Source organism: Leptosomus discolor, chromosome 1, assembly GCF_034619465.1.
Source record: "Leptosomus discolor isolate bLepDis1 chromosome 1, bLepDis1.hap2, whole genome shotgun sequence".
NCBI classification, from domain to species: Eukaryota; Metazoa; Chordata; class Aves; order Leptosomiformes; family Leptosomidae; genus Leptosomus; species Leptosomus discolor.
Genome location: NC_141391.1, coordinates 163,058,310 through 163,201,787, shown reverse-complemented (window position 1 = coordinate 163,201,787; position 143,478 = coordinate 163,058,310). Strand labels below are relative to the sequence as shown.

The following is a 143,478-nucleotide window of genomic DNA, read 5'->3' as shown; positions in this document are numbered from 1 at the left end:
CCATGACTTTTTCCTCTCCACTAGGTTGGCACCGTATCGAGGATGGTTCCCTGTTATTTCCAGCCTTTGCTGCTCCAATTTTGTTTATTTTTATACGTTTAATAGTCTTAAAGCTCTCTGGGTCAAAGGTCAGCATTCAACCACTGGAAAAGACTTGGTTCTTGGGGTTGTTGCAGGTAATACTTAAAAATCTCAGTTTCATCAAAAATGTGGTTTTAGTATATTCTATGTAATGTTTTTGTTTATGAAGTCCACTGGAAGTCACACTGAATGCTTACGCCCCCCACTGTGTACAGACCTGCTCAGTTGTAGAGCTCTGATTGCTCTTCTGTGTCCTCACCTCATAAGCAGGTGCATAAACCGTTCCTGTTATGAACTCTGGCACAAAGCACAGTGCTGTAGTGGTCTAGTATTTTATTTGTCTGGTGTGTTGTATACTGTGGTATCTAAGCACCATCATTTAGATGTTGAAGACAGTGGCAGGGAGAGGTGATAGGTTTTTTTTTCAGAGGAGAAGATACATGCCAAATTGAAATATTTTCAGTTATGATAAAGAAGAGTTTTTGATTTAAGCATTTGAGTGTCAGTTTTCAGACCTGTTTTTGGGTTGCCGCCTAGGTACAGTGAGTCCCTAGATACGTGCGTGTTCAGTGGGACTAGATGTTCTTTTTCATCCTTTCCTCTCATGTGGATGCTACAGTGGCTTCTTTGAAGGGATGATGACTTTAGTGGCTTTTCTAGCAATCCAGTGTGAAAAATAACCACTGTGTGTCTGTGTTTGCCAGTAATATTCTGCAGGAACAATTGCTCAAGCAACCACACTGAAACAAGCTAATTTAAAAAAAAATCAACCTACAAATAAGGCCTTTGGAATTTTTTTTTTTTTCTTCATTTATTGGGGGCAGGGTGCAGCACATAAGGGCAGGCTTTTTCTTTGCTTTTTCCTGCTTTCTTGTGCTTTCAGTGTGGGCACAATGAATGGCTGAATAGTTGGGGGAAAGTAGGGAACAAAATTCTTAAGTTGGGTTTATCACTGCGGTAAAATTCCGTGTAATTACTTTCCGGAGCAAAGGCTACAGGAATTAGGGTAACAGCTTGTCAGTTAAATGACTAGCTTTTCTTCAACATCAGTAGTTTATGTTCTTCTAATGGAGTCATACCTGGTGTAAATTGAAAAATTCCACTTAAGGTGTTTACTAAGCCTCACTACCCATCTCTTTCATTCCTACTACTGGTAGCAAATGCAGATTGGAAACATACATTTTAAAACAATTCCTTTCCAGTCTGCAAAATAAAGTTTTACAGCTTTTCCTTTAACTGAATCTGGGTGCGAAATTACAAGTAGTCTGTGCTCTAACCTGTTGCTCCTTAATGTAATCACAGTGACTTTGGTTAAGAGATTAATGTGGCTTGCCTTTCCTGGTGCTTGATTTTGCTCAAAACGTCTTTTGAGTCATGACTGTAGTCCTTATGAAGGATACTGAAGTATACTTATGTTTATATTCTGCTTTTCTGAACCATCTTAAAGGAAAAGAAAAAGAATAAACAGGCATAATGTAGGTGGTAAAGTTTCACCTTTTTCAGACTTACTGTTCTTGATACAGTTGTAGTGTGTCCATCTCAATATAACGGACTAATTCAGTCTGTCACTCAGGCTCCTACCAAAGCAACCAATATAGAAGCAATTGCAAATTTCTGTGGTGCAGAAATATTAATAAGAAAGATTTGAAGCTTGTTTTTACGTACTTACTTCAAAGTAACTGCCTTGGTCATTACTGAACAGGAGCAACCTGTACCAGGTGATTGCAGAAGCAATGTCACTTAATCCTTCTCTGTGTTTGCTTAGAATTGTATTTTGCAATACCTCTTTGTTGCAGCCTTATGTATGCTTGTCTATTTCTCTTCCCGCATCCTAAGTTCTGATACTCAACTTCCAGGCTTTACTGTTGGGGTTTGTTATTGTGTGTAATCTCTTGCCACTTCCATGCCTTACTTAAAATATTTGCAGAATCCTCTGTTTTTTACCTTAAGTGTACTTAGTGAATCTAGAAGCTAGATATTCTTATTCTTTTGGCAGTGTAGGAGCTCTGTTCTGGTAATCAAGCTGTATGCATTTATCTGTTTTGATCTCTCCTTATAAAATAATCCCTCTAACCTTGCTGCTCTGTGTTTCTTTCTGAAAGTAGGCAGGCAGCAAGTCACCATGGAGTGAAGTAGGGCATGAAAAAGTAGAGTATCTTGTGCTCCAGTGTGGTGTAGTACGCAGCAAAGTATCAGGTTCACTTAAGATTCCTTCAATGTGTTCATATTTGATGTGTTTTGTTGTTTGGGGTGGGGGTTTTTGTTGTTTGTTTTTGGTTGGTTGGTTGGGTTTTTTTATTAGTTTTGGGTAGGAGCAGCAGAAATGTCTTTCCACTGCATGCAGTCTGCTGCTAACTAATTCATGGTGAGGCTGTGGGGAGATACCTGAAGTAGCTCATTACAAATTACCAGTTTACTTTTGTTATATGCTGTGTTAATGTTTTTCCCTCTTCCTACCAGTAATTTCAGTAGTGTGGGAATCGAAGTAAAAGGGGTTAAGAAAACATTTGAAATTTTCTTCTAGTTCTTGCTGATATTCTTTGTGCTGTGTTTTGCATTAGGTGTAGTGAATGTACTCTTGACCACTCCTCTTTGGGTAGTGAACACACGTCTGAAGCTGCAGGGAGCAAAATTTAGAAATGAAGACATTGTACCAACCAATTATAAAGGCATAGTAGGTAAGTACCTGTTGTCTTCAAGCAAAGAGAAGTTTATTAAATGAAATATATCAAGGACTCTCAAGTTTGAAGACTTTTATTCATGTAACTGATTTCACCCTGGAATCCCCATGCTTCTCTTGTCACTTTGCGGTCATTGAGTTTTACAGGAAACTGGACTTGGCCATTTCTGATGGTGATTAAGAGTTTGTAGTATGCAACTAAAATACCTTTTGCAAAGGCAGGTACCTTATCATACAAATACTGGAGTAGTAGTGAGCCCAGCAGAGTGGTAGCTGGGAGCCTGAGTTTGGATAGACAATCTGCAAGCTAAACTTCACTCACGTTACTCTCTTAATCACACACGTGTTCAGGCTGTCTTCCTTTTAAAATTAAATAAGAAGATAAATATTGTTGTTGTTTTGAAGAAGGTTGAGAAGACCTTAATGTTGATGCTAAGCTTGTACTAAAAAGAGTGGGGTGGATGTGCAGATGGTAAGCTTTGTTGATGTTAATGGTGATGTGAGCAAGAACCTCCTTTGTCGCTATTTTTCTGTTAACTTCCAGATTAGTATGGAAGATAAAAAAAGTCACATAAAAGACTGCAGTGGAGTTTTATACACTTTGAATATTGAGCTTTAAGTATAACTTTTCTTATCTTCTACAGTTAGAATTTTGTACTCAAAATTTTAATGCTTTTTTTTTTTTTTTTACACCTTTCTTCTCAGATGCCTTTCATCAGATAATACGAGATGAAGGAGTCTTAGCTTTATGGAATGGTACTTTCCCCTCCTTGCTGCTGGTCTTCAATCCTGCCATACAGTTCATGTTTTACGAAGGCTTTAAACGGAAGCTTTTGAAAAAGCAGCTGCAAGTGAGTACATTTCGAGGCCAGGTGATGGGCATGCTCTGTTATAAGATAGATTCTTTGACATGTGTTACTTGAGGAAATTCAGAAATGTAGGTTTAGTTTTGGTTCTTGTGTTTTTCAGGATTTTTTTGAGTTAGTTTGTCTTCTTAAAAAGATCCATCATTGTGAAGTGAGACATGAATCTTTCATGTCCCTAGGTAGGATATTCCTGTGTTGAATTCCTCTTCCTGTAAAAGTAAAACTGCACCTCTTGTCCACATTTGTTTAGATTTGTTCACAGGTATTGATTTAAGAGATTTAAATTCTGATATATCTGCTTTATAAGAGTGTACGTATAGACTGTTTTGAAGTCACCTCTTAACTCTTTCTCCAGTAAATCAAGTATATTGAGCCTTTGAAGTATCACAGATTTATTCTGGACCCCGTCATTTTAATAACACTTTTTTTCCTAAAGCCCTCAATTTTTCAATGTCTTTTTTCCAAGGCTGGACACTAGAATTGAACATAGCAACACTACCTCCCCAATTCTCTGAATAGAGGTAGAATGACTTTTCCGCACGTGCTTTATAGTCCCCTTCTTTTTCTTTATTCTTTTTTTTTGTGTGCATCAGATACTGCATCTCACCCGAACTCATGTTCCTTCTATGTGCTAGCAGATTGAAAAGCATTTGTGTTACGTTTTGGGATAACGTCATAACATACCATATGTTTAAGCTGCAGCGCTTTGCTGTTAGTTTGTGACAATGCGTTTGGCTTTTGGTATTAAAATGTTAGATTGTATCAATACGTTACAAAGCCGTATTGTTTTTCCTCAAGAAATAGTGAAATTATTTTTACATGAGATTCTACATCATAAATAAGGCTTGGTTTTTTTAACCATATTTAGTCAATACTGCAGCTGTAGTACTCTGTGCCTGATGAATCTATCCAGTTGTATTATGGACAATACATTTTTTGAGTGACGGGCTGAGCTTCCCTCTGCATTGTTATTTGCTTCTTGGCCAATTGCTATATTTATTCTTGTTTCTTTTAAATTAGTTCTATTTAAATTAGGGCATGTTTTGTCCACGATCAGTGGAGAGAGATAATACTTTTTTCCCCTAGCAATGGTCATTTTTATTTTGGACATTTTTCTTCCTATTTGATCTTTTCCTGATTGTCTAAAGTATATCAGATTGACTTTTTAAAGACGTGCATGTGTGCGCATATTTCTGATTGCAATCAACACATTTTGCAACTTTGGAGCGTGATTTGATATGGACACCTACTTATTTCAGTGATTAATTCACAGTGTTAGACTGAGGTGCGCTGTAATCAGCTTAGGCTGTGACAATATATTTGGTGCATTGTGGGACATTGTGGGCTGTGGAGGTGAGGCTGAGCTTCCGGCAGGTGTTCTTAGCTCATAGGGGATGAGATTTTTAGCCTATGTCATCGAGACTAAAATTCTGTCCAATAGCGTAGTGATTATGTCTGGGGATTATAGAGTCATGTTCAAGGAGTCTTTCAGTGTCGCCTTTTCACAAGTGCCACGTGACTTGTTGCTTTAGATGTTGCAAAAGCTGGAATGCTTATTGATTGATGGTACGTTTAAATGCTACTTCCCTATCTTTTGTCTATGCTCGGTGCTTTAAATTGGTCTAGTTGTATGGCTTTATCTCCACTATGTTTTAGTAACCTAGTTACAGTGAGACATGCAAAAGCTTGTGAGCAGGTAGAAGTTACAAATAAACTTCAGTTGTGGGAAGGTAAGTTGGTTGAACTATAGCTAACTCTTTAAACGAGAAGACCCAGAGACTTCATGAAATCTTAATGCCAAAGATACTTAGGTAACCTGGTAGCAGGTACCAGTACAGAATGCCCAAACACATATGGGTATCTGGCTGTTTTGGTGCTGTGTGGAAGTAATGTGTTCTTTATCTGTTGAGCAGCTCACGTCTTTGGATGCTTTTGTCATTGGTGCAATAGCCAAAGCAATTGCCACCACCCTCACTTATCCTCTGCAGACAGTACAGTCAATTCTGCGGGTAAGTAATAATTTAATTTCAGGGTAACTGCCTCTGACTTGTTCTGTATAATGCGAGCCTTGATCATGTGACTTGTTCCTCTTTGTGTTGATGAACCCGTCATTTTGGGAGCTCCTTTTGCACAATGCAGATCACTGATAATGGTGCTTCTCTTCTTTGGTGCTGTACTGACAGATTCTGATAGAACTTGATATTACTGGTGCACATTTGTTTCAAGTGGGGGGTAGTATTGACAACATAATGCATCAATACAGTGTCTCACAGAAGCTGATGCACCCTACAGCTTTTAGGCACTACAAAAATGTAAATTTACTTCTTCTAATATAAATAGAAAATGTGTCAAGTGGGTAGTTAAAATTAAATCCTCTAAACCCAGTTTGTTTCCAGATGACCTAGGGTAATCTAAAAAAAGTTCTATTCATAGGTTTTTTTTTTTCTGTTCGGGTGGCAGTGTGACCTTGTCAGTAGCCAGAATGTGATTCATCAGGGGAAGCTGAGCTCCCTCGTAAATAATATCTTTAACCACATGCCGGGCCTTGTACACTAGTTGTAGTGGTAATGGAAACACTTGCATTTATTGTCACTTGCAGCTTGTATGTACGCTGGATAATGCTGCTACCTTAAGTATGGACCAGCATTGTTGTAATTTTGAATCGAGACAAAGGGGGAGCGGGCGCAGGGGGAAGCGACCTCTCCATACATAAGCAAGCATATTGTACTGTAATTTCTGTGCTTTTTAACCTATTTTTGTAAGTTGTCTTTTTTATTATTTTTAGCACAGTTAAATACAAAATATAATGCTATTTGCCCAAGTAAGGAGAAGCTCTAACTTGCATGTGTAGTAGAGCCATTGTGTGTGTTCTAACGCTTGTGTAAGTTTGGAGAATTAGTTGAATTTTTGAATGTGAGCCTTCCATGCTAAGGATATAACTTTTCAGACTTGTCTGATAGGGGATTTTTCTTGTTAATTGTTCATCTGGAAAAAGTTATTTTCATGCAAGTTTTGTAATTTTTTTAGTTTTTTCTTCTCTCTAATTAGAGTGGACTAAATGTATTTTCATTTTTGATAGCCTGTAAAAAGATAGTTTGGATGCTGTATTTCAAACCAACAGGACTTGAATATATTTACTGTGTGATTGCTGCTACCCTGAAAAGACACTAGATAAAATTTTTGTGTCTGCACAGCTTTCTACACCACCACCCTAATGGCGCACAAAATGGCGTCTGCATTGTAGTTGCGTCAGCCGCAGTGTAGTTTTGTCAGCAGTCACCTTTTCTGAAGTTCTCATAACTTTTGATGATCAGCTGAGCTAGTGCCTTCGTTCGATGTCGCATCCTGTTTTAACAGCCTGGACACATCTCAGGACTTAAACTAGTAACGCAGGCTTCTGTTAGCGAAGTGACAGACACGTAAAAACATTTAAGCAAATATAGCTTTGTTTGGATAAGTCGCAACATCAGTCTGATTTTAATTTGTGATGTGTTTTCTGCTGGTGCGAAGGAGAACTGGAAATAAAGTGGACTGCTCTGTTTTAGCCTTAGCATTGCACGGCAGCACAATTTTCTTGAGGGTACATCAATATAACAGCTTCACCCCTCCTTCCTTTCCGTGGTTGCTATAGAAATGGTTACAATCTTGTGACTACTACTTCATGGTTCGTCTGTTTCCTTTTGGCTTTTTGCACAAAATTCTGTCTCCTGGTGACGGTGTTATTCTTTAAAAAAAGGGCAGCTCTGGTAAGTTGTGCTGCCAGCTTGATGGACTAACCGGCTGCTGCTTGCTGCTTACTGCTCACCTCAGCTGAAGTCAGCTAGTTTACTACTGGCTTGCCTGAGCAGTGATGAGTTGCCTTTCTGCTGGAGCACAGCTAACGGTCAGTGTCCTGGTGGTGGTGTGGGGTGTTTCTCACAGTGGCCCACTGTGGAATAAAGGGGCCTGTATACCAGTTCTCAGTGCCAGTCCATCCTCTGCCTGTGATGATGGGGAATACAAGGACCCCGTCTCTAGTTCTGCAGTCACTAGAGGGATGACTTCTTTCCCTTCGCTCTGTGAAAGAAGTAGTGGCTGGAAACCCTGAATGCTTCTGACGAAAACAGCAGACACGTGCATCTGTGATACCTGTGCTGTCCAGTTCAAACTTGAACTACTTCGTAACGTGTTTTCTAGTCTAAAGCTAGCATTGTTATATTTGATGAAGTTTTTGTCACTAAGTGAGGTTAAAAAAAAATTATGAACAAAGGTTTAGTATTTTCAGAAATAACATTCTGCGTGAAGAATACTTCCTATAGCTGTGGGGTTTTTTTGAAACTATTTTAGCAGATTTACACACAAGCTAATACAAGCTCTATATCATTCATAAAAACTTAAACGTCATAGTTAAGTTCTGTCATCAAAGTAGAAGTACGGGACTTTTCAACTTTAAACCTTCAGAAATTTACTATTTGAAAGTTGTTAGGGTTCTTTGTAATGAAGTCTCTACACCTTTGCTTTCAACTTCTTGTCAAAGTGCTCTTCTTACTTCCATATAACGAAGTTATCCTGTGTAATTGACGGTGGTAAGCAGCCTCCAGCCTTGCCATTTGGTATGTCTATCTCTTTTTCAGTCATTAAAAATACATGGCACTGGTGTTAACTCATTATGCAGTGGAGCTGTTCTTTACCCTATGTGTCAGTAAACAGTGGATAAATTAAATTTGCCTCTGGAGAAATAGCAGTACTGTTAATGTTTTTAGTGATCCTGGGTGAAAAAGTTCCCTTTAAAACTCGATCTTCTTTTCTGTAGTGTGGAGAATGCTAGTCCCTTTTGGAAATCTTCTGCAGTAATCAGTGAAGTATTGATGTCCTAGGGAGAAATGAACTCGCCCCCGCCGGATGAACCTTTGTTTGCAGTACAAATATTGTCCAATGGTGGAGAAAAGAGGGGAAGGAAGCACTTAATCGTGGTGTAGTTTGGAAGCCTATGAGTAATGTGGGCAGTGACTGGCACTGTAGCTTGGAACTTAGCAACTTTGTTGGGGTGTATCTGAGTCTTTGACAATAATCCTTAACTTTGATTTATCAGTATCAAATGAGTTCGAAGATAGTGGGTTATGAGCATGTATTTGCCTAATAAAGGGAGATTTCCAGTAGTGTTGTGTTGCTGCTGTTGCCATCTGAGTTCTTAAGACATAAAGCAAAGGGACCTGTGTCATCGTGGCATTTTCTTATAATTTCTGAACTGCCTAAATCTGCTTGCATACTCTACCTACTGTCAATGGTAATTTCTTATGCCTGAGAAGTAGCAGTTGCCCAAGCAAGTTATGGGAGAAACTCATACGCAGGTGGCTGCTTTCTTGGCACAGAAGCATAATACAGGCTTCAAAAGCTGTTTGTCCACATTGTTATAAATACAAGTGTGTCAGCCCTTGTATATTAGTAATTCATAGTCACAGCTTGCTGACAGTGCTATTGACCTGTATCAGGTAAGAGTACCAGGGAATGCTAGGAAAGGAGTTGCTGAAATTGCTGGTTTAACTCCGAGACATAAAATTACACCAGCAGCTATCATGCCTATTGAAAAACGGTTTGGGGATAAGCAAACATAATGAGTAAAAGAGAAGTATTATTTAGGCCAGGTAGGTGGATCAAACAATTTTGGATTCTTCTGCAGCAGTTCGCCCGTAGATGTTTTGCTCCAAGACCATTACTGGGCAGATAAATTTTGGGTTCAGCTTTGCAATCTCAATGTAATAATGGTTTGCAGATGTATGAGGCTTTGAGTCTTTGTTAAATGAAAGCTGAGCCAGCCGGAAGGAACTTGCTTTGAATGTCCTATCCTTACTAAGACTCTGCAAATTATGCTTTTGAGATCTTGAAAACTTTACAGCCGGAAGAGAGCAAATACAGCCATGTGTAACACTTTCTTAGAATCCATCTTAAAACCAAAACAAATTACTGTAGCACATACCGTTGTAGTGCTTGCTGCAGGAGTTCAGTAGTGTGAGCTTTGGCCTCAGTTCTTCACTGATGGCTGGTATAACCTGGAAAATGTTAAAAGAGGTTTAAGAGAGGCTCTCTGGATTTTGTGCATGTGTTGTTAGCACCTTGTGAAAAAAGCACAACAAAATGCTCTTCCTTTTTTTCAGTTTGGACGCCACAGGTTGAACCCAGAGAACCGAACACTAGGCAGTCTTAGAAATGTTCTTTACCTTCTTCAGCAGAGAGTGAGGTGAGCTTTCTGTTTTTTTCCTAACATGATACAGAAGACTTGAGTAATTACTAATATGTTGAAAATGTTGCTGGATCTGACTTTTGTTTCTTTTGGCCTCCCTTAAACTTGCCATCTGAGTCAACCTGGGTTTTGTAATATAATGCAGAATAAGTACACAAAACCAAATTCTCCTAAATATCTGTACAGTAAGTGTTATCTATGGGTATCAGTTCATTCACCTCTCATCTTAAAAAGAAGCAAGTTTCTTGCACGGAAGACTTAACTTCCTGCAGAATTTTCTCTTTAAGATCTTACTAAACATAGCTGGCACTCGACATTGAGAATGAATTTAAGATTCTTACAGTTGTCATTAACTTGGATATTCTTCTTTGTAGTGTACTGATTTACTTATAGAAGGCTATTCACACTTTTTTGGTTTTGTGTTGTTTTTTTTTTTCTTTCCTCCTTAGGCGTTTTGGATTAATGGGACTCTACAAAGGCCTTGAAGCAAAGCTCCTACAGACAGTCCTTACTGCTGCTCTTATGTTTCTAGTGTATGAGAAACTGACTGCTGCAACCTTCACAGTGATGGGATTAAAGCATTCACGCAGACATTGAAAAAGGAACCTATGCCAAAGATAATGGGGTCTAGAAAACACATTCCGTTTCTGAGACCAGGCTGGGTAACAGAGGGTCCTCGCTTTCTCTGTTTCTCTTTCTTTTTAGCCACCTCCATCTCCATTGTTTGGAGAAATTTGGACCTGTTTGCCATGAATTCAGGGATAGCCCATTCCCTGCTCTTCCATGGACTCGCTGGGTTAGGCAACAAAGCAGAGATCTTTATTTAAATACTTGATATGAAATTTTAACTGCTATATGATTTGGTTGACATTCTTGGCAAGAATGAGTATCTCTTCCAGTATGCTTTCTTGTTTTCCCTCAAATCATCCTCAACTGTTCTTCTATCTTTACCTCCTGTCAGCAGCTGGTGAGGCTGGTTTTGTGTTATTTCTTTGACTTGTGTTTATGTCACTTCATATTTGGTTCATTAAAATGATTAATAAAGAACAAGGTTTTTGACGTAGTTTTCTTTTCACTTCAAGAATGTTTGTGGCACAGCATGATAGGATATTGCCCCGATGTCTGGTGCTGATATTTCTGAACTTCTGAATTCACATTACCAGTGAGTAGGCATGCTGCCTTCTTGAATCCACCTGTTCTGAATCTTAAAAATTTTGAATGCAGATACTGGCTAGATAGGACGAGCATAACCTCTTGCTTTTTCAAGCTAACTACCTCCAGCTGCTTCAAGAAAATGGACTCGCTACACAGAAATACAGTTCTGTAACCATGTTCCTTGCAAGAATTCACACCGTGTTCTCATGCAGGAAGGGAGCACTACCCTATGCTTCAGAAGTGGCATATGCCCTCTCAAAAATGTGTTTTAATTATTTTCCCACCTATCTTCCCAGATGCTTTCCTGACCATAAAGCATAAAGGTCATAACTGTTGTCCCAGTTAATGTGTGTGTGTGTTCTTTTTGCATAGTTTTGTTCAGTAGTCCTAGGCCATAAAATCCAAATAAATTTTGCAGTGTCCATCATTAAGTTTGCAGCGGGATTGTTCTGAAGGTTAAAGTGTTTGAGAAATTCCATGGTAATTTAACACCAAGAATGTCTGGAAGAAGAATTTAATGCTGCAGGAAATAAGTAACTGAATTGCTAAATGGCACCCTTTTTGGGCTCTCAATTCAGTCAGTTCTAAGAATGAAATTGGAATGCAGTTGTGTAGGTAACACAGTCTTTTGAACAAGAATAAACCCTTTACACTGACTGCTTCTTTTAAGACTTGGGACTATCTGTATACCAGAAAAATGCTCTTAATTCAATGCTGGATGCTTTTCAGCCAAATGGGATTTACGTATGAGAAGAAAGAATGAAAAAGCATAATTATACTTTGATAGATGACATGAAATTTAATGAAAGACTGTAGACCTCACCACTGGAAAAGAAACAATCACAATTCTGAGGATGTCAATGAAAATATTCTTCTGACTGAAATGAGTTAGCCTGTGGAAATACAGCCTGCTGTCTATTTGGTGTTTTTAATAAGAAATTTGGAATCGGTAGTATGGCGCTCTATAAGCTGCCTCACTTTGAAATTCCTGCTATCAGAACTGTTGGGGGGGAGGCTGAGAGGCTGTTGGCTTCCCGCAAATGCAAAGTGGTTCTCATGCCACTTTGGCAGAAATCTGTGTGGCCACTAGAAGCTTTAGTTCGGCATATGTCTTTTTTTCTGGTGTGTGGCATGAAGGAGCAATTCCTGCAAAACCAGATTTTTCTGGTTGCTGTACCTGTAAGGAGAAAGTAAATGCTTGCCATCTAGCCAAAATATACTTGCTTACCAGCCAGCGTGGTTTCAAAGGGATAAAGAAGTATCTCATTTTTGCAAAAAAGCTGAATACAGAACAACTGTGTAGAGAAGACACAGCTGGCCTTGGCTGTGTCTGAGTCACCGTTAAACCTGGAATAGACATTTTGCACTGAACTCTGCTTGGCTCTGCTGACCTGTTTTTACATATAGGGATAAAAACAAAAGCAATTGAAGCCAGGAGCATCTTCAGTCTCCTTTTAGTGATAGACCTATGGTATTAAAAACTTTTTTTTGCTCTGCAAAAATTCTGCAGTGCTGATCTAGACGTTAGACTGAATTAACTGAAAAACTACTTGACCTAACATGACTGAGCCAAACTGGAGATGGTTGAGGAGTTCTTCAGTTGTTTGTTCAGTCACCAGGCAAATGTTCCTGTTACAGGTGGTGCCTCCTCCTAAGTTTTCTCAGGTGTAGTTTGAACAGATGATGACATTTCTCTCAGAATCGCTAAAATTATTTCAGGCTTCAAAGGCATGTGTGAATATGCTTAAAAAAGCATAATTTGTCAAAGCAAACTATGAAAGACAGTATTTCTAATCTTGGTACTAAAGTTCTAAGCCACCCATGGTAGATAAATACTGTCCACAAATAAAACCAAAACCCAATAATTTTACTCTTATTTTAAAATATATTTATATAAATTATTATTTCCTGATGTCCTCCTCACAAGCAAATAAATCGCTTCAGGAGGTTGTGTAAAGACACAATTCAGTTAATCTGGTTCTGTAGTTAGGTCATTTCACTGAAAAAAAAAATAGTTGTGGGAGAACTGATGACACCTTTCAATGACAAACAGCACAAAATAGAAAAGTGTTCTTTTACGCAAAAGTGATAATCGACGTGATTATCACTTTTTGGCATTTGAAGTTGGAGACTGACGTGGAGACAGAGTGTGAGGTGGCACAAGGAGCTCCACGCACAAGTGCTTGCAATGAGAGCCTCGACTCTGGGATTGCAGGTGCCAGTGCGCAGCATTTCCCCTGTGTGGTCAGTATGTGTGCACCAGCCAAAAAATTACATCAATTCACTTCTAGAGAACCAAACACAAAATATTTTCATCTTGAAGTGAAAAACACCTCCTCTTCTTTTTTTTTTTTTTTTTTTTAATTTAAATTAGTTGTTATTTTTGAGGGAAGAAAGGAGGGAGAGATAATTATGAAAGACAGTAGCGGAGAGGATTGTCTGTCTTAGCCAATGGATAATTCTGTCCTTGGCTCAATTTAGGAGATTTACATTAGATTTATATTTAATCCTGACCTGTTCTTTCTCTTCCCCACCCCACACTTTGACTAAAGGTACAAAACCCTTATGGCATCTTAGAGATTGCAAAGCAAGTGGCTCCTGAGGTATCTGTGATGTTTGGGATGAATTCTGCTCCTCTTTGTGTTCTAGACCAGCCTCTCATGATTACAGATTGTTTGCCTGTATAGTAGGGCAGTATTTAACACATTTAACCTTATTTTAATGTTATTCACTAAGCTTCAGGTTAGAGGTTGAGAGCTGACAGGGTATAACGCGTACTCTTAAGTAACGTTGAACATCTGAATGTTGCTGAATAGCTGTGTCTATTGCCAGAGCTGGTTGTGCTTTGCTGGAAGAGTCACTCCATTGTACGGTTTGCCTTTGCTGGCTGCACTGAAGTTACTAAAACCTAAAAGCTTGCATATACCTTGTGTGGGAGGAAAAACAAGATTTTCCTCTAGTCTGTCCAAGAGGAATAGAGTGTGCTGCACTGCAAAGCTTCTCATATAGATTAATTCTTGCATTATGCATCTTACTGCTCATCTGCTGAGGAAGGAAAAAGGGAGTGCTGACCCCGCTCCTTGCTGGCCTTTTGTAGTAAAGGCAGGCAAACACAGTGCATTCAGAGAGAAAACAGGTGAACATTCGAGATAGGGATATTCCTGCACAGGGGTCTGTTGAAAAATGCAGTTATTGCCATCGGTGGAATTATTTTTCCATCACACGTGAAAAACATTTCTGAACTGATAAGCGTGGGGCAGGAGAGCACAGAGCCATGGGACAGCAGGAGCGCTTTAGGAGGCCAGCAGTGCTTACGCCTGTTTTGGGGTTTATGGAGGTTTTTTTAGATCAGTATGATTTAAAGCAGAGCGTTAGATGGGGAGCTAGGATATCTAAACCCATTGTTTTCTTATAATTGTTTAATGACCTAATCTAAAAGGCTGAATTCTGTGTCTGCAAAGGCTGCTTCACACAGGGGGGGGCAGAAGATGGCCTTTGCATAACAGATCTCTTTCTGCCTCTTGCAGTTGATATCTCTTGCAACTGAACCCTCTCTTGCTTTTGGGGCACGCTCCGACAGTGTGGGCTGCAGAGGCCTCATCAAAGTGGGTTTTCATGGCACAGAGAGGGGTCGGGTCCATCTCTTGCACAAATGAGGCTGTGAACGACTGTGTGATCTGCACGGGGCTGTTCATGCAGACCTGCTGTAGACCCAGTGTAAAACTTTACTAGTGTGTAACATCAGGATATAATTTACGTAATAGTTACAGGTTACAGGGTTTGATAGCTCTACAAAAAATAGATTAGCTTCAGGATTTGATAAAGAGCAGCAAAAGAGCTGTTCTGAACTGGTGCTACGCCATGCAATAACCTGCCCAGTACAGAATTATTTTAACTTCTCTGTTCTTCCTTTGGTTTGTGTTTGAAAGAAACAGATTGCAGAACTTTCTGGAAAATAATAACTAAACAGAGATCTATCCACCTTTCTGTTTGGCTAACAACAGTTTTCTCTGCTGTTCATAGCAATGTAGTGAATCTGTCAAAACAGCTGGGAGGACAGCGCAGCCACTTTAAGGTAAGGGGAAGAAGCTTGCGCAAAGATAGATTTATTTCTGCGTCCTCTGCAGTCGGGGAAGTACCAGTGCAGTTACTGCAGCTGAGGAGAGGGGAGAGCTATAATTTGGTAGTCGGCCAGCTCAGAAAGCTCAGCGAGACAAGAATCTGCCCCTGTAGCTAACCGATGGAGATGTACAAGTGATAGCAAGGGCAAGAACTATCCGTGAGAGGTTCCCAGATGTACATCTCCAGCACATTAACAGATCCTGATGGAGCACTTGCACAGTGGGGCCTGGCTCACGGGGGTGCTATCGCAGCAGTAATGAACTACGCAGTTTACATCATCCCCTCAGCGGTTTCAGCGGCAAGAGTCTTCATTTTTATAATCACTGGCTGAAAAATTGGATGTATACTCATTTGGAGCTGGAATGGTCTGGATAGGTTTTTTTTTTTTTCTTGCAGAATACCCCATTACTCAGTGCTTTTCATTTGCAGTGTTGCTTGCTCTGATTTTTCAAAGCAGCTGAAGAAAATAGGTTTGTCCAGGTTGCTGTTAATTTCTATTGGATTTTGCCTGCAAGAATTGCATTAAGGTGTTTAGGAGGTCTCTGTGCCTATACACTAGGTTGTAACTGAGTCAGAAACAACTTAAAAGGCACATGGTTACTGGTCACATTGGGAACAGCACCTCCGAGGAGCAGATTTTAACAACAGGGAAACCCTGTGCGTGACGTGTATCTGTAGCTTTATCTCCAGTGCCAAACACCAGCAGGACGCACACGCACTGGGCTCGGGGGCATCTATGCAGAAGGGGCTTGGGATCAAACCCTGCCAGCCTCGGCACGGTGGGATCAGCCCCGGTTTATCCATAGGAAAACACGTTTTTCTGACTACACGCCCAGTGCTCAGCTCACACTGGGAGAATTGCGATCGTTAGCGCTTGTTATCCAGCTGTCGTCACAGCACGCATTGGTCTTATTCTTAGTAACGGCTAATCTCTTCTGTACACTTACATCCAGATATGGAGGACACGGGTTTATTTGGGCTTTTTGGGTTTTTTCCAATAGGATTTATTTGGAATTGGAGACAAATGCTGACCCGGCTTTGGCAGGCTTCGCTGTGACTTCCTTACTGAGAATTGTCTCTTTACAATTCTTGGCTTGGTCTTTCTGATCTTAATCTGTGATGGACAGAAGATTTCAGCATGTCTGGGTGGATTAGAGACGTGATAGGGCCCTGCTAAACATCCCGTTATCTCAGCACCTCGAGAGGTCCAGAGTTGCTGTTTTGAACCAAAAAATCCCCTCCTCTGTCCTGTTGTTCTTAGGAAGTTTATTGTTCTTTTAATGTCCTTGAGGAGCTGTGGTGACTCGCTGATGTGAAAGTTTTATGAAGCACTGCCTTTCATGAATACTGATGAGAAAACTAATTTGATGGATTTTTCTCATCTTTACTTGTGCTCATGTCCATGGAGTCCCAAGCCTTGGAGTCACCCGTTGCATACAGAATAAATGTCTTTTCTTCTGAATTATTTCTTCTAGGCTTGATTTGCAAACTTGATATCACAGTTTCTTTTGAGATGCCCCAGATTACAGCAGGTAATGTATGAGGTTTTTATAATTTTTTCACAAGAGAAGACAGCCTATTATCTCCCTGTTGCATTTTTAACCTTTCTATAACATTTTGAAAGATACAAGTTGGAGACTTCATATCCTGCTTTCAAAACTCTTAAAAGTATTTATCAAGAATAAAACACAATGTTCCAAGAAAACTGAAATATTGCATTTAGTGTTAGAGAATAAAGTGGAAAATTTTTCTCCTTTCCTTGTAAGCAGGGAAGAGGACAAAGAAATGGAGAAAGAAGTAACGATTCTTATTCCCTCATTGCTTTTCTCTGGAGCAAATACCTGTAAGCTTTATCTAATGCTGAAAGAGAAACATTCATGGAAGTCATTTTGTAACAGAGCAGCATGTTGGCCTCACCTTTGACAAGGTGTGTGTTTGACCTTTTAAAAATTAAAACTAAGACCTTGTAGCTCCCATCTGCAAGACATTAACCGCTCTTGTAGCATACTACGAGCTTTCATAGCTGACTCTGAAACTGGATTAGTTTGTGAAGCTTAGCACCCTGATCGTGCACCTCTTCTCCTTGAGGAGTCTGGTTTGTTCTGGCTGAGTTAGAGGGGGCTCACTCTGGGGAGCTGGAAGGCAGTGCCTGTATTATTTGTATTTGGTGTCTATTCTGGGTTTTCTGTATTTTCGGTGGGTTTTGGTGGAGGAAGGGGGACAGGCACCGGCAGGTGGCAGCCAAGCCCTGCTCCCTTGCCCCTACCAGGGACCAGGCAGGGCAGGAACCAAAGCAGAGGGACTTTTGCGTGATCCAAAAGAAACCAAATTACGATCTGAAGACTTTGAACCTTAGCCTGGAGGAAGAGCACGCCAGAAGCTGGAAATGAGGATTGGGTCAATGCCATTCTGCATAGAAAAACAACATCCCTTTGCTGAGGGCGGGTGCTCGCTTTCGCGCCGTGCTCTCTGCATCATACGCTGCTTGTACAAATTGGTGGGGTGATTTTTTTTCCTTGGTGCCATTATAGGATTATAGTGGATTAGAACCCTAGATGAACTTAAGGCCTTTGTTTTAAGTTGGGCAATTTTTTTGTTTGAAGCCGTATCAGAACATTAATGAGTTGAATGTGCTGTTGAATGCTGCTGAGAAAAAAATGCTCTAGTTGGGTAAATACATGTTGAATCAAGCGAGGGGCAGTTTGGTGGGAAGAAAAAGAAATAGCCAAGTGCGTGTTTCAGTGCCAGACATTTCAGAGGTGAGAGTGAAATCCACTAGAGTTACATGGAATGGAAAGATTAAGTTGCAAGAAGGAAGCATTTGTAAAGTGATTGTGACAAAAGTTTATGTCTGAATTCAGAAGACCCCAGGGATGTGGTGGGATGATATTTCTATGTTGCTGACACCGCCACCAAAACCTGCTAGGCCATTTCAGTGTAATATTTACTTTGCAGATTTGGCATGATTTTGCAAGGCAGAGTGCATTACTTGGGCTGGCAAAAGTGGATGTTGTTGCTACATGTGATTGTTTGCATTTTGGGCAGGTTTCTTACTAGCGCTTGGCTTAAAGATATCACGAAACAATTTCGCAGTGCCACCAACAGTCGTGATTTCAGTCTCTGAAACTGGCTTGTACAATTGAGTTGCTTCTGATGAGCTGAGCCTGAGCCATCCTTCCTCTGCGCACCTACGACTTCACCACAGCTCTCATCTTGTCTAAATATGCTGGTTTGGTTTTTTTTTTTTTTTCCTGAGGTGATTGCTTTCTAGTTACATTAGAAAGTCAGAGGTGAATGAAAGAATGTGGCCTGATAGCTGTGGAAACATGCTTTTTCAGTTGTAAAAGCCTATGCAGTTTGTAGGGTGGCTGTAGTTGTGGACTTCCAAGTCTTCATATCTTGCTTCAAACAAAGGAAGTGTTGTGTTTAGAAAACTGACTCTGCAACAAGAACTGTCCCAGGCAGCCACCTCTCCAGTTCAGACCAGTGCTTTCCAGAAGCTAGAGAGATTTAGGTTAGTTGCCACAGGGCAGTTATCTAGAATTGTATACACTGGAAGAAATGGGGAGGAAAAGTCAAAATCATCCATTAACTAGATAGCACAACAACCATGAACTCCCTTTATTCTGTCCTGACAGATCTTAATGCTCTGTTATTTTCTGCTGGTGGAAAGAGGTGTGTGGTTCTGGTAGGCAAAGGAAGGGAAAAACAACGTAGCCTCACCCTGCTGGGTCACACTAGCGAAGGACAGGCGTGCTTGTCAAAAGGCTTCTTTGCAGCGCTCCTCTACAAACGTAATTAATGTGAAAATCACATTAATGAATCTTGACTGTCCCTTCCTAGCTGCTTGAGCAGCAAATGTGATGTATGATATGATGTCTGAGCATGAAGCTCAGCTTTCTGATGCCATGCAGAAAGACATCCGACCACCCTTGGCAGGGGCTGGAGCAGCAATGCTGCAGCAGAGCCTCCCCAGACCCTGCTCAGCCAGCTGCCCTCAAGAGCAGAGGTACCAGCTGTGGTGCAAAGGGCTGGCTGTGACCTGCCAGAGCAATCTCTCCTGCCTGGGGCTTCCTCCCGGCCCCTCTCTCGGGCACAGGCTGGAGGAATTGCTCTCTACTGTTTCCTTGATGCAGCCCCCTTTGCTGAGGGTCTCCCGAGCCCCTTGGCCACTATATAACCAGAAGTGAAGCTGTGGCCTGTGGCGTGAGGCTGATGGGTCCCGTTAAATGACCAGCGTCTGTGTGCAAGCTGGTTAGTGGTGCGTGCATTGCCCAATGTCCAACTGGCTCTACTGTGTGACATAAACTGAGCACAAGGCACACAGTGCAGTTTGGTCAACATGAAGAGACCTTGACTAGCTCCTCAAGAAGGTGTGTGGGCTACCAAGCTCAACAGCATGGGCTCTGCAATCCCCCGGCCATCTTAGTTTGGTTCAGACGGTCTCATAAACCTTGCCCAGGTGTCTCATGGTGTGTAGAAAAGGAAATGTGATTGATTTCCCGGCAAAATGAGGTACTTTTTTCTGTCTCACAATCAGTAAAATGGGGATAACATCTGACCACAGTCCCCAAGAGGAGAGGACTTCAGAAAAAGTGCTTTGGGGTCAATGCAGATGCCATGTGAATGTGACCTGCTTTTAAGCTTGAAAAGTAAGCTGATTCAATGCTGACTTTTGGAGCAGCCACTGCTGACAGAATACCATCGGCCTGCAGAGACGTGGCCAAATCAAGTTCAGGGCAGGTTACAGCCGACAAAGTCCTTCTCTGTCAGCTTACAAAGCAGGCATGTTTTCATCACCCTGTCTACCCTGATGGTACTATTGATAAGATGAAGCAGGAGTTACAGCTTGATGCCCACAATGCATTGCTCCAACCTAGATGCAGCTGCAGAAAGTCCCCTTGTCCACTGAGCACGTAGTGAGAGATGTGAACCCAACGTGTCTCCTGATTTTTCTAAACACAGGCGGAGGTGCTTAGACAAGCCCAGTGTTACCACCAGCAGAGGCTTTGAATAACCCAGGATGGCAGTTTAACATCTTTCTTCTCTTGGCCATGATGTAACTTGTGCCTGGGGGAGTGCACTGAGCCCTCTCAGCTGCTGGTGTACCTTTAGGGAGCCTCCCAAACCACAACAACTCTGCCCATAGATGTAGTAAGCCCAGGAATTCCCCCTATGACAGCTGCTCTGGTGAGCCAGGCTGAGTTGTTTGATGCAATTGGCTTCTTCTGGACAGGAGTCTACACTGTACCAGCACCAATATAACTGGTAACAATTTATTCCTGCCCTGTATTGCAAGGAGTCTGGTAAGAGAAAGCAAAAATTGCAGGGACTACAAAAGCTGCCTTCCTCCTGGTCTCCTACTGATTGTCCCTTGTGTGATGCTGCATCTTACAGTGAGTTTATATTTTCCGTCCATGGTTGCAGTGATCACTACTATGGAATATGGGTGAAAAATGCAAGAAATACAAGTATGGTTTGAACTCATGCTTATTTTCCATAGAGGAATCCTTGCAAACGTGAGTTTGGTGTGCTGGCTATACAGAAGACATCAGAGATCTTATTAGCTCTTTTACTGAGAAAAGATCTGGCAGGAATGAGGACAGTCTCTATCGAGCCATTATTTTGTAGTTCTGCTCTCTAGTGTTGATCATTTTAAAAGATGCCAACAGAAAAGGAAGAAAGGGTTTCCTTTCCTCTTCCTGCCTTCACTTTAGAAACTCCTTCTGTCATGGCAATAGGTGGAAACCTTAAGCTTTAAACATTTTCCAATGGAATAAAAATGTGAAGTTTCTGGTTCACTTTGCTAGGATTGGTACTAGGCAGAAACGGAGAGAAAATACACATAGTGGATAAAGAGTTTCCTTCTCAATGGTTGGAGTTATTTGTGCGAAATAGAGGCATAATTTTTCTCTCTGCTTTTCAGTCTTAGGATGTGAGGTTGGGGTGAGGGGGAATCAACTGGCTGAACGAATTCTCCTCAGGAGAGAATTAGTAATTTTATAGAGAATGAGTAATCCTTCCCCTCATCCTTTTTCTTAGTGGACCCATCAAAAAAAAAAATAGCATGGGAGCTAAAAATACTTATGTGTTTTTCTTGTGGTTGTCCTTATCTGGACTACCACAACACTCCAGGGAGTCGCAGCACTGCAGAAGGATCTTTCATAAGCCAAATGGGATGGGTCAAGGAGTGACTTTGCCCAGCAGCCAAGCGTCCCCTGCTGCGTTGCCCAAGGCAAGAGCATACGGTCCAGGATAGGAAACCAGAGACCCCGCCGCGTGCAGCCAGCAAACGAGTTCAGGCTTCTGCACGCTCACATGAGCAGCTGATGAACAGTTTTCATCTGGCCCCTCCCTGCACTCACTACTGATGTTTCATGTCCAACTTATTCCATCCGTTTTCCCTTCCTCCCAGGCTTGCTACTAAGCCGGGGCAGGCGATTTGGGGCTTCTGTCATAGAGCAGAGCGGTTTCCTTGGGAGCTGAGCAGCTCCCTGTCCTGAAGGGCTGAGGACCATTGCCTCTCCTGCCTCCTTCCACTGTCGTCAGGGAAGCCTTACCCTGAAGGTGGGCTACAGCCAGAAACGTCTTAGCACAGGGTTGGTGGTCGACTTCTAAAACTGCATACATGTGTCAGAAAACAAAAGGAAAATAAATCTGTGGCTTCTTTTAGAACACACAAAATAGCTGGAACTCTCATCTGGATTGAAATTTGGTCTTGTGAAATTTGGGCTGATCGGTGAAAAATACCGGATGGCTCTGATTTGTGATGCTGATTGAGAAAAGTTGTGGGATTGGTGTTGATTTTTCAAAGCAAGTACCTTTTGTTCTGGATCAATTCTCAGTCAGGTCTCTGGGTTAAAATCAGACAGCAGCACCCATCTTGTATTAAATAGTATGTGTAGATCACTGATACAAAAAATCTCATATTAAAATAGTGTGTGTAGGTCACTGGTATGAAATTCATGCTGGGTAGTTTAAGTATTTTTTAAATATAACGTTGCTCTTATGATTTCCCTGGCGAGTCACATACATGCAATTTGCACTTCCCTTCACAACCTAGACCACTTCTCCAAACATCCACATGTTTAATTCTTGGGTAGATTTGTTGTTCATTAAAGTGGATTGAAGCCTAAGGCAGGTGCTTGCCTGGCAGCACAGGGTGGATGGAGCTGGCACATGTGGGGTGGGAGAAGCCGTTGCTACATCCCTGCAAGCCAAAGCATGTCCAGATGGAGCAGTCCCCGGTGTTCCCGGCTGGGACAGGTGAGGAATCCAGTTCTCCCTTACGTGAAGGTCCTTGCATCTCACAAGGATTTCGTAAAGCAGCTTCAGGGCCTCTCGGGGAGAGTTTCATCCCCTTTGAGATTCCCCAGTGATAGCAGAGGAAAGAAATCCCGCCAGGTTTTGCTTGCACAGGAAGGTATTCAAGAGCAGTCATCAAAATTAATGTCCTGACTGCATAATTGCAAGGCAAGCCCCTGTGTGCTGTTTGAGTAAAGTCACGTTAGTCTTTAATTCCTGTCAGCTTTCACAGGCAGACATGTCCACGAGGGACTGATGGCCTTGTGGCAGGGTGAGCCAGAGACTCTTCTGCTGCCTGAAGGAGGTGGTCTGTCTGTCTTTTCTAGGCCCTTTCTTTTCACAACCCATATTTTCTTTACCCAAGGGTAAAAAAAAAAAAAAAAGAAAGAAAGAAAAAAAGACCAAACAGCTCAAAAATGAAAAAATAACCCCAAATCTGCTCCCTGGAAACATGCACGTACACAGGAAAAATAAGAGAAATGCAACCAAAGCAGCCTTTCTGGAGACCGATTTCTAATGCCACCAAGAAAAAATCAGCAGCAACACCCCCTCCCGCACAGGTGGGGACGGAGCCAGGCTGAACCCACAGCCTTGCATGTCATCCCAGCTGTGCTGCAGGCAGGAACCTCCTGGCAGAGATGGGCTGGGCAAGTGGTGCTGCCGGTCACCTGTAATGTGAGTGGGCAGATAATCCGTGTGAAAACCTGCTGCCATTTCTGCCTCCTGCTCATACCCCAACTTGTGCTGCAGCCACCGCCTGATGGCTCCTGCCTCTCACCCCAGAGGCCCTGCGGAGGTTGGTGTTGGCATCGTCATCATCATCATCATCACTCACTCCGTTTGCACAATGCGTGGCTCGAGGGACTTTCACATGCCCGGACGCCCACCTAGGGGTATTGCAAAGTATCTGCTAGTAAAATGTGACCAGCAAAATGATAAATCCTTTGGCAAAAGCCCTCTGCGCTTTTCCTTCCCCCGCACCTGGTCCATTAGCATCCCTTCTTCCTACAGCAACTTTGCAATTGTCCCCAAAAAGCAGCATATTGGAGTCATTTGGGACCAACAGGGGCTCTGAGGTCTCCATCAAAGGCCATTTCTCATGGAGGTTAAGGCAGCCATCCCTTTGCACTTGGAGGGACCCCCAGTATTGCTGGCTCTGCTGTGCTCGAGAACTGCAGCAATGTGATGTCGCAAAAACTAAAGAGAATGGGCCCAAAGCTACGTAACACTTCACAGGCCGAAAGCAGTTTGTCTGATCCTTTGCACATCTGGGAACGCAACATCCCTGTGTGCTCATGCCAAGGCAAACCTGGCTGAAACATAACACTCCCTGTATGGGTACGGGGGTACCATCTGCCAGAGGCTCCCCCCTGCCACCCTCCACGGCATCCTGACCACGTGGCACAGGGCAGCTGGGACCCAGTGCCAGACCATGGTGTGTCCCCCCATGCCATGCCTACACAAGTCCAGTGATGTTTGTGGAGGCGCAGGTGCAGGTGGATACCGGGAGCTGCTAGGAAGCTGTGACGAGGAAGGATCCTGCGGGAGCATCCTTCCCTTCCTGCCCCTCCTCCTTGTAGGCTTTCTACCCACCTCCTACCTGCTTGGTCACCACCAATTCCCCACTTCTCTGTGCTCAACACCCTCCTGCCTCTTGCCCGTGGTGTTTCTTGCTGGCTGGCAGCTCCCTCAGTGACCTGGGTGAGTTTGCTGGCCCTTCCAGAGGTGACAGCCGACACGAGGGGCACTGGTTATTTTCAAGTTTGGAATCTGACACTGCAGACGTGCATGTCCACCAGTAGTCTTGGCAAGTGCAGGTGGGTTATGGGTGCAAAAGGATAGGCTCCTTCTTGCAGGCACTGAAGTTAAGGGACAGGTGCCCCTGCCCCCACCTGTTCTTAATAATAAAAGCCTTTCTTCACCCATCCTAACCACCATTCAGTGCTCCTGGCATTTCATGCCCATACAGCTTTACTCCCTCCTGCCTCCATCCCAACTCACCCTCCCCATAATTCAGCTTTGTCCCTCGGGAAATCGGCAGCTTCATCCCCGCAGTGTGCCAGCAGCCCTGCAAACAGTGAGAGGGATGCGCTTAGAGAAGAGGCCGGCTCTGTTTTAGCAGGTGTCAGACACCTTGTGTGCACAAAAGCTGCTGGTGAGGGAGGCAATGTGCCAAGAATTAGTGATGGGAAAGAAGTAAACTAAGCCACATTTTTGTGCAACATATCACTTTTAATTGTGAGTACGCGTGTGAGGGCAGGTGGGCGTGTGAGAGCCTACGAAGACCTTCGGAGGAGGTTCTGCGGGGACCGGTGGCAGGGATTGCTGCTCTCCTGCTTTTCCTGTTCGTCCCATCTCTGTTTCCCCACTTCCTCTCTCATTTTCTCTCACTCAGTTAATTTTGTGCTGATTCAGCTCTTCTTGACAGGTACTCAGGCTGCAGTTTTAATAGGGCCTGCTAGTGCTGTCAGGAAAACACACTGATCTTTTCTCCTGCTGATTTTCCCCTTTTCCCCTCTTCTTAGATCAACTTGCCCAACAATACCCACTTACTGGCAACAGAAAACCCACCTTTTTGGTGACAGCTCGCAGCTCCTGTCATCTCCTGGCCCAATGATGGCTGCTGGGACCTGATAACACTTCAGGAAATGCACATTCAATCAGTGAGAGGTGTTTGGGAGAGGCCGTCAGCAGTGCTGGGGGATTTGGGAATGGGGAGCTGTGTGCAGGCTCTGGCTGCTGTCCCAGCCCCAGGCTGGTAGCAATGTGGAGGTCGGGACTCAGCTGTGGTTTGGATGTGGGGGTTTTGCTGCAGCTGAAGGGGGTCCTGTCCTTATCCTGTGCCTTGCAGCGCTGACTGTGCCTGCCCCTCTGTTGGGATCCATTCCCACTTTGGGAGACCCTATGGGAATTCCACCTGGAATGCTGCATCCATCTCTGGAGCCCCCAACACAAGAAAGACATGGAGCTGTTGGAGTGAGCCCAGAGGAGGGCTACCAAGATGGTCAGAGGGTTGGAACACCTGCCCTACGAGGACAGGCTGAGAGAGTTGGGCTTGTTCAGCCTGGAAAGGAGAAGGCTCCAGGGAGACCTTACAGTGGCCTTCCAGTACCTGAGGGGGGCCTACAAGAAGGCTGAGGAGGGACTTTTTACGAGGGCCTGCAGCGATAGGACGAGGGGTAATGGTTGGAAGCAGGGAGAGGGCAGGTTTTGACTAGATACAAGGAAGAATTTCTTCACCCTGAGGGTGGTGAGACACTGGAACTGGTTGCCTAAGGAAGTTGTGGATGCTCCATCCCTGGAAGTGCTCAGGACTAGGTTGGATGGAGCCTTGAGCAACCTGGTCTAGTGGGAGGTGTCCCTGCCATGGCAGGGGGGTTGGAACTCGATGATCTTTGTGGTCCCTCCCAACTCAAATCATTCTGTGATTTTATGATTCTATGAAGGGAGTACTGTCACCTTGATTTCTCTGTGGGTAGTTGAGAATTTCCCCAAAACCCTGTGTATTTCTGTTCTTCTAACAATCCTGTACCAGGTGCATCCCAGGTGCACCATGGTGGGTGCTGAAGCCACATTCCACAAGCTCCCTCACTTATCCTTCCTGTCTGCAGCTTTTGGGAGAGCTGTGCACAATGCCCAGTTCATCATTCCCCAGACACCATGAGGGAGCTGGAGACACACGGGGACATTCACATGAGTGGGATGAGGTGTCGCGCCTCTGTTCCTGACACTGTGGGAATGGGGCGCTGACCAAAACATCTCGGGGAGCTGCTGGTGCAGCAATCGCAGAGGCGTGAAACCTGGAGGTGTGGGGACAAAATCCTGCCTGCTGAAATGCAGGGCTGGGGTGGCTGAGGCGCTCCAGGAGCCAAGCTGCTGGTCCTCAGCATCCCTGCCTGCCCGCTTGGCCAGGCCCCTGCTCCTCTGGCATCAGCTACAGGCTGGGTCACCAGAGGGGAACTGCTGGACAAAAGCAGTTTCTCTCTCTCTCCCTCTCCCTCTCCCTCTCCCTCTCCCTCTCCTCTCCTCTTCTTCTATACCAAGGCAGCGACTGCAGGATGGCAAAAGCTCCTCAGAGCAGCTAGACAATAGCAGAGCAACTTTTTCAAGCTTTTTTATTTTATTTATTGGTAATTTTAGCTGTGACATCACAGATGAAGTTGAATACTTTAGTTTAAATCATCTTTTTAACAATAAAACTGAAGCTTATTTCCCACAGAATTTCCCTTTTGTTCTTTGCTTAAATACTCTTGCTTAAAATGCCCTTTAGCTGTTATCAATTACATCCACAGTTGTCTAAACAACTTAATCTGTGGAAATTAGAGTTTGTGGGGAAGGCCAAGATCTAGTACATCTGATACCAATATTCCTGTCCCTTTTAAATATAATTAATTTGCATTGATTCTTACAGCAGTATGAAAACAAAATGCAAGCTGTACAGCAGATGATGAAAATACGCAGCAGTGGAGCCAAGTAAATCAACTGCTGTGGGCTTTGCCCTTCCTCTGCCTCCTGGGAAGCACTGGGTTGCAAGGCTCACAAACATAGGTGTGGGCAGGAGGGCATAACAATAGTCCTCTGTATTTTATATGGGCAGAAGGACACAATAATTGTCCTCTGTATTTTAAAAGCACACGGTCACCATGGCATTAGATACTGTCACCAGCCAGTAGAAAGGGACTAAGTTGCTATTTCTGCTCTCAAGCCACTCTGCTTTGCTGTATTTTCTTTCAATGCATCAAAGAGTCCCTCACATCCAATCCATAAGCAATCAAACAATCCGACTAGCCTCCAAAATAGGGACAAACTCATTATTTTATTAAGGAAATCTTTTTAAAACTGAAGGGAAAAGTGGTTGTTCACCTATCTGAAAACACTGCTTTTTCAAAACAAGCATGTAAGGTCTCCTCTAGGACAGCGTGCAGTCTGCTGCAAGAGTGTTACTATTTAAGGTTGCTTTTGCAATAGAAATTGCAATTTTGGCTTCTTCAAAGGTGGGGAATCTTCACCCCAGCTTCTTTGGGATACAGAAATCAGCGTGTTATCCTGCAGAGCTGCTGGCACCGTAGCAAGGGAGTCCCCATCTACATATTCTCTGGGCTACAAAGATGTCACAGCCAATGTGTTTACAATGTTTATTTTTGAGCACCAGCTGCTCCCTGGGGCTTTCAGCCCTCTGTCACTGGCAGAGGTTAATGAGGTAGCGGCTCCAGCAGGCATGTAGCCGGCGTGGTTGCTGTTGAAGGAGCCCACATGGTTTCTCGGTGGCTTTTCTTCATCTGCATCGGGTGAAGGGAAACTCCCAGTGGGTACAATTGCACACCCAGGGCTTTCAGGACATTTACCTATTTCAGCTTGTTTGGTTCCTTTTTTTGCTCCCTCATCATATCTCAAAGCTGAACAGGATGTCAGCTTTGCGGCATGTGAAAGGTCACCATGAAGGCTTTTCCTTTGAAATCTTTTGCTGCCTTTGAGGGCGAACTATGCAGGCAAGTTTGGGGTGCCAGTGGTACCCGGCACTCGCAGCATCCACCTCGCAGCACACTGGTGTCTGGGGACACCAGTAGCTGAAGCTCTCCAAAGCCACCCATGTTTGCGTGAGGACAAACTTGTCCTCAGGCACTCTTCTCTTCCCGTAAGGATTTGGCCAGCATGGGCCAGAAGGCTTCCCCGCCAAGCCAAATCCCTTTTATCATGCTGTGCAGGACCGTCGACAGCAGCTGGTTGACATGACAACTGCATTTCCCAGAACTGGAAATAGTGTTTCCCGTTGCCCATCTTTCATTCCTGTAATCCCGAGTGGAGGCTCTTGCTCTGTTTTTGTTTTATTTTCCTCTTGAGGAAGAAATAAACACATTTCTTAGTTTCCTGCTTGGAGCAAAGTGGCTGAGTCAGGACCAAAACCGCCTCTGGGCGTCTGAAGGTGGGGAGCGAGTGGCATGGGGTGGCTTCAGAGCATTCCCTCTGCTCCTAAATTCACCTTCCTATGTGCTTCAGACAAGACTTGGCACAGTCAGTGGCCATGCCTGCTCTTAGGCTCCTTGTCTTTCGGCAGTTTTTCCTTGACCTCTTAAGCCTGGAACACTGGCCAGCAGCCTGCCAGCACTGTGAACACCACTTCCAACCAACCCTCTGGAGTCCTTCTCTCCCTCTGAGCCCTTGTGCACCTCAATTTTTCCAGTAAAGCCCCCTTGCCTCCCTGACAGTTCATGAACTTTGCCTAGTCCCCAGCGCTGTGCAGGGCTGGCACCTCAGGGACCCTCTGGCCTCTTGCTGGCTCCAGGGACGGCGCTGGCTGCTGCAGCCAGAACCTTGGCCAGTGGGGATGTTTGCTGACTTTGCAGGCAAACAAATTTCAGCCTGCTCCTTTCTGAGGGGCTTTAGTCCTGCCGGCTCTTGCACATCCTGGCCGTGTGCATCACACTACACAGCAACTGCTGGTGCAGGCGACGCCACGAGGAAGCCGCAACATCTGTGGGAGCTCTCCTTGCTGGCAGTCTTTTAGCTGTACAAGGGGACACTGTTGGCTGGAGGAGGCAGGGCACAGTGACCAAACCAGTGCAATCCCATTCATTTCCCCCCCCTGGGGAAACTTCAGGCTGAGATGAATGGCTTCAGGCTGAAGAGCGATGCAGGCAAGGAGTTGGAGAGAAATTGTATCTTTTATAACACTAACACGCAGCGTTTCAGGAAAAAAGAGCAAACAAACTCTCAGATCACTGACCCCAGGCTGCAGGCAGCAATGTTTGTCCTGCAGCACACGAGAAATCCCCCAAACATCCCAGGGAACTTCTTTGGCAGATCCTGGGGAGCTGAGCTCAGCATCACTCCCCTTTCCTGAGTTCTTCATTCCCTGCTTTGAGCTGTCCCAAGCATTCATATGGTCGAACAGCTCACAACATCCTGCCTCCCAGATGTCACCTGGTTAATTTTGCATCTGGTGTCCCCTGCTCCAGTGTTTTGTGTCACCTGGCCAGCAGCTGGGCAGGGTCAGGGCGGGGGTGATGCAAGAATGGGAGCAAGTGGGGCCGCCCTCACCCCAGTATAATCCTCACTGAAGCCTTTAATGAGCCAGTGCAGGGAGCAGATCTGGCACAAATGCTTTTCTGTTTGTTCTTTTAAAGCTCTGCTTAATTTTATTTTATATTTTTCTAAATTCTGCCTTGTCAGACTGGTTCTCTGTGGGATCAGATCGCAATCTTGCCATGGGTGGCACAAGGGTGGTCAGTGGTGTGGCTTCTCTCAGTGGCAGAGCTTTCCTGCCAAGAGGGAGAGGCCAGGGGACCAAAACGCTGGGAGGAATGCCAGTTTGCAAAGGAAATGCTAATATTTTTATCACGAACCAAACTTCCTACCTGCAGACCGATGGACGACAGCACCATCAAGCTTTCGCAGTTTTGTTTTCCCCTGCCCCCATCCAACAGAAATGGACTAGCAAATGCAATTCCTCGAGTGGTGCTAATGTAATAAAACATGCAGGTCGTCAAATGTAAGGACAGGGGACATGGGACAGGGAGGACAGACAACAGCCTGGTGGTGTCTTCCTGGCTACAAGTGAGCTTAGGCCTGAAGCAATGTTTCTCCCCTTCCCAAATGATGAGTGACTGGGATCAGCTCTTCCTGGGCTTTGCTTGATGCAATCATGCCTAGAGAAGTCAGAAACATCTGGGGCCATGAGGACTGAACTTTATTAGGGCCTCTTGGAGAGGTTCCCGCTCAAACAAGGCATGTAGGCAAGGGCCAGCTGAGTCATGGCTGCTGGAGAGGCTGCAGCCAGCAGATAAAAGGTCTGCATCACCAGGAGCTGTCAGAATGAGTGTTAAATTAAGTGTGAGAGAGACACATTGTGCTTAAGGCTCAATTTACTGTTCCTTCTCACCATGTAAGATCACACTCATGCTTTTATTATGCTCCTTGCTTTTTAACTGAGCTCTATCACCGGCTATTTAGCAGCAAAATCTGCCTGGGGTTCAGCCCATGTCCACGCGTGAGCTGCTCTTTCAGGGCTGTGGTTGAAGAGAGTGGTGAACTTCAAAAGGACAACCACACGCAACAACCTATTATTTCACCAACTGAGTAAGCAGAGCTCAGGCTGCAGGAGGCTCTGAAGCGGGGGTAGCCATCAGCTACAGCAGCAATGGGAAGCCTAAAAGCCATGTAAGAGGAAGGTGAACTGCAAATAGAATTGGGGTGCGTGGCTGTGATTTGAAGGAGAGGTTTTATTACAGCGTAAGACTGTGGGTGCTGTCCACTTCTCGGAGTTTCTGTATTTGCAAAGTGAATTTACCAATGAAATCCAGTGCAATGACCATTTCCCTATTGCTCTTGGAAACTTCACCTTTCACCACTTCTTTCTGCCCATTGCTCTTCAGTCCCCTCAGTGGAGTTGGTGGGGAGCTCCAGGTGGCCTCGATGAACTCATATCCCCTCCCTCGGATTTCCCCTGAATGTTGTTGCAGCTGCTGGTTCACATAACTGCTCCTTCTTTATCACCAGAAACTTTCAAGGGAACCAGCTTGCTGAGACCCGAATTTCTGACACAGAGGAAAAATTTGAAGGGCACTTTCCCAATCAGTTTTGTTTATCATTGAGTAGTGAAAAAAGTGGGGGCAGAAAGGCACCTCTTTTCTTTTTTTTCCACGTGAAGATTATCTCTGAACGCAGGAACAGACCCGGTTGGTGGAACAAAGCAGAGAAACCACGCAGATGGGTTGCCTTTGGCACATTTGCTTTTCCCACCTCAAACGGTCATCTGGACAGCCTGTGGGCATTTGTCTGGGGTTTCCAGCCCTGAGCAGGTTTCAGGATGTCTGGAATCGCCAGTACAGCCACAGACTGTACAGTGCCTGGTGCCCACCTGCTCTGCTGGGGAAAGACAGGCAGGAACAGGGGAGCCCCGTGCTCACACATCCAGGCAGGACTGGTCATGGCCATCTGAAGCCCAGGGGCTGCATTTTCTTGAAGGGCCTTTTGTGGTAACACCTGTTTAAAGAGATCTAGCCCTCTTCTCCCCTTACTATATTGTTTTTTGAGCCTGGATCAGTTCTCTGATGGGGTTCAACCCTTGGCTCTGTAACCTGTTGTGCTGGTGCTACAGAGGTGGTGGCATGCTGAGATGTAGCTGAAGGAAGGAATGGTTGGAGATGTAAGGGGGAAGCAATGACTCCATAAGCATCAGCATTGCTAGTGAGGAGTTTGAATCAGGAGATGATGGCCTCAGACTTCTGTGCAGAGATTTACTGCACAGGCTACAGAAATAAAGCCACAGAGCTGGATCTTTTTCCCCTGAGGACCCCCGTTGCTAAGCCCTTCCCCAACACTGCTGGTCCGGCAAGACAAACAAGGCTAGATCTCCTTTGGAGAGGCACAAGGAGGAATACTAATCGCTGAGTTTACCTCACCCTTCCTCTTATCAAGTCTTGTTTAAAGTTGCTGATAACATTGACCAGTGATATGGGCAGAAAGCTTCTATGCCGAGTGTCTGTCTGTGGCCTGTGTTGTCTCAGGAAAATTTCAGCTAAAATAACTCAGCCATTTCTTCAAACCTGACTAAGGGAAACAAGCTTCACTGGTGTTAAAAGAAAACCACATTCTCTTTCATTAAGATTTTCTAAAACAGCCCTGCCCTGAAGCAGGGACTTCAGATGTGAGGCTAGTCTGTCTACTACCTTCTACTCCACTCCTGTTGAGATTATAAGCCTTTCAATAAAACCACAGAGTGTCTGGGTTCTTACACCTCCCTCAGCACGGGAGGTGATGTCCCCAAAGCATGTACCATCCTTGGATGGAGCAGAGCTTTCCCGGCAATTGTTCCGCCCAGCTGTAGGATACCGTTACGTTACTGGCATTATTTTACCTGTTTTATATGTTATTGTAATAACTACATTATATTATTATTATTAATGATAATAACATTGAAAGATACCGTCCCTAGCACATTCAGGGCTCCCAGTATTTGTGTGCAAGTGCAGGAGCTGCGTGTGTGTTAGTAGAAGGGCCAGAGGTGTTAAAACAAAAATCAAGAGGTGTGGAAAAATGTCAGTGCTAGAAATTTTGGAATAATAGACAGGAATGAAAAAGAAGGAAGGATGGGGCTTAGGAGGGAGAGGATGGTGCAGGACTTAGTGGCAAAACAAGAGAGAGGATTTAAACCCCTCTCCGTGTGCTTTGCCAATTGACAGGGCACTGCAGTTCATCTCCCCACCCAGTCCAGAGCCTTCTCCAGCCATATCAGCAGTGCTGTCACCCCGGGGGCCGCTGTGTCAAGCAGAGAAAGAGCAGAGCACTGCCGGCACTGCACGTCTCCCCCGCTGCCGAGGGCTGGGACAGGGCTGCGGGCTCTGGCCCGAGGCCAGTCGAGGAGCCTCCCCTACAAACGACGCCCAGGCGTCACTGTGAGCACTGATTTCTTCTATCTCGGGTGGGATGGCAAGAACAAAGCCTGCGGGCTTTGTCCGAAGAAAGATCGCAGACGCTTGTGTGTGCTGGTAGTTCCTGGCCCTCATACGTCCGTATGACACGCCGAGGATTTTCCCAGATTAAAAAACCAGGCGCATCACTTGGCAGGCAGTTACATCTGCAAATACGCGTGAATGAAACCATCCTGAGAGCGCTTGAAACAAGATGGCCGAAAGCTCAAAAACACGGAGGGGAACGGAGCGTGCTGCGGCGGTGGTGGGCTCCCATCGCCTGCCTCCTCCCTGCCAGCAACCACTGTCCTGCCCAGGCCTCGAAGCCCCGCAGGGAGGCGAGCGCCGAGCCAGATGCCTTCGGTGCAGAAACCAGGGGAGTGGGAAGGAGCGGGGCGATGGTTCTGCACGGCCCAGGGCCAGGCGGAGTGGGGCAGTGCAAGGACTTGCCGCCCAGCGCTGCACCGTGCCCTTTTAAAATTGTCATCCCACTTTCCAGCAGGAACCCCAGGCTTTTTTGTCAAAGCATAAACACGGAGCAATGAGTGCTCATGGATTGCACCTTTGTTTGGTTTAAGGCCCAAAGTTTATATAGTTTAAAACTTCCCCATACTGCTTTTGCCGGTGCCTGTGCAGCCTGGTAACTTGCATGTGACAGAGAGAAATAAGCAGCAGAGCACTTTAGCATGATCTAACAGCGGAGTTATTTCATCTGGGGTTTGGTATGTACTGAAAACACCAGCAGTTAATGTACTGCGAACCTGGCGCAGCAGCTCTTTGCCTCCCCACTCATGCAGGAGTCAATGCTCCGTAAAGCTGAAGAGGATGCTCCCCTTCGCAGCATCTGTCCCGCCAATCCAGCCTTGAAGAGGATGCTCCTCTTCGCATCATCTGTCCCGCCAATCCAGCCTTGTTTCACACACTTATTCATCAAAGTGCAGCCATCAGTATACAGATATTTCTAGCCTTCATTTTAAAAAACTTTCATCAGATAATAGCAAAAGTCCAATTGGGAAGCTCAACTTTAATCTCTGTTTTTGATCATTAACCTGACTTTAAATTTCCATGTCTTTAAACATTTGGTTTAGCTACTGCTACAGTTTTCTAATACAGTGCATAAACTTAAAGACTATTTCTGTTGTCTGAAGTTTTAACATTTCCTCCACTTGGACTGAACATGCTTTATCACATCCTCTAAACCCCAGGGACACTCCAGTGAAGAGAGAACACTGTCAATGTGAAAAGCAGCAATACTCTCTCAAGTTTCAGACTCCTCATCTGTGCCAGACACTTACCCAGACCAGATCCCCTTTTTTCTCTGCACTTAAAGCTCACCAGAGAAAGGAGGAAACCAAGAACAGAGAAAAAAAGAGGATCAATTCTGTATAAGACAAATCACTCTTGCCCAATTTATTTGTCTCCATAACTGGAAGAAGTACTTTTTATAGGCTCTTTATTTTAGATATGGAAAATCATGATGTGTCTGTCCTCTATGCGCAATGCCCAACAGAAGATTGTGCCATTCACTGTATGCGTCATTTACTACACGTGCCAGGTTTCTGTTCAGTTTTAATTTACTGCTTCTGAGGGGTTTCAACCTCTCCCTTTTGTGGATTATTCAAATTAAGCAGAGATTATTGTTGGCACTTTCCATTTTAGGAAGCCACCATCACCGTAATTTTTTGAGTGGCTCCCACATAAAAACCTGTAACAAGAGCGAAGCCCACAGAGAACTCAATGTAGTATCTGGTACTTTTCCTCTTTCAAAACAACTACTTGGAAGGAAGGTTTTGTTTGGTTTCTTAGGCTTTGCACAGTTACTTATTTTAGGTTGCTTTATTTAGTTTATATTTTTGTTCCTTGTACTGAGACAATATTTTCCTTTACTCAAATTCACTTGAGTCCTCCTGGTTATCACACTAATACCACCATAACCACTCCTGCTTCCTTGACACTTATATCCTCCAAAGTTCCGTGAATTATTATCACCATTCTCTTCCATATATATAGTTGTCATTCAACATAAGTATACATCTGGTTTGTTTAAACATTTTAAAGCATGTATTCACCAGGGAAAATTGAACACTGTTTTGAAGCCCTTCTGGACTCGAGGCACTTGTACTCAATACTTGATATTCCCTTTAGATTGAATACTTTTAATTATTGGCTTGCTATCTGCCTTCTGGCAAAAGTGCCGTCAGTCCCTGCCAGTCCTGGACCACTGACCTGACAGAGAGATCCAGTGACAGGTCTGATGACTCACCAGTACACGGAGGGGTACGAGCCAGCTCAGTGCACAGCCCAGGAGGATACACATGTCTCAGGTGCAGGAGCAGATGAGTATCAAAGGGTGTGTGTATCTACGGCAGCAAGTGATACTGTACCCAGCAGATAAAGAAGACCAGACATCCAGCAATTGTGTGGCTCACTTCACACTCAGCTGGGCACTTTGCTGGACAGCTGGGGCAGAAGAGACTTAATCTTTTGGAGTATCTGCATGAAGGCAGCACCGTGTGAGGAGTGAAGGTTGCTACAGGATGCAACCAGAGTCCAGACAGTGAACGCCAGAACCTCTGTCACCATCAGAGCCAGGATGAACCTGCCATGGAGCCAAACCAGGGTAATGTGATGAGGACATGCCCACAGGAGGCAAATGATCAAGTCAGCAAGAGGGGACTTCCAAAATCTTCAGCAGAAGATTGGTGAGCAGTGGCTAAACACCAGTCTATGGACACAGCAGTGAGAACAGAGGTGCTGGGGAACTGCTGGCATCTATAGCAGGGGGAGCAAACAGGGGATTTCCCGATGTGCCAGATCCCACTGCACATGCACTGACAGATCCCAAAGATGAACTGCTAATGGAAAGATTGAAGACGTCTGGAACATGGTGGCACCAGAGAAGGCTGGATTTCTTCACTACAGCAGAAACAGGAATAGAGATGCAGACAACGTCCAGGAGCTATATGATGCCCAAGATACAGGGTTGGAAAAATATTAACCTAAGAGATGCTCTGAAGACTGGGTTGCTGTGAAAAAAGAAAAACAGTCACAAAATACAGATTTAATTTTTTTTTTCTTATGTTTGTGATAGAATGGAGTGGTGGAAAAAACGTGTCAGTCACTACATCTGTCACACTGTGTTTTTCTGCCAACGAAAGAGGCCTCGAAGCTGTCTTTGAAATTCCAGCTCATACCTTTACTAACACACCCCAGCAGTAATAAACATACTGAAAAAAAATACTGCTGCAGGCTACTATCCTATCTATGACAGAAACCAGCAGAAGATTACTCCCAGAAAAGTTCAAGAGAAGAATAGGATAATTTGGCCACACAAGAAGTTATTTCTAGTCATGGGCTTTCTGAGGTTGCTCTGTGCCCTGAAGCTAGTGGGATTTTATCACTGCAACATGAAAGAGAGAATAAAAGTAACAACCTCCTGTTACCCTCTTTTCCCCCTTTTAATCCTATTTAAGACTTAAGCTGACTCTTGCTCTTAACGATGGTCTGTGAAACTCTCACAAATAACATTATTCTGTAGTAAATACATTTCCTGTACACATGTAACATTATTCTGTAATAAACACACCTCCTGTTACCTATTTTAAAATGTGTCACCTTCCAGGTTCACTAAGTCCTCATTCAGTATAGGAGCAAGCAGCACCCAAAAGAGCACCTTTATAGTTTTCAGTATTTTCTGCTTTTCTATTATGTTCCCTTTTCTGAATGTCTCTCTGTAAACTAAATAAACACAGGGGGGTTCAGCAAGCAGTGTCTCCCTCCCTTTAGTCATATCTGTCCTTCAATTCCCAGCCTACTTCCTTATTCCAAAACCCAGTCTTTTAAATGAGATCCCACGGATATTTCAGGCAAAGCTGCCTCCTGACATTACACACTGGCATCACGCACATTTCTGGAGAAATCACCTTTGCAGAGCACGCTTTATCATCAGACCCTTTAACCAGATGTTTAACTCCGAGTCTGACAAATGGCTCCCTGCAAGGGGGAGTTGCAGAGTGTCAGCATCCAAGATGCTGAGCAGTCCCCGGTGCTAACCAACTGCCCACAGGCGTGTCTCTGATTTACAGGGGCTCCATCAGGAGAGCCCTGGCCTGGAGGCCATCACTCTTGCTACGTTGCCAGCAGCTAGAAGAGTCTTTGGTGTCCACAGGGCAACTCTGCCGCACAAGGATACCTTTCTTTGGGAGCAAATTCGTCTGCTCAGATTCAGTGTTGTGCTGCAGCAGGGGCAGGGGAAAGTGGAAAGCGGATCCCCTTGAATTTCATTCCTACTTCTTCTGTTCATGCCTCTTTTTTTTTTTTCTTTTCTGGGACACTCATTCCTGGATCTGTTATTTTGTAGGAACATCAGGCCTGTCTAACAGAGTGTTCCCCAGACAGCATTAAGCACTCACTCTTTTTTTTCCTTTCATTTGGTTCCTCTTTTCTCAGACATAAATCAGAATACACTAATTTCCCTCCAGAGCTTTCCCCTCCACTGCTTTTAATATATATACTTTAAATCACATTATAAAATGTTTATTATCACAATTGTAAATCTTGTTATTAAGGCTGGAAGGCTAAAAGTCACAATAACAAGCCCTACTCAGACTAGGGAGAGTTTTGGAAATACCTGGCCTGGTAGTTGGTTTAAGGTAAACAGAAAAAAGGTAAACTGAGGCAGAAAAGGAGCCTGCGGTCAGGTCGGTGAATACTCAGCGTGCTCTGCCATTATGCCGCACAATTTTCCTGCGGACCATCCTCCTCTGGGCACTGCCAAATTCCTGCTCCAGGGACTATTTGATGCAGCTAAGCTATGTGAAGGTGATTGGCACAATCAAAACACCAAAGAAACACTCTCCCAGTGGATGGCGATTATTTTCCTCTGCTAATTTATGCCTTTGTGGTCTGTTTGCTTTGAAGCCTGTGGGGTCATGGCAACGTCTCATTTTTACCGAGTCTCTCGGTCGGTCTTGGACAGCACGCTCTCCATCTAGCACCTCTTCCAGAGAGTGGGATCCCACAGTGCAACTCCCCCAGGCTCTGAAAATAGCTCTGAACTTTCCCAGCCTCTGCATGTGTTCCTTGGAGCTGCAGCCCTGCTGGATGAGTCAGCTCTTTCGGGATGACATCGCAGCTGAAATCAGACCCAGGCTTTGCGAAGAGAAATCCAAAGATCCTCTTGTACTCACTTGCTCCACAGGAAACAACTAAACAAAGTAAAGATGTGAGTGTCACACAGTTCCTCTCCCCATGCTGATTACTCACCTCTCTGGGGAGCCCTGGGGTTGTGTGGGGATCAGATCTCCTCTTTCCAAATCCTCCAGCTGTACCTTCTCTAGCAATGAAAGAAAGTTGGAGAACACAACTCGTTCAAGAGCAGACTCGGGAGTCAGAACGGCAGCTGGGAAATAATACAGTCCTGATGAGGATGTGCTAAACCAAAGTGGGCCCCAGCACCTCTTCACAACAAGCTCCTGGAAGAGGAGGCACGATCCAAAAGACTGGTCTGGCACCAGAAAACCCTTCCCAGCTTCCTCAACTGTTTGATTGCCACAAGTTCTTGCTGCACTCCACATGCCTCTGTGAAAGGGATAAAGCATAGTGACTGCTGCAAATGCAACTGTAGGCATAAAACCACAGGGATGTAAAACTGGTCACAGACCCCTTCTCCAGTTAGTTGCACATTCGTATCACTGGGATATTACTGACACATAGTCTCTGTGTTTCAATTCACACTTTGTGATTCAGTCTGAACACCGAATAGGAGGACCACAAGACTGGTGCTTTAAATGTGAAGGTCTTTTGAGAAAACTATCTGCTTTGCAGTCTTGTCTGAAAATAAAAGGTTAGCAAAAGGGTACTCTGTCTGTACAGTAAGTTGCCTCAGATGTTTCCACAACACTTTCAAGTCCAGTGTAATGAAATTTGTTGCCAGGTAAGTAAAATCAGCTAGGAAATATTTACTCTTGCCCCTTACTGGGACATGAGCGGCTTTGCACTGTTCTGAACACAGACGTGAAGACGCCTTCCTTGGCTCTTGAAGTAAGAAAAGAACTTCGAGTTGCTGTCAGGAGGGTAGCTATGTTTTCTTACTCCCAAAGGCTGGAAATGCTCACTCCTTACCCTGTAATGCTCTTAAACTTGTTTGGCTGATAGTTGTGTCTGTCTTCCTTATGCAGCTTTTTGATGAAATTGCTGTAATTTAACTAAATTCGCAGGTGGCAGAGACTGTAGAGTCCCCCTCTTGGTTCTCCAAAGTTCCTACTTTCTATTACAAGTCATTGCATTGCATCTGCAGATCCCAAACATTTTGCAGTGGAAGGTCAGAGTCACAAGACCCGGTAGATCAGAATTTTGCCCAAGATCACAGTGCAGCAGCGGAAGGAAGAAGCCTCCAAACCGTGTTTCCTAAGACCCTTTCTAATGCCTTATGCATTCAACATGCAGAAGAACAGACCAATAGCCAAAGCTGTGATATAACAGTTAGAAAGGTAAGATTTGTAACATCTGGAAAACATTTCCCCTCAAGCTGTATGGGAAGGTCAGTGTCCGATTAGCGCTTTCGTGTATCATTGCCTGTTGCCGCTGCACTGTGGGAACAGACCTGGGAGACAGTGAAATAGTATTAGAGTCAGCCTCGGGGGACGGGCAGGAAATGGGGCTTGGGGACACATGACAAACTCTCCTACTATATAGTTCTCTGTGATTTTGGGGAAGCTGCATTCATTGCTGGTGAGTCACATGCAGCTGGACGATGTGAGGTTGGCTCCATCTATGGGAAGCAGTAAAATACTACAATAACCCCAGAAACGGATTGGTGTCTGTTCCAGTCCTTTCAGACCAAAAGATTTATGGCCAACCTTCAACTTTTCTCATGAAACACAATATAGCTTTATCGCTGCACTTTGAACCGACCAGTTTGTAAACTGCTGTTTTCTATGGTAAACACTTTTCTACCCATGTGGATCGCAACTTGGAAGCCTCAGCCTGAAGTTAATAATTTATGTATTCTTTGATAGGAGACACTGTAATTAAGCCTGAACTCTGACACTACTCCATGCACTTTTTACATGCGCTTACCATTTCCCCAAACAATTTCTTTATTGGAAATTCTTGTGCTTGGTGTTTGCCAAAAGGACATAATTTTTTAAAGATTTCAGTTGCTTTTGCTCTTCTTTCCTATATGTTACTCTTTCTTTGAGCAGCTGAGCACACAAAATCCTCTTTTCTTGACAATGACAGATAGGAGCATAGATTGCTTGCCCAGCAAAGCTTACATTAATAGAAATATGTTGGTGTTTACCAAACTGAAACTGTTGACCCACTTCAAAACAGAAAATCCTTAGCAAGATAGGAAAACCGGTTATCTGTAATGCTTTGAACATAGCCATTGAACTACCTCTGTAAGATGCTACGTCCTCTCCCAACTCCTTTCTCAAGAGGCAATTGTACTGTGGGGATTATAGGACAGCAACCAGCTGCTGATGTGCAGGACATGGAAAATAAGAATGAAACCATGTAAAGAACAGAATTCAATTTGAGAAGTGCAAGAAACTGGGCTCTCTGAAGGCAGGGAATCATGTCAGGCACTTCCTCCAGTCATCTCTTATTCTTGCTTGTCAAGACTTGATGAAACAAGGCTGAGAATATAACATCTCCTCCTAGTTTTACAACACAACCCCAAACTCAGCCACTGCCTTTAAAGTTCCCACAAGGGCTCCCAACATAGCAGGACTGTGGTACCACCCCAGGTGGCTGCAGCAGCTGCCTGCTCAGAGCTGGTCCATGCGCAGAAGGGTGTCTTCACATCCTCTGCTCCCCATTAGGAGCCAAATCCTCAGCACCTACAGCCCACTACTCCTCCTATGTCCTCAAATACACATGCCTGAACTCCAGCACCTACTTCTGCACACTCCTATTCCTTTCCCTGCCCAGCCCTGCCAGGCACACCCTCCTCATCAACCTCTGCCCTGCAGCCTGAGAGGGAAGCTTAGGCTCTGGCTTGAGGCCATACAGACAAGCTGAGCTGAACAAGTGACTGACAGTGCTCGGTCTGGTGGAAGAGCTCATGCAGCCTCGATGCAGGCAATTATGGCCCAGCAGAAACCATCTACGTGCAAGTGCTCGCCAGAGCAGCTGGGGGAGAGGCACCACAGAGGGGGCTTCCCCTGTAGCCCAGGTCGGTGCCTTGCAGAAGCCTGGCCACGGCAGCCGGTGTACAGGCCCTGCCTGAGCCCCTGTTTGGCCAAGTGCCTCTGGGAGGAGTTTCCCCAGGGCCCTGGAAAGCCCCTGTGCACTCTCGCTTGTGCGCACACACATATGTGAGCATCTGCTGCTGTGGCCCGTGCAAACCGCTGGAAAACCTGGGATCTTGCTGAGCCACTAAGGTGCGTACAACTAGTCAGAATCCAAGTCAGCAGAATTCATTACTTTCAAAAAAATTAAGCTGGAATAGTTAGCTGTGCCAGCCTGGTTCCTTCTCCATCAGGAGACAATTCATCCATCAGCCTAAAGCCAAGACAGTAAACATTATTAGGCATGTTCTGAGTTGTTGGGTCATTAAGGTTTCTTTAATAGCTTATGGTTTTAAGTAGAGTCATGTTTAGATGGCTGAAGGCCATCCAGCCTTTCAGGTTAAGCTTAGCATTGAGCCATTTTAAGAACTTTATCTTTAGAAACACTCTTACGGACACCTTTTAGCTTTGTTCTCTTTTGGTGTTTTTTTTTCCCCCATTCTTCCTACTTTTCTTTAAAGAGAAAGGAAATCTAAATGAAAAACTGAATGTAATGCTAAGTCAGGGACAACTGAGACATCAGGTTAGGAAAATCAAGTATTTATGTGCAAGTTTCCAAGTGTAGTTGCTCACGGGGTAGGCACCCAAAAGTAACTTGATTTTGTAATTATGCTTGAGTTCAGAATTAGCCTGCACTTAGAATTAGTCCTACTGTAACTAGACCAAATTCTGCTGTATTCTGTGTAAATCTTCATCTAACATTAAATCAAATGGAACAAGCCCTGCACCATTCTTGCTAAAGCCAACAGCGTAAACCAGAAAGACATCCATGCTTTCTCATCCACTTAGAGTATTTCTCAGATCCCTAAAGAGCTATTCTTAGAAAACATGGGAGAAAAGGAAGGTAAATATTCCTGACTTGTCATTAAACCTAAACTTCCCAGAATCACCATCATCCATGGGAACATTTCATATTTTGGACTTTACTATTTCACTAAACTACCTCTGGAGGGCTAACCCTGTCAAAGAGCATGGAGAAGAATTACGTTACATCAAGATTTATGTGCATAGCCAAAGCTGAACTGGATCCCTGGGAATGAAAAGCACAGAGCCATAAATGTCAGGATTAGAAAGCAGAGCGAGATAGTGGCTGACTGGCAGTAACAGGCTAACTGTTTGGTCCTTCCTAACATTCTTGTATCATCAAGCTTCTTAGAACAAATTTCGTAGGTTATTTGTACATGGCACAAACATTTTTTCCTAACTACTTCACATACATTGCTTTGCAGTTATATCACATCCTCTAGTTCTTTGACTACGTGAGAGGATGAAGAAAAGCCAATCTTGCCTTCTTTATACCATTTAGTATTTCACACCTTCCTCATGTCCCCTTTTCTTTATTTTGAAAGGCAATCCTAATTTTTCCAGCTTTGCCGTGTAAGACAATCCTTCACTGAGCATCGTTATAGCCTCTGTCATGATTCGTTTCTGTAACATCCTTTTAAGATACAGTAAGCAGGGGTGAGAACAGCATGGCAGGTAGATGTTCACAAACTATTTCTAATGACATTGTAATAGTCTAACTATGATCCTCTGTCCTGGTCTTTAGGTATGGCATCATTCCTCTATTTTCTCAACTATCTCACACCACTCAACCAAGGTTTTCATTACGGACATTTCACCCATTTCCGATTTCTTTTCCAGCTTCACAGTACATCAAGAAAAAACATGGGTTTCCAAGAAAAGCTCACACACACACCCACCCACCCCTGGACAGACATGCCACCGGAGGTCACAGCTTGGGCAGCGATGGCAACATGGCACCTAGCCTCTCCCTGCCACCGCTGGCAGGGTCTTCCCTCTTCCCCACGACCGGGTGCCCACCCAGGCCCACCCCAAGGGTTAGGGGTGGGTGGCATTGGGCAGGCACGTCCCGGGGCTGACTGGGGTGGTGGGGAGGAGGGGCGGGCCAGGCTTGCAGCCCGCTGCCTTCGCCTCAGGGCCTCCCTGCCAGGTCTCGCCTTGCCTTACCCGGCTGTGCCGCCATGGCAGGGCCCGCGGGGCCCTGCTCACCCACCGGCACCAGCCCGGCCTTCGCCGGGCCGCTCCCACAGCGGCTTTCGGAAAAATATCTCTTTACGAACCAATAAAAACATAAAGTAAATAAAAGTTAAATATCGACCTGCCCCGGAACAGACCCGCCCCCCGCACACAGGGAGGTCTCAAGGGCTTCACTGTCTCTTTAAGGGTGAGGACCCGCCTTTTCCCGCCCCCGCCTTCCCAGGGGCGCCCCGCCCACGCCCCCTCCACCGATGACATCATCCCTGCCTTTCGATTGGCTGTCCGCCCCGTCAGGCACGAAGTGCCCGCCCCGCCCCCGCCCCCTCGCCCTGCCTCGGGCCCGTTAGCTTCCCCAGGTGCTCGCGGCCTATTGGTGAGCCCCGGTGGCGCTCAGCCGCGCTAGTCTGCTCTGATTGGCGGATCCCGGCGCGTGTCGCCGAAGCAGGGAGGCGCGGGGCGGGCGCTTCCGCGGTTGCGAGGCGCCGGTCGGCGGTGGCGAGGCCGGGTTGCAGGCTCGGGGGAAGCGCGTTCTCGGCGGGCGGCGGCGGCGGCGGCTCCGCCAAGGACGGGTGAGATCGGAGTGAGATGGAGCCGTGACCGGGTGAGCACGGAGCTCCGGCTCGGCCGGGAGCTGCGGGGCGACTTCTGCCGCCAGGGGCAAAGGAAGCGGGGGGGGGGGGGAGTGGGCGCGGGCCCGGGCCCGCCCGCGGGGACCCGCCCCGGCGCCGACCTCTCCGCAGCGGCGGCCGTATGCGTAGGGGGGCGCGGGCAGCCCGTGCCCCCTGATGCCGCGCCCCCCCCCCCCCCCCCCCCCCCCCGTGTCCCGCCCCCGCCACGACCGTCCCGGGGGGAGGCGGGTGCCCGGCGCGGCTGGACAGCTCCGCTCCGCGGGGCCCCTCCTCGCCGGGGCACGGCCGCTCCCTCCAGCCGTGGGCTGGCTTCGACCCCCCCGCCAACCCCCCGCGCTTGTGTCCCACCGCCCCTGGCTCGCTTTTGCCCCGCTCCGGCCTCTCCCCGCCTTCTGCCCCTGAGAGGGGCTGGGCGCACCGTTTCCCCTCTCTTGTCCGGAGCGCCTCGCGTTCCGCAGGTCGGCGGTGGCTTTCTTCGGTGCTCTAGTACCGATTTTACAGGCCTGGTAGCGGTGACAGTAGTTTACAGGGGTTTGTGCAGCAGCAGCAGCAGCAACCTCCTGCCGACCCCACCGCTCCGTGCACACACCAGATTGCATTAACCGGGGTTAATTTTACCCGCTGAGAAGATGCTTGTCCATGCCATGGCTAGATGCTTATTTAAGGTAACATCTGTATGTCCCAGACGTCTCTCCAGTGGGGACTACAGCTCCCTCTCTGTGACTGTAAAATGTTGTATCAAAGAGGACTGCAATTTCACGTATTCCCCGATCAAGGATGAAAAGTCTGACCGTTTGCCTTGTGTGTAAGTGGAAAGACACTCCTGAGACCTTTATGATCTGCATCTGTGTACCCTGATAATCCATCATGCAAACCGTGTGCTGACATGGTTCTGTGTGGTTCTGTTTTAAAAGATGAACCTTGAGTGGGCTGAGTAAGGGGTTTCAGATTTGCTGCTGCTCATAGCACTTCCTTTCTTGTATCATGTTTGTCCAGACAGTATCAGGGCCTCTGCCATGAAACTGCATCTTAGTCTATCATCACTAGAACATACATTTTGAAGGCATTAAAAATGTTTCTGTTTAAGTCTGTAGATTCTTTGCTAGGTCATGGAAAACAAAATGTGCTTTTTACATTTCTTGGTAGGATTTGAAGGCACAGCTCTGAATATTTGGAAAATATAAAATGTAGCTATTTTGGGCTGAATGTGTCTATCCCAACATTTCCAGCATGAGCACTGAGAAAATGCAGTGTTCAATTCTGTCTTTATTTTAAATTTGCATTTGACATCAGGGCTAGTTGGGCATGGCATAGCGGACTCATTGAAAGTGTGTTTTCTAATTGTGTATTGGTTTTACTTTCAGGTAAATACAGGCAAATATACCAACAGACCTTCAGCACTGATTCCAGAGTGTATCTCGCTGATCGCACAAAACCCATCAGTAGGCTTTCGTAAAGGCACTGTTAAAATCCATACTGTAGAACTACTAGAAGCATAATGCCTTTAGATCTTCCTAAGTATTTCCAAAAATACTTAAATCATTTCTGAATATGAAATGAGAGGGACACTCATTTGTTCCCATTTGCTGCAGTGATTAAATGAGTGATCTAATAGTTGTGATTAAATAGAATCTAATAATAGACTTTAAAATAAGTGTATGATCTGAAGCTGACTGTGAACTCTTTTTCTGTTCTTTAGATTCGTGCTTTCTGCTGAAAGGAGAAAGAGACTCAGGGCTGAAAGCAAATGCCATAAGCTTTTCATAAGTGGGCGAATTCACCCTTCTTAATTAGCAGATATTAACTTAGTGAGCCCTTTTCAGTCCTTCCTCGCTTATAATTTAGATACCACATGTGATTTCAGGAAAACAGTGAAATATTGCTAGTTAAGCTTCTTGGGCATCATATTGTTCTGTACAAAATGTAAGTAGTGCTGTGTTTGCTGGTTCCTACATTTGCGGAAGCAGCTTTAATTTCTATTTTATTAAGGTCGCTCACTCTAACATCATTGGGAGAAGCCCCCCAGATCTTCAGGCAACAAGCAGATCATGAAATAAAATGCGAAGAGAGGGAGTACAGAAGACATTTTGACATAAGGCTAAGAGAATATGGGTGTTTTCCAAAAGCAGTCTTTAAATGTTCCTCCCCTTGAATATGAAATAATAGGAAACCGTTGGATTTGGGGAGGAGTGCTTGCTTGTGACTGTTTTGTGTAACTCTGGCTTCTGCTGGCTTGGTGAAGCAACAGCATTTTTCACAGACCCTTTCATCCTTGAACCTCTAGGTGAAATGTATGTTCAGGCAATCAAAATACCCCTTAATTTAATATTAATAATAGAAAGCTCTTCTGGATTTCCTTCACTGTTGAGCCATAATTACATTACAGTGTGGTATTTGGTGGGGGAAAGGGCAGCTGTACTAGATATAGAGGAGGATCAGCAAAAAGGGTTTGGATGTTAGAGCAAAAAGCAGATAAATTCTTAGGATGTGTCAAAACATTATCATAAGATTAATTGTTACACTCATTTGGATTGTGCGAGGTGTCTCCTTATATGCTTTTGAGGTCAAAAGCATAATTTATAGCAATTCCAAGAGCTTTCTGTCTTTACTCTCTATACTCAGCTGTCCTTCCTGTTGTAGATGATATAATCGGACTGTCTCAATGTCTGTTTACTTACTGATAACTCAGTATTATGATTAAGATCCCTTTTGAAGAGTATGGTTGATTTCCTGTGTGTAAAAAGAGGTAATAATTAGTAAATCTTATTATAGTTACACAACGCTCTTCCTTTAAAGATTTTTTTTTTTTTTTCCTTATCAACTGTGTCCTGAGGGTCAGTGTCTTTTCCTGAGAAACTGTTGAAGAGGAAGCAGAAAAAGCAACTGTTCAGCAGTCTGAAACCGTCAAACACCTACTCTGGGAAAGCCAAATCTAATTATTTCCTGCTGGACACATTGCTGAACTGAGACTGAAAACAGAGGATGTGGTTACACAGACGTTTCTTTTAGTGGTGGGGCTGTCTTAAACAGCTCATATTCCCATCTGCCTTTCCACTCCCTCCTCCATGTGCTGTCACTTCAGTAGTGATGGTATGTCTGTGGGGCTGCATGCTGAGCTAGGTTAGAGGCCCGATTTTTAATCTGTGCATGTTTTGTTCCTCTCCCCCTCAGCCCCCAAAGTAAAAGATGGGGGAGGGCCCAAGGAATGCATGGCTAGAGAGGAGGGGAGGGAGTGCAGAAGCGGATTAGTAAGGGCTACAGCTAAAGGGAACATTTTTGGAACCATAATTTAAAACTGTTCCTATGATTCTTCTTTTATGTGTTGGTGTCAAAGAGATGAAATGGATGAGTTTTGTGTGAATATTGAAACTCATTCCTTTGTCAAATACTCCGTTCAGTCCTTCAGGGACATAATGCGTGTGGTTAATGTGTGTATTTTACCTTCCCTCCTTTGAGTGCTTTATGGAGTGCAAACACTGTTAAGTGGCTTCTTCAAGGGAAATGAATGGCATTGGGGTGAGGACAGTTTACATTACCAGGCTTAGGTATGCCAGAGTGGTCAGTCAGTGCCTTGAGATTTTTAAATGCAGCTTGTCCTTGTGGAGGGCAAATGGTGCGTGCAGCTCATACAGGAATCTGCCATCAGACTGATACTATGTTTTCAGATGTTAAGAAACAATGCCGGTAACACTATCTCACTTCCTTTGATCCTTTTCTATTTCTGATGTGAGACACTTACTTTCCACACAGATAAATTCTAGAGTTTGTCACTGAGCGAGGTGCTGTAATTGTTTAAATTACGTTGGTTTATATTTCAGAAATTGAAGTAATGAATTTAGTTTGTGCAGCATTCCTTTCCCCTTCCCTCCCCCATTTTCTTGTGTGTGTGCAGCATCATTACTCTTGTGTGAAGAAATGTTTTGGATTTAGGCACACAGCCATATTGATAACATCTCTGTAAGAAGGTGAAATTTAACACACAGTCACAAGTCTTTTTAAATCTTGAAAGCTAAAGGCTGAGCTTTTAATTGGAGATTTTCTTTTGCACCTTAACCTCATGCCATCCATCTGCTTTTGCTCTCCTACCACAAACTAGCATGTCAACTACTTCTACTTATCCTTCTTAATTAACTTGTGCTCCCTATTTCAGCTTGTTTTTGGCCCTGCTGATCCAGAAAAGCAGGGTTTTTGTGGGGCACAGCAGAAGCAGCGTGGTAGCTGCTGCTGCATGTGCCAGCATGTTATTTGTTAACAGTTGATCACTGGGGGCTGCCTCTGTGGCGCTGAAATAAATTTTCCCCCGGACAGGGTCAGGAGCTGCTGCTGCTGTTGTCTCTGCTTGCCACGGGTGCGTGCTGAAGTGTTTGTACCACAATGCAGGAGCCTCAGGCATAAAGCAATGCAGAAAGTTCCTTATTTTGCCATCTTCTGGTGAGGCAAATAAATGCGCTGACTACAGATCATCTTCAGAGTACCTTCGTTTTAGGGGAACGAGAGGCTGAAATGATACATCTAGTTTTGTGAAATTAATTTTTGTTTTGGGACAGGAGTCTGCATCACGGATTGCTTCAACCTCAAATTAATGCTTCCTGTAATATATGGCAATTACGACTAGTTCTAGCCACACTAGGGAGGGGGTGTATATATACTGTGGTTCCTTGAGTTCTACCCTTTCTGTGGTTTCGTAGAGACACTGAGGATATGTCTTCACTGCAGGAGTGATCCATACGGTCGACACCCTATTTAGACTTACTCAAATGAGATCATCCTTTACACACAGCCATACCCATGTTATGATGAACTCGTTCTTTCTGCTGCTGTTTATGCTGAAGGTACAGCTCTAAGCAAAGATGAGACAGGATTCACTTTCTATCAATTACAGGGAAACTTTTCTTCCTTCAGGAAGAAACTTTTGGAAAAGCCTTGAAAGACTCTACTTGAATGATTTTTATTTTTTTTTTTAGTTAGTATTTTTGCCCTTCTGATTTTTATAGCAATATAAGAAGTTTCCCAACAGAATGTGATTACAGTCTGCATTGTAACTTTATTTCTATTCCATTGTCTAAAATGGACCTAAACCAGGGTGAGAGATTTCTCTGAGTGATTGGTAGGGCCAAGTTAATGTTAGGCCTAATGTAACTGAGTTTCTAAATTCACTGTCATGTGTCCTGTCAGGCATGCTCTACAGGAACACATCACTTGAAGTCTGAATCTTCAGCTCCTCCATCTGAGAGGTAGTGTGGCTGTTAGAAGGATGGGATATGAATTGTGCATTGCTGTGTTCAGATCAGACTTGCGAATCATGTCAGTGAGTTTCTATGTTGTTCAGACGTGCTCAAACTCCAAGTCACCAGTGAAGGCAGTAAGCCGTTGTAATCGCTGGAATAGCAGCCATTTGGCTTGAATGTGTAAACACTGACATATAAACATTTCCATTGGATGGAGAAGTTTATCAGCAATATGAGACTTCTGCATTTCTTAGAGATGACACTATTTTTTCTTCAGAAAATCTAGGACAGTAGAGTTTTGTCTGCATTGGCTATATAGTGAGAGGAAAAAGGAGTGTTGGAGGAACGTTTTGATTGTGCTATAAGCAAAGAATAATAAAAGCAGTTTAACTGTGGAATTTTGCCAGAAAATGTTTCAGTTATCAGATTAATCTTTGTTCGCTCACTGCAATATAGAAGGAGCAGGAAAGAGTTTGTCTGTCTTTACAGTTTTAAGGCCGTTCTGCTAAATTTCTGTGAAGTCCGACTTGTTAATTGGAAGGCGGGGTCTACATTTAGATGTATCCATGTCTGCATTTTCTATTGTTTTGTCTTTAAGCTGGATTGAAATTCCATGGGGTGACTGAATAAGGATAATGATAGGAATATATGATACCTGCAGCATCTCTTAGCTTAATGACACAGATATTAAAAAAAAAAAAGTCGGTGACTGTCCGTGCCCATTGCAAGCCAGTTTATCTCTTACTTGGGGTTCAGGTGACTAAGCGGTAAATTGCAGGATGCAATATTTGAGCCACCTAAGATTGAGCAGGAACTTCCTTGACAAATAGGATTGAAAGTTTTAAAGTTGGCCTTTTGTTGGCCAGAGTATCTGGAATAAAACTTTAGTTCTTCGTAGAGAAAGAAAGGTGAATGTACGCTGTTGTGGAGGATGAGTTATGTGTGGGAGAACAAGGAACTCTGGACACCTGAGAAGGCTAATGGAAGTGCTGGAAACTCGGGAGAGGTAAATAAACTGAGGCAAGGAAGTTATTTCAATAATTTGTCCTGTTTTCTGTGTGTGTTTGTATGTACACATGCACATACACGCACATTCTTTTCTGAAGGATAGTGTTAAGTATCTGCAAATATGTCAAAAATCACTGAGTGTATACATTTATATATGTATTTTTAATCTTCATGTGTACCTTAAGAGGTAAGACTTCAAGGTCTTCTGTATTGTGCCAGGGGAGGTATCTGTCCAGCTCAGTGTCTTGTGTTGTCCAGTTGCTGGTAATGAGTGCCTTGGAAGGGGTGTACAACAAGGGTTGTACAGACAAGTTCTTCCCCATTCTGCCTCACCCTGCCAGCTGATCAGGGATAGTTTGGTATATTCTTCAGATCTGCAACATTCAGCAGTTTGAAACTTACCGGAGAAAAACATGCTAAAGAAACTAGTAAGACTTTTTTGACTCATTGTAGGGTCCCACTTCTGTGAAAGGCTAGCAGATGCCCTGTACCAGGTGGTAGGACAAGCAGACCAAGAAAAGGCCCAGTGCTGGAGCTGTCTTGACTCAAATGAGATTCGGGAGAATATGGATTAAATGCAGGAGCGTGATGATTGTCCAGCTTTATCAGTGCTGTGGCAATCTTAAATTGGAAGAGAATATCCAGTGACTCAAGATTACTGGAAATTAGGGACTGGCCAGCAGAAGTCTTCAAATAACATGCATCTCTTAACTTCTCCACACTTTCATGTGTGAAAAGCGGTTTCAGGGATACCTGTGTCTGAAAAAAACCAACCACCCCAACCCAACAAACACCAAAAAAAAAAAAAAATCCCGCTCAAAACCAAATAATGCTAAAAACTTGGACTGGAGTAAAGATATCATATGTGGATAAATTTCACTCACTTATAATTTGTGATTTAAAAACCAACGCCATCACAAGCAAACATTCTGTACCTAAATTTTGGTGTTATGTGCTTAATACTGTCAGGAGATTGCTCCAGCAAAATTATTTTATCAGATTATGTAAGGCACTTTGTTCATCACATTGGAATATTGAACTCTTTAACGGTGGTTAATTGTTTACTATCTTTGTGGAAGACTTCCCTGGACTTCTTGAGGCCTTTTTGCCTTGCCTTTTAGGAAATCTAGGATCTGCGATTCTGTAAAAAGTGCATCGTAAGTATATACTTGGTTTTGTAGCCTTGTATCATTATCATATTTTAACTTTCGGTTGTATCAGTTTGGCTCCCTTATTAAAGAAAAAATAATTACTTGTTATGGGTTCTCACATTAAATTAATTGTTTGAGTGGTTGTAAGTAATTCTAAATATTGACTTGATGACAAATACTGTAAGAGGTGGCAGAATGACTTCTTGATTCTGTGGTAAAGCCATGATTAATGTGTGCTGACACATTTTATTCAAAGAAAAAGTGAAACGTTCTCTGAAAGGAATTGTAAGGGAAGCTTCTAAAGTGGTAGTGTCCTTTTTTTTTTTTATTATTTGTATCAGTATTGTAAATCTCTTCTACTACAAATTGTTAACTGGAGGAGAGTTGACCAAGTAGTTGTGCAATTCATTACCTGTAGCTGTTCTAAACAGCTTTCTTCTTTTATTTGAGGGGGGCAGGGAACTCTTTCAAATTTTGCAATACAGTGATTATCCAAGCATCTAGCTGTGGTTATTCTTTCTTCAAAAGAGACTAATCAGTCTAATTGGTCTTATTTCTTCTGATGTTAAAGTAGTAGACAGCTCATTCTTTCCCCCCCCTCTTTTTTTCCTCACTCGCTCCAGCCATGGTAATGCTTATGTCCTAAGTCCATCCGGTCTGAAGTTTGTATTTAGGGAGGTGCCTGTGTTTCTTTTAGTTTCTCTTATTGACAGAATATCATGGCATCTCAACTGCAGTTCTGTGCTTCTGGTGTCTAGGAAGCCCTAAAGTCTGAAAAACTGAGAGGAGGAATGAAATGGAAACTTTATGTTAAAATCTTCATATGGTGATATGTGGGGTTTTTTTTAAAGGTGGCTAAGGAAGTAGGAGTGAAAGTATGGCAACTACAAATCAACTTCTGACCCTTTTTATTGCTATTTGAAACAATAGTCTTCCAGAGCCTCCAAAGTAATTATTTTCTAATCAAGTACTGCTGTGCACACCTGTTAAAACTGTATTGCCAGAGAAAAGTGGTGTGTTAATTCAGAACATTTGTGAGTTTTTAAGGTGTTCCCCCCCTCCAAAATGGGATTCCTCATGCAGTCTTGACAAATCTCTGAAATGTAGTTTTTTTACCTTTCCCTGTTTTTGTTTGGATGGATAACATGGTGTAATAAGCTAGTCATAACAGTCTGCAACTTCTACTATCCTGTGTTTAAGAATGATTGCAGTACAAGGACGGGAAGATTGAGTGTATCATTTGGTGAATACTGTGGCTTAGTAAATCTCAAACAATGCATTCTTCAGCACTGACAAACCAATAGTCCTGAAGTAAAAGAAAGTTCTGCTCTGCAAGTAGCATGGGTATGTGTATACAAGTGTGGCAGTCTTTATGGTATTTCAGTCCAACTTCTGTTGCGTGTGCCAGATGAATTGAGGAAAGATTATATGAAAAAAGAATCCTAGATAAAGGATTTTTCTTCTTGCTCTTAAAGGAGAAAATGGGCTGTGGTGTGGTGTGTGTTTTGTGGTGGGTTTTTTTTTCCCCCCTTATTCTTGAGATCTCTGAGCATTTCTGTCCTGTTTTCTCTTTCAGTGACTGGGGAGAGAGCTGCTGGCATGGAAGTGAGCTGGGTTTGTCCGTGGGAACTGTGAGTAAGGTATGTATTGTGTTCTCTTTGCTCTCTTTAGTCTGCACCTTTTGTTCTTACGTGCTGAGTTGAAAATTGCTTGTGGTCACTAAATGTGAGGGAGAGTAGCGTGTTAGAGGTGCAATATTTTGAATTTGTACTAGCATCAAATGTGACAGCTGTCCGGCAAGGACTCGATAGTATAAGAGTATAAATGGCACGCTTGTCCACTTTTCACTGCTGCGTAGCAATTAGTCAGACTTGTCACAAGTTAGCTGGTACTGTGTGGCAAACTTTTTCAGTAGCACTGTTACTTGGCTCGCTAGACTGATTTATTCAGGTGTATAAAGGCAGACAGTTGTATCTATACAGTAAAACTGTAATGTCTGCAAAACTGTAACTGAGCTTGCCATGTATACAGTAGCACTCAAAAGAGAGGATGATACATTCAGACATTATCCGTGGTCCCAGGCTGAGCCTTACTGTAAAAAACAGGAAAGGTTTTAATCTATTCTAGCACCAGAACAAAAGTCTTGGTTTAGACGTCCTTCGTGTGCTGGCGCTTAGTATTGTTGCTTCAAAGAAAGAAGTAGTGAAGATTGAATTTGTTATCCTTTGAATTGGCAAAGAACAGCAGCAGTACATACTCCACCACCCCTCGACTATGTTCTTTACCCATATTCATTAGATTTACATGTTAGGGTGCTCCCTCTTGAGTACTTACTACTTTTCAATAAACTGGTTAGCTTAGACAAGACAGTGATATTGATATATGCTTCTCTGAATCACTGAAGAAAATTCTTGACTATTTTTCAGTGGTGGGAAAAGCCAAGGGTGGAAAGTCAGCTATCATATGGGAAAGAGGGAAGACCTGGTAACTCAGTCTCAATTGCCGGACTTTCCATTTAAATGAATGTCATGCTGGGTAGCTGCATTAGGAGAGGCCGATAAATTCAAAGAAATGTGGATTCCACACCCAGGATCCATTGATGGGGAGGAGAGGCAAAGTCAATTCAGATTGGTTTAATTTCTGTAGACAGTTTCATACTGTCATGACTAAAGAATGTGACTGGGGTCAGAAAACTTCTTGCAGACTCTGTTTCAGGCTTTGGTTTTACACTGTACCTAACATGAGGTAAATGAAAGCTGTCACTTTTCAGTGGGCCCTGCTCCTCTGTTTTTTCTTGATGAAATCTAATGAACCTGTGGTTGCAGGGTTCAGTTTGCTAGCACAATGGGAAAACAAGCATGTTTCAAGGTATAACTTTCCATCAGAATAGCAAGCTTAATTGACTTGCTCTGTGGCTGCAGAGCCACTAAATTTGAAGAAGGGAAGGTGAGAATTTCAAACTGAGGTGAGGCCATACAATATGGAACTAAACTCAGTCACAGCCCGTGATCAGACTGAATTAGATGAATTGAAAACTGCTTCCTCAGACACAGAAAAGTAAGTTGCCCAAAAACCTTGCCATAAACTTCTAAAGATTTTTAAGTTCTGCAGTTTTGCCTGCTGCTTTGTGCTGACATGAATACTTGTGCCGGGAATAGAACTGGCTGAAATCTAACTACTTTACCTTTGTTTGATTTCCTTTTTTTTTTCTTTTCCTTTTAAAATTTTATTTTCTTTTATTTCAGCCTAGATTGGTTCCCTGAGCTATCTTTCCTTCCTTGCCCAAGTCACCACTTTGTTATGCCCTAGATCATCCAGTTCTCATCCCAAAGTTCCAGTCTTCTGTGTTTGAAAGCATGTTGTTGTGAGGTTTTATTTCCACCCTTCCTCTGTCCAGTGACTTTCTCATCCCAGTCTGCCCTAAATCCACATTCAACATGAGTTCCTTCATACTTGCTCAGCCCCTCAGTGTTCCTGCCATGAATTTGCAAGTCAAAGCTCACATCTGGCTGCAGATCGTCGGCATTCTCTTTGCTAGTTTGCTGCAGCCTCCGTGCTTCCATTGGTTGTTGGCATCCGTTGCCACATGCCTTTGCTGCTGGCTGAATCCATTGCTTCATCTGCTTGGCCCTGTGGGGCGGGGAGGAATGCTTTGCCTCCGACATGAGGGAAATTTTTAAAAAATGCATCAGACAGCAATTGCGAGGAAGTCAGTTAGGAGGTGGTGGAAACCAGGCAATCTTGTCCTAAACACACTGTAGTTCATCATGCATTTCTTTGGCACCAGTGCAGGCTTAAACAGCTTGCTTCCTTTCACAGCTCCCTCTTTTGCTGGCATAGCTGTTTTTGTGGCCATGGTGAGCCACTCTGGGGAACAGATCCTCCTGGAAAGAAGTGTTTTTTTCTAGATTATTTTTCATCTGGTCCAGTACATGTTGTCTCCATAAGATTTATGCTAGTTTCACAACGAGGAAGGTATGAGAGCGGGAATGTGTAGCAGGCTGCTTAAGTTGGCACTCCTGCTAGATGTATAAGTGTACTCCTTGACATTACAGTTAAGTTGATCTCTCAGTGGGCTGCTGTTGCAAAGGCTGGTCAAACCTCCGTGCAGCTGTGCACTCCTGCTTCTTCCTTTGCGTCAGAGCTAGCGATTGTGCAGCCACAGGGCACGGCCAGCTAGCTGACTGTTCCTGTAGAAAATGGTTTCTAATCTTTTGCAGAGTTAATCGCCTGCTGGTTCAGCTGACCTGAGTCACTCCGTGGGTGCACACTCATTAAATCAGACAAAAGGCAAGCAGCAAGAACCAATAGCTCGGTAGCAGAAGACTGGATTCCTCTTTTAATTATGATGTTGAGCTATATCATGAGCAAGGCGGAAAGTATACAAGGGTACCAAGTATACAAGGGTACCCATTGACACACAAGACCTGAACATCATACCTTTTTTGCTGTCTTTTGTTCTTTGAACTTCAGTAGAAATTGTTATTTCTTAAGTAGCTGTCATCTTTAGTCTCACAAACTAGATGTTTACTTCAACATACTGAGAGGTATGATAGAATTATGTGTCTATAAACTGCTCCACCAGTTTAAGGCTCAACGTCCTCAGAAATTAGAAGGATGTCTTCCTCATTCATGCTTTGAGCTTAAATAAGAACTTCACAAATTGGTGGGGAGTTCATTCTTGTTGAGCAAGGATTGTTTATTATTATAAATATCCTTGTGATTCTCAACTAGTTTTGGTATTATCAGATCTTCTGTGTACCCGGAGTTCCATGAGCTTGAAAGCCACAAAGTTCCTCCAAATACGTATTGAATCATGAAAAGTATTTCTTAAAAAACATCTGGAATGCCAAACTACATTTCTTAGCCTGCTATTTGTGGTTTTAAGAAGTGGATGTTTGATGATGCTTTTTCAAGACCTCTTTCAAGACTTTCTATCACTGCTGGACTGAGTGAGACAAATGCTAGTATCTTACAAAGGAAATACTTAGGGCTTGAGAAATATGGTTCTTGATGAGTGGTTGTTAAAATCATGTGTGAGGCTGTGTTTGTCTACAGTAGAAATTACGCAGTTGATTGCCTTTTGTCTGATAATGTTTCTTGCCATTTTCTTGCTGACCTGAGCATGTTTTTTGACTCTTATACTGATAGATTTGCTGGAGGTGGTAGCTGAGAGACTTCTGGTGATGATTCAAAGACGTCCTCTTTTACTGTAATGTTACTGGCACAGTATACATACAGATGCAGATTCTTTAGCTCAGATAGAAAGTTGTGCTCATCCATGTTTTACAAGCATCATTGTTCACATGTGTTGCAGTCTTTGAATTTTTAATAGGGGCTTTGTAGGGTAGTGGCTCGTGATCATGGTAAGGTGGACACTTTACCCCTTCAAATGACTGGTTCTAATCTAGAAAGAATTTGATTACTTTTTATCTGCTTTTGTCCCCCCTCCCCCAATTACTGTGAAAGTGAAGGAAGTTGATGACTGGGTGATTTTGCAGAAGACAAATGCATGTGGAATATGTGTGTTAAAATAAAATTCCATAATCTATGACTGTATCTCTTTAGTGGTCTGCATAGTTTGGTTTCTTAACTTAAGGTGGTTCCTCAAGAACGAGCTATTACATTGTCAGGGTACAGTCTTTGTGATAGTTACTGTATTAATACATACTTTATGGACAGTAATTCTGCCTACAGTTGTGTGCCTGGGTTAAGCTGACTGACAGGAAACTAAATAATTTTTTTTAATACAGCCTTGGAGGTCTTCGTGTTAGTGACTTTTCTTTGATATCTCTCACTCTGATCCTTACAGCTTCTCAAGCTAATGTGATGCTTTGGCTTCCATCTGCTGCAAACTTCACTTCTCCTGGGTTATTCTTTTGATTTGTGATGACCTGGGGGGTATAGTTGCCTTTGGGCATGTCATGGCATTGTCGTCTTCTCTTTCATTTCAAAGGTTCATCCACTTAAAGCCATTTTGCCCCAAGATTGCTTCTTGTCTTAGCTGGATGATCTCAGCTGGCATTATCATTTAACAGAAGGCTGCTCTTAAGTTTAAAATAAAAAACCCTGTCTTCTCAAAATAGCCCAGCTGCACACACATGCTGTTGCTGTTAGGTGCTGGAGGTTGCTTAGCAATTCTTAAATTGGTAGGAAATTGCTATTACCCTGGCAACTGAGCCCCAAAATGCAAACAAGGGAAAGCTGTTTATAGAGGTGTCCTTGCTTGATTTGGGAATTGTGCTTTTTTTTTTTTTTTTTTTTTCCCCCGTGTGCCTCTGATTTTTACTTACTTATTTTTAAATTCTTTTTGTTTCATATGTTTTACTCAGGTTATTGAGGTTTCAGATTAGGGAAGGTGGTACTGTTCTTTGGTTCATTTAAATAATGACTGTCAAGATCTTGATTATGCCATGAGTACGTGAGTATTGCCAAAATCGAGAGAGGTCTAATGCATGAAGACTTAGTGTGTGTGTCCATGTCCAACATGAATGTTGGATAGGTTAAACTGTATAACAACACCTTAAGGTGACACTGCTACCAAAAGTAGCCATGCTGATTTCTTTTTTATTTCCTTATGCCTCATTCTCTCTCATTCTAGCCCAAGTGTTTGTGTGGCTAGGTGGCAAGCCAGATCAGGAACTAATACAGATCAAAACTAGTAGTTTGTTTGTGTGTGGCCAGGTCAAATTTAAGACGAATCAATTTCTTGATCTGGATCAGCCTGTGCCGGCCCACAGGAGGTGAGGAATGAGCAGGCTGGACTGTTCCTTTTGTTGGCAGTGCCAGTTTAGTGTCTAACCAGAGGATGTGGTCTTATGATACAGCTAAGTTGATCTAAGCTAGCTCTTGCCAAAAGGGGCGGTCTTGGATGCATGCCTTTGCTGCTTCCTTGTGCCAGCATTGGTGCTTGTCTGGCCTTATGATGGGATGATTAATGGAGGTAAAATGGCAGGAAACTCATCCTAATCCCTTCTCCCCCTCGCAGTTTTCACTTAGCTCTCTCTGTGAACTAGCTTACTGTCGGTCAGACAGGTTTCAGTACTGCATGTGTCTGTCTATTTTGTTTTCCATTCACCTCTCAGGCTTCCATTCACCTCTCACCTAAAAAGCTGCCATGTCAAAGCTGCAGAGCAATTTAGTCTTTATAGGTTGCAAGTTTGATAAAAATCACCTTTTTCCAAAAATTCTTATTGGCTATGATTCTTAATCTTATACCTTGTGCAGGATTGACTCTGCCTTGTTTGTCTATCTGAAATCGAAGTTTCTTAGATGCCTCCAGAAGTCAGAAAGGGATAAAGATTATTTATAAGTAGTGTCTAATGTTTCTTTTGAGCAGCTCCATCTTCTCCCTAATGTTGTTGTCCATGCTTGTATTGTTGTGGCAGTGGTTTTGTGCTTTATAGCAACTTAGTTTGAGCACTCCTGGCTCCTGAGAGCTTACTGTTGCCCCTGCATTATGGTGACACAGCTGTGTGTGTAGCTGGCAATGGACTAGATTGGGGAAATGATTTTGCTGAATATCCAGGAAAAATGGCTGGTTTGCAGCTAAATTGATTCCACCGTTGAAGAAGGGGCAGCATAGGGACAGGAATGGGCAGCTGAACAGTGGAGGATTTGAGGGTTGCTTAAGCTGGTGTTGCTGCTGTAGAACATCTGTGGGATCACAGCCATTCTTGTCCCAGAAGAAGCTGTCCCAAAAGTAGAAAAATACCATGATAGAAAGCTTTTGTCTGGTTAGGCGACAGATACAAATCCTTGAGGGCACTCACCCCAAAATCCTTATTGAGGATAAGAAATACTTGCTCTTAATACTGTCCATCATCTTCTGGATGACTCACTTAAAGATCATAGTATGGCACATTTCTTTATGGGAAAGTTTCTAGTCTGTTCAGAAATGACAGGAAAACAAACATTTTAAAATTTTAATTAGGTTCTAAATATTAATGTGTCTAACTAACTGATTGATCATTCTACAATGACAGTTATAGAGTGGTATAACTGTCCGGGAAGTCTAAAAACAGCCTTACTGTTGGTTGCAGGAAAGGATTCCATGCCTTTAATGGGACTTCCAAATAATGCAGCATGGATGATTATAAATCCTCAAAGCATCTTCCAAATCCCTCTATGTCCTCATCAGACTTTTAATTGAAAACATTAAAATCCAACTCACCCAATTAGAGCTTTTACTGTTTTACTGTAGTGTTGTGGACTGGATGTGCTTTTTTCCTTTTTTTTTTTTTTTTTTTTTAAGGTGGGGTTATGTTGCATACTAAGATTCAACATTACTCTGAAAAAAGTTCTCTTTCCCTTAGTTAGTGGCTAGATGTTTGGGTGTAGTAATGGTGTAAGCAGGCTCTCTCCCCTGTCCCTGTGCTGTGCTGGCACAAGCGTTGGTGTGGCTGCAGGGCAAACTGCACCAGGGTCCTGATTTAGCTGGAGTGTGAAGCAGAAAACTAGCTTTTACACCTGGGTCAGTTTTCTCATTGGTTCATCATGTATCACTGCGGATTCTTGTGCTGAAATGGGAGGAAGGAGAAGGCAGGATTTCCTGATGCATTTAATGGGTCATCCCAGATTGGTTTCATTTGAGCTGCAGCCCTACTTGGAGTAATAAAACTGTTGTCCAGGCTGTTTGAGATGCACAGAATCAGACTGTGATTTTTTGCATTTTGTGGCAGTTTCCCCCTGTACTGTGCTGGTTCAACTGTGGCTTGTATGGAGGAATTGATCCAGCTGAAAAATAACCTAGGAAAAACTGCAGTTCAGCCAAATCAGCTTTCTGATACAGTTCACGGTGTGGCTCTACAAGCAGCACTGCTGGCACAGCACAGGACATAGCGGCAGGGCAAGAATTAATGGCAAGGCAAGGTTTACTTAAGCTGGGCTACTTTTGATGTGGGACAAACATTGAATGACATGCCAGCTAGGATTAAGGAGAAAATACCTTCCGTCTGTGTCGTCTTCTGCATGAGTTGGGATACTTGCAGGTCCGGGAACAACTCTAGGTAATCCATCTGCTGTGCTGAAGTTCCACTGGACACTTTACTGGAGAAACTCTGGTTTATGATCCCGGTACCGATTAACATCACTTGGTGTGATGTAGCTCAGGGTTACCTAGCAAACTGGTGTGTGAGCACTGATCTCTTGCCCAGCTCCATGCTGTAGCTGGCTCAGCTAGACTGCTTTTACTGTAGCTTGGTACTATGCTTTTACAACAAGGATATAGTTTTAGTGGGCTGGCTAATATGAATATACCTAGATTAGGGAAATAGATTCTGTTTTACAACACTGTTGTTAAAATGATGTTTGAAACGTGATTTTCCTGGTTTATGCAGGTTACAAATTCTTGTTTAAAAGAAAATCCAGTATGTCAGAGGTTCCTGGGTACATTTGCTGTTTACCTAGTTGAAGCATATCTTACGTATTTGAGATGTGTCAAGCTTTTTTCCCCCTTTTGGGAAGAGCAGGGAACTCTTTTCTTTTCTAGGGTAGGTTGAGGAGGGAAGGTTGAGTCTCGTGCCATTCCAAATCCTTGCAAGGTGGGTGTTAGATCTGTCTGTGACCTGTTTGTGGATTCAGGCCTGGCTGTGCTTGTCCTCCCGCACGGTCTGACCTGACCATCACATGGTACTAAGCAAAGTGTAACGTCTCCAGTACATCTCCTTCAATAAAGCAAATTGGCTTTGGCTCCTCTAAGACGGTGACAGCAGTCCTTACCAGCCAGCCTCCTAACTGAGCAATTATTCTTCCTTTTAGCCCCTTTCCACAGGCCTCCCATCCTACAGGGACAGGGCCTGATGCCAATTATATTGGTCATGATTTAACTCTTTCCAACCTTTGCAAGGATTGTTGTAGCTTACCAAACTCTGTTATTTTAAGGGTGTGTATTTCCAGGCTTTCTGTAGCCACTGTAAAGAGAAGGGCACAATCCCAATTTTTTCTTTTTGTGGATTACCTTACATTTTGGTCTCAAATGGATATGAGCGATGTTTGCTTTGGACAGGAAATATATCAAGGAGGGGGTAGGCTCTTTCTAGCCACATTGTAACTGAAGTAAAAGCAAATACTTCATATGGCAGTAAGGTTTGACTCAGTCTCATTTGTTTTGTTGTAACAAGCACCAGCTTTGGTTGGTGGTTTTTGTTGTTTTCTTTTTTTCCCTCCACCCTTCTTTTCTTTGCTTCTTTTCAGATCGTGACATAGGGTCCTGGGAATGAATGTATGACAACATGGATGAAATAGCGTGTATTCATTACCAGTAAAATCTTATTGTTCCCTTGAATATACACTGAATGAATTTTTGAAACAAATGTACTACCGCTTGCAACTTTGTGTTCTGGGTGTTACAGAGCAAATGTTTCTAATCAACTCAAGTTAAAACTGGAAGGGAAGTGGTGAAAATGACTATTTGAGCTACTTAATCAGCTATTAAGGTGTTGATGTTGTCATGCTCATTCCGGTTAATTATGAATGTTAAGTGGGGAATACTTAAAAAAAACCTTGTATTGTTAAAAACGTTACTCAGAAGTTTGTGCTTTCTGATTGATTCTGGAGGATTATCCTGATGGGTTTTACTTTGCTTCTTTGCAGCTTGTTTTACCTGCATCTTTTTGAAGCTGAACGTTAGCCTCTGGAAATACCTTTTGCTTGATAAATTACTACAGTGCAGCAGAGTTATGTAGTGGCAGTCCTCTGAGTTTAGACTGGTTGAAACAGCGGCATACTAAGAAGCAGGAGACTTCTATCTTCATTAATCAGAAACAAATATGATTTGCCTTCTATAATGTCCATTACTGTTTAAATGTTGGCACAGTAACCATTTCACTGGAGATTTCCAGCTGGTTTGTTTCTCTTTAAATTACTGATCATAAAAGAATTTTGATTTTAACGTAGTGGTGGCTTTCAAATACTTATTTGAAGAATTACGGAAATATCATGAGACATTTAAAAATTGCTTATTTCATTAAAGCCCTTTATATATTGCATGTTTTGGTTACTGTAGCTGAGATTTTAGACAGGAAAGCTTTTTTGTGGAATATTTTTGTGGCATTCATTTTCACTGATAGTGAATGGGGAAGAAAGAATGGAGCAAGAGGATTATTTTTTAAAAAGTGCAGTTGGTTTTATTTGAAACTCCTCATTTGTTGTACTCAGCTGTACTTCCAGGTTTATTATGAAGGATTAGTTTACCTGGCTGGATTTCAAATTGACAGTTGTCCTGTTAAAACACTATTGTTGGTATAAAACGACAGAAATCAAGAGTTCAGCAAGGTTCTAGATAGGCTGACTTCACTTGAACAACTCAGTCTGTGTCTTCTCAAAATTGGGTTCCTGAAGTACCAAAAGTTGAGAATGTTCTCATACTTTTTGAGAAAATTATACTAATCTGTAGTTTCATCAGTAGTTTCTGCGGTGATGCTGTTGGGGGTTTATGCAAGTTTAGAAACTGCTGAGTTTAGCGTTTCAATCACTAGTTGGATTTGAATTGATGATAATGAAAACACTGTGCTAAAGAACGTGTTTCTCTAGAATATGGAGATGCCATGGTGAACTGGACATAAGGGTTAAGACTCACATGTGAGGTTTACAGTTTGGTTTTTTTTCTGGTTTGTCTTGTAGGTTGCCATCACGAAAGCCAAAGTGGATTTCTCCGGTGTGGTGTGCCTGCCCCCTTCCGTCATTGCTGGAAATGGGCTGGACGGAGGAGGGGCTGGCGAAAATGATGATGAGCCGGTGCTGGTGTCACTTTCGGCGGCCCCCAGCCCTCAGAGCGAAGCTGTTGCCAATGAGCTGCAGGAGCTCTCCTTGCAGCCCGAGCTGACCCTCAACCTCCATCATGGCCGAAACCCCAACCTTCCTCCGCTCAGTGAAAGGAAGAATGGTAAGTGGTACAGTGCACTCGTGTCTCATGTAGCGTGTCTGCAGCAAAGAAGTACTGTGAGGTTGTCATGGTACGTGTTCTGATGACAGGGCTGCTGCTTACTGCTTTTTACAATGTTTTATTCGTATGAAGAACTAAAAATCTAGAGTTGATGAAACTGATTTACACTGTTTGATGGGAAGGACTGATGTTACTGGCTGTGGAAGTTCCAGAGAGCTCCAGTGATAAATGCTTAGGTTATTATTTTAGGTGAATACCAGAAACAACTTCCACGTGCTTTGTGGTCACTAGAAGTTGCGCAAAGCTGAGACAGTCAGTCAAAGGAAGTATTAGCTCACCTTCAGACTATAGCCATCTGTATATTTTTCTTTACCACCTTGGTCTGCACTTACCAAGGTTGAGTAACTTTCTCACAGCAAATGTCTGAAAGGTTCTGTCAGGCTTGTTAGAAGGAGGAACAAGATCTAGAGTTAAAAATGAAATATCCCAGTAGGCCTTCTAATTCTAGAGTGAGAATGACCTGCCTATGTTTCTCAAGTAGTGGGTAGCTTACGGACAGCTATGGTGTCAATCCCTCTAACTGTTTGGTGGGTGACAGTGGAGTGGCAAAATACAAGGTCACTTGGTGACCAGAATTCCTGGTTTTGGAAGAATGTTAACTGTCTGAAGCTGAAGATCACCAGGCTGCCATGAAAGCCTTTGCACGTTCAGCCCCATCCTGAGAGAGACTGATGAAACCACTTGATAACTGGTGGCTTCTGTTTGTGAATTCCTCTTGGTGGTCTCCCTTCACTCCACCTTCTGGGGTATATGTTGGTGGCTCTTGGCAATATGAAGGTCTTGCTGGAGTCTGAATTCTTGCTATCCACTTTACCTGCAAGATACTATGGATTTGAGCATGGTTGAGTTCTGGGTGCCTTGCAGCATTTTGCCTATGTTGCATTATATACATTACATAGAGTTGCATGGCACAGAATATTAGAAATGCTGGGTACCTTTGGAGCAGCTTTATAGCCAGAACATAATGCTTATGGTAAAGTGATTTAGAGTACGTGAACTGTAGGACAGTAATTTGGATTGGAGGGATACCTCACCTGGCACACCTGGTTCTTTACCTCCAAAAACTGAGCATGCCCTTCTCTGAACAGTGTATCAGTGTTTTACTAGTAGGAAGAATTAGTTAACTTCAACCCAAAATACTGGTTTTTAAGAGGATGAAAAGAGTTTCCTCATTCATATACATTATACCATCATTCTGTGATTACAGTCATGTTTACAGGCCTTAAAAATGCAGAAGCTAGGAACCGGAAAAACAGAACAAAAACCTTCTAATCCTTAATGTTCACAGTCCTCTAAGTATAAGATAAAAGACAACAGATGGAGATAAAGGTGGTAGTGGTAAATAAAAGAGAAGAAATTGGAATATTAGTCAGCATGGTAGACTGTGGTCTCAACACATCTCAACTAGGGGTGAATTCGGGCATTTTATAGTTATGAAGGCAAGGAGAGATTTCAAATGAAATTTAGCTGAGATAGTTTTGAAACTGGTAGAGGGCTTGAAGACAGCATGGGAAAAGCATGTGAACCTTTGTTTCCAAAACCTGACGGCTGGCTATCTGAAGGTGACATTGTGGATTTACTGGAGGCAGGTTCTTCTCTTTGTGGTGAATAAGGTATGATTAAGGGTCCTGAATTGGGAAGAAGCAGTTTATTCTTGATGCTGCAGGGAAAGGGATGCTAGTGTTGGGAAGAGGCAAGAGTACCTTTTTAGGAAAATGAAACTTGTAGCAGCACTTTGAATGGATACAAGCAGGACACAACAGCATTTGTTATGGTCAGAGGAAAGGATTTTCTGTTACAGAAATGAGAGTCTTTATATGATTCAGTTGTTTGGATAGGTTTAAAAATTGGTATCTTGGGAATATTTTACACAAATAGATGGTTTTTCCCCTATCAGAATAATTTTATTTTCATGGCCTCACCCTTGAAGCTGTGTCACTGTGGGCTGCAAACCTGCATGATTGAAACAGGTAATATAGAGTTGGGTTTAAAAAGTATTTGAAAAGGAACACCTCTGCCCGTACCTTTTGCCAAAGAAAATGAGGATATTCCCGGAAATGACTCATTAGGTGGGTCTCTTCAGAGCTGATTCTCTATCAGGTCTCAGCACAATAGTGGGAATTTTACTGCTGGAGGTGCAGCTTTTCAGACAAGGCATAAAGTCCAAAGTCCCTGATCTAGGCTACCTGACTATTCCTTATCTCTTTTCTCCGAGGCTGCAGTGTGTTGTTATGTGTTGTTTGTGTGTACATTCATCATTGTGGGACTGAAAAGTGCTGTTGAAATATGGTTATCTGCAAACTGTCACAGCCTAAAAGGAGACTTGGCTTAGTGAGCTGTTGAGAAACATAGCTGATGCAGTTTGAATTAATAAACTTGTTCCCTCAAATGGGAACTTTTCAGTTATCTTGGGGTAGAGGTTGCACAGCTGTTGAAGGCTGTTGAGCTTGTTAAAGCTCCTTTTTTAAATCTTTGTTGTTGTGCATTTGGCTTCAAACGTGTTAAAAAACCTTTGGAGATGGTCTGCCAGTTGAGATGGCAATCTGCTCAAACATTTGAGCAATCCAAAGTGGTTGCGGAAGCATATCTTGTGCAGTGAAACTGCTTCTGTGACAACTTGCCAAATTCAAGGTATGAGGAAGATTCAAGCTGAGTGGCAGTGGGAGGGGAGGAGATGGTAAATAAGAGACTTGCTGGAAGCTGCCTATCTGTGTCAAAGGGTCTCCTGTTTGCAGTTCTAGACAGGCATTGCTGACTCACAGCTGAACTAACTACTTATGCTGAGGCTTCGAATGGGTTAACCCTTTGTGTAACTTGCTTACAGAAGACTTTGTTTATCTGTAGGTGTCTGTAGAAAATACTACATGGATTTGTGCTGAATTTGTTACTTCAGGCTCTGCTTCTGGAACACAAACTATTAGCTGAGTTAAAATAAAAATGTCTTTGGTATGTGAAGCATCATGGAATTATGTATCCCGTGGGAGAACTGGGAGCACAGTCCTGTATGTACATGCTGCCATATGTCCTAGGACAGCAGATTCATGGGGTTTTTTTCTCCTTGTAGAGAACTGAAGAGCAGCAAGAGACAGTTTCTGTGGGTTTTCTTGTTGGTTTTGTTTTGTTTCAGACCCAGACTCCTCTTCATGTTGTTGTCGCTTATCACAGCTACACTTCATCTTTGTAGGTGTGTGCACATAGATTGATGGGTGTAAAGATCTTAAGCGTCTTGACTGAATAGTTGTTATTAAGTTACACTAACGTAAAATGCAATAAAAGCTATTAAGGGTATGTGTGAAGTATTGGAACGTATCAGATAGATAGGAAACAATTTCTTGTCACTTCAGTGGAAGGAAACCTTATGTGCTAAGGTGTTAGTAAAATATTTTGACACAATTAATTAGATTCTATTTAGACACCAAACATAACGGAACATTTAAAGTGTAGATATTTAATTTGTCTTTGTGCTTTACAGTGAATTTTCTACCCCAAATTCACATTCCTTCTCCTTTTTTTACTCATGTTCATTGAGGCCTCAACTTTCTTTAACTACGAGAGATTACCTGTGACTGACTCACTCATTGCCACACAAGCCAGAAAAAGGTCATTACAGAGTCATCCAAAGCTCTTCAGTGTATCTTGATTTTTCTCAGTCACCTGTACTAAGATGCCAGGATAACTTTCCCAACCCTTAGGGAAAGGTTAGTGCAAGTCCCTGATGAATGTGGTTACAAAAAAGAGAAATAGGTGATGAATATACAAATCCTATGCTGTTTGATAATTTCTGGTCAAAATTGTCCTTCTATTTAACTTTCATTTGAAATTACAATAATTCCTTCACTAGCTTATTGACCCTCTCTATTTACCCATTTTCCCCAGATATATTCATGGTTATCTTTGTCCAGAGGTCATGAAAAACTGTGTTAGAAGCCTACGACAGTCCTGGTTTCTTCTCACTGTAGGCTTGTTTTAAGATGAGGTAACATTCTTTTGAATGAACTGTTGTATTTTATGATTACAAGTTTGGACAGAACTTGTACCAGCTTGTCAGTTTTGGGGGTTTACTTGATCTGGGATGCTCGCCTTCTACAAAGTACCATATGTGCTGGGGGGAAGGAGACTATTTGGAATGTGTGGAATTTCAGTATGACTCCAAGTCATATAACAGGCATGTGCTTTAGGTATCAGAAGGTACTCCTGTTACTGTAAAGACAGAGTGCTGTACAAAGCATGGCATTAATTGTTGCCACGTAAGCTGTTGGTGATTATACTCACTTAAAAATTGCAGAGTTGAACTTCTTTTAAAATAGTTTTAAGGAGCTAATTTTGTGCCTGTGTGCCTATGCCCATTTACTGTTAAAAGGCAGGAGTATTATTTTAAATGTTTATTAGGGCACCTCATTTTATTTTAAAGAATTGTGTAGGTGATTGCTCCTATAATTCTTTTATGAGGTTATACATTCCTGTCTCTCTCCCCTTCTTTCCCTTTCCCATCCTGGATTGTCATTACATTGAATGAAATCAGATTCAGGATTTATGTCAAATGTAACTTACCACGGTGGTTTTGCAGATTTTCTAGCTGTCTTTTTGCTACTGTGACTTTAAAAACATTGATAATGTTTTCTTAAAATCATGTCATAAACTGTCCTTTTAAAAAGTGAATATTGTGACTTGTGAACTCATTTAAGAAGTTAGGCGTGTTTGCTTATCAACAAGGGTGATATTTTGTCCCGAGAAAGGGATTTAAAAAGACAGGACTATTCTGAAATTATTTTCTCAGGGTTGGTTGTGTTTTTTGGTGTGTTGTTTTTTTTTTTTTTTTTCCCCCTTTTTTTTTTTTTTTTTTTCTTTTTTCCCAGTGTATATCTGACTTCTGGAATAGTGTGACTCAAAGTCAAATTTAATTACCAAGTGGTGGTTACTGCCTCATCCAGGACTTACATATGAAGAAGATTAAGTCTGTATTGTAACAAAAGGACCAAGACAGGAGATATATAGCTTTCTCTGATCTGTCCTTCGCACACATTCCAGTGAGGCTTGCTGTTTTCTCTTGTGTGTGAGTAAGGGGAATGGTTGTTAGAATAAAAACAACTAGTATGTCTTGGATAGATTTGTGTTAAGAGACTTTATGTCCCAGGAGACTATAAATTTAGCATGCTGTCTGAAAGTTTCTGATAGAGCTATGAGATTCAGAGCATGATAGAAATGACTTGCCTGTTACTGATGGGAGCTACTAAACAGCTGAGAAGTGGTAATCTCTTGAAATATTTAAAACAAACATTTAAATAGTGATGGGGGAATAGTTGAGCTGGAAGGAGTAATGCCAAAGGCAGCTTTAATGTGGTGGCTTTAACAAGTTAGCGCTCAACACAGTTTTTGTTTGTTCCTGATCAAGTTAACACGATTAATGCCCTTCTCCATTCACTGGTTTGTAATATTCCTCTCCCTTCTGTTTCTCCTTTCCAGTTTCTCTCTTATTTTAGTTTGCCTTTGAGGTTTCAAGGTTCAGGGTTGATGGATGAACATTAGACATATAATTTGATAGCTATTTAAAAAACATTCCTTTTTCATGAATTTAAACTGCTTGCAAAACAAGTCAGACCTGGATCTGGGCAGCTATTTTGTCTGTGTAAGGACTTCTGTTGCTGGTTTTGCTGTTTTAAGTATTAAGGGTAGTTAGTAATGAGGAAAGGAAGTCTGGTTCTTTAAAGGGTGAATGCCATTCAGCAGGGTTCTCAATCTGTTCTACTTAAGCAGTAAGTGGCTGCTTCAAGCAAGAAAGATTGCACCATTTCGCAGTAGTCGATTGCTGCTAGTACTTAGCAAACTGAATCCTAGCTTTGGGTGATAGCCTGCCTCTGTAATGCGTGGCTTTTGTCATGAAAATTTCAACTTTTTTATAATTCATTTATATTGGAGATAGTACCAGCCACTTCTGCAGGCTGTAACTCTCCCTCTGCCACAATCAATACATTACCACAAAGCATAATGAAGGAATCTCTGTCTGAAGACGTTTGGTAGTGCAGTCTTCATCTTCCTTGATGGTCAAATAAGCAACGTCCTGGTTAACGATTTAAATTTCATCTATCTGTTCATGGTCACTGACAGTGCATGAGTATATACTTCAGGGAGTTAAGTGATCTTCCTGGACACTGTAGGAAAGATTTCCTTTCGACTTTGCTTGTACTGCTTCCCCTTATATTTTCACGTATCACCACAAAAATAAGCACACATTCCGCTGAAAATTGATCATTTCCTTTATTTGTGATGAATATGGATATTCAGGGTGGGTGTTAAAGTGACTTTTTCTGTCACTAGAGTCTCTAAATTCTTGGGATACAGTGCACCACTGCGGTTCCTTTCCATAAGGATTGCACAGCACGAATGAACATTTAGGCCTGCAATTTTTGCCTAGTCTGGCTGCAAATCTAGGACTGAATAGGTGGCATTTGAATATGAGAGAAGCCCAAATGAGCTGATTCTTGTCCTTTTACAACACATACTGATGTAGAGGAGTATGGAAATCAGATAAATACCAAAATATCATCACTATAAGGGATTTTCCTGTATTGTTTAAAGCTGCCAAATGAGTTTCTGCTGCCTCCTTTGAAGCCCCAGATGTGTTTGTGTGGGGGAAGGAAGATATGTTGCTAAAACCTGTCGTGCTCTTCTTTCAGCTGTCAAGCAGCTGTTGGGGAGTTCTTGCATCTGAGTGCTAGAGAAGCCCTGAAGTTATTTAAGAGTGGAGGGGTCAGAAGACAGTGCTAAAGCAGTTTTGCACACCCAGTTACTCATCTTCATGAATACTGTTGTGGTAGGAGAGGGATTCTGACTTGCTACAAAGGGATTTTAAATCTAAAAATTGGTCTGTATCTTTGATACAGAGTTCAATATACTTTCGTGCTTGGTGCAAATATATGCAGTTACTTACTTAGATGACCTAATGAGAAATGACGGTGAGCCTTGGCGAAAGAAGGGGAATAAGGGAAAGCTACTCTGGGGACAGAAGCATTGGAATTAGTTTGTTAAGATAATTAAATTATCTGTTGGGCAAATTACTTGAGACTCTTTAGAGACCGAAATTGAATTTCCTTTCTGTTGAGAGCTAGAATCATCTAGTGAGGAAAGACTTAATTCTATTTTTATCTTTTACTCAAGAAATATTTGACTATAAAAGTCTTGTCCACTATCCCAAATAATTTGAAACTAATCATCTGGATGTGGGAGAGAAGGCTTTTTTTTTTTTTTTTAAACCTCTAGTCAGGTTGGATGGAGGGTGTTATCCACAAGGGGAAAAGTCTGAAGAAGAAAGGGTTTGTTTGTTTGTTTTTAAGAAACAGACACTACCATCTATTTGGAAGAAGTTACAGTAGCTCATGTTTAGTGGTCAGTAAGAGGACTTGATAGGGATAGGGGAATAGCGCAATTATTAAGAAAAAGGACTGGTAAAGGCCGAAGAAAAGTGACTGATCTATCAGCAGGATGTATATGGTTTTGGCCATGTTGTTTCAAAGCTGAGGATGTCTGCATGTTTATGTTAACACTGGGTCTCCTTGTCCTTGGAATGAAATTGCCTCATCAGCAGAGCCCCTTAGGGGATTGAAAGTCTACCCAAGACGTCATCCTCTTTTAAAAGGGGAAAAAACTGCCAGTTGTAGTGTCTCTGACCCCTTCCTCCCCCCTCCCTGTTACTTACAGAGCATTGAGGGCGGACCTTACTTTTGCAAACTACACATCTTGCGTTCCCCTTTGAGTATTCATTTTTCTCCTAGCCGTAATTTGATTCTGGGCTGTTCCAACTTGCCTGTAGTGAATAAGCAGAGAACTGCATGTTGAAAGACTGAGTTTTCTCAGTAGGCACAGTTTTCATCATAGAAGGATGAGAATTTCTTGCAAGTTTTGAACGAGACTAAAGTTCAGAGGTCCTCTTGGATTTTTTGTATTTATTTTTTTAAAATCTATACCTACCTGTCTATAGCTAAAGAGAGGCCTTTAAGGGATTGTAACTGTTAAGAAAAGGATCAACATGACACTGCTGGAACCAGAAATGCAGATGACAACACTCCAATCAGGTATCACCCCAAACATATCCCATGGGTTTTTTTGCTAGTGAATCATGGTCGCTGAACTATATAGGGAGTGCCAGGAGGCTGTGTGACTTTGGGTAAAGAACAAATTAGAGAGCTGTGGTAACTTCATGTTCAGGTTGCAGATGGATACTAGTTGGATGTTAAATACTGATCACTTCAGAGCTTCATCAGAGATAAAATTTATCTTTCTGTTCTTCATTGTTGGTCCCCAGTGTTAAATTTCAGTGCCTCACAAAGATTAGAAAATCCCAGTTAAATCTAGGACTTGTTCTAAAGATATTTACTCTGTTTAGCTGTTGGCTGATTTATGTAGTTTTGCTGTTGTTTATTTTTCGATGAAACATATTCTTGGTACTTTGGAGAGATTTTGAATTGCCTATTTTGGGAAAAAAAACCCCAACATTCCTGCTTTGAAACCTCCCAATACGTGTTTTATATCTTGAAAGACACTTTTCTTTGAGAATGAAAATGGTATTGTGTTTATATGATTCTGTTCTATATACTATGATCTTTTTGTGATACCATGCTTACCTGTTAGATATGTACAGAGTAGCTTTCCTGACCTGTAAGACATGCTAGAGTGAGAATTATCTGTTAACGGCAGTATGGTGTTCTTCTGTGGGGTATTTTTATCTGAGGCTTTAGAACATTCTGTAGTCATGAAACTTAACAATATGTATAGATATGAATGACCTCTGTTCTATGGATGGGAACAGAGACTGACTGTAACCTTGGAAAGATCTGGCCACAAACTAGTAGTAGCCTAGGAGTTTGGGTTTGCATTTGTGTGCTCTTAATCTCTTGTACAGCATTGCCTGAAAAGCCTCACATACGTAATACCAAAAGCGTCAAGACAGACTTGTTTCTGAAAGTTAAATGCCTTTTCTTTTCCTTAAGTAGTGACTTGAAAAGAGACAAGTAAAACAATAACTTTATAGTTTAATATAGATTTTTTTTTTCAGAATAATTTTTTCAGAAATGGCTGGAGTGTTTTTCTGAATTTGTGACATTGATTTCCCTAACTTAGAGTCCTGTGTTTTGTAAAATATCTGTGAAGATTGTGTATGTCTATAAAGATCCTGTATGACCTCTGTTTTATAGTTCTGACATACAGTTGTATTCTTCGTTACAGAACCAACCCCCTTTTTTTTCCCACCTCCTGTGTAGATAGGAAAGGCAAGAGAGGTGTTATGTCAGGGCTATGTTTTTAATGGAATACATAGGTTTTGTCTCAATTCAGGAGGGCGTTTGGACAATACATTGTTCGCCTAGTCATACACTTGCAGTCTGTGAATTTTGGAGGTAGGTTTTAGACACTAGCAAGGTGTTTTATCAAACAGGGTGTGTATAGCAAGGCAGTATTTAATCTGTCTTTGTTGTAAAGAATTTTTTTTTTTCTTCATAGGGCAGTTGTTACGTAAAGGCCTGAAAAAGATCTTTGCCTCAATGTCCTTCACTTCTGATAGGTTTTCTAATTATGGTAATTTTTTTTGCAGACAAGAAGGGGCCATGGAATTTACGTTTCAGGGTTCTTATAACTGAATTTGTGTGTGATATTCCAGGAAACTCACAGAATAAACTAATACTTTGTTATTAAGGAAACAGCCTTCATATTAGTATCACTTTTTTCAAAACTTTATTTGTGGCTGTATTTCTTCCAAATTATGAAAACTCCTGAGGCTTGCATTTAATTCTTATGGTGAGAGTTTCTCCCACTAAAGAGTACTTTTATGTAGCTTTCCCTTAAGTCAGCTAACCCTAGTCCTAGATTGTGCAGTGGTGTTCTGCAATGTTGAGGCAATTTCCTGGCAAGCTTAGCTTACCTAATGAGGGATACAGATTTATTGCACCTCTTCCATCAGTGGCAACTCTCTTTTCTCCTGGATCAGCCACTGCTGGAAAAGTATTAAGTAAAAAGCAGGCAAATGTTTGCATAAATGGATTCACGAGACTGGTGGGGAAATTAAGTATGACAACAGGATGGAACCATGGGCATAGTAAGTTTTAACGATCAGTCTTGAATAATGGAAGTGTAGCTTCTAGAAAAGGAAAATGGCTACTTGATACTGAGACCAAATTGTTCAACTTTTTTTTTCCTAAAAAAATTTGATATTTAGTGACTTCAGCTGCTGTTGGCTGCTACTGTTATTTAGCTTAGTGAGGTAATTAAGTTGTCTGTTGGGCAGACTGCTTGAGACTTTTTAGGGACTGAAATTGGATCTCCTTTCTGTTGAGAGCTAGAATCATCTAATGAGGAAAGATTTAACTTCTCAAAGCTTCTTGGTCCTGATGTTCATCTCCAGAAGCCTTGCTGGAAAGATGGAAGCTGGAAACAGTTGTCCCAGTCAACTCATCAAGGTTTCTGAATAGCCATTGAAGAAGTAGGAGAATCATGGTGAGAGCTGGGTAAATAAATTGTCCTGATAGACCTCACACAGCTTGCATTCTGTAGACCAAACCTTTTTAAAGCATACAGGTCATACGACTGTGTTTATTTAATGCTTGGGCACTAATGGGAGTCCACTTGAGAAGTAACAGTGTCTGAAGCCGTAGTTGACATAGGAAATAATGTTTGTGTTCCATGTTGGTAGGCACATAAAAACCACCTTTGATACTTAAAGATGAGAAAACATTCTTAGTATTTTAGAGAAAGAACTGAGGGGGCGAATACAACTTTACTATTCTGAGAGCAGAATAGCTTAAGCAGGGACGGACTATTTCTTCAGAACAAAACTTAAGTGAAACAGGAACAATACAACTAGTGAGGTACACGTTGTATTAACCAGAAAAAATTAAAAACAGCTGTCAAACTGAAAAAGGGAAGAGTGAAAAATCAACATAAGTGATGACAGCTGAGGAGGAAAAAGTAAAAGTGAAAATCGGCTGAAAAGACATTTCAAGAAGGCAGTACAACCAGAAAAAAATCACGAAAATAAGAGCAGTAACTTAACTGCTGTATTTGACATCTTATTAGACTACTGAACTTGTTTGGAGAGCCGTGGTATTACTGACTCAGTCACTGAAAAAGTGGTCATACGCAGTGAGGCAAAATTCTACATTTCATATTCAAAATACAGTTTTGGAAACAGCCCTGTGCCAGTTTGCATGTTTTCATTCTGTTGAAAATGAAGCTCATGTGCTGTTCTATACCGAGCTCCCTCATGAGTGTTTTTCTCCAGGAGTCACTTGGTCCTTTTTACTGCCTTGACTCTCTCAGCTTCTGACTCACTTCTTTTCTTTATATTTATTTGCTGATTCCAAAAGCTTGCAGTTTCCTTCTCATTATCTACTTCAACCTAATCTCACTATGTCACCCCTTTTTTTCGTTTCCTTGAAGCCTTTGTGTTTTTTCATGTCACTACCTAATTATCCCATATGGAGATCTTGCAAATTCTTTTGCTGTTGGTCACTGTTCAGTCAAGATATGGACTGAATGGTTTGTTGATGTGACCTGGCTTTGTTCTGTAACAGACTCCTTGACCCACTGAAAGAATGAGTTATGAATATTATTTTCTTTTTTTTTTTTTTATGACAAGGGAAGAGTGCTATAAGAATACTTTTTTTTTTTTTTTTTTTTTTTTTGACACAATCTACAATCCAGTAATACTTAAAACTGTTTTTGAACAGCCATATGAGGGACTCATGCAGGTTACAGAAATCTCAGGAATCTTGAGCATGCTGCTGGCCTCTGTATACAGATTTTGTGCTTAAATGGAAAATACAAACTTTCAAAGATAATGTCACTTTTTTAAAACTTTAGTTATTATCATTCACAAATTTCTTTTTGTGACTTCTAGCAGGTGGCTGGGCAGAAATGTGTGTGCAGTACACATACAGAGGTGCAGTCAGCCAAATAGATAAACCCTAAGTTTCACATCGTTTTTTTGCAGATGTTTTGCATGGATCGATGAGAGTTACGACCACTTACGGTCACTTAGAGTCTGACAATTAATGCCAGAATTAATTGCCAGAATTAATGGATGTTAGCACTTGGCCAAATGGCTACTTTTGTTAATCAATTCCATTTCTCCTATATTTTTTTTTATTACTTATAACCTTCTGTTCTGGGTAGCATTGGTTTGGTTTCTGTGCACTATACTGTGGTTTGTGCTGTCTTGGTGTAAGTTGCATGTTAGTAATTGTCTTTGCGTACTCTTATTTTCTTTCTGTGAGTATACTGAAAAAAATTAAGATCTTTTCAACATAGTGATCTATTGGATAGCGTCTTTGGGCTTTGATATGTTGTTCCATTGGCCTGCTGAAAAAAATATCTTAGAATCTATTAGAGATCAAGCCAGGTATGCAAACCAGAAGCAGGTTGTTCTAAACTGTAAATGAGCATAGAAATAATTCAGTTCTCTAATAATGGATAAAACTTGACTTCTCTGGTCTGATTTGCTTTTTACCCAACTGGTTCTGAAAAAAAGAACAATCATTTCAGCTAAAAAATATTGTCATCTTGAATCAAATGTAAAACTTCACTCGTTTTTCAGGGGAAAAGCTGCATTTTTGAGCTACTTTAGCTGATTAGGACAATCATTATAGGACAAACTGATGCTGATCCCATTCATTCTTTCTTTCAAAACACAGCTCCTAGGCACTTTCTCTTCCATCTTCAAAGTATTTAAGTTGAAGTGCTTTAGGGATGTCAGCCGCTAAACTACTTTTAATGGGAAGAAAGGGAACAGCATGTCTGTGTATTCATAGGAGGGAGGAGTCCCCCTCTTCGGCTCTTTCAGGAGTGACAAATGTCAGAGCTGCAGTTTTTGTGGTTGTTTTTCTCTCTTTACTGTTTTAAATAGTTTAAATTCAGTGCTGGCTTTTGGCACTCATAAGAATAACCTCTCATTCATGGACTAAAATGCCTTCTAACTTAATCTTGTCCTTTCCTGTTAGTAGGATTTTTTTCCTTACTGATGTTTTAATTTCCTAGTTTTTCTAGTTGTGAGTTTTTTCCTTTAGCGTTTGGCATTTCATTTTGTTTGAATAGTAGAACTCAAAATACTGATTTTGTGTGTGTCGTCCCCCCCCCCGCCCCGTGACTTGGAATTTCAAGATTGCAATGTGTTCTTGAATCAACACAATCAGGATTTTGGTTTTGGATGGAGGTGAGGGGAAGACATTCCTAGCTTTATAGTTTGCATCATCACCACTTTAAAAATAGAACTTTTGATTTCAGTTTGGAATCTATGGCATTTGGAAATGTAATCTTTTGTATCTAAGTAGCAAGTTCCTGGGGAGTGTAAAGAGTTCCCTGGATGCTGGTACAGTTCCCTGAGATGTGTATATTCTGAGTAGTGATAAAGTGACTCTTCACTGGCTTTTAACCAGAATCTTGCATGTGATCCAAAGACTGAACAAAGTTATGTGGGCTTCATCGTCATCGTGCAGTGGGAATTCTTTCCGAAGCAGCAAATGGGATGTTCCTGAAGTCAGTTTTAAATATGGAAACTTTTATGCCAGAGCCACTAACGGCATGAAGTTCTGAGTTGGCTGTTACAAGACACGGAGTGAGGAGTGCACAACTGTAAGCTGCACATTACCGAGTTATTCCATTCATGAAAGATTTGAACATAACCTTTTGCTGCCTTTTATCCCTGTGATTAACTATTGAGTAATCAAATCATTGTGTTGTTGTGTTAGCCAAACTAGAGTTAAAAGATTGTACTGAAACTAAATATATAAAGGATGCTTTTTATTTTTTTTGGTCAAGAATGACAGCCTCCAATAAAGACTACTCATTAGAATCACTTAGTTGAGCAGTACCTATTTCTACTGACAACTTTAAATTTAAACAAGAAACTGCTGGAAATCTATTAAAACCCGTAGTAAGTATTTGTTGAAGTATTATTTTACCTTTTAAAAATAGTATTTTTTTCTCTATCTGCTTTGAAAATACTCTGTTCATTCATTTTATGCAGCAAGTGTTACACTACAGATTGAGAAAGAGAGAGTCGGAAAAACCCAGCTTTTTGTCTTTATCCATTCTGTGAACTAAGATGAACTTGCAAGGGCACACAGGCTGCATTTATACTAAAACAGCAAAGATGCGGTAGACGCAAAACAATTATTCACCGACTGCTTTGTTTCCTAACTTTTGTTATGGCTCCAGCTTACTTTAAAATGTAACTATTGAGAAATAACTTTAAGGGAGGGGGGTGTGTGCGCATTTTAAACAGTTTCCAGTCTACATACTAAGATTGTCATCTTCATACTGCATTTTTTTGTGTAATTCACCAATGGCTATTAAAAACTAAATGAAAGTTTAAAATGCAGGTGAACTCAACGTCAGGTTTTGTATGCTGTCATTTTAATCAAAGCAGTATTCCTTGCTGTGAAATTAATGTATTGTGTGTAATGGGCCCTATTTAATTGCTGTCATAATATTCTGTAAGTTACCCCTTCATTTGCATGATGAATGTGAATCAACCTTTCTTTAGGAACAGAGTTCAAGTGCATGATCAAAATGAAGTAAAAAAGAATAATTTAAATCCGCTTCTTATTTGGGGTCTTTAGACATGTTTGTATAAAAATGACTTAATGATTATTTAAATAGGCTCAGACTGATCATTGTTATCTTTGTGGCTCAGACTGATCATAGTCACTGTTGTGGCCTACCACTAATTTAGGTTCTGGATTAATATCAGAACGTGTGTTAGGCTGAGTCTCTCTAAATTGGTGTGATGATTACACCACGCGTGCTTCGCCTAAAGGGATATGGTGCAGACAGACATCCGTTCTGTCTTCCAGTTACCTGGTTACTCCTTGCTATCCAGTGTTTGCCAGATTTAAGAGATGACTAATGTTTAACAAAGAGCTCAAGTTTCCATTCCTGTGTGATAACAGAAATGTGCATTAGGGTTTAGATTCAGGATTATTATTTTTTTTTGTAATAATGGGATTCAAGTCCAGTCTACATTTTGATTCTAGCCATTAAAATATGATTTTTTTTATATCTTAGCTTCAATATGAATCAGTCGCTAATGTATGCCCAGAGCGGTATAGATCACTGGTGGGGATTACAGTAATTGTAGAGGTTTTGGGAATGCCTCTGATGTTGTTGTTTGATGTTATGTGGAAACTGACATAGATAAATTCTAATATTTAACTGTTTGCCATCTGCTTTTAGCAGTCTCAAATGACTCCTTCAGCAACCAAAAACCCACCCTAAACCCACAAAAAACGCCAACAAAAACGCCAACAAAAAACAACCCCTAAAAACCTGAGATAACCTACAGCTTCGTGTCGCATCTGGATGCTCCTTGTTGCTGAGCTGATGCACCTCAGTTCAGCCTTAGAGCACCCTCTGCTGTTCTGACCTTCGGGTTCTTCCAAGAAGAGACCGACGCTTGTTTCGAATTGTCTGTTCGAATGGAGAAACCTCAGCTCGTTATCTTGAGGCGGTCTGAACATTTTTTCATTTGTGACTAAGGAAACATGACCCCTGCTTTATGGACGCGGAGCCAGAATCTGGCTTAATGGAAGAAGTACTACCCCCCTCTCCCCTCAATTTCTTTGTCAAGAGAATTTTACTAACAGAATCAATATAGTAAAGTAGTTTAATTACGTTGGCACAGCTCCCTTTTGTGATTAACCTTAGTGTGGTTTAAGAATGTTGTATAATTTAGCGATAGTTTAAAGGTAAGAAGTCATAAAGAAACAGAATTGGAATTACCCTTCAGGGTTGCAGAGACCACTCCCCTGCTGTTGCAAGTGATGGGGTCATATACTCCCCTTCATAATTCTAGCAAGTACCATTTTAGAAAGTGTTAGATCTCTCACTTAGCAGCAACTCATACTGGAAAGCTGTCCTAGAATTTCTCTCTTTGGTCAAAAATCTTCTAGTTTTCAATATTAAATGAGCATGTGTGTCAGTGTCTTTTAGTCCAAATAGCTTTTTGTAGTTAAACTGATGCAAACCTTAATGCAGGTGAAATATTTTTCACTAGAAGAAGCTGCATCCACTTACCATATTCCTAAGTAGGCAAGTGCTAAAGTAATGTCTGCTAATGTGACCTGCTGAATACTTTTTTGTGTCTTTCTATCATGATGCTTATTTTAAATCAGATCCTCTAAGTAATGTTAATGATACTTCCTAGGCATTATGCACAGCATCGGAATCCCAATAGGTTAGGAACCTATTTAATTATCCAGTGTGAGAAGTAGGTTGAGAAATGTATTTATGGTTCTTTGTAGTCTTTTCCATGTTCTTTACCTTGATGGGTTTTTTTTCTCAGAAACAAGTGTATCCCAAATAAAGAAGTTGCACCTTCCAGTGAAGCACAAGCTGGCTTGATCAGCCTGTAATGATAAGTGACCTTGATGAGATTTTTTTTTTTCCCCCCCTTCCTTTTTTTTTTTTTTTTTCCTCCCCTCTGCTGGAGAGAACTCCGCTTGAAGCTGGTTTTCCTTGTCTATGTCTCCCAATATTTGAGATTTGGATTTTGTGTTCACTGATGTCAACTCAAATTAAATAAACGCCTTTTAAAAATGGAGTGGTTTTGATTTATTAAAGTTACTATCTGACACTAAGGTACCACCAGTTAAAAATTACAACTCCCAAAACTTTTGGCTAAGCTCTTCAGAAAGTACCTTGAGCTTGATTTATTGCAAAACACTGCCAAGGCTTAGAGCCTTAAATGTTCTTTCACTAAAAGCCGAAATAAACAGAAAACACTTTGCAGTACGCCTTTGCTGACCCCATGTTACCTCAAACTAAGCAAGAACAAGATCCAGATTAGTAGGCTCCTTATGGAGAAACCTCTATTGCTAATCTTATCTTGAAAATCCAGAGACTAGCATGGGAGTGTCTAGAACAGAGTGTAGTGTATGAAATTAGTTTCTCAGGCAGGAAAATTTCAGCCCATTTAAAGGTCTTTAAGGATAAGCTAGAACATTACCAGCAACCTAAATGGACCAGAAAAGAATAGCAAATTTAAACAGAAATGCAGTATTCTACAGAAGTTTGTTTTGGGGTTGGTTTTTTTTTGGTATATGGTGGGTTTTTTTTTCTAATTTTGATTTTCATATGACTTTAAATGTACTACACACAATCTAATTTCTGTTTTTTTTCCTTATTTTCTTTTCTTATGCTTTGTTTTCTTCTCCTGATTGTACTGGGCTCTTGCATTATGGTGGTAGACTAAGTGACTGCTTATAATAAGAGACTGCTCCACTCTTCCCAGTTTTCCTCGGAGAGGCACTCACTGTTTGCTGTGCTTGTTGATTTAATGCCTGGGAAGAATGAGGTTTTTTGGACGAGTTCCTCGTCACTCTCTCGCTAAGGGAGTCTGCGTCATTGAGAAATGTTTAACCTTCTGGCCCTGAAGCGGGACTGGAAACTTTGCTGCAAAATCTAGAAGCTAAAACTAGATCTTGAAAATGTTATTTATGCAAACTACTCTTTCCCTTGATTTAATTAGGACAGGAGATTGCCGAGCTTGATTTAGAGTTTTGAGTAGCAAATAATTTGGAGAGTGAGCGGGAGGGAAAAATTAGTTCTTTAGGGAAGAATGGCGAGTAACTGGTTTAGGGGAGGAGGAGAGTGAGTTAGGGGCAGAAGATGGAAAAGTGTGGGAGGACTGTGTGGGGAAAGGCTGTCCTAAGATCATAGTTCTGGCATTGTCAAAAACTTAATTACTTCTCCTAGTTTGGGTAAGGAGGCTGGCTGTGCATGATTTTATTCCTATAACATGGTGGTTTCAAGATGCTGATAGCAGAAGCAAATCCTGAAAAAGCATCGTGGAACAGGAGTTTTCAGACTTAACCATGAAGTATGAGTTGGTTGTGGAGAGCTAGGGGCCTAAATTGTGGTGGGAGCTCTTATTTCCATAGGTTTGATCTAATAATAGATACTGCCTCTCCCTGTAAACGTTGGTATGACTACTATATGTCATATACATGTTCCCAGACTGTCCACTTCCCCTGCCCACCCCATCTGGACCATGGCGGTTCTTCTAAGACTTGTACGGAACTTCCAGATGTCTGGCTGCTCTGCTGGAACTACACTCCATTAACTGAGAGGGCAGAAGACATTCAGAAATCCCAGACATTTCTGCATTATAATCGTAATAAATCTGACATATCTTGAAAATATTGTGCTTTTGCAAATTAAGTATATAGCGTGCTTGTAGTAGAAAGAGTAATCCTGACATGTCCACAGAGTGTTGGATTTATTGTATGTGCTCTGGCATTCTACACAGCCCATGCTTGGATGTTTATCTTCAGCATATTCCAAACAGAAATGTGGCAGCTCTGTCTCTTGAGGTCCAAGCTCTTTATGCTAAAGAGATTGAAACTAAAATGAAGAAGCTTGACTCGAGGGTGAGATAACAGGAAGCGAACTGACCCAGTGATTTGTCATGACCAATGGAAGGGAGGGGAAGGGGCTGTACTTTTCTTCACTCTCTTTTTCATCATTAGCGCTGCTCAGTGCACCTACTGCTTTGTCCCAGCTAGCTTGGGTGTAAATTGGATGACTGGACTTTTTTATGAGTAGTCTGATTTACTTTGAAAACAAAACCATTAAAAAAAAGTTTTCTGCTGGATCAGTGAGCTGAATTAGCTCACTGAACTTATGAAACCCAGAGCCCTCAAAAAGAGGGAATGATGAGAAGGGGAGCAAGATGCTTCATTTGGCTTGGGTAACATCACTCAAACTGCCTGTACTGAATAGTGAAACTGAGTAAGGTAGAAGAGAAACGATTTCAACTCTGAAGTCATCAGTAGGATGAGAAAACTGCTGAATGCTAGGTCATGGACCAATAAACAGTGGTAGTGGCTGGACAGTAAGTCTAGGAGAGAGAAAGTATCAGGCAGCAAGGAAGAATATACAGTGCATGATAGACTCTAATAATTAAGAAAAGTATGAAATCAGAAGTGAGTGATTTTTTTTAGGAGAATGTTAGAAAGGTGCACGTTTCTCCAGTAGGAGGTTTGTCATGTTAGAATTTTTTTTGTTTATTTTTACTCTGAGGTTGTTACGTATCTATGAATGGACAGGCAAGCTGCTGGAAAAAGGGTGGTTACACATCTATAACAGAATGATTGAGGTTGGAATGGATCTCTGGAAGTCATCTTCTCCAACCCCACTGCTCAATCAGGGCCATCTACAGCCAGTTGCCTGGGACTATGTCCAGATGGCTTTTGAATATCTCCAAGGATGGAGACTCCACAACCTCCCCAGGTAACCTGTGCCAGTGCTCAGTCACCCTCACAGTAGAAAGTGTTTCCTGATGTTCAGAGGGAAACTCCTGTGTTCCACTTCATGCCCATTGCCTCTGGTCTTGTCCCTGAGCACTGCTGAGAAGAGCCTGTCTACGTACTTATATACATTGATAAGATCACCCTGAGCCTTCCTTTTCTTCTCCAGGCTGAACAGTCCCAGCTCTCTCAGCCTCTGCTCATATAAAAGATGCTTCAGTCCCTTCATCATCTTTGTGGCCCTTTGCTGGACTCTCCCCAGTATGTCCATGTCTCTCCTGTACTGGGGAGCCCAGAAATGGATACAGCACTCCAGGTGTGGCCTCACCAGTGCTGGGCAGAGGGGAAGGATCACCTCCCTTGATCTGCTGGGAACATTCCTCCTAATGCAGCCGAGGATGCCATTAGCCTTCTTTGTCCCCAGGGCACATTGCTGGCTCATGTTCAACTTAGAGTCCACCAGGACCCCCAGGCCCTTTTCTGCCAAGTTGCTTTCCAACCACTTGGCCCCCAGCATGTGCTGGTGCACCTTCTGGGCCCAGCTATTCAGCCGCTTTTCAATCCACCTCACTGTCTCCTTGTCCAGCTCATACTTCCATCAGCTTCTCTATGAGGATCTTACAGGAGACAGTGTCAAAAGCCTCATGAAGTCAGGGTAGGCAATATCCACTGCTCTCCCCTCTTCTACCATGTCTGTCTCTCCACATTATACCTCAAACCTAAAGACAGTTTTATCCAATAGCTGTCTTGCTCAGGGAAAAATAGTTTCTGACAGAAGAAACTCGTGACAGAGAGAATTGTGAGTTTATAGTAAATTTTGGACTTACTGTAGTGTAGTTGCCAAAAGTAAGCATATGGCAATGTCTATACTGTTAAAATTGTTTTTGTTCTGAAGAGTTTGTTTGTAAGTGACTTCTGTTAACTCAGCTGTTAGATGTATTGGGAGTGAGCAGCCAAGTCCTGTCAGATCATAAGGACTGTCAGGCATAGAAAAAACATATTTTTTCCAGTTGCATGTTTGTCTGTTCAATTAGATCATCAACCTGTTTGCTTTTATGTAGTCCCGCTTTAATGGTCCCTCTCTTGTGTCCGGGTTCGTAAAATAGATTCCGTAGCCAAAGAAGGATGCTAGGATTTCTAATTCCAGTTCTGACACACAGACTCTGTGTTACGTGTAAATCTCTCTACTTGTTTTAATCCACTTTATCAAATCAAAGGTTTTTTAATATAATTGAATTGTTTAGGATCCACAAATGCAAGGTTCTGACTGATGAGTTTTTGTCAAACCAAAGTGACAAAAGATCTTAAAGGAGTGCCAGGCAGCTGATGAAAGATAGTGACCGAAGGGACTTCTCTACATATTGTTTCAGGTGGGCTTACAGATTTAGGAGGAGGGAAGCAGAACAGAAAGCTCAGGCCCAAATCAGAACATAATGTTCCAACCACAGTTATCTTTACAGTTATAAGCACTTAGGCTATGTGCCTTTCAATGCTTTTAAGACAGTTGGGGATTAAAGTTCCTCAGATTTGGCAGGTTTTGCTTCCCAGTTACTTGCCTTTTTGCTTTCATGGCTGGGATTACCAGAACTCTTGGATATGAGATAAAATTTGTTTTAAAAGTAATCATGCTCCTTGCAAAGGAGGCCTCTGTCTTTGCTCCCCTCCCTCCCCCTAATTCTTTTGGGTAACTGCATAGGTCAGATCAAACCACATGCAGTATTTTATTGTGCTTTCCCTACCTCTCTAAAATATTTTCTGCCTTAAACTTTCGCCAGTGATGGTAGTATCATGGGCACTTAAAAGTTGCAGTCTCAGGTATGTGGAAAGGTCTTTGGGGCAGCCGTTTGGAACATGGGTACGTGCAGGCTAAGTTTAGGATATAAAGCTACGGTGTTATGTTTTGTGGCAACTCCCTGCACATGTGAACTTACACTGAGGTACCAAGCAGTAAAAGCAAGGTCACTCACCCTGGTTTTTGCTGAAGGGAGTTCTCGTCATTATGGCTCTGTCTGTGCAAAGTTACTGTTTCTTGCTTGAGCCTCGTTTTTGGTGAGCTTTTTTTCCACCCAGACATGATTCTTTTCAGATGCTTGGAAAATAGGATTTATCGTGGACCGCATTAATATTTTAGGTCAATTCAGGTTGTTTGGGGAAAACACTATGTTTTGGTCTGGTACCTGTGAGTATTGTGACCAGATCATTGGGGAGAGGTGCAAGTGATGTATGAACTGGGAGAAATTGTGCATTTCTTACCAAAAGTCTGACTTCTGTTATAGCCTTGAACAGCTTCAAGGAAAATAAACCTTTGGTTTGGTTAATGCAGAATACGATTGACTTAAAAATGTAGTCTATGGAGAAGGAATGGTAGTACCGTCCACGCTGCATCTTCCTGAAATGACAGGCAAATGAATCTCGTGAGGCAAGTGAATCCTGTGAAGGCATTAAAGGACTCCTTCCACCACAGCATAACCAGGATATTTTTCCTGCTAACCAAAAGCTGAATAATTTAGTGGCATGGGCATGCAGGTAAAAACTACCCCAAATCCAGTCTCCTGCTGTCTTCCTCTTGAGATTCGTGCTTTATGTTGCACTTAACGTCTGAAATGTCTGCACGTGTGGAGGGGGGATGAGTCCATGCTAGTCCCTGGAAGCCCTTTCCAGGATCAGTGCAGTCCATTCCATGAGATTAAATGGTTGCATCCCTTGACATTGTATCAGGCTTATTTTTATGTTGTAGCTAAAGATTAAAACTCGAACGTGCTATACATTTTTATGCTGAAAACATAAATTCGGTCGTTGAAGCTGCCATGAAAGCTTGAGATTGGCATCTCTCCAGGGAACAGCTGAATTTTGGCACTAAAGGAGGAGTTTGAGCATTTGACATTGGTGGTGATTTATAGATCTTTGGCAATGCAAGAAGTGAATTTTACGTTCTAAGGATGAAGTTATTTCCTGTGTCAAATAATCTTGACAATAGCTGTTTTTTACTGTGGGGTGAGATAAGCATCCGTGACAGTGGAAAAGTAGACCACCGCTTTCTGTGGCATCTAACTGCTGAATTGGCTTAGAAGTATCATAAAAGTTCCTCTCCTACTTTACCTCATCCAAGCCTCCACTACTACCTGACTGTGACAAAGCACTTGAACCATTTTTAGAGAAGGAGTTAACCATCAAAAAAATTATTGACATTGGTTACTATTAATGTTAACAGTACACTGTTAATGTTAACATGTTAGATGAATGGCATGGTTTATGGTCTTTTTAGAATTATACTTCCATTAGTGCATAGTTATTTCAAGTTGGGAAGCAGTCTTCTGCAACCATGAAGGGTAAATAGACATTTTAATAAAAATCTAGATTCTGGGATTGCAATTCTGTATCAGATTAACCAAGGATAATTGTCATATTGAGCCTCAACGCTGTCGTTATTGCTTATGTAGCTGATGTGTTTGGAGAAGGAACAGTAGCTTTCTGGGCAAAGGCCACAATCCTATAGTGAGGGTTTACCTAGTAGCTATTCTGCTGCTATAAACCGAGAAGAAAATTGAGGGTATGCTAACCCTTTCTCAAGCAGTGCATGAATATCGAGTGCAGCCTGGCTCCTCTCTTGCTTAGGTAGTTTAAAAATAGACTACATTTTCCAAGTGTTTGCAGGTAGCCTCTTAGTGCAGCAGAAGGGTTTGTTAGAGAAGAAATCTTTTATTGCCAGAAACTGAAAGGATGTGGGAGGGAGAAGTGTGGGATATCTTCTGCTCAACAATCACAGGAATTAGTGACATAACTTCTCAAACTCTTAGACATGCCTTAACATGAGGGGCAGGGTATCTTTCTCCTGTCCTTTCCCAGTTATTCCCTCCTAAAAAGAAATTGCTGTTTTAAGACAAATTCAAATTGCCTCCTTTTGTGCCCTGTCCTGCTCACTACCCGTGTTGGTCTGGCAGCCAGAACTTCATCTTTTTTTCTGCTCTGAAGGGCAAAACCAAATGCTTCATGTTTTTCTGTTTTCACTTATTCATAGTGGTTTAAATTAAGGCCTGGAATATCTGCAAGAGGAAATGTTTTGAAAAGTCTTGTCTCTGTTGCTTAGTGTTCTTCATCGAGCACAGTTTGTACTTACATGTGAGTCTTCCTGCAACCTCTGGATGTTCTGGCCTGTATGCAGTGGTGGTAGTGGGGAAATGCATGTCTGCATGTGTGTGAGCACATCTGCCTACCCCTGGAGAGGTTCAAGTTGTTTGGGCTGCATGTGGGTGAATTAGCAGACCTAACCGTAGGTGGGAAGGCTGATAAGAACAATTTTAACTTTGTTGAATTTTCGGTGGCTTATCTCTAGCTTGAAACCCTATAACAGGTAAACTGTTGCTTTTAGGTAAGAGGTAGGTAACTTAGGTAACTTACTTCCTTTGGTCTTAAGTAGTTATTTTAGAGCAAGATGGGTAATAGCTGAACTAAAGGAATATATGTGAATTCTGTTGCAATGCCAGCTGGAGCAGCTCTCAGTTAAGCACCCCCCCCCCCCCCCCCACTGGAGATACCCGCCCCACATTTGAGATGCTGTACTAGATGTGTGAGTTCTCACTGTGAAGCTTGTTGGCTTAGCAAAGGTAATTTGAGCTAATCTTTCTAACTTTGCACTGGAACAGAGTGAGAGCATTCATACAACCAGTTCTGGGGGCTCAGCAGGGGATGGTAACTTGAAGAAGGGCTAGTAACTTTGAACTATAAAGAGGTATGCGACATTGTTTGCATCTAACCAGACTTTATCAACCAAAATGGTAAAAATAACAAATAAAATGTGTTTGGATATGTGTTTTTAATTTACTTGCTTGTTTTTATTTGGCTCATATGCACAGTGGACTGTATTTGTTTGGGAACTAGCTATAAAACTTCTTTCTTTCAATCCTTCCGCTTTCCTCCTGCCCTCTACTGTGAAGTTTTCTGTTGTGGACAGGGTCCTTCCACTACATTAGCCAGAGAAATCCACCTACTAGTTGCATTTCTTCTCTTGGATAGAAATCTCTACATAGGCAACACGGTTTTGTAGTCAAGGAGTTATGTGCAGCTTTCTAGAGGACAGTGTTGACAGAACTGTTGCCAGTGGTTTTCAAAAGAAAAACCAAGAACAACACAAAAAGTTAATTTAGCCAACTTGTACTTAAAAGTTGCACTGCTTGCTTTGGCTGACTGAGCAGGTGTAACACTCCCATGTAGTAATGTTAGCAGCATGTACTGCATAATGCTTTTGTTTCGGTATGATCTAGAGTAGGGTAGACTTTTGGACCATTTTGTTCTTTTTATCACCCTTGGTTTCCTCAGTACAACAGGTCCTGGAGGGAGGGAAGAGGAGAGGCATGGACCATAAGTGAACCAACATCTCTGCTGCTCTTCCTCTCTCTCCTTCCCCTCTTTTCTGCCCTTGTAGCAATATTGCTGTAGTCTCTTTGCAGATGACCTTTGGTTAGCAGCACTGACCAAGTGAGTTCTTGGTTTGGGGAGGACAGAGGTGGGAAAAGCAAAGGTTTTGGCTTCCTTCTTCTGCCTCTCCTTCCTCCTCAGGTCTGCAGAGCCTGGGAGAGAGGCAGGGCTGAGTGTTAGGGAGAGGGGGGTGGGGCATCGCTGCTGCTGTCTTTCCACACCTCACTTACGATGTTGACATGTTGACTTGCCTTGTTGGTTGGAAACTGCTTATCTACGGAGTTAATCAAGTGCAGATCAGCGTTGCATTCCTTGGGCTGAACGGATTCTTCTTGCTCCTGTGTTTTGCAGATAGGGATCGTGGATTTCATGTGCGTGTTTTCAGGGAAAGGCAAGCCCGACATCTTGGCTGAATCCCAAGGAATGGGGTGGGTGGCAGAGTTTATATATGTGCTGGGGGTTGATTTGGCTCTAGCTGCTGTGTAAAGTTCACTTTGGCAGCTGAAAGATGCAGAGAGAAGCACTTTCAGAATTAGAGACAGTGAGGTAATGAGAAAGTGACATAGGAAAGGAAGTGGGGGGGGGGGGGGGGCGGGGGGAGGGGAGGGCTCAAAACGCCCCTTGACATCATCTGATAGGTTTTGCAGCCTGGGTAGCAGCTATTTTTATGCTTTCAACTCGCAGTATTTACAGCTCAATGACAGCCAACTTGCCAAAAGTGGGGGTGGTGGTATATCCCAGAGTGGGTTGGGGGACTGAAGAGCTGCTCAAAAGCTACGGCAAAGGTCCAGGTTCCCAGGCATGCCTGCTGCTGTTGCCTTTTTTTACGTCTGCATGGTGGTTTACCTTTGGCTACCTGTCATGTCTAGGAGTTTTCTGCGTGCTGAGTGGCAGAACTAGCTGTTGCCAGCTAGTTGAAATGGTAAGAGTATGTAAACTTCAGGCTCTTCCTGAGAACTGGAGAAGCAAGAATGTACAGTGCTCCCAGCTTGGCATTTCTACCTCTTCCTGAAGGTCAATGTTGGTGGGAGGCAGGATCCTGGGAATATCCAAAGCAAACTCACATTACATAAATGTGATCCTTAGCTGAGGAAAAAGTAAGTGACACAAGTGTCAGTGTGAAGTCTGTATTTATTTTGAAGCGTAAAATGAATAGAGTCATAAGACATCAAAGATTTACAGCAATGTAGGTGCAGCATTCTTTTATTTTTCCAGCTTTTATCTGACTGCTGGAAATATCAGATACTGATCTTCAAATATAGTGGGCTCATACTTCTTTCTAAGGGTTCACCTGGCTTAGACCTCAACTGAGATCTTTCTCATGTTGCCTGAGTGAGCATATATTGCAGCTGTTTGCCAGTTTTTAGCAGTACATTGTTTATATCTCATCACTAAATTGCATGCTTGCAGACCCTTGCAGGCATTATGTCATCTGAGAATATTATTAGCGGGGGAAGAAAGACAGAGAACCTGCATTGAGCTGCAGGGAGGACTGGAGGTGAAAGGCAGAAAAAAAATCCACATTTTAAGTTGGAGGGGGTTATAAGCACATTTTCTATCTGCTCATTAACTGAGTTTAAAGAATACATTATTTTGGGGGGGATAAAACTAATGATGCAGTTTTGTGTTACAGCTGAGCTGATCCAAAGCCTATATCAAGGCTGGTGTAGCCCCTTTCTCCCTTCCCAGCTGCAGTGCTCATCCCACCTGTTGGTAATGATGTTTAGTAGGTTGAATTGGCTCATTAAGATACCAGATGAATGTCATAACTGGTATTAAGGAGGCTAAGAGAGTGCATAGTTGGAGAAGGCAGGAGAAGGTGAACTGGGAGTAATCCTTTTGGTGGTAGCAAGCTTTAAGCTGTAGCACCTTGCAGTTCTGATGTTAACTTTGCACAGGCAAATTTTTGTGTGACCCTGGAATTTAAAGGACTAATATCTACATTAGGGTTAGAATTTAGCCCGGATGTGGTTCAGTCTTCCATATTTCTCTTCTAACACAGAACGGGATTTTGAAAAAGCTGCTGCTTATTTGCTGCCTTGGCTTTTGAGGGTAGAAAAACAAGAGAACGTTAATGAATTCATTCAGATTTGTTCAAAATAGTGAGTAAATAATGATAACTGACATTCAAATACATGTATTGCATTCTGTGGCCACCAGGCCTAAGAACTAGCAGCAGTGTCTGTGCAAGCCATATGTCCACCTGATGTTTTTATTTTTGTATGAGGGTATAAATAGTAATGCAGCATCTTGAGGAAGAATACATTCCCACAGTCTGTATCTTATTTCACACTTGAAAGTCAAAGGATGTAGGGCTCAATAGACATCTCGTGGACAGATTATGAAAATTGGGCCTGATGTTTTTCAAACTAGGAATCTGTGGCAAATAACCTGGCTGCTGTTGGTAAAGGTGATCTTTCTGCCAACAGTACTGCTGCTGATCCTAGGGTAAAGGTTCTGCAAGACACTCAATGTTGGACATGCATTGGTGTGGGCTGATCCTACTTTTCTGGGGTGGTTAAGCAACTGAAACTGTTGGAAATCCAACCTGTGCTGTGAAACAGACCTTGCCATCTACTGTGCTGATTTCCAAAGAAACTATCAAAGTTACTTCTCAGGCCTTACTTGTTCTTACAGCGCCTTGATATTTCTGTCCCTGTGATCATTGATCAGACTTTCAGATCTCTTGTCAGTACATCAGGATCCGGTAAAACAAACTTTTGTTTAACTCTTTGATGCTCGTCGACATCTGGCAGTAGTGTCAGTGTTTCATACAAGACAGGTTGCTCTTGGTCTTTACTCACCTATCAGAATCCATATTTTGCAAGGAGGCACCCCACGAGTGCTTGCTCATGTGTTGAAGATATCCTCCAACCTGGGCCCCTTAGAGTTTGTCTTCTTACAGCATGGAGGACATTATCCAAGTCTTTTTTGGAGTGTTCTGGCCTGTTTTTCTGTTTTGGATAATTGCTCCTTCTTTCAGGACACTAAATAACACTGTAGGACAAATCTGATGCTGTAGGACATTTTAGAATATCTTGCTCAGCAAAGAAAAGATTTATCTACCTACTGTTGAGCCAATCAGGTATTGTTCTTTCCAAGCTGTTTTCTACATAGGAAGAAAGAAAGGTTATGCCTGAATGCATATCTGCTGCTCTGCAATTATACATTGAGAGGATCAAATCATCATCGAGTTGGAGTTGTCAATTGTAGCAGCAGAGGATTGGTTATGTCATCAGATTGCCAAAACTGGCAATATACTTCATGTGTTATTAGCTATGCGGTGCCTGTCTTCTTTCAGTTCTTAAAATTTTCTTCATCAGAACTCAGGCAACATCTCAGGGCTGTTTTGGCAATACCTGCATATTGGTGAGTCAGCTGGACAGAGCAACTGGCTCATATTTCCCAGGCCTCATGCACTGGAGAGAGCTGCTAGCTCAGAGGCTGTGGTTGGCAAAGTAATAGCAGTCTTTGACCTCTGTAGCTGAATCTTGTCATTTCCACCATCCAGATGGTGTATTGCTTGCCAGAAAAAGTAGGATGCAGTCTGGCACAGGATGGTTGTCCTTTAGTTATTACAGTAATTGTGTGACCTGTCTGCGCAGAGTATCAGGCCTGATTCAATGTGCAGTTCTGTGTTGCTGCTGAAAGGGGAGATCTGGACAGCGTGTTTCTATTTCTTCTCCTTCGTCCTGGTTTCAGCACTCTTATGGTCTGCCAGGTCAGCTTCCCAAGGCAGCTTCGCAGTGTCACGACTGCTAATGCTCACGCAAAAGCAGGCTCGTCTATTTATTCAGTAATTTGACCTCATTGGCCAAAGTTCCTTGTGAAACTGAACCTTTACTTGACTTTTACCAATCCTAAAATAAGATGAGAGTCTGTGTTGGGTATACAGTGGTAATTTAGGAGTAACGCTATTATGGAGCTTTAGATTAGCACCAAAGGTATTTTTTTACCCACAGGAACTTTAGAGTTTGGATTTTTTTTCTGAGTGAAGGTTGAACATTTCAGAGTAAGAAGAGTACTGTTGAAGGTGCTCAGAAATGCAGCTGATGCCATCTAGCATCAATATTTAGTAAACGTTTAAAATGCTGTGTATTAGTTTTTAGTTTGTAACTTAAAAATATGTTAGATTGTTTTGTTCCTCCAGTGCAGCTTATGGCAGAGTTAAAGTGATGTTTTTTTAAATTGGATTTAACACCACTTTTCTCAGATGTGAGCTTCATTATTAGAGACTTTTTTCCCTTGTTCTTCAGCCTTGCTCTATGAAATGGCTTGGGTGCCTCTCAAACTATTTGGAGATGAGAAATTTTTGTCTTGATTGGGGGAGGCATGCAGAATATGAGATGGAGACTGTTTCAATAGGGTTTAGGGTATTCACCTTCTTAATTTTGTAATGTCCGTGTGGCTATCTTTGCTTCAGGCTTGTAAGATAACACTGCTTACTAATCATCTGGGTTTTTCTGGAAAGATACTAGAATACTTTTTTTCAGGTATGTGTATTCATTGGACGACAACTTTTTTTTTTCCTCCTCATTGTCTCTTTTTAGTTTTTTTAAAAAAACTTTTGTATTCCTCAGACTTCATTGCACCTTTTATGATGCATGTTTTCTGAGATTAAAACCCAACAAAGCCACCAGCTGTGCTGGTGAGAGTACCTCCTCTCTGTTGCTCGGATGGAGCGTGCTTTTCCCCAACCGCTTCCAATTCCAGTACCATGCTGGGCAGTATGTATAACCAAAGTTTGTCAACCATATGGCACCTGATCATGAACCTGGTTCATGATGAAGCTCCAGGTAAGATGATACAAGCACAAATTCTGAAGTTTTCATGCTTGCAGTAGAGGGTTATTGACTGGGGGCTGCAGATTATCTTCAGGTAGGTGTTTCTACTAGGTTGGGAGAACGGATTTAAGGGAAGAAGAGGCAAGAACTTGTGCTTGTACAGAAGTAGCCTGCTGTTACCTATATGTGGTCTCAGAGCAAATGCATGTAAGAACCCCATTTCCCAGATTATCAGTTTAGTTTTCTCCACAGCTAAAATTCCATTTCTAATAGTTTAAACAGGAAGGGAAAAAAGGCAGTGTGGCTTCTGCAGTCGGAGTGGTGGTGTTCTAGCCATGTGCACGGCGTGCTTACAGTTGGGAGGTGCAGGGGGAGAGAGGGTAGTGCTCAATCACATGATATTGCCTGTCTGGCAGGTGTCTGTAGTGTGAGTAGAGAAACCAACTGTTCACTATTTTGGGTGAATGAGGTTGGCTGTTACTGCAAGTGGCCCCACGAAGAAGTCCACGCATCTGTTGATAAGCACCGCTCTGCATACTGGGATCCTGAACGCTTATAGCCACTTGCTGAAACAGTGAAGTTTCTGTCTGAGCTTTGGGATAGTAGGAAGAAAAGTTTTGCCAAGAGCCTTGCTGATTTTAATCTTTAGATGTTGGCTGTCAGGATTTGTCTGTGCCTCAAGTACATCTCTGTTCCTATGCAAGCACAGCCTTGCAATCTAGCAGTAAACTAGTTTTTTTTTCCACTCTACCGCTTGGTGCAGTGATCGAAACCTGTTAGACAGGGATTGTGGTTGGGTCTTTTGTGAGGATTAAGCACCCCTTCCACTAGCCTGGGACGTCTTCTGCATTACAGAATCTGCCTTCAGGTCCAGGGATTTCCTCTAATATGTTGGATAAAGCCAAGACACTCCAGCCTGCCTATGTCGGGATTGTGCCGCTTGCAGAGACTGTGTCAAAGCAGGGGAAGAGCTGTTCAAGCGCATATCAGGATTCATACCACAGCTTACGAGAAGGTTAGCAGGCTCTGCTTTCTTTTTTGTAGGCACTGTATAATTGGTTTGTGGGTTGATTGTTTTTTTTTTTTTTTCCTCTTCTTTTTTTTTCTCTTGCATATTGTATCTGCCTTCTTTTTCTTTTCTGGGCAGTAGTCCAGATTTTGGGTTTCCCACTGACTCCTGTGACCTGTTGTCCCTGAGGGCGCTCATAAGCGTGTCACAGGACAAGGCTGGAGCTCTGTATGTAATGACTTGCAGTGCCTGGACCTTGGGACAATTTCACTTGCATTTGGGAATTTAAATTTGTTCCTCTCATCATTGCTCTTGTGAGCAATGTTTTAAGGCTGTTTTATTAAAGCTGTAAAGGCTTGTTCTGGAGTGGCAACTCTGCCTTGAAGGAGATCGAGTATCATGTTTTAAGTTTCAGTATGTTGTTTGGAGAGTGTGAAGGGAGTGGGGTTCGTATATCTAAATGTGATTCTGTTTTAGATAATGAAATTCTGCAAATATGTGTGATTTTTTATGGAAGTTTGACAGTTCTGAAATATTATGTAGACAGATAGAAGTCAGATTTCAGGGACTGATATCTACGAGGAAGGAAGAAGATCTGGAGGGATCAAAAAAGATTGAGAAGATGAAAACAGGCAGTGATCCATTCGTAGTACGCACCATAACAAATAGCAATAAACAGGAACCAGGAAAAGATTACAGGAAGAATGGCAGAACATAACAAAATGCCAGTGGCAAACGTAACACGATTTATGTTTTATCAGAAATACTGGATCCATCTAGCTACAGGTGAAATTTTAATAGGAACTTAGAGGAGTAAACAAAGATCTTGACCACAGTAGCCTCAGAAATAAGGTGATGACTGATTTCAAGAGCGACTAATGTGATCTGAGAGGAGTGGAAAATTACTTTCAGTGATATTTTGGACAGAAAAGTGAAGTAAAGTGTGGCAGGAGTGGAGGACAAAAACCCAGATAGAATAAGGCCACATTTGTGGCGGAAAGATGGCCAGATGATTTTTGCAGTTGCATTTAAAGGATTTTTCTCTCATATGCAGTTCTAGGCCTGCTGAAGCTGCCGAACAAAACTGTTAAGTTTCAACCCCCTATTGTCACTCCTCGTACCAAGCCTCTTCAACACATATCAAGAGTCAGCTTGTTATTACATTTTTAAAATACTACTGTTTTTGTGGCTTGTTTTTATTGAAATACTCTTTGTCAAACAAATATGGAAAAGGAAAAGAAAACTGAAGTCACGGTCCTCAAATTCAAGTTTAGGAATTATAAATCCATTAGTATAGGCACTATTCCCAGATTATTTTGTCTGCTCTGGAGAACTGCAGCACATGAATCTTCAGAGGAAAAAAAAAAACAAACCAAAATAAAAAAGCGAGAACTTGCAGCTGTCTTGTACTTGCAAAGCATGGATTTTCACAGAAGGTGAGCACTCTTCATTTGGATGTGCCAGGATACATCTTTCATCCGGTCACTAAATATCACAAGATATACAATAGGATAACATGCAGAATGAGGAAAATGCAACACTGTAGTACTTCGATCAATATAAAAATGTTTGCCCCTGTCTCAAGTTGAAGCAAATTAAGGTCATTGAATTCTTGTATAATTCTGATTATTGAAAAAGCTTTGTTGTCTCTGCAAAGTCTAGCAATATCATCAGCCTACCCCATGTCTAATGCATGATACTCTAATATCATATGTGATGAGGAAAGCTACTTTCTACCAGCTACCAAACAGGAAGGGTAGGGAAGAGAAATAGATGCTGCCGGCCTCTTTCAAGTCAGAAGAGAAAAGAATGACCCTTTAGCTCTGCCACTGCTCCATTCACGTCTCCTGCAGTCTCGGAATGCCTGTTGTATTTATGCTGTAGCATGCACTGTATTTTGCAGAGCCAAATCTTACAGGCAGTGGAGAAGCAGATGCACTCACATGTAAACCCTTACGGAAGCTCTGGAAGTCCAGAATTAGCATTGAGCTGAAACTGTAACGACTGTTGTACCTTAGTTTTGGTCCCCCTAAAAATGGAACAGCTTAGTTTTATTATTTCCCAGGGCAGAAAATTCATGCACTTCTCTTCCTCACTCCTTACCCACACACAGGTGAATGGCTGCCGGTCTGCTTTCTCCTCTTAGTAAAGCCAGGCAAATAAGTGGTGTCTGACAATGCTCATACCTATTCTCTTAATGAATCTCATGAGAAGCAGCTATCTGGAATACACTTCATCTTGTTTCCCCGCCTCTGGAAAACAGATGGTCTCCTAAATCTGATTTATTTGTTTTTTGAATTGGGACTTGACATTGAAGTTTAGGAACTGCTGATCTTTTCCACACAAAAATGGATTTTAACATGGGGAAGTCAAAAAACATATGCTTGTATTTTTCAAAGTATGTGTTGGGGCAGTTATTTGTAAAATTCCTAGAATTCAGGAATCCACAAACATGTTTTCTATTCAAGAATGTCTTGGAATGGTTTAGTTTTCAGATACCAGAGCCCAGTTTGCAGTTCCTAGACCAGTTAACACAACAGCATGGTAGCTCCTCATGAAAGATATGAAGAGGGAATTGCAAGCTTTAGAAAATTTCAGAAAGCTACTCGAGAACTGATTAGCATTCATGTGAGTCTAGCTTAGAATTAGGTACTTCCAAAAGTAAATTCCAACTTCTCCACCTCTGTGCAACATCTTTCATTCATTGCTCTTAAACTAAACGCTTTTCTTGGCAAGTCTTCCCTTCAAAAATGTTTAGTGTGACTCAGGGGCTGACAGTGAAACTCACCTGTCTTTTTCCAAGATTTGTGTCTCCGGGCCCAGACACACGAACAAGTTCCTGCATGCCATCTGATCTACCGTAACTGTGCGCGCATTCTTGGTGCACAGCAAATGTGAGGTAATTTGAGTTAGCTTAGCCTTTGATTAAACTATTAATATCTGTTCAGTACTTTGAAGAGATCAGGAGTCATGCGAGTGCTTGTTAACATATGGCTTTCTTCATGAGTGATCTAGACCTTATTGTCCTAGCACCTCCGGGCACCTGAAGGTACAGCTGGTTGGTGGCTGTACCTCACCCAGTAGAGGGCAGAAGAACCTGTGCCTGTGGGCTTGGAAGTTCTCAGCACCAAGGAGATCCCCAGCAAGAGGGCAGCCCCTGCACCTGAGGCATCTGACAGCAATGCAGAGTGACCTTTTTCTGTAAAGGCTGATCAGTGTCTTCCTAGTTCAGAGTGGACCTGAAGATGCTGTGGGAGATGCCAAAGCCATGCCTCATGCAAATGCATGGGTCAGGAACGTCAGAAACCAGTCACAAAATGTAACGGGCGCATCTCTGAATTATGGCCAGATGTGTCCCACAGTTCAGAATTATTTATGCAAATAGTGCTCTGGCACAGAAAAACATAGAAAATGCATTGAACATATGGGGAGCTAATCTCCTGGCATTTCTTGTGGCAAATCCAGAGGCACACCAGACGTATGTAGTTAGACTCCCTGTAGCCTCGTGCTACAACCACTCTACAAATCTGTGGCACAGTGACTGTGACTCTGCATAAAAGGTAAGAGGTGCAGTGAAGATGAGATAATGACATGTTAATGTGAGGTGCCTCAAAGTTTGGCAGTAAGAAGACAATTTAAATTTATTTTTGCTTAATTCCCAGTATGCCTCGTTTGACTGTGAAGACTAGAGGTGTTTCAGGATATGAACTTTATGACACGAGTGGGAAGGTTAAGGAAAGGGTTAACACCGAATGACCAGGGTTTTTAGAAGTCAGTAGTTATCAGTGGAAGGAGAGTTGTAGCATTATCCCTGGAGTGGAATTCACATATTTTTTCAGTCCTCCTGCCCTAATGTGTTTTTGGTTTTTTTTGGATGTGACATGTTTTCCCCTCTTGGAGTTTACTGAACTATTCCTGTCAGTGTAATGATCCCCAGCTGTTGCTTTAGCCCTAGCTATTTTCATGCTGGGAATGGGAGGAGGAGGAGAGGGACAGAGGCTTGTTTACCACACTGTGATCTACTTCATTTGTCAAAAACCGGCTACTCTAATACTTTCTTTAGCACAAAGTATTACTAAAAGGAAAGAGTTACAGACTCAGACCTGCAAGAGCCAGGAGATGTAAGGAATCAACACATGCAGAAAACAAAAAGAATAGAAACCGGGTGTGGTGCGATGAGTACAGCTGTCAATAGCATTTATGCAGACAATGCTTTGAACTAGTAATGATGCCAAGTAAAATTCGCAGTAAGTGTTTTCCTGCCCTATCAACTGAATTTTCTTCACAGTTGAACTGAGCTTCATGTTCAACAACAGTGGTGCTGGGCTATTGATAATCCCAGCAACTGGGAAACATGTTAGTAAAGCTTGAAAAAACTTGTGTGGCTTTGGAATTATTCATTATTTGATAATAATGTACTGTTTATTTTTTAAAGAAATTGTCCTTATTTATACTTTTAAACAGCAAATGACTGATGCTTAGACTTCCCAGGAGCTGTTGAAAAGCAGATGCTTTTTTGAGAAAAGAACTATGATACTGAAACTCAGATTGCCTGTTTTGCATCCAGAAACAACTTCTGCAGTTAACATGCTTGTTCAGAGCCCTTGCCAGACAGATGCCACTGTGACTCTCCTGCACAACGAAGATAAGCGGCAGTGACAGTTGAGTTTTCTGCTCGTGTTTTTGGATCCACATGAGGCTGCCTGTGTAAATCTTATCTTGGTACTTTTATCATCTGTAAGATCTGTCACTAGTCACCTCAGATTTTTCTGCATTCTGTCACACCTGCAACTCATTGATCAACAACTTAACAAATATCTATACCAAAAATAAGTGCCTGCTTAGATCTTTCCTTTCGTGCCCCAACTCCCAGCTAGCCAGTCTTTTCTGAGCATTGAATTACTGATCTTGTCACCTGCTGCATCAATAAATTTCGATCCAAAATGTTAAAGCAGCACATTTCTTGGCAAGAACCTCTGCAGCCTATGGTAGAAAATGGGATATGCCCCCTGATGTAGCTTAGGTTTATCAAATGAAAACATGCAGTGAGCCTGCGGAGAAAATTTGCGGGCGGCCTGTAAGTGGATGCATCATCTGCTGAATGGCATAACATGGAGCAGAACGCTTGGTTTTCTTTCTTTTACTTGGACTAGTGGAAGTAGATACCTTGTTTTTCCCTGGCAGTATGTAAAATTTATTAATGTGGTACCTCTCCAAACTAAGAGCGGATGTGCAGTAGCTGAAGTACTTGCAATACGGTGATAATTAGTAAGAACTACAAAATGTTTTTTGCTCATTAGTGTATTCAGGATTTTTCCTTGTGTTCAGTAAGATAGGTAGAAGAACTGTGCAGGTGACCTACTGTCATAGTTTGTTGTGTATAAAATATAGTAAGCATTCTTCCAAGAAAACAAGATTTGAGCTTTCCAGTCTGCAGTTCTGCTGTCTAAAGTTAGACTTAGCCTGATGAAGCTAACAAGAAATGTGAAATAAGGTCAATAATAAAGAAGAGGATAAATTGCTTTGGGACGTAGGTTCTTTCAAAATTGGCAGTGGCAACTGGTGAAATCCAGACTTTCTGGACAATCTCATTTTAATACAGCCTTTCAGAAGTAAGCAGCTGTACAGAAAATATTTTGTAAAAAACAATAGCTATTTTAAAGTTTTCAATAGAAGTGCCCATAATGGATTTTTCTCTGTGGTAGGGGCAGGGATCATTTGTTGCAGCCATGATTATAAAGATCTCGTTCTGTGGTCTTCATCTCCAAAGGCAGCTTGTGGGCCTGTCACCATTCTGAGGGTATTTCCTGTAACATCTCTGCAGCACCCTACCAGCTGACACATTTAATGTCTTTTTGGTAACCTTCCTCACTGGAACACTTGTCAGGGCATAAACATTGTGGTGCCCAGCTGGATTATTGGAGGGGGCATCTGAGTGATGCTCTCTGGGTGACAGAAGGAAGAGATCCACTTTCGACTTCCTCTGTGTTCAGTTTCCCCAGCTTCATGCTGCTACATACTTGTCTAGTATTAAATACGTGAAGACTATTTGTGTAGGAATTGAAGGTGGCAGTAGCTATGTTCTTCGGTTACTCATCTCTACAAATTTCACAGCATTGCTGGAAGCCAGGATGTACGAGCTCCCTTTGTGTAATTTGGTCAGTATTGCAGGTAGCACGTCCCTGCAAACAGTTGTGGGTTTTCTTTCTTGTTTTGATGATGCTCTTTCTGATCCTCTTTTGATACTCTTTTTCTTGACTTTCACTTTCCTAAGGTTTCATGCCTCTTTCTGTATTATACCTTATGTGTGAAAGTCCTTCTAAGCTTGCCTGCAGCTCACACCTTTTTCAATGCAAATTCTCCCTTTTCAGGAGTGGAAGACAACATTTTAGAGGTAGGTGCTAAACTAGTAGTACCTTTGTGCCTCACTGAGAGACTGTTTTACTGCTGCTAATAATAGGTGTCACATTGACTGCAGGCAGTTTAGAACGAGGATTGTGTCTTCAGGACTGACACGTGACCGTGAATCTAACTACAGCAGTTGCAAACACTGTCACCAAGTAGCTGTCTCCCTTGCCTCTTTGCTGGAGGGAGCAACAGAAAGGAAAATGTCTGCCCTTCACTTGCTTTTGTTCAGTATATTGGCAAAAGCCCACCTCTACTAGCAGTTCGAGAGAATCTTCCACTGTGTGTAATGAGTGTGGGAGTACCTGCTGCTGCCAGCAGTCTCCTCTGTGCCCTTCAGTAGAGGACTGAGCCAGCAGTAACACTTTAAACATCTGGAGAATTTGTCCACCAGTCTGAAGTCAGTGGTCATGCAGGCCGTTCTGGGCTGCTGGGTTTTTTTAGTTTGCTGATTGACCTGTTACACAGAATTATATTATTTAGGTATTTATAGCTATGATAGCACTTATGAACCACATTAAGCCTCATAGGCGGGTTTGTTTTCAGTGCTGTGGATCTTCCGTCGTGGAAAAACCCAAGAAAGTCGGTCCTGGAGATCTGTAGTCCAGAGTTTTGAAAGGAAATAAATATCGAAAGAGAAAGGAAGTAATAAGTAGTAGATGGATGTTGTATGATCACAGCTTAAAGAGTTTGAGGGAATTTGATGTGCTTTTTATATGTAATGCAAATTCTGGGGATCAGCTTCCATACTGGTCTGCTTTGAAGGAACTGATTTCTAATGTAACTTTTTTACAAGTAGAAACAGAATTGTAATAGAATTTGTACTTAAACTGTAAAGAAGGTGTCAGGCTGTTGCAGTACAAAGGCTGGGATAATCTCAGATGCCGTGATTGTGGCATGTGTTCTTTGCAGTCTTTGAGAAAACAGCAAAGATGTTTCTCACTGTCGTGAATTAAAGAAATACTGTAGTTCCTTATAGCATCCACCTGAAATTCTTGCCAAGAGAGGTTGCTGGAGCTTGGACAAAAGCTGGTGACAGGAATGGTAACCAGACAGGGAATGCTCTGAGTCTTTTTTTTGCATGTGATGTGCATGTTGGACAAAATTACTTTTGTTCCATGTCCCGTGAAATAACTGTCAGCACAATCAAGCAACTGAAGTGGGGAGATGCTCAAGCTAACTAATTTAAAATTATAAGGACCAGCTTTCTGAGTTCCCTATATAACCGGTTAATTCCTTCTTCTAAAGAACTGCTGGGTTTGTATTTAAATTTGCATTCTTCTAAGTTCTTTTTTTCCTACCAGTTGTGGAAAAACACATTTGCTCTCATTTGCATTTGGTTTCAGTAAACCGAATATCTTTAGGTCATTAAGAATCTGAAACAGTCTTGGAAATACAGAATTATTCCACGTTTAAGTGGGAAACCCAAAAACACAGCTCATATGTGAGGTGTCCCAGCTGTTGCCACAGAAGTTCTGTGGTATTTTGACCATTTAGATGATTTCTGTGAAGGGAGCTTTTAACTTTTATCTGTAGAGGGTGCCCTGTGGCAGAAGGAAGGCTGAGTCATTGGGCCAACACCACAGCCTCTGAGAAATGTTTGAGGAAGTTTTTGACCTTGATCTGAGAGGCTGTTAGTACACTGGAGTGCCATGCTCTAGCAGAAATTGCAGTATGGGAGGTGAGCTATGAAGGAAAAGTATTAGGCCATATTTCTTATTGCTGAAAGAGGCATGGAAGGATTTCCTCATCAATTTTAGTATTCTAAACATGTCTAATCGATCACGTGTTCTATGGATGTGTCTTGGCACTGTCTCAAGACTTGATTTTTTTTTCTGCTTATTAGAAACCACAAAAACATATTATCCCTTGAACTTGGAGTTTTAAATAAAATGAAAAATTGTTCAGATTCTGATGTATGTGTTTTCTTCTGTATCATTTTTGAGAAAAAATATGGACAACTCTCATGTCTCATCTTTAAGGAAAACAAAAAGGTTGTAGCTCTTTCCTTGTATAAGCAGAGATACCTCTAACTTTCCAAGAAAAAAATGGAAAGGGTTCAAACTTGTTTTTCCCTTATGCAGCTTGCCTTTTGTGCTGTCACATTAGTAGACAGCTATAGATCTGATTGTCAGGATATGTCTACCCATTCCTTCTTTTTCCTTCATTTGTCCCCATCTGCCACGTCATATTATATTATCTTGGAGAATTTCTTTCTAGGGTCTTCTTTGCAAGGTGGTTAAGGGCAATGTTAGTTCCTCCTTGTTCATTGTTTCATGGAAACATATAAATCAGTAGAGACTGTGACTCAAGTTTACACAGGGAGCTGGGAAATTCTCGATTTCCCCCCCCCGCAAGGCTTCTCTTCCAGCTATATATAGACAGTAACAATGGCTGTATAGATGGCATCAACAAGCAGTGATTACAGATAATATTTACTGTCGTATGATACTGGTGTGTCAATTTTAGGTAGACCTTTCCACCTAGGTATTTTGTTACAGGTCATCTTGTCGAATCATGCAGGGTAGCCAGATTCCATAGATATGGATATGTGCCTAGTTATTCACACGCTTGGTTTTCACCTAACCAGTATTACTGGGATGAAATGATTTTATAAGAATCAGTACCCTGCACAGAAAGCAAACCAACTTTTCCTGTTGACAAGCTTGTTTTACATTTTTACATGTGGCATGTGTTCCTAAATATACCAGGTTACGGGTGTTTCAGGTTCACTTCTGAAATTCCTATTTTAACAGTTTCAGCGAGTGCTGAAATGGTCTATTAGGTGTAGCAAGATTTTATGGTAAGTGCGCTTCTATGCATTCAATAGAAAGACGTATGTACTAATATTAATACATTTATCTGATTTTAAAATCCTAGTACGAAAGAACATAAAGCTGGCATTGCATTAAAAAGTAGCAATGATTAAAATGGCATTAACACACCACACCCCCCCCCCCCGGTTTTACATGTTTAATGGAAATGTCAGGAGTTAAAGCATGAAGGAAGAATGTAAAGGCAAAGGCTATAAAATGCACAGCAACTGCTAGTCTTTATTTTAAACAAACATAAAAAGGACCCTGCAAAATTCAGCATAACTTTTATAGTAATAATCAAGTCTGCATATATTTAGAGTCGTATACATGGGTAGCACCCATGAAATAAACATGTTCAATCATGTGCGATATTGAGGACTGAGAATGTAAACTTCTAAGACTATGAACTGGTTCTTCCTTTTGTATCTGCACTTTTTACCACCCCAGAACACCAATGCTGACTTGAGCCTTTGAGAACTGCTGACAGGAGTAACTGTCTGGAGGTTAGATCGTATTATGTTGTGGTACTTGGACTATGCTGCTGCTTTTGTGTGTTTTGTAGTGCTATGTCCTAGCAAAACTAAAATTGGTGTAAAAGGTGACTTTATCTTCTAAATACAGTTTTTAATTAACATTACTTTGATTTCCACATTGTATCAAATTTGATATGAAGCCTCAAAAATAACCTGCTGAGGTAGCTTGTTTCTGTGCTCACAGTGTGAACCAGCTACCTTGTGGTAATATGTGAGGGTGGAAATAGATCCTTTTGCTTTCGATTGTGTATTTGCTTTTGATTCCATATTCTTTGGGGACAAGTTTCTTCCATCAGTTGGGATCTTTGATTCTGCTAAATTAACCATATCAAAGAATCCGTATTTGTCTGTCTCCACTGTGAGCTATTTAACGCCTCATGACATTGACTCATTAAAAGATAATACAGGCAAGTATTTCATCTTCCTTTGAAACCATTTTTAAAAACTATTTCTGTTTCATATTTCTCTTCCAACAGCATCCTCCCAACAAAAAGGGACTATTGCCCTGTACCTGTTTTTTTTTTTCCCTGGTACCTAAAACTAGTCTTCTAGAACATGGTCTTATAGACAATGCATCTAATATATCAGCAGGCATGTGTAATGTTGTATCAATGATTTTATATAACCCAAGAATGTTTTGAGCTGTAGAAGATTTTAAGTGTGTGATTTTTGTCAAGAAACAAGCCCTTCTTGACCTGAGGGTGAGGGTCATTTTTTTCTCTTTGTCCTCTTTCTGTGTTCTTAAATGACTAGTCGCACCTTTTTCTGTACTTTTCAGCTGCTTTTAAAAGCTTCTGGGCACTTGAGAACCTGAAGGCTTTTGGAAGTGCAGGACGGAAGAAGGCAACCCTAGTGTTATGTGACCCACATTACATCCTTGGATTATTACTAGCACATCTACTGTGAAATATTTTGAAAGTTGTTTTGGAGGTGAAGGATCTGTTCTGTTTTTTAAGAATCTCTTGATAGAGGTTTTAGGTCTGCGTCAGGCAGAATTATACTCCTCAAAAGCTTACTAAGAGGATAAGAAAGAAAAGGTGGTCGTGAAAAAAAGTTTCAAGTTCTCTATGCTAGATCTGCCTTTGATGCAGCTGTATGGCTTTCTTGGTTAAACCTCCTGTTTGGCTTTGTGCCTACAGTCATCTCTGTTGGACAAGCACAGCTGGGTAAGGAGTTTATCAGCGTTCCCCAAACTGATATGAGACACCTGCCCATCTAAGTGTATCACGGCAGAACCTGCTGATTTCTGCACATCTGCCAAGAAATCCACTTTCATCGTTCATGTGACCTGCAATAGGGAACCGCTCCTAATCCTAGTTTTGCTTCCTGTTCAGGATCTGCTTCACAGACCTTCTCTTTGGGTGTAGAGAGAGTGATCCCAATCCTGCTTCTCACAAAGAGAAGACCTCAGCGTGAATACAAACAAGCGGCTTTTGCCTCTAGTGTGAAAGGTTCTCGTAACAGTTTAAGATAGGAAACCAAATTCTCTTTCTATTCTTTACCTCCCAAACTCCATTTTCTCCGTAGTATGGTTGCTAAGGAAGAGCTGAGGATACTGCCTGTATTTTAATAGCAGCTGTTGTTGCTGCAGTAGAGAAAGGGGTAGTGGAATGTGAGATAGTCTCAAATAGTAAAGAAATAAACTTCTCCTCAACTGTCCCTTTGCCCAGGCTTGCTCCAAGCTATTCTTTAAAATGCATTGAGATGAGCAGAAGCATATGGCTGCTATTCACAACAACAGTGGATGCTTGCAAATTGTGAGGATCAGCGATGTATCTGCTGCTTCTCCTTCACCCCACAGAGGGACATGAGTTTTTGGCATCCTCTTCCCAGGGTAGCAAATTGTCATGTAATCCCTGCAGTTGGGGTGTCATTTACAGTCTGCTTCACTTAAATGCTTCTCTGTTAACTGCACAGTCTGCTTAAATGCAAAGCCAGCATGTATTCCCCATCAGCAGTTAGTGGATTAAAATGCTGTTAGGCTCAGAAAATTGCCTTTAAAAAAGGTCCGAAAAGTTGGCTTTTCTTTGTTGGTAACCCCCATTCTAGCACATTCTGTGTGATGTGGGGGGTGTTGTTGACAGCGCTAGAAAAAAGCAGCTCTGGAAAAAAATATAAGTTGTCCACCTCAGTGATTTGAGTTATTTTCAAAATTAATTTTGACCATTGTATACTCACTCGTTGATCACAAACTATGATAGCTGAATTTTTCTTATAGCGTCTTGTCAACACTATAAAAAATTTGGTAATACTAACCGCCCCTTGCTGCTTCTGTACAGAAAGGTGTTGCAACTGGGGCTTAGCAGATGCTGCTCTTGCTGGTGCGTGAACCAGAATCTAATCTGGCTTCCCGTCGAAGCATGAAAGGGCTAATGCAAGGCAACATTGGTTTTGTAAGCAGGCACAGCTGAAAAATGCTCAGAGACCGTTTTCGGTGTAAGGGAAAGGTTTTCTCACCCCATCTCCAAGGGATCGAGTTCAGTCATAAATGTAGGATATAACCTCCACTGAAAACAACAGGGGATGTGCTGCATATTCCAAAGCTGAATTTGCCATTGGCTACTGGTCAAATGTGACTATTTAATCAGAAACTAGGAAAAAAAAAAATTGTTCTCAATGTAATTAGAAGGCCTGCTCCTGGCTGAGTGGTAAGTGGAAAGGTGGCTTCACCCTTCAAGTTAGTAGTTAGTATCACGTGGCACTGTGATACTTAAGTTGGAGGCCTCAGTCCTGCGCAAACAGCTGTGATGATACTGTTCAGCAGATATCCCATGTCGTCAAAGTCATCTTTTATGGTTGCATATTGTAATTAAGTTGGTTGCATATAGGCTGTTAGTTTAATCTAAGTGTTATACACGTACTGAAAAATTGAAAAATAGGTGTGGGCTGCAAGTGCTCGCCTAGTGCCACGTTTCCTTAGGCTGTGGTGTCTGATCCTCACAAAGTAAACCCAGACCTACTCTTTACCAGGGCAGTGAAAATTCTCCTAAAAACTCTTGGTTGCTACTGAAAGGTAGAGTTGTTGAAGAACTAACTGGCAGGTTTCCATCCCGGCTCGTGCTGTATTAATGCTTTCTCGTGAGTTAAGTGGATGCTGTAGCACAGGGCTTTCAAATGGGGTGTGCAGAGGTGCTGTACAGCGTACAAATAAATGACCTGTGGACCTTTATGAGCATTGAAGTGCATAGTTTGCTTTTTACTGCTTTTACTTACGCTCGCACTTTCCTCAGCTTACATAATGAAGTTAGGCTAATTTCACTTGTTCTTCAGTAGTTTCTCTTTCTAATCACATGGCTTATTGATTGCATTGCAAGGATGAATTTTTCTATCAGGCAGACTGCTTTCGCTGAATTTACAAAATCAATAAATCACATCTGTGAGCATACAGCCTAGCTAGTTAATATGCAGTTCATGTCTTGGACTCCCCCTTTTTGCATAGGTATCCCAGCCTGAATTCCAGGGAATTTTGCCTCCCTCAGCCCCTGTACAGGGTTTCCTTTGGCTATAGCAGCCTTCCTCCCTTTCTGTTCTGCACTACTGCTTGTGCTGTCTCTGTTGCAATCCACCATATGGCTGTTCTTAATCATTACCTTGGTTGGGCGACCCTGAGTATCCCTTGGGATTCCATAGAAGAAAAGATTTTGTAGAAATGTGGACACAGACTCCCTTTGGCAGTAAGTCAAATATTCAATATAACACGCACAGGGCCTTGCCACAAGCTGCAGTTCAGAGCTGTGTGCTTCTTGTTAGTTTTCGAAAAACAGGAAATGCAGAATATATTTAATTTGTTGTCGTAAAGCTGTCCTGGTATGTGACATAGTCTCTAATATGAGATTTTTTTTTTTTTTCTTTCAAGATGTTGAGCTGCAGAGGCTGCAGTCTAGTTTCTGTTGTAGTCCTAGTCACACTATTAAACACAAAGTGTGGTTTAGAAATAGAAGGGCTTTCAGATATGTATGTGTAAGGGCAGGCATGCTGTTGCAGATTTAGACGACGAGCTGCAAAAAACAGCTTAAAACATCATAAATATTTGTTCCTGCTGCTGCTAACTAGTAATGTACCCCTGCACTACAACTAGAGTTGTGAGTGCCCTGCAAGTGTCCATGTGGGTGCAGCCTCTGTATGTTAAGCATACCCTGCTCTGGGCTGCCTCCAGCCATGAGTAGGCAGAAGTAAGCTCTGGTCATGGAATATGCCTGGGGTTCCCTAGTAAGGCAGTATTATGGCAAGACGAACAAAAAATAGTCATGATTTGCTGTATTTCACTAGCTGTAACTCTGTTGATAGTAGCTGTATCACAATGGTTTTTGTGTCTTAGTACAGACTCCCCCCTCAATTCTTCTCTACACCTTCTCTTAAACTGGCAGCAGTCCTCTATACCAGCTCCCAGATTTCTCTGGAATGTTTTGCTAATTTTTACTATTTCAGAATTTTTCATATATGTGAAATAAATAAATTATGCCAAATGTTGAGTGGGAAAATCGGATAAGCATAGAAAGGCCACAAAATGTGGCACAGACTGTGATACAAGTTGAATGAAAGACGTGAGTAGAAGGGTATCAGTATGAAACTTATTTTCTAGCCAGCAGATAGATACTCTCCTTTGTATGACCTGATTTATTCTTAATTTTAAAATTAATTTAAAGTTTAAGTACAGGGATAAAGGAAACAAAAAATCATTGGTTTGTGATTGCAAGACTTACACTCCAGTCTGTCTTTGAGTAACTGAATTTCTCTGGTCATTCTAGACCTTTGGCTGAGCTCCCTGTACAACAGCCTTGGATTGGCTCTTGGGACATCTGTTAATCTATATATAGGATTCACACACTTGCACACGTAAACAGGTGATCTCCTAAATATATGAAATGGTGTTGGGAACTCCAAGTACTTATTTAAGCCAAAATGAATTCAGGAGTGAACTGAAGTAATCCTTTTTGCTCTCCTCCCTGCCATAAAAATAAGCTGTATTGGAAAAAAAAAAGTGCATTATGTGCTGATTATAACTTGTGCTTAATATGTATGTATATACATTCATAAATCCCAAGAATTACTTAGTACTTATTAAAAGTATCCTGAAAATGACCTTTTTTCCTATTCTCCAATTTAGTCCTCTTGACAGTTGCTAGTTTCTTGCTGTGAAGGGACACAGTGTTTAAAAATAAAAAGTCCATATAATGGGTAGAGAAAAAGGGTAGTAGATGGTAACTGATATAGAAATAAGATATATTTAGAAAATTCATAAGGGAAGCTGAAGTCAGGAAGGGAATTTTAAGTCATTTGATGAAGTGTCTAGCTGTCTGGCTGAGACTGATTTGTAATAAATCTGAGAACAGCAGGGAGACTTTGGAAGAGCGAAAGACCAGTAACATTTTGCATCACTACTGAAAAAAGGGTGAGTAACGAGTGGTTAATCTGGTATCAGTTCCAGGAAAAAAAACTATGGAAAATTTTATAAAGAATTTAGGTGGCATAAGAACAGCAGTACAATCATGCTATTCGGCCTTTCAGTTTGTGAAAGCAGGTCTGCTCAAATGCGATTTGTTTGGATACATGAAATGTGGTTGCTAGGGGTGTAATAGACTTTTATAATGTCTTTAACTTAGTAGTGTGGTATGTTTTGGTTTTAAAAAGTGTCTTTGAATTTAATGAGGTACTGCTTAAGTGGATTAAGAACTGACTGTAATCCAAGAAAGCAGAAAAGCGTTTCTAGTTGGGATCAGCCTGGTGCGATCCGGAAGCAAGTGCAAGATGGTAGCGGTATGGACGGAACAAAGATTAGTGGAGGCATAAATAATGACATTTAAAAAAATGGTTTAGATCATTTAGGCAAGTTGAGGCAGTTGGGCAAAGTGTGTGTAAATACAGGTGAGGGCAGAGTTATGCACCAAGGAGCAAAAAATGCCAGCCACACCTGTGTGTGGGAGTTTTGCTGAAAATCCTTGACTCTGGGAGGTAAAAGGTAAATAGGTATAGTTGGAAATGGGAGGGAAAGTAGATGGTCCTATCAAGTAAATAGCAAAGTGGCAAAAAAGGCTCACATACATTGCTAGATGTGTAAATGGGAAGACATGAGTGATAATGAGATTATCTGCACTGAAAGCTGGGGAGATGGACCTGATGCTATAGGTCTGTGCCTTGTCTGTATACATTTAGTGAGATGTGCTAATTTAGGGTATGGAAATGAGTCCCTGAAATGGCTCGCTAGTGGAGATAATGCCGTACAGCGAGAGATTTAATGTGCCGTTACCTAAAAGGGATGAAATCACTTAGTGGCATACTGCTGCTGGAAGGACGAGGTCTCACTCCCACCTTATGTTAGTAACTATCTGGCTGTACAGTCGTCCTCTGCAGCTCACTAATGAGAAGAAAACTATTCCCAGTTTTGGTTGGGCTGTGGTCTCTGTCGTGTCAGTGAGTCCAGCCACCAGTCAGGGGAACATGAGAGATGATGGTGGGGAGTGAGAGGTTTGATTCTGTCGCAGCAAGCTGTTAGATCAAGTGCTGGGGTAGAGGTGTCATCACCTGATTCTGGTTTTGATCACCTCAAAACGAATCCGGCAAACGAAGAGCTCTGTGAATGGGCCAGCCGTGAGACTGTATTAGCCCCCATGCTAGCACAGAAGCAAGAGTCCGATCGCGTGCTGGGTGGGAGGAAGAGCCTGGGACTACCACTTCTGTTTGCAGTTTCATGGCCAAACGAAGTGCCTGTTCCTTCCCCTCTGCGTTCCCTCCTCCTCGCTCTGGCTCATGGCTGATCCCACACAGAATTAGCACGGTGGTTTGTCACCCTCCCTCCCTCTCTCCCTTCCCGTACTGCAGGAAGTAGTTTCCTGCCCAGGATGCATATATTAAGAAATCCTAGTTTGGCTTAAGAAGCAGAAGAGAGGTAACTTGGTTACTCACTGTGTGCACAGAAGTACCTCCACAGGTAGGAAATATATTTCTTATTGTCATAAACCGTTCAAAGAAAGGTACATCAAGAGCCAATGGAAGTGGAAGCTAGACAAATCCAAGTGAAAGTTTAAGTGTGCATGTAAGTGAGGGTGATTAGCAGCAGTGCAAACAACCAAGGAAGAGATGGATCTCTTGTTAACTTCATATGAAGACCAGAACCTGTATTGGGAGATGTACCTTAGTCAAATGCAAACTGCAAATACGAGGTTGAAAGAAACAGGTAAAATATGATGATGTGTGTAAGTAAACAAAGTGGCATCTTCTCCTTAAATTTTTTTTTGATCTCTACTTTAGGGAGCGTATAGTATGAATTTGGATATGATGTATGAAATTAAGGTATTGGACAAACAAAGTGCTTGAGAAAGGAAACATAAGGGTTATAATGAGATTGCATAGCTAGACTGTAGAGCAAGTTTTGCTCTGTGGTAGTTCCACTAAATTTGTGTGGACTTTTCTTACGTGGGCTATACGACAGACATAAGATTGACAGAGGAATTTAAGCGGAAACAGGGGAGATGCCATGCCATTCATTTTATAAAATTTTATGTTGAGAATACTTAGGAGCTTAGGCTTGATTGTAAATGGGATTCAGTAACTCTTGATGCTCAGATTGTCCTAAATTGATATATGTGTGTGTGCACACATGCATGTAGGTTTTTTCTGCAGTGTTGAAAGGTCCCTTTCATATGGAAGCTGTCTGTGACTGTAAGAAGTTGCTTTGATTGTACAGTTTAAAGGGAAACTGCTGTTATAATCTATGTGCTCAAATTATGACTAGTCCAGAGATTTGCATTAGGAAAAAAAAAAAGGTGATTGTGTTTCACACAGGCCATGCATATGTTCTGTTACACTAAAATAAATAGGAAAAAAAATCTAGTGATAAGGGATTCCTTTTGCTGTGGAACAAGGACACTTCTGGATATATTCATGGTATTTCACTTTTGTGAGATGTTTTTGAAGGTGAATTTCTGAGTTGAGGAAGGAAATCAGCCTTGTAATTTAGAGTAATGACCAATAATTTTGTCATATCAATTTAATCTGCACTTGGTAATCAGAGTTTTCAGGACTCATTAGCAGCTGGGGTGTCACTCTTTGTTTATTGGAGGACTGTCAGCGGGTGTTTCTCTTTGTTTGTTTTTTAATATTAACGGTTTGGAAAGAAGTTGGTGCTCTAGAAAGAATTGAGAAACAGGCCTGGCTTTGCGGATTTTTATCACCCTGCCAAGACCCTGCGCAACTTCCTCTCCTTGTTGCCCGCAGCAGAATACGGAAACCTGACTGCTGAAAGGCCACTTCTGCAATTGCAGTGGGGCAGGGGAGCAGGGTGCGAGGGGGGCTTTTCATCCTGCTGCTCACTAGTGCCTTGGCATCCAAAGAAGAAAACAAGATGCGTTTGAAAATGCCTCTCCAGTTGTTTCTTGCACTGATGGGTCTCCTTTTCCCTCTCTCTGCTGTCGTGCAGTGCTGCAGTTGAAGCTCCAGCAGCGACGCACACGGGAGGAGCTGGTGAGCCAAGGGATCATGCCGCGTAAGTATCACTTAAACTCTTAAACTCGTTGTCTTGGTGTTTTTATGCATGTGTTTGAGTGGAGACTGGTTTCACACACGATTCGAAAGATCAGATTCTCTGTTTCTGCATGAAAAACAACATATATAAGAGCCCCACCCTGTACCACCCAACTTGGTCCTTCTGAAGAGTTGGTACACTAGGTACGGGGCCACCTCTGATACTGAGGAAGACAGTAACGGCTCCAAGCGTAACTGTACTCCAAAATAATGTTTGTATTTGATCACAGTGCCCAAGAGTCTTCTGGAGAACATACTATGTTAGAAGTGCCTTATATACTTGACACATGCTGGTAATCACTCTTTTAACAGGCTTCCTGCCTCTGCAGTTTCTGTTCTGGTTTGTCAGCTCCCCAGACCTCTGAGGCAGTTGTGACTTTGTATGTACATATTCCATAAACCAACTGAAAACAGGCATTGCACACAAAATGTTAACCAACAAGGGACCCTGTTTTATGTTTGTAGCTAGCAAACATAGCTAGAAAGAGCCCTGTGGGCATCAGCCATTCTCCTTCCTGCAGGGGAAGGCAAAATCTGTGGAGCCAAAGAACTTTTATTTTTCTGGGTGGACACACAGGAATATACCCTAATGCCAAGCTTTAATAAATTCGCTGTCAGGTTAGTGTTGGAGAAGGTGGTTTTTTTTTTTTGGTCCCCTCCTTTCCCCACAAAATGCAAAAAGATATCTGACAAATGGTTTTGTCATGCTTTGGTACCTCCAAACTAGATGACTTATAGGTGACTTGAAGCAAGACCAAAGAGCAAATGTTTTATTTTTGAGGTCCTCACAGTTTCGCTTAACAGCTTTAGTAAAAGGCAGTGGATCAGGTATACGTTTTCTTCTTTCAAAATCTTTCCCCCTCCTCCATTTCACAAGCCTTACTTGTAGACAGTGTAGTAATGAGGAGTTTCTCATTCCTTCTATTTCTGGGGTGCACACTGTAATATGACACAGTGATGTGACTTAGACTTTGCTAAAGGCGTAAGGTTAGGCTGTCAGCTCTCTCTCTGAATGAAGAGAACCTGTCAGCAGCACTCAGTCGGCTGAAGTGGCTCACTGCAAGGCAGTGTCATGCTCAAGATGTTTCTGAGACCCCAACTTAAAATTCTATTACCAAATCAAAAAGGAAAGATCGTCCTGTCTGGGTATAGTGCATCATGCCTGTCTTATTTTTACCTGGGGAACTCGTGTATGTGCTTCTGCAGAATATACTTGCTTTTGGATGAAAGGCTAGTGTCCCAATGACTGTGCCCTTTTACTAATGCTTCCCAGAAGAAACTGTTCCTGACTTCTTTGTGGTCTCCTGCTTTAGGTGGATATGTATGCAAATACTTTATTAACTTTTGTTCAGTACTGGCTTTCTTCTAAGTGTGGCTGGCCAAACTTGTGATTCCTGAGAGGGGTCTGTTTTACAGGCCCTTTGAAAATGAGGTCCTTGCAAGTAATTCAAGTAAGGCACCCAGAGTAATTAGTCAGTCTTAAATTTGCTTAAAATATAGCCTAAATAACTCGTCTTTTCAGACTTGTGCCCTTCGTTGCTTCATTTATGTCTCTTAGATGTGAGTTTTATGACAGACCAAAGAACGCTCAGTGAAATATCATTGTGAAAATATTGGTGGCACATGAAAAGGTTCTTTCTGCAATGGAGAAAAACCACTTTAGCAGATGTGTTTTAAACACGATTTGAAATTAGTTCCATCCAAGTCATTGTATCATCTACCCATACCTGCCAACTGAAACAACCACACATAGGGAAATGTTTAAAACATTATTTGTCTGGGCCATTTTTAATGAGAAGATCAGATGTGAGATAAATTGTGATACTTAAGGCAAAAGTCCCATTTGTAACCTGAGAAGTACAGAGGATGACTAGTGGCCATGTTCCTCCTGAAGGCGTCTCAGAGCCATGACAGCTTCGCTTCTACTTTCAGCAGTTCAGAACAGACCTTTTTACTTACTACTGGGAATGTGCAGGTATCCCATATTCTTTCATCCCTCTGCCCTGTACTCATGGTCCGTGAAAACATTTAGGTTCTTAATCTTGTTCCTCTGTCATTTACTACTAAACATGGCTGTACTGGGCCCCATATCTCCGAGTTCATTAGTCAGGAACCAAGTCCTACACAGCCCTTTATGATGATTTAACAAAAATGTAAAAGTGGGAATCCAGAGGATTGTTTGGTGTTGAATTAAATGAGCTGGACTGCTCTTTCCATGTGAAATGCTAGTTGGCTTCTAGCCTTTATTTTCCATCTGGAGAGCCTTAACGCTCTTGAAAGAATTGTGCAAGTTGCAGTTGTACCTACACTGGCATTTATAGCTTGTGTCAGGAGGGTGCTTTTGAAGTGAAGCTCCTGACTGCACCTGCTTACTGTACCTTGCTTTGTACCGTGAAATGATGTTTGAGAGTTGGATTAAATTGGGATGAAAGTAAACTGGAGATATTCTGCTTACAGCTAATATGCATTCAGTCCATGGGACCAGACTACAACTTGTCTGGCACCACACCTCCCATTTCACCTTCACATATATGGAGTGTGGATGTCAGTTCCTCAGCAACTGTTTTTCTGTGCAGATTTGGTCTTACTATGCTATCCTACAGTTACATTTAGATTAGCCTTTGATACAGATCAGTTCCTGAGTCTTGTAGCCAAACAGATGTGCAAAAATCCATGAACCCCAAATGTGGGAGAAGTGAAAGTTTTTGGTTTACATTAAAAGCTATCTAGTGTGCAAACTCACTTGGGTACCTTTGGTTCTCTTGACTGCAGTCTGTCTTATGTGGTGTTTAGATTCGTCTTAGTGCCCTAAAAGAGAATTTTTATTTCAGGCTTTCATCAGCACAAGGTTTTTGGACACTGTAAACCTGGGGAGTGGGAGAAGACACGTTGGTGAGAGTGAGAGTCACACCACTCCTGCTTTGCTTGTTCAGAACAGAGCTGGGAGTTGCTTACTTTGTTCCCATGTGGAATTTTGTTTATATGGTAGAGAGGAAAGGCAAATGTTTCAACATTTTTTTTACCAAGTACACTTAATCTCACTTGAATAACCTTTCCAACCCACCAGCCACCTACAGTAGGGCTACGCTTCACTAAAAGATTAGTGTATTGTAGTGAGAAATAAAGTATTTATAGGCAGTGACAGAAGATTCAAAATAATTGGGGTTTATGCTTCATTAATTCTTCTTGCTTTTCTGTAACCGCTTTGTGTAACCTTTTACTTGTAGCAGGATTCATTGTTGAAGATTAAAATTCTCTATTGCCCATAGAAGAGATGCGGGAAGCAAGTCTTCATCTGCAGCTCACGTACCTGTGATTGCAGCTAGAAGGACTGTATCTAGAAACAAGGAGAGCTTAGTTTTCATATTTATTCATGTTTTGGCCTATTTTCTGATAGTGCAAATAGACAAGCTTTTTTGCTATTTGCATGTTTTTGTAGCTATGCAGAGGTGATTTTCATCTTCTTGTCCTCGTAAAATGCAAGCTAAACAAAACCTGCTGTGTGTGCTCAACTCTTTGAACTGTCATGCTGTAGACGAACAGTCAGATCCTGTTAGTTTTCACAGTATCAAATTTAAAGGTTACAGCTATTGTTTTTGGGGGGAATATTAAACACCCAGTTTTCCACCCTTAAAAAGGATGTTTAAAACAGTAGCTAATGTGCATCTGAGTAGAAAGACATGTGGAAAGTATCTTTGACTAAAACAGCAAAAAATTTCAGAGGAAAGACGTTTGGCAAATGTGGCAATACTCTGCTTTGCAAAATATGTTGCACTTTTTCTCTTTTGCAAGGTTTAAAGCTTTACACGCCCATTGTTTTATCCATCAGGATTGTGATCTTTGGTTTCTGTCTGCAAACACAAAATACAGGCAAGCACGCAAGGTTGTCACGTGGCATAATCCTGCAGGAAAGCTGTTGCGGCCATCAGATTCACCTAAGCACGCGAAACCGAAGTAGAAGATCATTTCTCGGAATGTGCCTCATGTTGTTCTGTAGCACTGCTTTGTGGATATCTGAAAGATGACACAGGCAGCCTTTGAAAAGGGCATCAACTGGACTGAAAGCTAGAAGAGGGCGGCTGCAGTACAGGCAGAGAATTTCCAGGAGCTTCTTTTTCAGTTCAGTGTATCTGATGTTTGCCAGTTGTTGTGCCCACATCCAGCGACTGCCTGTATGTTTGCGTTCCAGGATGCAGAACGCATGAATGCATGTAGAATCCAAAACGGATGGATTTTGTGCTGGTTTTCTAACGTGACTGTTTTTACAGGTGCTGAGGTATTTCTGTGCTATAGGTCTGCGCTACCAATGCTCTGATGCAGTTTTCTGCTTGGATGCGCAGCCTGTTAGTTGCTTGAGTGTATTTCGGAATACGAGATTTGTAAATCCTGTGCTGCTGGGTTTCAGACTCTCCTGAGGAGAGTGTATTTTATCTCCAGAATACAGGAAGGGAGCGTGCCATCATTCAACTGCAACAAGTCACACGATTAGGAATTGTTGTAATACAGCAGGCAGTCTAATGATTATAATCTCATTAGGCCTCTCAATGTCATTATCTGCATTTTTTTTGTAGCCATAAGGTTAATGGAGAAAATTTAATATTTGTTATGAAACAAAAATACAGCATTTGCTTTTTCGGGACTGTGAGGCATTGCTTAGAATTAATTCTAAAGGAATTGCCATTTACTGGGGACACTAAGTGATTTAAGGATACAGAACAGAGGTTATGCTTTGGCATATCGATGTTGATCATCTAGGCAAACTTGTAACTGGTCTTCTGCATCCAAGCACAGCTACCATCGCAGGTAGGAAAGGATCTTTGAGGTATTGATTTCAGGAAGTGAAATGCTTGCCACCTGTGAGTTTCTAAAGTTAAACCATGTCTCTAGGCTTTAACATCTCAACCCCAAAATTTGGCCATACATCCACACTTGCGTTTGTGTAGGGTAGCTAAAAACAATTTTGCTGCTTCAGCCTTTACCTAATAGTCTAACCACTTCTCAATTTTAAAAAAGTAATTTGGTTGATGAAAATTACGCACTTCCAACTTTATTGCATAGCTCTATGTTCAATATTTTATTCGTGTTCATACCTCCTTATTAAGCTACCAGTTTTAAACCTGAAAGTTGTCAATATAATATATGGGGTGGTAGTTGAAGGACATCTGTCCTTTGAGGATATAGTCAACTTCTGGTTCCTGTTACAAACCATAGCTGCAGCAGAACATACTAAATGTTGTCAGAAACAAAAGAAAACCAAAAATTAGCTTTATAAATTGTTTAACTGCTAATTGTGAAATAGGAGCATCTTCTGATGTGTGTCAAAGAAAGGAGAGGCAGTAAGCTGTTGGAACACACACAGTTACCTACATGTGCAGTATGTTTCGTGCCAGGAGCTGTTCTGCAGTCAAGGCAATGACTTCGGGTGCAGTCCTTAATGTCTCAGCAATATTTTATCTCCTATGTAAAGGCTAGGGTAGAAGATGAATGGCTATGCCTGATTCAGAAGTGTTGCAGTGTGGCTACGCAGTCGACATTTCAAGGTTGTTGTGTGTTATATTTGAACTGCAGGTAAACCGATGGCTTTAGCACCCCGAAAGAGCTCTTCCTGCTTTACCTGTCTCTGCTGCGTAACATGGTCCTGTCATTCTCTTGCTGCTTTACCTATCTGGTCTTTGTAGTGACATTCCCTGTAGTTTTTAGAATATATTTATAGTAACAAAACAAAAATACAAATTTTCACTTCCCTGCCATCTAGTGTCTGCTGTTCTGCCCGTTGGTGACTGCTTCACTTTCATACCTTTTTTCCGCAAAACAAGCTGAAACTGTACTTTCATTTAGGATAAAGAGTTAAAAACAAACATATGGACTGTAAATGTCATTGCTCCCAGACTTGTTTAATAAAATGTCCAAACCTGTAAAGTCTTTAAGGTCTAAAAATAGTAACTTCTTTTTAATACAATACCTCTGAAAACTTGCTGTTTCCTGGTTCATTCTGTACAGAATGGGACCTCAAATATAGAGGCTGCAGCGACACTTTTAATATACTCGATGTCATGCTCTGAGAGTAAGGCCGGAACACTAAGCAGGTATGGTAAAACAAACAAAAGCAGTAGAGGACACTTGCAGCTGTATTTCTGTTTGTGGCATGTAGCACAGAAATCTGTAACTGGTTCTATTTTAATTTGATCACTTACCTGTAACTTGTCTCCCAGGAATTATTTGCTGGTTCTCTGACTTTGATCTCTTCTCTTGAAGCACAATTTCAAAGCCTTCAGGCTTTGTGTGGAGGAGTCCGTACATTTAAGCTGAGCTCCTTATTGTCAGGAGCCTAGTAACTGCACCTGGTTTGTTTATATTTTTAGATAGCTGTCTGTGTGTGTTTTCCATGTGTTTATATCATCTGTGATTAAAGTTCATTGTGTTAGCAATGGAAATGTGTTGTTTGCCCTTTCTGAAGTTGTAGAAAGAAAAGGCCACGCTCAGGGGTTTGACAGGCTGCGTGTTTAGTCCTTGATGCCTGCGATGATAAAAGATTTAACTCTGCCAGTTGCAAGAGAAACATAATAATTCAGGGGAGTAAAATCTGGTATGTAATACAGCTTTTTTCCCTTCATGTTCCCATAGCTGTCTTGGGTTCATTCTTACTTGTTGGCTGGGAATGGTCTCTTAATTTTCTTCTTATGGCCCCATGCCTCCCCCAGCCTGGGCGCTCCATAAAGTTGTCAGAAGAGTTTGCAAAGGGAGATTATCCATCCAAGAAGGAGGAATGAAGTCTGGTGTAGGAATGCATGGATCAAAGGGTTCCCGGTAGAAGTTCCTTGTCTCCCTTTTCCTCTTCAGTTTGGAGGTGGTGTAATCCTAATTGTGATGAAGCTTTATCTTTTTTATTTTTAATTTTAGGATTTCGGTAATGTCTTTTGAATGCAAAGAATTAATGGTGATGGACAGAGTGGGTTATACATTATCTGAATTTGCTGTAAATGTTTTTTGACACAAAACTATAGCCACAGTCACCCATAGATCTGATAGCTGTTACTGTGGGTGACAATTTCCATTTTGCTCCTAAAGAGGATGAACTTTCTGAGAAATTACATGTATCTGTTAGAGTTTAAATTAACTCACTGTTTGGCCTTGAAAAATCTTAGCCCTTCTGTCTATAATTTCGCATATTTCCTATGATAAACCTACACTTCAGGCTTTTCACACAGTTAAAACTAATGAAAATCTTAAACTTCAGCTGCATAGTAAGGGAGATGCTGTTACAATAAAGTTACTGACAGTTTTTCTGAGTTGTGGATGTGGGCGGTGGAGAGGTGCTTGGTTCAGGTGTTGGAAGCAGCTCAGCTGGTGCGTGGCTCTGTGGTGAGCTGAGGTGAGGCAGGGTACCACAGTCCCACTTGTACGGATGCTCGTGCAACCACGGCAAGCCCAGTTCAGGGAGCTGGAAAGTGGCTTTTTTGGGGAACAGCTCTGTGAGCCAGTATGCTGTGCAGACTTCTGAGTGTTGATGCAGGAGAAGGGGTGGTTCTGTGAGGGGGTGTGTCAGGGTGGCAGGGCTTCCTCAGCTCTGGCTTCCACAACAGCCTGAGCCTCACCGCTCAATCTAGCTAACACGGCCTTTATTTGGCTGCCATTTTCTGTGCCGTATCTCTGTGGATTGGAACAGCTGGGTAATAGGGGAGACTCGGTACAGCTGTAACTGCCATGCTGTGGCAGTGCTGGCAACAGTAAAAACGTGGGGAAGAACCTTTCTCCAGCTTTCTTCTGTTTGAGGCTGGAAACACTCGTAATTCTTTAATCGGAATGACATTGTTATTGAAGGGTGTCATTGAAGGGCAAAGCTGCATTTGTTTCGGTGCCAGAGATGTGTTTCTCACCTTCATAAAAATATTTGGCTTGGTTTTTTTAGGTCAATCTTAATTTTGAATTTTCTGAGTTTATGTATTTTGGGGTTTGAGTAATCACAGTTTACCAGTTGTGGCTTCTTTTCTTATCCGTAATTTAATACTCGGATCTTAGACTTAATCCAAGGGCTCTTACCAATGCCAGGGGGATGAAATCAGCAAGAATTCTCAAGTATGATCAGGCCTCTGTACCAGATGTGAAACTCCCCGGAGCTGCGTAAGGAGAAAAGAGTGCTGATGGAGATCTCTTCTTCTCTCACCAGTGTGTTCCCCACCTCCTTTTCATATTTTTGCAGCATACTGCTCTTTGATACTGCCCCACTGTCAAGATGACAGCTCCTTCTGTGACCCCGTTTTTGAATACTTTTTTTCATCGATGCTATGAGAAATGCTTTTTGGAAGTGGGGTGAAGATGAAGGGAGGAAGAAAGTGCCAACTGCCTTGCTCTGTGGTTCAAGTTTTGTGTCTTTTACCAAGTGCTACACACCAAATGCTGTGGGATGGGAGCCCCACCCAGAACCGACAGAGGAAGTCATCGAGCCTATTTGCAGCACTTTATCTCATCTTTTTACGAAAGCATAGTAAACAAGAGAGAGAAACTAGACTTTGGTGCAGAGCTGCAGCAGAAGGCCTTCTGCCGTTCTGAATTAAGTCAGCATGTCTGAGGTTGGGTTTGGACATGACACAAACTTTTCTTTGTCATAGCAAAGGAAGATTTTACCTTTCCCTCAGGAACTGATCTAACTGATGAGCAGAATACTTGACTCAGTATTTTGAATTTAGCTGTAGCCATTCTACAAACATTGCACGTTGTCTGGCCAACTGATTTGCAGTTCAAATATCACCTTGTTGTCTATGACAAGCTAAACACTATGGCCAAGGAAAACTCATGCGCTGTCTCCCCTCTGTCAGCCTGCATGTCTGATAGCCTCCAGTAGTGATCTTACCGATTGCAGGTTTTGCAGCCTCTCCTCCCCCCTAGACACTTGAGCTATGAGGACCTGTGAAGACCCTTTTGCTCTTCTGTCTTCCCGGTATTTGGTTCCTTGCAAACCTTGTTGTCTTCTGTTGGCTGCATAAGCAAACACGGGTTGTACAGATATTTTGACCTCTTTTTCCTAGCAGTTATGTCAGTCCCCTTCCCCTGCTGTGTTTCGTTCTTAGAATGACTGAATTTGGGTCTGATTCCACTTATTTCTCACACTAGGTAACAGGAACTTGAAGATCTGCATATGACTTCTTTGAAAGCTTTGCAAGGCTGAAAATCTGCTTTTGTACACTGCAGGGTAAACCCTGAACAGAAATGTTTGAACCATTTTGCCTGGCTTTTTGCCTCTGCTGTTATATTGGAGATTTGGGGTTGAATGCTGGGCCTTGATTCAGTCTGTTTATAGCAGCACCAGTTTGATGCTTGGCAGCAATATCTCCCTTCATTCACAAATCGCCATCTTCAAAACGTAGCTTGGACTGAGGGAACACTGAACTCATGTACTGCAGTTTTGGACCCTGTTTCATAGGAATCAAGACATTGCTTTGAAGCAAAGATTAGCAACTTCCATTTCTGTGCTTTGTATGGAAAAGTGTGCATTTTTGTAGATGGTCCTGTGTGCTGCTGCTTCGCTTTGGGGGGTCAGGTGGAAGGACAGTAGTCGCAATGTATAGCTGCAAACGTTTTTGAAGCAGGGTGGAGGCACAAAACAGTTGCATCATTGATCTTCAGGGAGATTTCTCATGGTAGCTAAGGGTGTGACCACAAAGATACTAGTGCTTCAGGATTTCTGGTGATGAAGCATCAAAATGTACCACAACAAGTAGCAGAGAGTCTAAAAACCTAGGATGTATGTGATAGGAATTTCATGGGATCCTTGCCAGCCAGCCCAACTGTGGTAGGAAAATCATGTCCTGCTGTCAGTCATTTAAAGGTGACAGGTAAAGCTTATCCTCCTAACAGTAGATGTTGAAAATTGCCAAATGGTTGTCCGAGTGGGACAAAAGTATGTACAACTTGGTGAAGGGCACCTTCTGGACTGTGCTGTCCCAAACCCTGTTGGTGATACTGTTGTGCAGGCTCTTTTCAGTGGTGCCCTGTGACAGCACGAGGGGCAACAGGCACGAACTGGAGCCCAGGAAGGTCCAGCTGAAGGCGAGGAGAAACTTCTTTACTCTGAGGGTGGCAGAGCACTGGAACAGGCTGCCCAGGGAGGCTGTGGAGTCTCCTGCTCTGGAGATACTCAAAACCTGTCTGGACACAGTCCTGGGCAACCTGCTCTGAGTGAATCTGCTTTGGCAGTGGGGTTGGACTAGATGATCTCCAGAGGTCCCTTCCAACCCCTACCTCTCTGTGATTCTGTCCCTTTTATCACTAAGCCATTTTTAGTGCTTCCTCGACCATTTGTAAAATCAGGCTGTTTTCCTAAAGTGGATGGGGCAGTCTGAAGACACGGGGGCCATGGTTCAGCAGCGTAGGGGCTCCTGCTGCAGCACTGGCCTTAAACCCAGCCTCTTGTTTCTGACTTTGTCTGGCAGGGCAGCTTTTGCTCAGTTTTGCTGACACTTATTATTTGTGGAGCCGTGCTGTAAACCAGCATACCAATCCAGGTTAAAATAACTCTTTCAAAACAACTGTGATCTGAGTCCACAAACGGTTTTGTCAGCATAACTGAGGGCTAACATGCTTTGTCCCAGGCCTGGGTACAGGAGTGGGGGCAGAAAGTATAACTGCAGTTTATTGATGATGCAAATACCATGCACGTATCATGTAGAAGCACAATCAGAAAGGCAGGCAAAAGATACACCCAACTGAAATGGGCATTGCAGAATTTACTTCTGCGTTCCCAAATAAAGGAGTTTTTTTCTGCATACAGGGGAAAACAAAAACTGTCAACAGCTAATACTATTGTTGTAGTTGGGCAGGTTGTTTTTTTTTCTCTGACAGCACTCTGTTCTCATCAGGGGCTCACCCAAAGTTTTGCTGGCGAAGCTGGCCATGCAGTTAGCTAGATCAAGGATTCAAACTGAGTTAACTAGTACCTCTTTCTGCGGAGGGGCAAGTGCCATGGGCAGGTGCTGGAGTTACTTTATATGGTGACAGTTCCCTAGTACAGCTCCCTGTGCACTACAAGTAAAATTGGAGCATCAATGTCAAGGCAGAAATGTGTGAGACATGGGGGAAAAAAAGTCATTACTTAAGCTGGACCTACCACCAGACTAAATATTTGTTGAACTGCCTCCCCAGGAAGTCTGGGCGTTAAATGACTTTTTGCACTTCTTGGGTTTAATAAGGTGCTTGACGTTTTTGTAAGCAAGCTGGGACAGCTTGAAGCTGCGTGTGCAACTGGTGAGAGAACAGTATTGGGAAAAAGGCTTGGTGTTAGATTGGGAGGATATATTGAGCAGGGCTTTTGAGTGGGGTGGGAAGGGAGGAAGTCAGTGTTTGATACTATTCAGTATTTTCAGTAATTTGACATGAACAAGGGAACAGTGTGCATATTTATTAAGCTTGCAGGTTAGTAGGTTGGGAGGAGGACGGGATTGGGACTCACAATATTTGGAGAAGCTGAGAAGTACGGGATAAAACCAAAGAAAAATGCAGAGACTTTACATTTTGCTATGTCTAGTCAGTGGCATGAATTGAGGATGGAGAGTGGCTGGCTACATAGCTGCTCTGCAGAAGAGGATTGGAGACCCTTCATGATTTGTGAGCCAAGCACAAGTGAACACATTATGTGTGTTATGTACACAAACCCACAAACTAACTGGGACATATAACTGAGAAGTGTTATTTTATAATCATTTAGCTCTGTAAAAGCTGATAAAGCCTAGGCTGGAATATGTACCCAATTTTGGACACTATACTTCAAGAAAAATGCAGATCAAATGGAAGGAGTCCAACAGAGAGTAAACAAGCAAAGGTCTGGAAAATATCTATAAAGGAAGGTTGAAACAACTGGCTTTGGTCATTTTATATAACAGAAGACTGTAGGAGAACCCAAGTTTTCAAATATATAGCGATAGATGCAAAGAAGAAGAGAATAAATCGTTCTCTGTAATGATTACAGGTAAGGCAGGGAATAATGACTATAAATTACAGGAAGGGAAATGTAAGTTAGACATTCAGAAAGGTTTTTAAATAGTAAGAACTATATCTATGCACTGGGATAATTTCTCTGCAATAATACTGCATTTTTTCATAAGAGGTCTTCAAGAACAGGTTAGACAAACTACTGTAAGGAATAGTTTAGTATATTTTATCCAGCCTGAGGAGTCAGGAGGCATTAGGTGATTGGAGTTTCTTCCTCCCTATTTACTGTGGTTATACCGGCTCCTTCAAGTACCAAGGGCTGTGGACACGAATCCTGTGTCAGTGATAGAAGTGCTGCCCCATTCCTACCTGGTTACCACTGCTTCTGCTCCACCAGCTAAGCTGCTCATTTGCATACACCGTCAGAATGAGCTGGAGGAGCTTATATGGCTGAGGACAATACAGCTTTGTCAGTATGGGTAATTTTAAGTGGAATGGATAAAGCAGCACTCAGGTGAGCAAGCCAGAAGGGTACAGGGGGCAGGAATAGTTTTGCAGGGATCAGTGCCAAGTGGCTGGGAAAGGCAGTGGTAGGAGCTTGAGACCCACAATGCAGACAGGCCCCTTTTTCAAGCTCCTACCACTGCTCTTCCCAGCCACTTTAGTGCCTTACTGCATCAGAGTTCTTCATAGGTTTGGGTTTTGGTTGTTTGGGGGTTTTTTTATTCATTTGCTGTAGTAAAGTTATCAGAGTTGCTCCACAGCTCTGGGCTATTTAGCCATTTCAAACCGAGAAAAATGTGGAAGGCTTAGTTAACTTCAAATGGAGTATGATTTTACAATAGACACCCTTTTCTGACATGTCAGCCCCATCCTAGATTGCTGAGGGAAGCAGTGAAGGATTTGTGCCCTCTTGACATTTTCAGAGGTCGAATATGAAGTCCTCTGTCATGTTGCCAGCCAAGACTGCTACAACCCAGTGCTTGTTTCCAGAGGGCTAGTCATGAGAGACTGAAATTGTTCTTTACAAGATTCTTCCCGTAGCAGTTTTGCATTACTTAGATTTAATGTGTATGTGTTTTGGGGAAGGGTTGTTCTTTTTTTTTGCTCAGGGATTCTTATCTTCTTGCTTTGTTCTGCTGTATGCAAGAATTTCCCTGGACTACCTGTGACATCAGCTGAACTCCTGCAGATGACTTTCCTGACCGTTTGCTATGGTCGGGGAAATGTCACTTAAAGTTCATGTGTTGCCTCTTAACTGACAGCAGAGGTAGGCTGGAAGGGGAGAGTAAAGAATTACTGCCGTGCCTGCACATTCCGGTGGTAGAGAGCTTTTGAAGAGTCAAGATGAGGCCTGTTTCACTTGTCTCCAGGGTAGATTTTTATACCAATTTATATATTATGTGGTATCTTTGCCCAAGTGTACCTGAAATTTTATTTCACTTTTTTGTGATATGCCTACAATGAAAGAGATATGAAGCACCTATGTATTTGCAAGCAGTGCATGCAGCTTGAAAAGAGTGTTTCCCAATATTATTTGTTGCTTTCTTCATCAAAGTGTGGTGGTCAGACTAGCCAGGAGTTGATGTCTCAGCTAGCTAGTGAAGTTTGTTGTATTATTTTTGCAGTTATTGCAAAACCGTATCTCTACTCTTACTTCGGTTTATCCCGAAGTGCAATCAGTGCACTCCCAGTTCACAGCTTGCATAACTTTCTCTGATGGTTTCTCTCCATAACCAGATTGTACGAAACTATCTTTAATCTGAACAGCAACTATTTGCTGCATCATTGTAGAGGTCTGTGCACTCACTCGCTATGGTTAGTTTTCAATTATTGTTGATTTATTCTACAAACCATTCTTTGTTCACTTCTGTAGTGTGAAACCCATCCATGATGCCCTGGTGTGTTCAGAATTCCTGGCATATGGACTAAATTCTACTTTTTACCCCATTTATGTGAACCGAGAGGGACTCTGCCTGTATTTTGCAGAACATGTGTCTGTCTTAACACTTTGTTTTTGGCTACTCCGTTTTATTCTGTAGGAGAGAGTTTAGAAGTACACACATGCATTAGAAGTAGTTTTTTACATTGCGTTTATGCAAAGGCTTTTATTTTTTGAGAGTCTTTTGAGATTTCATTATGAAATTACATTTGAGAAATATTTAATCGTTGGAAAAATAATACAAGTAGACTATATTTCATAGGACCTAGATGCAATACTTTGGAGTTACTTAACTGTACAAGTTTAGATTTCTGTCTTCAGAAGACTTGCAACTTATCTTTAAAGCTGAATTTTTTTAACTTTGCTGTTTAGCTTGATGGTAATTTAGAAACTTCACTGGGCAGTTTTAAATCTGAGTATTTCAGGAAGATGGAAGGAAATTATTACATTCCCTTCAGCTAGTTCTGAATACAATCCACAATGTGATTGTTTTAAAAAGCAAGCTACTTGTGGATTCAGGAAAACCATGAGGAGCTAGTGACACTTACCGCTGTCACCCTCTTTCTCCGGTTTTACTATGGGACGTGAGCTTTGTGTGCTCCAGAGGAGCCAGGCAGAGTGAGAGATTCCTCCAGGGTTATTACGGTCCTGGACAGCAGAGGATCAGTTTCCTAAAACATGATCCATTTTGGCTCTGGTTTTATACTGGGCCCGAGGGGGCGAGGAGGTCTGTTATATGGAGAGCTGCTGTTAATTCCTCAAGTCTTGGTTTTCTGTCGACAGACAGAGGTACTTTCCTGTCCAAGTGTTCCTGTTCTCCTGATAGTTTCTCTTACATGGAACAATATATATGTCCTGTGGACCTGCAGAATTTGCAGCCAGCCCTTGCATGTACACAAAACACAGGTGCAGATTAAGGAAAGACTTACAGCTTCCTTTGACATTAAAAGGTAGTAAAGAGGATTTACAGTTCATTAGGATCCTCCCCCATCCTTCCAACCATTTCATGTATCTCTTCAGCGTTTCAGTGCCTTTCCCTTACTTAAGGGTCCTGGATATAAGGGTCCAACTGTATGTTGAAGTTTGTAGAAGGCATTTGTTGAGGAGCTGGTTTTGACTCATGTTCTTGGACCCAGCTTTGTGAGCAGTGGTTAGTTCGACTGTAAGTGTACTCGTATTAGTCTCTTCAGTGGTCCACCAAAAGCCCAGGTTGGTTCCTGTAGCTCCTGTGCCGTCAGATGGAGTATGCCAATTCACATTGCTTTGTATCAGCTGGAGATCTGGTCCAGTGTGTTGAAAGATGCAGGAGGCAGTTGCTGCGGTGTATTTGTTAACTTAGTTGGCCTGAAGGGACGTGCCGTGAGAGAACTTCCATCATTCTAATTCATTCTCTAAATGTTTTCCTCTCAACAGCTCTGAAAAGTCCAGCTGCATTTCATGAACAAAGAAGGAGTTTGGAGCGGGCCAGGGTAAGATGAAATATTGCCTTTAATGTTTTGGGGAAGTCAGGAGTAGTATGTCTTACATTTTGGGCATCCTGTAGCTGTTAATGAGATGCAGAACGGAATTGTTCGTATTCTGGATGTAATACAGTGCTGTGTAGCCAGAGGTGTATTGGATGGAGTGTTCTTTAGCTTGTGTGTGGTGGTGGTTAACCCTCAGTGAACTAATTGTGCCTAAACCCCATTGAATGTGGTGCCTGGATTTCCCCTGAAATCTTCTTTCTGGAAGTCACTGATACTTTTCTTTCTCACTGTCCATATACTTTACATTTTTCTTTTTACGGTGTCTGTTTTGCCCTTAAATGCTCCTGTCATGTGGAGCTCAGTTCCACCTTTGAAGAAAGGGTATGGTTTCTCTGTGACCTGCAGGTGCACTTGTGTATCTAGGCCATTAGAAATTTGAAAATTTGAGAGAGAGGATCCCCCCCAAAATCTTGTAACACTGAAATCACACAGACTTCTGGCTCTATAGAAAGAGGAAGCCAGGCGTCACACTTCATGGGGCACCTTTGCAAACTGGGGGGTTTCTTGATGATTTCTGTTCCTCAAAAGGCCTCTTGGGGGTAGGTTTTTTTCCTGATTACCCTACAGAGGAATAAAACCTGTTATGACTGCTGGGCTAAGTGAAAGCAACAGCAGAAGTAAAAAAATATCAGCTATGATTAAAACCTGTAAGGGAGTGTTAGCACTTTAAACTGTGAAAGGACTGGAACAGTGGACTTTGCATTAAGACCAGTGTCCCAAAGGCTTTTGCTTCTTCCTCCTCTTTTTTCCTAAAACCTTCGGTTAAGTTAATATTTTGGTGTGGGCAATTGAGCAAGCACCGTGCAGTTTTCTGATTGACTTAAATATTTATTTTCTCTGAAGGCCCATCCTGATGGCCAGTATTTATCAGTCTTAGCCAGTGCTCCCAGATTGCCATTCCTGTGCTATGTAGCGGGTAACATGCTCAGCCTGGGACAGAGTCATCTCCGTACGTTGCTCTGTAGAACATTCTCCAAAGACAGAGCTAAAAGCAGCTCTGGAAATGAAATAAGTCTTGTCATAGCGTTTAGATTCTGCCTGCCAAGGGACTGCATGGGGTCTTTAGCTTAACAAATAACGTATCTTGAAACAAATAGAAGAGCATGCCCAAACCACAAGTCAGCCCTGAATGCCAGCAGTATATGAAAGTATTTCCTCTGAACAATGGAACCAGTGCATTTATCTTTAATGTAAAAAGAAATGTCTTGAATTTCATCCTGACAAAAGTTAGTGGTGTTGCATAAAAAGGGAAAAGAGGGCTTCAGCTCTTGAGGAAGTGGTTCTGTTCTGCAGGGCAGCAGCGCACAGTTAGACTGAGGCGATTACAGTAGAAGGTCATCTTTAGAATAAGCTCATTCTCTGGGTGCTCTGGGACAGAAGATCTGCCCCTTCTCTGTTCTGTGTTTATTTAGATCTCAGTAACAGCTAAAGATGGTTGTTTCTCTTGTTTGTGCTGTCCAAGATTACCTCACTCCTGTGTCTGGTCAACTGAAAATGGTTCTTGCTTGTCTGTTTTTGCTGCAGACAGAGGACTATCTGAAACGGAAAATCCGGTCCCGCCCAGAGAGATCAGAGCTGGTTAGGATGCACATTCTGGAAGGTATGGCACGTGCTAAACAGGAAAACATCAACAATAAACTTTACCGCAATTACTTATTTAACAGCTTTCTGTTTTGCCTCTGACCCCCAAGTCTTTCTTTCAGTTGTGAGTGGGCAGAAGATCATGCCTGTCGTGCGATTTCTTGGGAGGGATTCAACTCTGCTTGCATGGAGATTCTCAGAAGAATCTGTTATGTGAACTCAGTTTGTGCAGTTTTGTGTAGCTGAGCAACAGTGAAATAGGATGACCGTGGATTGCCCTTCTGCTAAGGGAAGACACTGTAAAATATCCACGAGGCAGTGAGGCAGATTCGATCTAATCCGTAAGCACTTCGGTTTCAGAGAGGGAGTACTATGCTGCTGCTGAGCCCCACATCTTTGGACACAACTGAAAGGGAAAAGATGTATGCGAATTGGGTGACATCAGTTTGAGAACAGTGAATTTGTCCTATTTTAGAGTCACAAGGGCTACTGTAGTTAGCTTATAACTTAAATATACAGAATATCTATAATACCTTTATAGTGCATAGTTACCTATTGTTATCTGCAACTCTTTTTCTGTACAGTTATCTACTGTTACCTTTCTGAACAGAAGCAAAATACTGCTGAAGTGCATAGGTTGACCGTTGCTGGATTGATGCCATTTTATTTACTTTCCCCCAAACAGAGACCTCAGCTGAACCCTCCTTGCAGGCTAAGCAGCTGAAGCTAAAGAGAGCCAGACTGGCAGATGACCTCAATGAGAAGATAGCGCAGAGGCCGGGTCCCATGGAGCTGGTGGAGAAGAACATCTTGCCTGTGGAATCAAGCCTGAAGGAAGCCATTATCGGTAAGGCCAGAGGAGGATCTATGTTGAGGGCATTTCCCACAGGTGGCTGTGATTCCCTATCAATTCACCTGCCTGTCCAAGCGAGTGCAATCCCGTGGTTGGTCTTGTTTTCCTGTCTCAGAATCACAAGGATTCTGAAAAGCAGGACTCGCTCTGGCCCAGATAGTGCTACGGAGACACTAAATTATAGGGCGTATGGACATCCCAGAATAACGTGAAAGCAATTGCATACCCTAAAGACTTGAAAGACTGTTGATGGTTGCATTCCCTAGATTCTCTCCTTAAAAAATCCCTCTCTCAGTATAACATGTCAGCAGCCTTGGTCAGGGAGAACCCACTGACTTACTCAGATCAGGGAGAGGAGACAGAATCTAAACAGGTGTGATGAAACAAAAGCTGTCTGTGAACTTAAAAACTTCAGAGGATTCAACCCCTTTAAAAATAAACCAGAACAGATGTAAATCATGCCAGTGCCATTCCAAGGGCTGAAAGGAATGCTGAGGAATAGCCTTCCCACTGCCTCAGCGGTGCTCTTTCCCGTCTCCCCAGACTGAGCAGTCTGTGTGCGTCTGTGGTTATTCACCCCCTCAAACATGCACAGCTACTTTAAAGACAAATGGGACACAACTGTGAGCAAGATGGAATACTTTTCATGAAAAAGGAAAAGGACAGTGTTGTGGGAGAGCCTGGCTTCACTATTGCACAAGAAGTGGTTGAGGAAGAGAAAGAGTGAACTTGCGAACTGGAGCATTAGAGACGTGGCTTCCTTCTGACTGAGCAAAGTCCATCTCTCTGGATTTCTGCTGCGTTTGCGTTAGGTGCAAACGATAGTATTTTCCTGCTTACCAGGATTAATTTGAGATAACGTCATCCAAAAACCACGAGTACGTTACAAATGTACACTCACATGAATTTATCTCCTGGACATGTAGATAGATGGACGTGCCAATAGCAGTCAGGCCCTTGTGGCTTGTAAGACTAGAGGACAATTTGGGATTCTGTCTTGGAGAGGGATTCCACCTTCCACCACGCAGGATGAACACCAAGAAATCATGACTCAACCTTACACTGTCGAACCCTCTTCTTCTTCTTCTTTCATGCCAGATGAGAGTCAAATAAGCCATGCCACAGAGCTGGGTTGTGTAGCTCTTGTTACGCTTCCTGATCTTCTCTGGCTAAGAAGCAAGGGATATGGTCCACCCCGGTCTGCATCACTTTAGTCTATTGATAGCAGAGATGAATGTAAACACTTAAAACTGATCCAGTTTGGGCTCTGTTCTCTCACTTTTAGTTGGTGCCTTAAGCACAACCCAGACACAACTCTCTTTGTGCCTTCATCATCTTTGTGAAACATCCAGTGTCAAGTGAAATAATTTCTTACTCCACTTCAAAGACCGCAGTTGATGTTTGTGTTTTCAGTTGGACAGGTGAACTACCCAAAGGTTGCAGACAATTCCTCCTTTGATGAGGACAGCAGTGATGCCCTCTCCCCAGAACAGCCAGCCAGCCATGAGTCCCAGGGGTCTGTCCCATCACCGATGGATTCCCGGATTTGTGAGCCTCTCCCTAGCACCACTGGCACATCACTAGCTCAGGTGAGAATGCGGTGGCCTCCTGCAGTGCCCTGGAGCTTCACAGCTACTGCTGATTTGTGGCAGAGGATCCGAAAAAGTGAGACCGAGGGATCCTTAAAAGGCATAGTCTGTGAGATTTCAAAAGGAGTCGTAGCTCTGTGTGGTGTTGGTGAAGTCCTCTGGTTATTCAGAAGCCCCCGTAGTGGTGCCATGTGGGGAAGGGGGGCGATCATTCCTTGGTGATACAGCCCAGGCAAAGCTGGGAGATACAGGAATGGGATTTTGATTCCTTTTCTGCCCTGAGAAATTGCACTGCTTCTCAGGGACAACTGAAGCAGTGAGTTAAAGGAGTCTAATTAATGACTTGAAACCTGTGCTGCTTCCCTGTAAGTGGACACTTCCTGCACTCTCTTAAACTGTTTCCCTCCTCGTGTCTGTATTCACTGTGCCTTTTTCTGTCCCTGCAGGGTACATCCCAATTGCAGATTAGCGCAGACGCCAGTGAAACACTTTTCCTACCTGAACAGCCACCCCCGCCTCTGCCACCTCCACCTCTTCTGCCTCCTAGTCTTACCAATGGAGCGGCTCTTACTGCTGCCAAGCCCCCTCCAACACTCATTAAGGTACTATTTTGGCTGATTTCTTCATTGTTGTGGTCTGAAGGAAGGCAAGATGCTTACTGTGAAGAAGGTTTGGAGTCGGAAGTATTGTGTTAACAGATGCAAAGGAAGGAAAGCTTATTTCTCACTAATGCCTTCCTCTGACATTAGTTGTAACCTATCTAATAGGTTTTTCTGTTCCATGATGTATTCACCTCCCGTAAAATGGGTCCTGAATGCAAAATATTTTGAAACAATCATCTACCTGCAATTAGAGTCAGCAAATCTGCACTGGACATGATCTGGTGTGCTGGGAAAGGTGACCTGCGTCATGGTGCAGTGTAAGCTGCTGCGGGTGCTGGGACTATACTGTTGCTTGAGTTAGGGAAGCACGGAAAGACCCTGAGGTCAAATCTGGAGAATTTTGAAATGAAAATCCTAGTGTGTGTTCTGGTTTACATGGGGTGCTGTGTTGTTTCAGTATTTCCATTCTTATTTGCTTCCTCCTTTTCTTCTAAATAGCAAAGCCAGCCCAAGTCTGCTAGTGAGAAGTCTCAGCGCAGTAAAAAAGCCAAGGAGTTGAAGCCGAAAGTCAAGAAGCTTAAATATCATCAGTATATTCCCCCGGACCAAAAGCAGGACAAGGGAGCTCCTCCCATGGATTCATCCTATGCCAAAATACTGCAGCAGCAGCAGCTCTTTCTCCAGCTTCAGATCCTCAACCAGCAGCAGCAGCACTACAACTATCAGACCATCCTGCCAGCCCCACCAAAGTATGGGTCCTAAATGGCAGCTCTCTCTCAGGAGGCACTTGCTTCCCCACTACTGTTTTCAGAGATGTTGTGTTCAGGGTGTGAGGCGTGGCGATTGGGTGTAACGCACTCAATCTTGTTAGGTTACAGCAGGCCTCAAAAAGGGCCGGTGTCAGATGGATCAGACAGAAGCAGCTGAAGTGAGTCGGTTGGCAGAGTAAGGGGCATGGATATAGTCAAAGGCATTGGTGTGCTTTAATGCCTAGGGTAGCACTAGTGGCCCAGATGTTTCTGAACATGTATGGTTGTTGACACTGAGGGCCTCCGGTGCCTTTCCACCTTGGTTTTAATGCCTGTGTTTTTCCTTTCCCTGTAGGCCTCCAGGAGAGCAGCAGAGTGGTGCCACTGCCCCTGCTGTACGCAGTCTCTCTGCCACAGTCAGCAGCGCATCTTCAGTATCCTCTGGTTCCAGTGGGCTGATGCGACAAAACAGTAACGCTGCAGTGGGCAAGCCTGGCCCTCTCCCTGCCAACCTAGATGAGATGAAGGTAAGTGTCCTGTGGAGCTGCACAGCCCCTTTTTTGCCACTGTCAGAGGGCAGTACTGGACGATGTTGCTGCCCCAGAGATGGGCTGAGGTGGACTGACAGGAGTTAGGGATAGCAGCTGGTACTGCTACCCTGCAGTCTGTACCTGAGGTGCAGGTTTGTTGGCCTGCAGGAGGGTCAGTTTAGTCCTTTGCCCCATGGCTCTGGTAGCTGTTAATAGTTGTTCTCGTTAGAGTGTATGTCCTCTTAATGTGGCCCTCTTTTCTCCCCATATCAGGTAGCAGAGCTGAAACAAGAGCTGAAGTTGAGGGCCTTGCCTGTCTCGGGCACAAAGACAGACCTGATTGAGCGTCTCAGAGCTTACCAAGAGCAGAACGGTGCAGCCGGCCAAACAACCCCTACTCCCAAGCCCAGCACAGCAGCCGTCCTCCCGAAAGCTGCCGAAGTGGTGGTAGCCTTCCCAGCTGCCAGGCTGAGCACAGGGCCAGCCCTGGTCACCACTGGCATTGCACCAGCAGAAGTAGTTGTGGCCACAGTCACCGGTGGCGGCGTGATGAAGTTTGGCAGCACAGGCTCGACTCCTCCTGTTTCTCCAACTCCTTCTGAGCGCTCGCAAATGAGCACAGGAGATGAGAACTCGGCCACTGGAGATGCCTTTGGCGAGATGGTGACCTCACCCCTGACCCAGCTCACCTTGCAGGCATCTCCAGTGCAGTTCCTGGTGAAGGAAGAAAGCTCCAAGTCTGCCTCGTGCAGCGTAAATGCGGCACCCAGGTCAGAGCGGTGTAGCACGAGTAACAGCAGAGATGCGGAAGTTAGGGACAAAGACCAGATGCTGCAGGAGAAGGACAAGCAGATCGAGGAACTCACCCGCATGCTGAAGCAGAAGCAGCAGCTGGTTGAGATGCTTAGACTACAGCTAGAGCAGGAGAAGCGCTCTCAGCAGTCACTACCGGCCCCAGCGGCTGCGGGAGAAGGAACAGCCCTTGCCTCCAACCCAGTAGCGTTTGGCACCCAGGTCAAGAGCGAAAACGGTTTCCTGAGTTGCCAGTCTGCAAAGCAATCCAGTGGCCAAACAGACCAATTCAGCCCTGCACCAACCGCTAGCCAAATGGACACTTCGAATCCAAGCCCAGTGCCAAAGAAAGCCGTGATGGTGAAGCAGGAGGTGCCAGCCGCGGAAGCAGAGCCGCCGTGCCAGTCCGACAGCCCGCGGCTTTTCCTTGGCCAGCAAGGGAGCGCCCTGAGCGACCTCATTAAGAGCACCCCTCCCCCCACCCTCATCACCGACTCCACAGGGACCCACATCGTCCTCACCGTGACCAAGCAGAGCGCCGAGAGGCAGGGCCTCTCGCCCCACAGGAAGGCAGGGAGTAGCTGCCCGGCCTTGCAGGTAGGCAAGGGCTAGGTCGCATCCCTGCTGCAGGCAGTTGGCTTCCTCTCTCCGTCTTCCCGCTCCTGTGGTTCAGGTTCCCTTAGGGACAGGGTTTGGTGGTGTTGATAGAGCTAGGGCAAAGGTTGGACTCGATGATCTTGAGGGTCTCTTCCAACTGAAACTGTTCCATGATTCTAGGGTGATTTAACGCGGTGGAAATTCAATGCAGTAAATACTCAAATGGCTGAGTTGCTTGCCACGATGGCTGGTAGATCGTGGCTTTGTAAAACAGAGCAGTGTAAGCAGATCTTCAGCAGAAAGACTGGAATTTGACAATGATGAACTGTGTACGGCAATGCACGATTGACTATGTGCGTCACGGGCTGTTCAGCATTCTTCCAAATGCATGGGTCTGCCTTTTGTCAGGCAGGATGTCGGGCTTGGAGGGCAAGGGTTTGCTGCCACATCTCACTGGTTTTTGAAAGAACAACTATGCCTGTGGTGGTAGTAAAAAAAAAAGCAGAGTGTGTATTTCACCTCTCGTCCTTTACTGGAGAGATCGTAGTCAGAGTGGTAATAGGTCACCTTATCTACCGAGAGCTGAAATCAGACCCTGGGAGCACACATTCCGCTTTTTGGCTGCTCTTTATTTTAATGCTTGTCAGTGTTTCAGTGTTCACGGAGTCTTTCATCAGAGATGATCTACTATTCCCCTGTTGGCATGAGCTCAGCACTTAACAGAAGCGGTCTGAGTGTTTCTTCCAGGAAGGGATAAATATGCCCAGGTTTTATGGTGTGAGTCAAACCACAGCATCTTCCATAGCATCAGAGAAGATTTTCATTCTCTGCTGCTACATTTCTTGCACCTTCTGCAGAGCAAGTGGCAGTGTCTGCTGTCAGGGACAGGCTCTGAGCAGGCTGCACTTGCTGTGTAGCAGGTGAGGTGCCAGGCAGCTGTCTTAAGTATCAGCATTGAGTGTCACCCTCGATAACCCAGGGTGTCTCACCTGAACTCCACCGGCTGCTCCAGAAGGGCACAGGTCCTGTGTCAGGTCAGCCAGCCCCCGAAGGGTGTCATGGATAGCCCAGGGATTTAGACTAGTACTACCTCCTCTTTTAGGACTCTGAATCCCACCCCTGTCTGCTTTCTCTGCTTGGTGAAACAGAACAATTGACTGAATTTCCTAAAGAATAAGGAGCGGGGAAAAACAAACTTCATAAATGCTTTAAGAAACACAAGCCTTGCTCCATGTTGTGTCTAGGGAATAACTTCTCACAGATACCCTTTTCTTTCCAGAAAGTACAATCATCACCCGCTAAAACTTCCAGCCAACCTCCGTGTCAGCTACCTGCAAGCACCTCTCAGCAGCCCGCGCAGCAGCAGCAGCAGAAGCAGCAGCAGCAGCAGAAGCAGCAGCAGCAGCAGCCCAGAGGACTAAAGCAATCCGTCAGAAAGGTAGCTCGCTGCCTGCTCACTTTTCTTCCTCATTTTTCTTTGCTTGCTGCCGGGGTTTGTAGCAGCGGTGGGAAGGGGACACACACACACACACACAAAAAATCGTGGTCAGAGACCGTCATCACAGCAAGTGAGATCTCACAGCAGCTTCTGCCACAGCTTGCAGCTGCATGGAGTGTTTGGTTTCAGCTTGACTGTGGCAGCAGAAGCCTGGCATAGCCTCTCCATTCCCCTGCCTCCCTCTGAACGAGCTGCCATGGAGAGCCCATCAGGCATGAGGTTTCAGGAGAGCTAGGTGTCCATGAGGTCTTCCTACTGGGGACACTTGGAAGTGATGTGGAGGCTTGACAGCAAAGAGCTCTGGGCTAAGCCCTGACAGTTTACTAGCTTTACCCTTTGGTCCCACGTCTGGGCAGAATACCAGCTGGTGTTTCAAACAAGCATTGTCTGTCAATTAAAAATGACGAGAGGCCAGAGTGGGCAGCCTTGGCTCACAGTGGTGCCGCTGATTCTTGAAGGAGTGCTGCTGAGCTGAAAAGGTGGCTGCTGCATGGAGAGAGGGTGGTGTGGGCAGTAGGTCTGCTACTGAAGGTGGCTCTGAGAGGGGCAAAAGGATGTGACCTTTTACTCTCTGGTACTGATGAACGTGCTGCGATTTCCATTCCCGCGCCTTGAGCACCCCTGGTCATCATCTTTGTGGAGTGCGATGCAGGTTCAGGAAAGAGAGCTCCTCTGCCTTTACCCCTTCTCCAGGTGAGGGCTGTAAAGAGGCTCTGCTGCGCATCTCCTCCCTTTCTAGCCTACTTAGCTAACTCTGTAACGTGTAATTAAGATACAGAAACATTATGAAGGGTTTTTAGAGCTTGGAAGATCATTTCTGAGTCAGATCCTGGAAAGGACACGAAGCGAGGAGTCATTTCTAGCGTGGTCAGAGTGGGATATTCACTCTGCAAAGGGTCAGCGCCTTGGTTTGCTTTTAGACCTTTGAGGAAATGCAGAAAGTAAACGAAGCACCTTTGCCCTCAGACTCCCTTGGCTCGTGTGCTGTGGAGGCATCTGTAGTGACCCTCCTAATCCTTTTGCGTCCCTGTAGGGTCAGAAGCCAGGTCTGCAGGTGGTCACGGGGCAGCTGCCCCACACCATATTGTCTTTCTCAGCACCTCCAAACCTGCAGCCCTTCTTCCCCAACGGTTTCCACAAACGGCCCCTGAAAATTGATGCTCCTGGCAAAGCTGACCCTCCCAGTGTCAAAAAAGGCACCCTTCCAGCACATCCCAGTGGCCTGTGCCACAACGCCAGTTTCCAGCCCCTCTCAGGAAGAAAGCGGACCCCAGAGCAGCTCTGCCGGCCAGGGCCTGGGGTCGGTCCTCTACCTGCAGGTCACAGAACAGGCAACAGCTTTCAGGGAAAACAGGATGGGGAGAAGCATCAACACATACCGGCATTCAGCTACTGCCTGAGGATCGCTGCTCCAGGGGAGAAGCTTCAGTGGGGCTCACGTGTAACTGCTGTAGAGGCAAAGGCCTGATCCACGTTCTACCTTGTCTTACGGGCAGCAGTGTGCTGATTCATCCGGCAAAGCTGAGTCATGAGCACCGCTTCCTGCAACGCTTGGGGTTTCCTTTGGAGGTCTCTGGTGCTGCTGAGTGCTCTGCTGCTCTCTGCCCACCATCAGGCTGTGAAACGTGCCGCTAGTGAAGCTTGATTGTGTCCCCAAAGCAGGCACTACAGAGGGGGGGGGTAAAAGGTAGGTCGTGGATATATTGCACAGAGTAGGCTGAACACAACAAGGGAAGTGCCTTCTCTCTCCAAAGTGCTAGAGAAATCCCCCACTTGGACAGCTGAGGCTCTCCCCATCCAGGAGCAGCCTGGTGGTGGTTTGTGGCACGGTTGCTTTACTGTTAGAAGAATCAGCAAAAGATTTCCAGCTGTGAGCTGGAGGGGAAACCTGTCTTCCTCGCCTCCAGCCAGGGCATAGTGCACAGAGTACACGGAAGCAGCCAGGCTGCTGGGAGCAGTGCAGACCTCTGTGCAGCTCTCACCAAGAGAGGGGGTGATGGTCTCTCAAAGCAGCCGTGAGACAGGAGTTGATGTGGACTTTCCCCTCATCACCCCTTCTGCCTTCATTCTAAACAGGCCTCGTCGCAGCCTGGCTCTCCTGCTGCCCCTTCCCCATCCCAGATGGACCTGGAGCAGCAACAGCACCCGTCGCTTTTTGGCACTCCTCCACCTCCTCTCCCTGTTCCCTCAGTCCCAATGAAAGAGCCACCAGGCTATGAAGAGGCCATGAAGCAACAGCCAAAGGCCCAGGTGAGAGCAGTTCTTCTCCCTGGTTTCCTTGGAGAGCAGGTGAAAACTTGCCATTGTAAATCTGCTTGGATTCCTGACCTGGGCCGGTACTAGAGAACAGAGGCACGACCGCGCCTGCCTAGCTGAGTGCCTTCTGGAGGGTTTGGGGCAGACCCTAAACCCCACAGGTAGAAATCCCAAGCCCCTCACTGCCCGGTGAGCGTTAGCACAGCCTGAGGTTACGGCGGGTTCTGGTGCCATGCCTCTGTGTGCTCATTCTTGCTAGATGACAGCCCCATCCCTGGGGCGAGGGAGGACAGCCGGCAGCCAAGGGTGTTGCTGGAGGCAGAAGCTCCCGTGGTAAATAGGAAGCTAATCCTGCGCTCGCTTTCCCCAGGAGAACGGCTGTTCCAGCCAGCAGATGGATGACCTGTTTGACATTCTCATCGAAAGTGGAGGTAAGGAGACAAAGCCAGCGTTTCCCATAATCTCTGGGTGTGAGCCTGGGGATTATAGAGCACTGAGGGGAGAGTCTGTCACGGCCCAGGACTCTGCTCCTGTGTCCCTGCCAGGGCCTTTAGCGTGGCAGTACGGCAGTAGCCATTAAGGTACCGAGGGCAATGGCAGTCAGGCATTAGCATGGTACGAAGCTTCTCGGTGGCTCTGCTGCATCAGATCTGGGCAGAGCTTGAATTCCCCGGAGGTGGGCTGAAAACCCCCCATAGCGAGCCAAGTGTGGGCAGAGGATGAGTTTCCTTATGCCAGTTGGTGGGTGGGAGGGATCCTTCTGGTGTTTGGCCAAGCCCTTCCTCACCCTGGGCTGCCTGTTTGTTCCCTGTACAGAGATTTCTGCTGACTTCAAGGATCAGTCGTCCCCAGCTGGGAAAGAACCGCCCGTGGCCCCAGCCTGCTCCCCACCGCCCAGCAGCCACCATGCCTCAGAGCTGGCGGTGCCAGTGTCCTTGGGGCAGCCGGTGCCCGTGGGCCGGCTGGAGGACTTCCTGGAGAGCAGCACCGGCCTCCCTCTGCTGACGGCAGGCCACGATGGGCCGGAGCCCCTGTCGCTGATTGATGACCTCCACAGTGAGATGCTGAGCAGCTCGGCCATCCTGGACCACCCGCCTTCACCTATGGACACCTCGGAATTGCACTTTGCTCACGAGCCGTCCGGGGGCATAGCCCTGGATCTGGCTGAGGCTAACTTGGACAGCATGGACTGGCTGGAGCTGCCGGGGGGACCTGTCATGAGCCTGGCCCCCCTTAGCACTGCGGCTCCCAGCCTCTTTTCCACAGACTTCCTTGATGGACACGATCTGCAGCTGCACTGGGATTCTTGCTTGTAACTCTCTGAGCAGAGACTGAAGGGAATGGGAGTGGGAGGGCACGGGCATGCAGGGGGAAGAGGCCAGTCAACCAAAAAAAGAAAAAAAGAAGAAACGAGCTCCTAGTATTTGTACTCCTCCCCCCAACTGTGTCCTTCCTGCACGAAGCCGGCGGTGCTGGCAAAGGCAGACCCGCTGCTCGAGTCACTGCTACCTGGGCAGCGGGCCGGGCCAGGGCAGGGAGAACGGCCGCTGGGGGAAGAAGGGGCTGCAGGAGCTCTGGGGCTGGTGGCCTCCTGCCCCCTCTGCAGCCTGACCCAGCTCGGGTGAGAACGGAGCCGGCAGCTCCCCTCTTCCTCCGGGCAGGAGCAGCGATGGCAGCGCATGGGGTGCAACGCTGCCGGGCACGAGTTCCCTCACGCCTCGCAGCCGGGCGCAGCGTGACTGGGCCCGAGCCGTTTGCAGAAGCAGCACCCCCGCGCCTTGCTGGGACTGGCAAATAAAGGGGGGGTTTGTGCTGCCCCAACACGGTCGGTTTAACGGTTGCGGAAGGGGATTCTGCCTGGGGAGCAGGACACAGGGACGGGAGTGTGGGTTGGGGGCCTGGAACAGCTGCCCCCCCAGCCCCGCCTGCCCTCTGTCGGGGAGGGTCTGATCTGCCGCAGGGCTGTGAGGAGCTGGGCAGAACAGGTACCTTTTCCAAATGTAGCCAAAGGGAACCAGGGTTCCCCACCAACCTGGTGACGTCAAAGCTGGTTTCCCAAATATTGCTGAGCTTGGGAGCTTGGCAGAGGCCTGCTGCTGCTTGCTTCACTCGCTTTGGGCTGCAAAACAGATTTTTAAGGTGCTAAAATCCAGGTCCTTATATGTTAAATCTGTTCTTCACTGCCCCAGACCGCTGGCTGTGCTGGAAGGCTTGCCTTCAGGCACACCCTGTCCTGTCCACCACCCCACCCCAGCTTCCACAGCACTTGTGCCACCCCCGGTGAGCAGGGCAGTCAGCCTGGGGTGGGAGGTTAGGGACAAGCAAGCGTCCGTGTGTCCTGGGGATGGCGTGAGGGGCACAGCTAGCAATGAGCAACATATCATTTAGGGGCCACGTGCAATCTCTCTCCTGCCTTCAGCTGTGCCGCTGCCTCCCTGTAGCAGGTGCCCCAGTGGAAAGAAGCAGCTGGGGAGGCCAGACCCAAGAGGCACGGAAGGGGAAGCGGCACTGCCAGAGGGGTGCTGTGTGGCGCAACACAGGGCCTCGCTCAGTAGTGCCACTGCGAGGGCCCCTTTCTGGGGACAAGTGGGGGGCCTGCAAGCAGGTAATGGGCAGCCGCCCTCTGCTCGTCCTTCCCTCAAGGCCCACGGGGTAAAAGGCAAAAGCAATGGCTGCCAGCTGCTGCCCAGCGGCTGCGGCCTTGCAGGGCCCCGGGCTGGTGCCTCGGGGTAGCTGCTGACTGGGGGCCGTGATGATGATGCTGGTCCTTGTGCAGGGTTTTGCGTTGGAAACCCAGGCCTGCGGCTCGCTCTTGCTCGCTCTCTCTCGTGCTGTTATCCTGTCACTTTTTAATTCCTCTGTGTGTGTGTGTGTGTGTGTTAGCAGTAACTCGCCGCCATGTTTACCAGGCGAGAGGTAGCCTCGCTGTGTCCTGCCTGGGCCCTCAGCTGGGGCCCGGGCTGAGGGAGGTGGGGGAGGCAGTGCCTTTTGAAACCCTACGGACTGAGGCGCTGACCCTGCTCAGGCAATGGAAGGATAAACTGCCATCCTTTTTAACAGCTCCTTGAGGAGGCTGTCCCCATCCCCATCCCGCCCCCCCCAGGCTGCAGTGCTGCCTGCTGAGGAGGAGGTGGGGTGGGCACATGCTGCTCCCCTGCCCCTTTGGTACCTGGTGCTCTTCTCAGGGGGGAGGCCTTGCCGCAGGGGTGAGGGTACCTCTGCTCCACGGCGGGGCTGGTGGTGGCTGCCAGCCCTCCACAACGCGCTCTCTTGTGGGCCACTGAAGTGGCAGCCAGGTGGGGTCACGCCTGTTTTGCAGCTGGGAGAAACTCCTGCTTTCCTGAGCCCTATTTGCTTGTTAACTGCATGGGGAGCCACTTTCTTAACCATTTGCAGGGGGAGCCTGCTGGCAGCTGCCTTCCTTTCTGCCCCTTCTCTCCCCTCCCCCACCCCACCCCCAGCTGGAAGCAAGTGGAGCCTCGTATCTGCCTCCCCCTGTGTCCAGGTTGGAGAGATAGCCCCCCCCCCCATTCCCCTGCCTGCTTTCTGTTGTCCAAGCTACAGCGTCATGTCCTAAAAATCAGAATAGCTGGGACTGGTGGACAGCCTCTTCACATACTCTGCCCCGAGCCCTCCCTCATGCCTGTCCTGGTGCAGCCGTGGGACCAGGTGGGCACAGGAGGCCCGTGGTTTCTTAGGAGGAAAGTTTTTGGGGGGGTGGGAGGATCTCTCACATGCCAAGGGAAAAAAGTGAGGCTGCCTGCTTGTCAAACTCAAGCAAAATCAGCTGCTTTTAGCCCACAGCAAGCAGCCCCTACAAAAAGCAGCTGTGTGATTTCTTTTGTACAAATAATTACAAAGCTGCAGCCAGTAAATAAAGAATGAAATTATCAAAGTGCAATGAGCTCCCAGAGGAAGGTGGGAGGCTCCACCTGGCGTCCTGGCCTGGCCCAGCCCTGGCTCCTCGCATTGGGCCAGGCATCCTAACTGTTGGCAGAGAGATGCCAACGCCTGTTACTGATGTAGCCCTTCCCGGCAGTTGCTGGGAAAGGCTCAGCTCACAGCTGCTCCCTTTCACCTTTACCCGCCCCCCCCCTTCCTTTGTGAAATGTAGGAATTTAATTACATTAAATTTGCCCAATGTACTTGAAATTGGCTGACGGGCTCAAGGAGCCCAGATGAGAGCGAAGCATGAGCCTCACCTCACCTCCTGAGGAACCCAGCAGACCTGCCAGAGCCCCTCTGCACAAGGGGCTTCTGCCAGTGGAGCGAGCGATAGCCCTGTGCCCGGGGGTAGAGGGGAAGATGGTGCCTCATCCCAGGAAATATTAGAAAGTCTTTTCCCCACGCCGTGCCCAGAGCAGGCTAGCCCAGTTCTCTGCTTTCTTACTATTATTTGTTTGAATAATAGTTCAATAGTTCTTTGTCAGAAGAGGTATTCCCCTGGACATACATTTTTGCACCCACTGGGAAAAACAAAGTCTGATGTTCTGCCTCTACCTTGAATGTACTCCTGAATCTTTCTGCTGTAACCACTACTTGTTTGTAATGTGTATTTGACTAGCACGCACTCTCCCTTCCACTATGCAGCAAACGGCGAGGGGTGATCAGCGCCATCAGAGATGGATGGTGTTGGGGCATGGGATCCAGAGCAAGTATTCAACTGGAAAAGGATAAAAGTGACAAGTTAACGGGGGAGAGAATGGATCTTTAAATTGAATTATTTTTTCAGTTACAAATATTTGAAAAAAAAAAAAAAATCCATTTTATTAAAAAAATTCCAAACAGCCACGTGCTCAAAAACTTTTCTGCTGTGCTGGTGGGAGGGATTGGGGCCACTCTGTCTTTTCCAGCTAAGGATGGGCCATCCCTCTGGGTCTTTCTCAAACCTGAAAAAAAAAAAAGAAGCTTGGGTGGTGGTGCCTCATCCCCTCTTGGCTGCAGGGAGATTCCCTCTGTGCACGGAAATTACCTACCCTGCAACCTGAAGCAGCTTTTAAGGCAGAAGAAGCACGGGCAGCTTGGCTGCAGGCTGGTCTGGCCCTCAGCTGTTACGGTGGTGAGGCGACACTGCAGCCTCCCTCAGCCAGATGCCCAAGTGGAATTAGTTTGACTGAAAACACTCATTTTCACATCAGTAAATATGCTGCAACTTCCACCCTCCCATAGCTTGA

General features: G+C 43.3%; 2 protein-coding genes and 1 long non-coding RNA gene across 4 annotated transcripts in view; all 3 read left to right on the top strand.

Moving 5' to 3' along the window:
• Nucleotides 1-10,888, top strand: part of SLC25A17 (solute carrier family 25 member 17) — a 20,229-nt gene extending 9,341 nt beyond the window's left edge. Inside the window, exons 4-9 of the mRNA XM_086469434.1 lie at nucleotides 25-176; nucleotides 2,643-2,759; nucleotides 3,467-3,612; nucleotides 5,541-5,636; nucleotides 9,762-9,844; nucleotides 10,297-10,888. Coding sequence (XP_086325560.1) covers nucleotides 25-176; nucleotides 2,643-2,759; nucleotides 3,467-3,612; nucleotides 5,541-5,636; nucleotides 9,762-9,844; nucleotides 10,297-10,444 — 742 coding nt within the window. The 3' untranslated portion in view covers nucleotides 10,445-10,888. The remainder of the gene's footprint in view (nucleotides 1-24; nucleotides 177-2,642; nucleotides 2,760-3,466; nucleotides 3,613-5,540; nucleotides 5,637-9,761; nucleotides 9,845-10,296) is intronic.
• Nucleotides 10,889-62,993: 52,105 nt separating this feature from the next.
• On the top strand, nucleotides 62,994-79,675 carry LOC147416341 (uncharacterized). The gene is made up of 2 exons (XR_015184055.1): nucleotides 62,994-63,033; nucleotides 78,310-79,675. It is a non-coding gene; the product is annotated as an uncharacterized LOC147416341 (long non-coding RNA).
• A 13,794-nt stretch (nucleotides 79,676-93,469) lies between these two features.
• MRTFA (myocardin related transcription factor A) lies at nucleotides 93,470-139,647 on the top strand. 2 transcript variants are annotated; one of them, XM_086469420.1, is made up of 14 exons: nucleotides 93,470-93,596; nucleotides 111,761-111,826; nucleotides 127,145-127,200; nucleotides 128,782-128,857; nucleotides 129,524-129,685; nucleotides 131,105-131,280; nucleotides 131,727-131,882; nucleotides 132,381-132,631; nucleotides 132,987-133,158; nucleotides 133,435-134,550; nucleotides 135,830-135,988; nucleotides 138,125-138,298; nucleotides 138,675-138,735; nucleotides 139,121-139,647. In XM_086469420.1, the coding sequence occupies exons 1-14, from the start codon at nucleotides 93,470-93,472 to the stop codon at nucleotides 139,618-139,620; spliced, it is 3,252 nt and encodes a 1,083-aa protein (XP_086325546.1). In that variant the 3' UTR covers nucleotides 139,621-139,647. The 2 variants fall into 2 exon arrangements, with proteins under 2 accessions (XP_086325546.1, XP_086325554.1); XM_086469428.1 differs by lacking the exons at nucleotides 93,470-93,596; nucleotides 131,727-131,882; nucleotides 135,830-135,988 and adding an exon at nucleotides 135,585-135,603 and having other exon boundaries at nucleotides 133,435-134,510.
• The last annotated feature ends 3,831 nt before the right edge of the window (nucleotides 139,648-143,478 follow it).

Excerpts from the sequence above, each read along its gene's own strand:
- MRTFA (XM_086469420.1), top strand. The coding sequence starts at position 93,470 with ATGTTGGATAAAGCCAAGACACTCCAGCCTGCCTATGTCGGGATTGTG. Across the intron at positions 131,281-131,726 it reads CTGGCACATCACTAGCTCAG|GGTACATCCCAATTGCAGAT; the intron begins GTGAGAATGCGG and ends CTGTCCCTGCAG. Across the intron at positions 138,299-138,674 it reads AGCAACAGCCAAAGGCCCAG|GAGAACGGCTGTTCCAGCCA; the intron begins GTGAGAGCAGTT and ends CGCTTTCCCCAG.